The sequence below is a fragment of the Sebastes umbrosus genome, chromosome 8 (assembly GCF_015220745.1).
Source record: "Sebastes umbrosus isolate fSebUmb1 chromosome 8, fSebUmb1.pri, whole genome shotgun sequence".
Lineage (NCBI taxonomy): Eukaryota > Metazoa > Chordata > Actinopteri > Perciformes > Sebastidae > Sebastes > Sebastes umbrosus.
The window spans coordinates 15263021-15377150 of NC_051276.1; the positions used below are offsets into that span (position 1 = coordinate 15263021).

A 114130-nucleotide genomic window follows, 5' to 3' on the forward strand; every position below is an offset into this window, starting at 1 on the left:
TTTTTAAGGCTTTGGGACTCCAGCAAACCACAGTGAGAGCCATTATCCATCAATGGAGAAAGCTTGGAACAGTGGTGAACCTTCCCAGGAGTGACCGGCCTACCAAAATTACTCCAAGAACACATCGATGACTCATCCAGGAGGTCACGAAAGAACCCAGAACAACATCTAAAGAACTGCAGGCCTCACTTGCCTTAATTAAGGTCAGTGTTCACGATTCAACAATAAGAAAGGGACCGGGCAAAAATGGCATCCATGGGAGAGTTCCAAGGCGAAAACCACTGCTGACCAAAAAGAACACAAAGACTCGTCTCACTTTTGCGAAAAACCATCTTGATGATCCCCAGGGCAAATACTTTTTCACGGCATCGTATCTGAGTGAAGACCGGGGTGGGATTCAAGATCTATCCTCTAATCTTCTTATAGCCTGCTATGCTTTAATAGTGCCTTCTGTAATGGGGTTGTTTGTTACAAGTTTGAAAACTTGTCACAGTGAGGAAGTAGGGTTGTAATACGTATTTGTCAAGAGTTTCTGACTTTTGAAATCCCCTATTTCCGTTACTTGCACCAGCAGGCGTTATTAGTAACACCTATGCTCATCTGATGAGTCAAACTATCTGGTTAAAAAAGCCTATCTTTTCCCTGTGGTCGAAGCACAACACATTACTGATGAGACAAAGAAAACTGCAGTTTAAAGGTATTTATCCATATCAAAGGTTGTTAAGTGATGTTTTCAGTCATTGTAGGGAATGTCTACTTCCTGCTTGGTTTACTACTCAAACAGAGAAATTGATTACTGCTGATGCTGTGCTGTTTAGTTTCTCCTATAATGAGGTTTTAGAGTTCACTAGGGTAACTGATAAAAAATAAGTGATTGCGTTGCCAAAGCCCTCTAAAGGGGTTCTGCAACACGTCTCATTACTTTTAGGGCACATATCCCCAATATATTTTGCTTCATCTGATGTGTGTCCCATGAATTCAAGTGTGATTCACCAAGAGCTGGCCACATTGCCCAACAACATGTAAGTTTATCAGAATGGAATTTTTCAACAAGTTTCAAAACATTAATTTCCATGCAAATGTAGTGTGGATTTCATTCACTTTGAAGTGTAATTGGGACCAATAATTTCCCTAAAAAATGCAGTCCTAGCCTCCAGGATACTGGAAAATCCCCATTCACTGGTCACCATTTCTCCATGATTGCAGTCATAACAACTTTTCTTTTAGTTGTGTCAAAAAGGTGGGAATTCTGTATAACCAACATGCACTACACTCAGGTCTATGATATGCTAAGTGGAACTAGCTCTTGCATCTTGCTCCTTGGCATGGTAGTCCTCCTGAGCATTGTTTCACCCCAAGCCAACCCCCCTCTTATCAGCTGCCTGAACCCAATGAAAAGATCAGTATACTTTTATTGTGACAGGCATAATAGCTCTTAAAGATTAACGGCACAATTAGTTACCGCAACTTTTGAAGCAGGCTTTTCCTGTTAAATTAGTTTTACTAGTGCAGTGCCCGTTCCAAACAAACCTATTCAGAACGGGCCGAATGATTGGCCTCTAATGTTGCTGCTTGCAGCTTTCTGGAGAACCGCTCATACTAATAACTTACCGCTCACTGCGCTCTGAGTAATACAAATCACAGCTACTTGTGATTAGAAAGACTGATGAAATACACTCTGCATCACAGGAAAAATTTCCAAATAGGCGTAGGCCTATAAGTCGCTTTCTTACACAACCACTGCGGTTGAGCATGGGAAAGTAGAGCATGACATTAATAAGTGGAGCTATTTTGCTGGTGGCAAAGTTATAAGTTAGTATGGCAATTTAAGTTGCAATGGCAGAGTGGTGCTGTTCCTGTAGGCTATCTGCTCAAGCTCGTTGACTTCAGGGAAGTGAAGAAAAGTTTGGCTGTAATGTTATCCAGCGTCTACATCCAGGATCCAGCGACAAAAGTGAACTGCAAAGAGCCTGCTGCAGACGACATGCTCGATTGTTTATTAAAGGTTTATTAATATTGAATGTGTCATGTGTCCAAATTGCACCATATTTGACAAAGCACTCCCCTCGGTCCCCAGCAAATCACCCACCCAGTGTGAAGTCGATCAGATGAGCGGTTCTCGACATATGTGAAGGACAGACAGATAGAGATTCCTTGCTCTGTAGTTAGACTAGTGCAGTGCCCGTCTGGAGCGGGCCGATTGCTTGGCTCCTGGTGGCCTCCTGGTATTGCTGCTTGCAGCGTTGTCAGGGGCTCGTGCCTGTTCGGCGCATGTGGCCATCCGAAGCGGGCTGATTGCTTGGCCTCAAGGAAGTGCTGCTTACAGCAGTGTTGAGAACCGCTCGGTGCTTGTTGACTCCAGGGGTGTGAAGAAGAGTTTGGTTGTAATGTTAGTATATCTAGCATCCAGCAGCAAAACGGAAATGCACTCAATGAGCCCTGGTCTGCCCGCTGCAGACGATATGTTCGTCTCAGTCTACAGAGCCCTGAACCCCCTCCCAATGCTGACTAGAGCGCCGTTCGCTTGTTTATTCAAAGTTTATTAATATTGAACATGTCCTTTGTCCAAATTACACCAAATTCAACAAAGCAAATGTGAAGTTGAGCGGATAAGTGGTTCTCAAGATATGCGAGAGACACACAGACAGACAGACAGACAGACAGACAGACAGACAGACAGAGATTCCTTGCTTTATAGTTATTGTAGAAAGTATTTGTATTGTGAAAGCTGAGGTTGCTCAGGTATTTTAACCCACTGGTTCTCAACCTTTTCGACCCCCTAGAATAATGAGGTTGGTGTTCGCGACCCCCCAGTTTTGATTAGTTTTAATAGTTAGTACCTCGCTGATGTCAAATGTGCTCCACGCACTGTGGATTTTTGATGTGTTCCGGGACTTTTTCTCCCCCCCCTGACCCGCCAGAAGTCCCCCATCAGAAACTCATGTGCACGCCACACTTTGACTCTCACAAACATACTCAATAAAATCTCTTCTGAGGGAAATTGTATCACTGGTACAGGCGATGTAATGTAAAACAAAAACGTTCCCCAATCTAAAATATGTTATTTTATTTTTTTCTTCACAACCATCCGATCTCCGTAAATTATTTTGCGACACTCTTGGGGGTCCCAACCCCCAGGTTGAGAACCAACACCAAATGGCCAGCTTTCAAAACACTCACTGATTACATGATTAAACTTATTTTTATCTTCCTTTTGTCCCATTATTTACTTTAGCCAAATGTTGTATAATATTAGTTAAATACAAATGTAAATGGCAACATGCTCTGGAATAATTTTCAGAGTTGTCAGTAACAGGTTAACATGTGGTTTGTGTATTCATAATTTACAGTAGCCTATTTAGATGCCTGATTTGAACCTGCATGTTTTTTTTCATTATGAATATTTTCTATGATCACATTTTTAAAAGGACTTTATAAAAAGAAGCTTTAAGTGACTGTCCAAAAGATACGCATTTCACAGAATGGCTTGCAGTCAATAAAGAATCCCAAATACATGTAGATTTTGTAGGCCTGTTACACCAAGCTAACCTGCAGAAGCAGACAATGGTCATTTTGTTGTTTAGCCTTTGTTAGGTTATTCAAAGGTTCTTTAAAGGTGTATTAACTATTTTTTCCAAACCCTAGCAGCGTTAACAATTAGTAACAGGAACGACAAGACGGGATACGTGACCTTTATCTACATTAACAGAGGAATTCATGTGTCCAAGTGAACCTTGAAATGGAAATTAGACACAACAGGACAAAAATGCTTACTTTATCACTCTATATGGCCATTTGCAGTTCATAGTACAGCAAGGACATTTGACACTTTGATATTGTAACCTAAGCACGAAGGGCTCTAGGCCTTGGTCTTGGAGTAAGCAAACATTCATGTAACAAAACAATACAATTGAAAATGTGGATGCAGCAAATGGCAAAGTGTGATAAAGCAGTTTCTCAAGGTAGACATAAAGACGACAAAGTGTAAAGCAAAAGAAGCTTCTTAGAAAAGGACTTCAGACATCCAGTGATCTGCTGGAGTCTCCTCAAACATGTAGTGGTAAAGAATTTTCAGAAACAGCAAGAGTTCGGCTAGATTTAAAAAATCTTGCTCAAAGAGCCGATTGGACTGTTGTCAGGCTATTAAATAGGCGTTATTAGTTGCTATAAGCCCCGTAGATGTGGGTCAATAGGGGCATACTACGACCACTAGTGGGTTTTATCATCTATTCACATGGTAGATCACCGAAAGAAGGTAAAAAAAAACACAATGCGACCTCTAGCAACCATAGTAATTATGACAGGAGCAGAAGCTGAAGTCAGAGGCTGTAGTATTGACAGCCTAAAACTCCATATGGGGTGGAGGTTTGGGAACATGGATAGGACACAAAACACAAGGTTTTCACCCAGGAGACCGGAGTTTGCATCTCGTTTGAAAGCAACAATGTGTAGTTGTCTTTGTGTTCATAGTTATTTTAACCCAAAACACAATGTTTTTCCCTAAACTTAACTTTCTTTGTTGCCTAAACCTAAAGAAGTTGTAGTTTTGTTGCCTAAACCTAAAGACGTTGTAGTTTTATTGCCTCAATCTAAGGAAGTTGTAGTTTTGTCTCCTAAACTTAAAGAAGTTGTAGTTTTATTGCCTAAACTTAAAGAAGTTGTAGTTTTGTCGCCTAAACTTAAAGAAGTTGTAGTTTTGTTACCTAAACCTAAAGAAGTTATAGTTTTTTTGTCTAAACCTAAAGAAGCCTTTTTGTTTTTGTTCAAAACGTAACGTTTCATTCAGTTTTACAACATGTTAAAATGTGTTGCTTTTAAGTTTCACTTTCACTTTTACAGCATACTGTAGTAGGCGTAGTAGGCCCCTAATGACCCATATCTATGGTGCTTATAGCAGCTGATAAAGCCAAATAAATGGCCTGATAGCAGTCGAATTGGGTGCAGTATTATAGTACCATCAGCAGCATAGCCGTGTACTGAAATGGCATCAGAAGTATAGACATATAAATCCATAAAATGTGTATATGAAGTTGGCACTAGTTGGTACCCTGTACCCCTTTCAGGACAGATGCTCCATTTTCTATATCTAGCTGCGCAGAATGAACAATGGGGAAGTCAGATGCCAGTAGACTATTTTTTTTTTATACAATCAACACATTCCTGGACAAAGTTGAATAATAATACATGAGACGGTCTAAAAAACTGAATTCATAGATAAAATAAACACAAGGTAATACTGCATGGTGTTCTGGTATCCAAACCCTTAAAGCAACAGCTTTTTCAAGATACTGCTACTTGAGCTTTAACAAAGAATGTGTTGCAGCACTTCTTAGCCCCGAGATGCATTTCTCACATGCTGGTACAGCCTTAAATCTTAGGTTATTTGGAACCGGTTTGGTTTGTTCCAACAGGATCTGAAGCTACAGGGTGTTTACTTTAGAGAGAGTTTAAACAATGAAGGATGACATTTGGGAAAATAAATTAATACATTTTGTCTAACTCAATGGCAAAAAGTTGCTTTATTTGTCAATGAACACAAGGAGATTTCCGTAAGGCAATTCACACAAGGAAGTTGAAATGTATTGTGACAGCAAAATTATACAGTAACACCCAAGCAACACCTCTTATGCAATGCAAGGTTTGTTCAGTGCAAATAATACAGTGCAAAAGGAAAACATTAACAACCATGGACCTCCACGATTATCCAGAATTTATAGATATTTGTGCTGATATATGGTAATCTGTGGTATTTGTTTATCTGACGGTGTGCTTTGGAAGTCTACAAGAGTTTTTATTATTGACTTTTTACTTTCTATCAGATTGTGATGGTAAACAACTATCCCTATTAGCGTTAATGTTAGCGTTAAATCCACAAAGACAAGTTTGGGCAGTTCTCTCTAGTCAGCGTCTTCAGGGTGTAGCCTATATAATTGCTATAATTGCTAGTAGTGTTGAGTAAAACACCTGTCTGTTTAAAAGTAAAATATAAAAATGAGCAAAACATTATACTGTAATGTCTATGGAGAGTCTATGATCTGTTTTCTTCCTGGTATACATTACATTTAAACTAATTTCCCTGTATTGGTCCAAGATGTAAAACTTGCTTTTTTTACTCCCTGCAATGCCTCTATATGTATTAATTTCACATCCTGACCGAAACGTATTCAGTCAGAGAGATTTTAGCAATCAAATCCTGTTCAGGATCTCTGGAGCCTTTTCAGGCCTGAACTGGTAATCCAATGAGCTTTTCCACTATAATTAGCGTTGGTACTATGCCAGATAAATCCAGCAGCTTTTGTAAATGAATGAGTGGATTTCGTGGTCTGCACATGTGGTCGCTGCACCATAAGGTCGAGTTTTAGTGTTACATTTCAGGTAATTTTGCCTCCCGTGGTCAACACCGAAGACTTGGATAGGATGAAACATGCAGAGATGTATTGATACATAAGCATACATGTGAATGTGTATTGAAGTGGTTTTTGGAGGTTGAATTGCAAACTCTAAATACATCTATGCAAGCTGGCGTTATGAATAATGTTTGGAGGCACTCCTTGACTCTGAGAGCTGGCAACCTCGTTTTACAAAGTACATAACTACAGTTACAATATATCAAGCTATGAGTCATATTCATGCTCAAGTAACATCATCAAATTCAGACCTCGATTACTGTCTGCAGTTTGACTACAGCAGCTGTGCATTTCCACTACCACACTGGCTCAGTCAAACCTCTATATTTAACTCTGAATGGTCGGGGGGTTACACTTCCACAGCCTTGAATGGGCAAGGTCATTCACTACTGCACCGCTATCACAGCACTGACACAGGCAGCTGAAATGCACCGGGGGGTTATAATAAATCTCTGGGAGACTGTTCCTCAAGAGCTTTGCACCACATTCCTACTATACTCACCTTGAGGCAATGACGTGCTGACAAAGCGTTCAACTTTTCCATTACAGTCTTTTGAATTGATGTCATAAAGGTACCTCTTGTTGCACATCCAGGTTTGATACAAGTGTATAAAAAAGAAAGACAGACAATTCTTTCCACAACAAAGAGCTCAGAGGACACCACTTGTGCTCTGCTCGCATCTGAGACCAAACAAAGTACTATGGATACCTAAACAGAGCGTGACAGTGAGACCAAACATTATTACACACTGAAAGATTTTTCTCACAGCCAACACACACCAACGAGTCCAGCCGTGTAGAGAGTTGTCACAGCGTAACGGGCAGAAGCAGGTCAGCTGTTTAGTCGAGGTCAATGGGGTTTCTTGTAAGGATTGGGTGACAGCTGATGCAATATGTGTGGGAGCTTGCTGTTGCTCTGTACTGTACTTTTGCAGAAAAGGGAAATTGAAGACACACATTACTCTTTTAGGGTTTTTTTTTGTGTGCGTGATGAACTACTTTACATTGTTAACATTGGTGGATCAGTTTGTATGCAATGTGCAACCACACCACTAAATGCTGCCAAATCCTACACACTGTACCTTTAATGTTTTTTCACAGCGTGTCGTGCAATTTGTAGTGTTTTTTTTACTTTGACTATAAAGGTTATATACATTTGCTTTTACTGTATTTTACTATTTTGTATAGTCTAATGTGGAATGCAGATTTGTTATATAGTCCTGCTTTTTATGCAAAATTGAATAAATTCCTTCCAAATTGGCCTCATTATGGCAATATTTTTTTTTTATTCAAAGTGCCTTATTGCGCAGCCTTTAAAAATGTAAAATATGCTATAAAACATTTATTTTATCCATCCACATGAGCTTCTTAACACTGTATTTGTCATGTGATTCGGGTGTGTTGAGTAATAACCCTTTATTAACATAACAACCTTCTACCTGTACAGGTGCGGCTGATTACACGTGCCTTTGACTCAACCTGTGTCATTGCAAATTCCACAGTTATGTAATCCTATTTCAAGTAATCCTTGTGACATCCCAAAATCAGGTCTAGACTTTTATTAAAGTGACTCAAATTTATATAGAATGTTATGCAATATCTTTCTTTGAGATTACGTCACTGAGTTCGCTGAGTTTAAAAGCCAAAAACTGTCCAAAATACGATGTGTATAGAGCATATTAAAGTAGTTCATTTAAGTTTAGTTACATTAAAAAAACAAAACGAGACGACGCAAGATGATAAAGGAAAACTGGGCCCTAAAGCCGTGGGCACACTGCCCGCATCAGGCTCGCCTAACGGTAGCGTCGCATCGTGGTTGCGTGATGCACACCTAAGCGTCTCTTTTTTAGTCAACATAGACAAATGAGTAAACAAAAACCAGAATGTAAATTCAGCCTACAAAGTTAACATAACTCCTTTTACTGAGAGAGAGAGAGAGAGAGAGAGAGAGAGAGGAAATATATTGTGTACTTTTGTGTTTAACAATGGAGCTTTGTTTACAATATTTACATAAAGTTAAGTACCTCAATAAACAAATTGTCACTAACAATGTGATGATAAGACTGAGCTAAGCTGCCTGTGTATCCACTGTTGAAGCAGAGATATTGAACAGAATTGCTAGCAGCCCTTACAGGGTTTGGTGAAGGCATTTGGTCAATATATCTCACTTATATCTGCTGTAAGCAAAACAATAACTTTAATGCAAACCTATATATTGTTTAAAAAGGAACATATGGTTCAAGGTGGCTACATTATCTTTCTCTAGATAATAGTGCAGTGGGTCAGAAATGAGGACACAACAGTGCCATGATGTCTAACTAGATAGAAATGGAAATATGTTATATATTAACATACTGTAACATATTGGGCAACATTCAAATACTATAAGCCAACCTGTCTCAACAGGTACCTCAGTAAATTGCAGATGTTCATGCTTTCAACACATTTGACAAGTGTCTCCTGGGTGTGAATAGTTGCATGACAGGTTGTGCGTTATATAACATCGTTATATGTATGTGAAACTGCACTAAGGGGGTAAGGTGTGAAGATGTGACTTGTGATTGGGTCATTTTCAACCAATTGAGAAATGGTGAAACGGGAGATAATCTGGCGGCAGCGGAGTGGGTTGACATGGGAATGTGCCTCCCTTCTCGTAGCCTCTAGTCACATGCAAGATGAAAAGTGAGCTGGAGAAGGGCGTTCACTATCACTACAGGGGAGTGTGTCTGCTCCGCCAATAGCAGAGCAGAGGCCGCTCCTCCTTGACAAGGCTTTGCATAACACTGTGGAGACTTGGCCCAACCATGTGGTCACAGAATGAAGTTTGCATATTTTCATGCATTAATGAAAACAATGAATTAATCTCCTGCTATGGTGGGGATCAACAGCTGCTCTGTCCAAATGTCAACTTTTTTCCACAGCCTGGGGATGTTAGTGGGACTTTGTGTTTCCACTTTTCATCATGGGGATGGGAAGAATTTGCCATTTATCTGTTTGATTTGACAGCAACACATTTAACCTGTGCACTCCTGCTGGTATTTAAGTTATTAAGAGGGAGTGCTACCCTACCTATTTTTTTCTTTTCTCTGACTGTGCCCCAGGCCTGTTCTGTTCTGTCTGTCATAGACATCCCTCTCCTTTACATCCATCTTGCTGTGGGTGAGGGGCTTATGTGATTCAGAGATTCTGAGAATGTGAGTGGAGGGGGGAGGTTGCACTACAACCCTGCCCTGGCGGGTTCTAACTTGTTGGGCTGGTCCCAGCAGGTAAAACAGGTTAGCAACAAAAAAATTAGTCCACCAGGCTGGAGGGTGGTAAAAGAAATGAAACAATGGTTGATACCAAAACTGGTTTCCAAGGTTTAGTTCTCCAGTTTCTTTCTGCCTTTTTGAGTCAAAAGTGGTGCAAGTTCAACAAGTAGTGCCTTAAGCGTCCTCGGCCACAGAAGAAAAAGTGACATTTCAGAATGATTGACAGTAACTGATAATGTGTTGTGTATAGAAAATGACATTTGTCTTTAAAATGACAACACAGTGTTACTAATAATAACTTACATCTGATAACAGTGTGCAACACTGATTCACTCCATGACTTTTTTTTGCAATAAGCAGTATGTTGTTTTGCCTGCAGTGTATGAAACCAAGGATAATTTTGGCCAATAGGCCTATGCGACCTTTCATTTATATTTTCATTTTGAGCGTAAAAGAAGCTGTATAAGTCATTAACTACTCTACTATTTAGCCTTCCTTCACCATCAGATCGACTTGTATAAAAAAAAATTGTGTGGTTGCAGTTCTCGATATAGTGGCTATGTGACACTTCAGAATGAACAACTCTTTATGTCTTGTGTATAGAAAAGGACAGTTTGGCCATTTGTCCTTAAAATTAGAACACCCTGTTACTATGCACTACTTATGGACAAAAAAGTCTAATTTCACTTATGATTAAAACAAAAGTTGTGACACACAGGAGGTAGCCCTGCAGATTTGAAGCGCTGATTCATACTGCCACCTGCTGAGCACATGATGTGAAACACTTCTAACAGTCAACAGAAATTGATACCGTATTTTGCTGTAACCCCAATACTATATGTATTTCCACCAATCCATATTTCAGGATAGAAGTAGGGCTGAATGATTTTGATAAAATATCAAATTGTGATTATTTTTTACTGCAATTGCGATATAATTTGCGATATTAGAGGGAATGATCATTTTTACATCATTATCCTCATTTTCATTGAAAAACATATTAAAATAATTATAGTGTGATGTTTGCGGGGATCTGTACCAAACAGAGATGTTTTCTTAAGTCTGTAGAATATGCTGTATAGGCCAGGACATCTCTGCAGCACCATAATATTTAATCTAAAATGGTATTTTGACACACACTTTGCCTTTAAAAAATATTGCGCCTCCTGCGATTTGAAAATTGCAGTAAGCCATATTGCGATTTTGATAAAATTTGGATTAATTGTGCAACCCTAGATAGAAATGATCAAATGAGATGAGTGTTTTTACAACATATCAAGACACTAAAAAACATTCACATTTTATGGCTGTTCAATTCCATAAGTGCACAGACACATTTGGACAGTAATAAATGGCTTTTATATATATATGTCATTTTTTTTATACGTAAAGAGTTGTGTACTCAAAAAATTACAGTATCAAAAATAAAAGTATTTCAAAAATCCAAAATAAATTAGAATACTGAAAACAATGAAACAGTTGCCACACAAACACATTATCATGGCTACGTCCACTAAACGCTTAAAAAGAAACAAAACTACATTCTCACATTTCTAAACATAGACTTGCTGATAGACTGATGTTCCGTTCACAGCATTTTACCCCAAAAAACAATCTTGTTTATAAAAACTAGATCTTTGTAAACACAAGAAACACAGGACATGTTCCGCAGAGGAGGAAGGCTCTCTGTCAAAGAGTACCTTCTCCTTTCTGAATTTAACGGTTACAAAGCAACATCGTTTTATAGGTCCAGTCAACTTGAAGGTGTACAAAGTGTCCTTGAAGTTATGAATGAGGGTATGAGGTAACAATCCAAGGTGAGTAAAATGTAGTAAACATGAACCTGACAGTAAACTCCCGACCACACTGTCTTTGATAAGTGCTGTTCTTTCTCCTTTAAAGACAGAAGACGGATTGATTGTGGGTCACGGAGTTGGATCTCTGCAGACTGTCACTGTACATGATCCCAGAGTCTTCATTACGCCCCCAACACGGTCAACAGCATTAATGCTTTGAAGGAGTGCAGAACTGCAAAGAAAGTATTGCTCCTCTTTGCCTGTAGCCAATCTGTCCTCATAATCTACATTCAGCGTTTGTCTCGTCTTTTGTCAATTTCCTTTCGAATTCGAGCCTGTAGAGCTGCCCTCATGGCTGAATCCAGGATGTTCTTCTCTGTGACACGTTCCACCACCACCTCAGGCTTATCCTCCTTTAGAAAGAGAAGAGAGAGCAGGAGGGTATTAAGACCAAAGCAAAGTAAAATAGATCAGAGACAGAAATATCAGTGAAAAAGATCTGCATTAACCTTGTGCACAAGGAATGAGGTAATGGTACCCGAGTCCGCCTGATAGTCGAGCCAGAAGAGTTCAGTACCATGGCACTCCGTCTCTGTGCTTGACCCACTCTCATTAGACTCTTCAGCTTCAGCACCGGCCCCTGGCTCTGATCCATCTGGAAAATGAGCACACAAATACAGTCTCTTTATTGGATTTACTGTTGGCAAAAGCATAACAGCAAAGTGCATCAAACTTACGTCTGCGTCGAGGATGGTACACTTGGATATCAGGTCGACGGGGTCGTCTAGGGGTCGTGGTGTTCCTCCGCCGCTGAAGCTCTTTGGCTTGCTTCACCTCTTTGGCTTGCTTCACCTCTCTATCATAGTCATCTCTTGAAGAGACATTAAATTAACATTTTGTTATTGCTTGAAAATGTAATATATACCATATGCGTTTCAAAAACATGCAATGCAGCATATCTATGATCTTCTAACCTAGTTAGTTAAACAACAGAAATAAGGTAATGTTCTTGTTTTACTGTAGTTTGCACACGGATTATAAGTTGCAATCATGTCTCCCTAAAACAAACAAAAAACTATTCTACAAACTATATTAATAAGTCCAAGGCTGTGTGCAACTTTCTTCACTCCAACTCTTTTCTTTTTCAACAATCAAAAAAGTATAGTCATGTATTTGCTTTAGTGGAATACCTTTCAGAAACAAATGCATTCTGGTCTCCACATAGCTATGCTGTGTGTCAATGGTTAGCAACAAAGGCAAATGTTTCATTCAGTCTTTAGGTCATACATTACATAAGCTGACCCAAAAATGGGACACAATCATCAACCAGTAGAGATAACAAATATAAACTGGGGAAAAAAAGTTCGTAAACTTGTGTTTGGTCAATTATTTCTCTGTTGTTACAATGCTCCCAGTTTAGAAAGAAATATCAGTGTTTAACACCAGAATATGAGGTAAAAATGTGCTTTGTACTTTTTATTTATCCATCAATGTATCTCATGGAGGTACTGTCTGAAGAACAACCTGTTTTTTGATAGTTAACACTAACTCACATCTGATAGATAGATAGATAGATAGATAGATAGATAGATAGATAGATAGATAGATAGATAGTAACGTTTTGGAAATTCAAGTTTCCAGCATCACAGTTCCACAGTGCAAAACATGTTAGTAAAAAGGCAGTAAATAAGTTAGTAGTGCAAAGTACAAAGTACAAAAAAATATACAAGATATAAAAATACAAGATGAAGAAAACTGTTAAAAGTGAATATAGTGCAGAAGAGACTGTTAAAAATGAGTATAGTGCAGAAGAGACTGTTAAAAGTGAATATAGTGCAGAAGAGACTGTTAAAAGTGAGAATAGTGCAGAAGAGACTGATAACAGTGAGTATAGTGCAGAAGAGACTGATAACAGTGAATATAGTGCAGAAGAGACTGATAACAGTGAGTATAGTGCAGAAGAGACTGATAACAGTGAATATAGTGCAGAAGAGACTGATAACAGTGAATATAGAGCAGAAGAGACTGATAACAGTGAATATAGTGCAGAAGAGACTGATAACAGTGAATATAGAGCAGAGGAGACTGATAACAGTGAATATAGAGCAGAAGAGACTGATAACAGTGAATATAGTGCAGAAGAGACTGATAACAGTGAATATAGAGCAGAAGAGACTGATAACAGTGAATATAGTGCAGAAGAGACTGATAACAGTGAATATAGAGCAGAAGAGACTGATAACAGTGAATATAGAGCAGAGGAGACTGATAACAGTGAATATAGTGCAGAAGAGACTGATAACAGTGAATATAGTGCAGAAGAGACTGATAACAGTGAATATAGAGCAGAGGAGACTGATAACAGTGAATATAGAGCAGAAGAGACTGATAACAGTGAGTATAGTGCAGAAGAGACTGATAACAGTGAATATAGTGCAGAAGAGACTGATAACAGTGAGTATAGTGCAGAAGAGACTGATAACAGTGAATATAGTGCAGAAGAGACTGATAACAGTGAATATAGAGCAGAAGAGACTGATAACAGTGAATATAGTGCAGAAGAGACTGATAACAGTGAATATAGAGCAGAGGAGACTGATAACAGTGAATATAGTGCAGAAGAGACTGATAACAGTGAATATAGAGCAGAAGAGACTGATAACAGTGAATATAGTGCAGAAGAGACTGATAACAGTGAATATAGAGCAGAAGAGACTGATAACAGTGAATATAGAGCAGAGGAGACTGATAACAGTGAATATAGTGCAGAAGAGACTGATAACAGTGAATATAGTGCAGAAGAGACTGATAACAGTGAATATAGAGCAGAGGAGACTGATAACAGTGAATATAGAGCAGAAGAGACTGATAACAGTGAATATAGTGCAGAAGAGACTGATAACAGTGAATATAGAGCAGAAGAGACTGATAACAGTGAATATAGAGCAGAAGAGACTGATAACAGTGAGTATAGTGCAGAAGATACTGATAACAGTGAATATAGAGCAGAGGAGACTGATAACAGTGAGTATAGTGCAGAAGAGACTGATAACAGTGAGTATAGTGCAGAAGAGACTGATAACAGTGAGTATAGTGCAGAAGAGACTGATAACAGTGAATATAGTGCAGAAGAGACTGATAACAGTGAATATAGAGCAGAAGAGACTGATAACAGTGAATATAGTGCAGAAGAGACTGATAACAGTGAATATAGAGCAGAGGAGACTGATAACAGTGAATATAGTGCAGAAGAGACTGATAACAGTGAATATAGAGCAGAAGAGACTGATAACAGTGAATATAGTGCAGAAGAGACTGATAACAGTGAATATAGAGCAGAAGAGACTGATAACAGTGAATATAGAGCAGAGGAGACTGATAACAGTGAATATAGTGCAGAAGAGACTGATAACAGTGAATATAGTGCAGAAGAGACTGATAACAGTGAATATAGAGCAGAAGAGACTGATAACAGTGAATATAGAGCAGAAGAGACTGATAACAGTGAATATAGTGCAGAAGAGACTGATAACAGTGAATATAGAGCAGAAGAGACTGATAACAGTGAATATAGAGCAGAAGAGACTGATAACAGTGAATATAGAGCAGAGGAGACTGATAACAGTGAGTATAGAGCAGAGGAGACTGATAACAGTGAATATAGAGCAGAGGAGACTGATAACAGTGAGTATAGTGCAGAAGAGACTGATAACAGTGAATATAGTGCAGAAGAGACTGATAACAGTGAATATAGAGCAGAAGAGACTGATAACAGTGAATATAGTGCAGAAGAGACTGATAACAGTGAATATAGAGCAGAAGAGACTGATAACAGTGAATATAGAGCAGAAGAGACTGATAACAGTGAATATAGAGCAGAAGAGACTGATAACAGTGAGTATAGTGCAGAAGAGACTGATAACAGTGAGTATAGTGCAGAAGATACTGATAACAGTGAATATAGTGCAGAAGAGACTGATAACAGTGAGTATAGTGCAGAGGAGACTGATAACAGTGAATATAGTGCAGAAGAGACTGATAACAGTGAGTATAGAGCAGAAGAGACTGATAACAGTGAGTATAGTGCAGAAGATACTGATAACAGTGAATATAGAGCAGAGGAGACTGATAACAGTGAGTATAGTGCAGAAGAGACTGATAACAGTGAGTATAGTGCAGAAGAGACTGATAACAGTGAGTATAGTGCAGAGGAGACTGATAACAGTGAATATAGAGCAGAAGAGACTGATAACAGTGAATATAGAGCAGAAGAGACTGATAACAGTGAGTATAGTGCAGAAGAGACTGATAACAGTGAGTATAGAGCAGAAGAGACTGATAACAGTGAATATAGTGCAGAAGATACTGATAACAGTGAATATAGAGCAGAGGAGACTGATAACAGTGAATATAGAGCAGAGGAGACTGATAACAGTGAGTATAGTGCAGAGGAGACTGATAACAGTGAATATAGAGCAGAAGAGACTGATAACAGTAGGCAACACAGATTGTTGTTGTTGTTATAGCAATAAGCAGGTTGTTGTTTTACCTCCAGGCTAACTTTGGCCATTGGGCCTGTGCGACCTTTATTTATGTACAATACACATATTGAGAAGTAAACGCAGCTGTATAAGTCATTAACTGCCCTACTACTGCAGCTCCCTTCCCCATCAGATCAACTCTTATCAAACATGTGAGGTCGCATCTCTAGATATTGTGATACTAGCTAGCATGCTAGCTGTTAGCATGGTGTTAGAGGAGATCACCTAGCAATCTGGTTCCTCCGGATGTGGTGCAGGAAGCCGTGGCTCATGTCCAAGCGGCCGCTACGTTTGTATTTCAGCTCATCGTCTCCTAAAATATCCATTTCAACAAACAGTGCCAACACGGTGACAGTATTTGTGAGTTAATGATGTCAACAAAGTCTGGACACACTGACAAAGAGCTACATGCTACCAGCTAATGTTTGGGTAAGTTGTTGTCCAAATATAACGCTCCCGGAGTTTACACATTTATAATAATAGAAAATACAGTTTCTTTTAACGATTACATTTCTTTAAACACACCCAGCAGAGAATTTTACACAAATTTCATTTCAAAATTTATTTCGAACATGTAGAATACAAAAAAATAAAAGAAATAAAGAAAGAAAAAGAATGATCATACCAACAAGTGGACAGTCAGAAACAAGTAGTAAATACATACAATGAAAAGCATATTAAAAATAAATTATCAATATATCTATATTTACATTTACTAAAAACATCTAAATAAACAGATTACACACACATATGTAAATTAATTATTGTTTTCTGGTGATTAAACAGGCAATGTAATTACCAAAAAATTAATTAAATCACTTTAGATCTCTTACAGTTTCTTCTTGCATACACTAACTAATATTTTAATGATACATTTCATTTCATTTCAAAATTTATTTCGAACATGTAGAATACAAAAAATTAAATAAAATAAAAAATAAAGAATAAGTGGATAGTCAGAAAGAAGTAGTATTCACATACAATGAAAAGCATAATAAAAATAAATTGTCAACACTTGATGCTTTGATTTACATATTCGAAAAGGAGTGAGAAGAAGAATAAACTTATTTAATCCCACACCTTCTCCATAAGTCAATTATTAATTATTAACCAGCTTCCTTATTGAGCCATACATATACTCTAATTAAATTTTCCTAAATTTGTCTAACTATAATTATTATTATTTATAATTATTCTAACTATAATTATTACCTTTAATCTGTGTCATACAGAAATATACATGAATTACTGATATAATTATCCTTATCAAAATATAAATTTGTTATCAATCCAGAATACCAATTCATTACTTATAAATCAACTTAATCACAATACCAATGCATTACTTATAATATAACTTTTCATCATATTGACTATTTGTTATCTTTTCTTATATGCGCAAATTATTATTTGTAATTTACAATTTATAATATACAATATGCACATGCAATACAACCCACAATATATCATAATTAAATATACCAGGTTATGCTTTCACAAAATCAGCAAGTTATTACATAGGTATCTGTGTGTGAATTTAAATCAGATGGGCTGATCTGAAGTGGTCTGTAATCATCTCTGGTTCGGTTGACTGTCAGTATAACAGTATGTGTAGTGAATGTGAAATCATGTCAGGCAGCTGTAGTCTATAACTTCATGTGGAAGCAACAGTGTCTTTTTGTCAGAATCAGAATGATCTTTATTGTCATTATACTCAGGTACAATGAAATGTCGCAGGCTTGTCTCGTTGTAGTTGAGAATTAAAACAAATAAATAAAAGCAGTGATAAAAACAGTAATAGCAGCAAAAAGATAAAACTATTTAACTTAAATTCAAATTTAAGCATTTACAAATTTAAAAAGGTACAAATTTACAGAGGTCAAAAACATCTTTGTTTGTAATAATTTGTAATAATTTGTTGTCTTTGGTAAATATGTATGACTGATGAAGGAAAAGACTGTGACCTAGCTGGGGAAAAATGTCAAATGTGTGTTTTAATTTCACATATTTGATCATCAGAATGATCTTTATTGTCATTATACTCAGGTACAATGAAATTCCGCAGGCTTGTCCTGTTGTAGTTGAGAATTTAAAACAAATAAATAAAAGCACTGATAAGAAATGTCAAATGTGTTTTAATTTCACATATTTGCCTCTTTACATCTTCATCCAGTAGAAGCACATTTTTATTCCGTTCCAATACTTTGCTAAGTATTTCTCCATCTCTATTTCTCTGCTTCACCTGAGGTCATCTGTGTCAACATACAACAAACGATGCTTGTGACAAATGAGCAGACACAAACTCCGGGTTAGTTTTTAGTCTACTATGTTGGAGTAGCGCAACGTCCAACCTGCGTCCGACCACCGTGAGTCTGGAGGCGCACGGTGCTTCATTCATCTCTTCCACATAAAGTTCTGTCTTCTCGGTTGTTTTGACATTAAGCTCACAAAGATAACTGCTATGATGGTTTCTCTGAAGCGAGAGAGAGAGGCTGAAGTGGAGGACGAGGAGGACAGCGAAGGTAGAGGTAACGTTTGTTTACGTTTATGCTACGTTTAGCATGAAGCTAACTGATGCTAACTGATGCTACTAGAGGCTAGGTGAAAGTTTGTTAGATTGTTATGCTTGGTTCAGTCCAGTTACACACAGGCAGGTCAACAAGTAGGACTACAGTGTCATTTTAACTGAGTTAAACTAATGTACCGACCTTCAAATTCACTCAAAGTAAAAATATCAACCTAACAGTCAATGCTAGGTCAGCTAGCATGTTTAGCTAGCTGACATTCAACTGATTCAAGGCAAGGCAGCTTTATGTGTAGAGCACGTTTCATCAACAGGGCAATTCAAAGTGCTCTACATAAACAATCAACAACATTAAGACATAATTAAAACAGTTATAAAAACATTAAAGATTAGAAAATAAAAATGAAAGCTAGGATAGAAGCTAAAATAGAGTATAACACAAGCTCTAGTGCAGTATAAGATCATTATCTGGTTTAATAAAAGGCAGCAGCAGCAAACAGGAAAGTTTTAAGCTTTAATTTAAAAGAACTCAGTGTTGGAGTTGGTCCTGCAGGTTTCTGGGAGCTTGTTGCAGATATTTGGTGCATAAAAACTGAACTTCTGCATGATTAGTTGTGACTCTGGGGACACTAAGCAGACCTGATCCAGATGACCTGAGAGGTCTGGATGGTTCATAACATAGCAGAAGATCAGAAATGTATTTTGGCCCTAAACCATTTAGTGCTTTGTAAACCAGCAGGAGTATTTTGAAATCAATTCTCTGAGAGACAGGGAGCCAGTGTAGAGACCTCAGAACTGGACTGATATGATCCACTTTCTTGGTCTTAGTGAGGACTCTAGCAGCAGCAGGTTCTGAGTCAACTGCAGCTGTCTGATCCATTTTTTTAGGAAGACCAGTAAAGACACTGTTACAGTAGTCAAGTCGGCTGAAGATAATTGCATGGACTAGTTTTTCCAAATCCTGCTGAGACATCAGTCCTCTAATTCTTGCTATATTCTTCAGGTGATAGAAGGCTGTCTATGTAAGTTAACACACTCTGATCGTTTTGTTTCACTTCATGTTGCAGTAGCAGCCAAAATAGGCCGAGGACGTGCACTAGAAGACAGAAGAAGCCGCCACTGTCCTTACCTTGACACCATAAACAGGCAAGTTGAATATGCACAGGTAATGTTAGTGCTAAATGCAAGTTAGCCCTGTCCTCCTCCTCTATAGCTCTACAGCTGATTGTCTGTTTATCCACCAGGAGTGTGCTGGACTTTGACTTCGAGAAACTCTGCTCCATCTCTCTCTCCCACATCAATGTCTACGCCTGCCTTATATGTGGGAAATACTTTCAAGGTAGGTGAATGAGCTGACATTTAACCCAGGGATCAAACACCTTGTTGTGTGCTTGGACTGATTTACACATGCTTTCCTCTTGTAGGTAGAGGACTGAAGTCCCATGCTTACACTCACAGTGTGCAGTTTACCCATCATGTGTTCCTGAATCTGCACACACTCAAGTTTTACTGTCTGCCAGACAACTACGAGATCATTGACTCTTCACTAGAAGATATCACGGTAAGTTAAGTCATGGTGTTACAGGCCGATGGCATGTCATTAAGTATACTTTTGATAGCAAATGTTTAATTCATTTTCATGTTCAGCACCCTCCTTTTACAAAAAGCACACTAAATGTTGTTTTGGGTAGAGCTGACAGGTAAATAATCACTATAATATTGATATTGTGTTATGGTATGCATTATATTTAGGGGTTGTTGAGATGTACAGTATCAGAATCTTAAATGTCATCTGATCTTGGTTTTAAAGATTGCACCACAGTCAAGTCATACAATGTTAATGTTCTTTGTCTGAGACAGCATCATGCTCTGACAGCATAAGTTAGATATTGTTTGAAACTACCAAGGGTCATACTCAGTTTCACATTGTCAAAATTGAGGTGCTGCATCAAAAGTACTGTACTGTACAAACTCTACTTTTGTGTTAGTAATATGTTGACACTTTCTCACTTTTTCTACAGTATGTGCTGAAACCAACTTTCACCAAGCAGCACATTGGCGGGTTGGACAAGCAGGGTAAACTGTACCGAGCCTACGATGGCACAACCTACCTACCAGGCATCGTAGGGCTCAACAACATCAAAGCCAACGACTACGCCAATGTGGTTTTACAGGTATGAATAACTGCTACAGTGGACCTTCTCTGGACTTGGTCATGAAGGTTTTAAACAATCCCAGCCATTTCACGTGTGCCCCTTCTACTTAGGCTTTTTCCAATGTTCCACCGTTGCGAAACTACTTCCTGGAGGAGGAAAACTACATTGGAATCCGCAGGCCGCCGGGGGACATCATGTTCCTCTTGGTGCAGAGGTTTGGTGAGCTGATGCGCAAACTTTGGAATCCGAGAAACTTCAAGGCTCATGTGTCACCACATGAGATGCTGCAGGCTGTTGTGCTGTGCAGCAAGAAGAACTTCCAAATTACCAAGCAAGGTAATGATTTGGTTGCTAGAAACTGTACTATGCTACGTACTGCAGATCTCAAATAGGCTTTAACACATGATGCTCTATGGAGACTGGGTTGTGATGCTGATTGATTGTTTCCTCTTCTGCAGGAGATGCTGTGGACTTCATGACGTGGTTCTTGAATGCTCTGCATGGTGCCCTTGGAGGCACCAAGAAAAAAACATGTGAGTAGGAGGAGAATGAAAGGAGTTTGATCCCAAATTGTTAGGTCATAATATATGCAAATTAAGTCCTTAATGTGATATTCACACAGGTATTTGTTAAGTTAATGGTAAATGTGTCAAGAGACAAAGAACACAGATACAGTTTTATATCAAATGTGAATATTAAATTTTCTTGTTTCTCTAAGGTTGATTTAATTTAATTTTAGCATGTCAAATGTTTCATATATTATTGTTTGTTAGAAAAATGTGAATTAACCTCTGTCCTCATTTGTCTTTCTGCTCCCATAGCAAGCATTACAAAAGCATTTCAAGGCTCCATGCGGATCTTCTCCAAGAAACTTCCACACCCAGATTTAGTGAGTTCCCTGCTTGTGTTATGAATTCATTAATTGACATCTGGAATATAAATGATTTTAATAATAGAATAACTGAGGTTTATTCATAAATATTTTTTTAATTATCTGGCCGGTTTTGTAGATAATGATGGATTCAGTAAGGCTCCTTTTCCTTCTGAATTGATTTTCCTGTCAAAATGAAGGTTAAGTCTAAGCTGATTTTTGGCACATTATTTAACATATGTTACTTAAAACTTTTTCAAAAGATGGGTACAGTGAGTGGGGCCACATTTTCAGCCGTCAGAAATGGTGACCTCATGTTACTAGCTCCTCTGCGGTCACAGAATTCGGTGGTTACAGATTTCGGTGCAACACGGGTTCACGACCTCTACTTCTTCTACTCTTTTTACTGGCGGTTTACAGCCATGCGTAGCCTATAGTGACAACTTCTAACCAAATTACGTTGTAGCCGAATTTATTCGCTCCAAACCAGTTCCTGAAAATGCGCCTAATTCACAGTTTCAAAAAAATTGTGAAATTTCAAAAGTTTGCTGAAAATTTTGTTTGACAATGAATGGAAACACGGCTAATGTTAAATACTTGGTTATGAAATGCAACACGAGGAGGACTAGAAATAGTCTAAAGTGACTGAAGATGTGCAAAGGGCAGAAAGAATATTCTCTATTTCCAGATGCCTTTAAATCTAACTTTGCTAACAGACGATGAATGATTTACTGTGTCACTATTTCAGTTGAATCCCTGTGAAGACACGATTTTACTAGTCCTTTAACAGAATCCAAATCTTCTTTTTTTTCTATTTTTCAGACACCGGAGGAGAAAGAGGCATTGCTCGTGACAGATGAGTACCAGGAGCAGATGTCAGAGTCCACCTTCCTGTTTCTAACCCTCGACCTCCCAACAGCTCCACTGTACAAGGATGAGAAGGAGCAGCTCATTATCCCGCAGGTTCCTCTCTTCAACATCCTGGGCAAGTTCAATGGCAACACAGAGAAGGTACTGCTTGTCTTAAATATAACGTGCAAAACAAGATAAAAGTGAGGAAAAAAGACTTAAATCAATGTTGCAATGCTGTAATCTCAACAGAAAAGCTTTGGTGTTGATGAAGATTTTTTTAGCCCAAAACGGGATGATTATATTTTTAAATATTCACACCCAGCGGCTTTTTTTAGATGGAAAAAATGGTGGGGCAACAACTACTTTGGACAAATGTAAACCCAGAAAAATAACACAATTTTACATAATGCATTATTTCACATTTCCCACACAGTTTAACAGAGGTGATAATATGACTGGGCACATGCCTGTTCTCCTCAATTTGCTGTTCTACTGATTGATTCCCCGTTTCTGTGCGCTGTCAGTTTGGGTAGCTATGTTTCCTCTGCCGAGCAACCCCAATTTTACTACATTGCCCGGCTGCTTTCATGTATGGTAAGATCTTTGAGATCTTGAAAGTCTGTTCTTGACAAGGTACCATCCCCTCCGAACAACAGATACAGGAAGCAAAAGAAGCTTCTTGACAAGTTAGCATATTTTCCTGGAGAACCATGCCACGTTAAATCAGTTTGTTTTTTTACCAGTGGTTTGGTTTATAACATTATCCCGCAACTGGTTGTGTTCAATGAAGAATGAATGAAGTTTTTCTTCAAAAGGCAGACTTTCAAACGTGTGCTGTAAAAGATGGTGACCACAGTTACTATCTTCTTTAAAAGAAATACTAACTTCTGACAACTACCAGCAAATGACAACAACAGTTTTAATTGAGCACCCGTGCATGCTTTCCCGTCTCATTTACATTCAGGAGTACAAAACCTACAAAGAGAATTTTCTCAAAAGGTTCCAGCTGACCAAACTGCCTCCGTACCTCGTCTTTTGCATCAAAAGATTCACCAAGAACAACTTCTTTGTGGAAAAGAACCCCACAATTGTCAACTTCCCCATCACGTAAGTGCAGTTCCTATACTGTAACACAAAATATGTAGCATTGATCTGTGAAGCGCCTGACAGAACCATGAAATGCATGTTGATAATTGTAAAGAATGATTGTTGTTGTTATTATTATTATTAACTCCGCCAAGGCCGAAGGCCTAGGAAGGAGGTTATATTTTCACCGCTGTTGGTTTGTCCGTTTGGCAGATTACTCCAAAAGTCCGCTATGGATTTGAATGAAATTTTTGGAGGGGTGGGTTGTGGCACAATGAACAATCCATTAGATTTTGGTGGCGATCCGGATCATGGTCCGGATTCAGGAATGTTTTAAGCATTACGATCAGCCAGAACATTAACACCTCTGGGTATAACGCATGCGCAGTGTAGCTGATGATGCGTGACCCCACCTTCTTCCTTCAGAGAGAGAGACAGAGAGAGAGCTGGGGGTGGGAGGGAACTTACTGTGAAATTACAGTTGAGTTCGACCAAAGCACACTTGGTGATTATTGGAAAGACTAACGACGCCGGTTTAGGGGAGTTTTATTTTGTTTCTGTCCAGTTAGAATGAAGGGTTTTACGATACTCTGTTACGTAAAGCTGATCTCAACATAAACAAAAATACATGTGGACGATGGCGCAAGCTGAACTGAGAGGGGGGCGAAGGTCTGCGCTCTCCGAGTGCCATTCTAGTTGTATAATGTAACTGTTGTGAGAAGTGATGCCAAGGTTGTGTGTAATTTGTCCTGCGTATGAATATGCACTTGTTCATGTTGTCTCTTTGTATTTGCTTCAACAGGAATGTAGACCTTCGTGAGTACTTGACAGAAGAAGCTCAAGTTACAGAGAAGCACACAACGTACGACCTCGTTGCCAACGTAGTGCATGATGGGAAACCCACTGAGGGAGCGTACAGAATACACGTTCTGCATCATGTAGGTTGCAGCCAGATATTTCTGAAATGATTTCTGGTGGCGTTGGTACAAACAACCTAAAAATGCATCATGTTATGTTTTGACCAGGCCAGTATTATTATATATTCAAATAATCTCTACTTGTGTTTAATCAGGGAACTGGGAAGTGGTATGAGATGCAGGACCTACAGGTGACGGACATTCTCCCCCAGATGATTACGCTGTCGGAGGCCTACATCCAGGCAAGTCCAAGCTCCCACTCATTCTGTGCATGTTGGAAAATGTAAATATTGCACAGGCTTGGATCCATTCGTTTCTGTGCAACATGAAGTGACATAAAAAATGCATCACCTTTCATCTGATGGCACTCATATCACACTCGTATATCTTTCCATTTTTTAAAGGCTATGCTACAGTACAACAGACAGTTGCAGCTTCTGAACTTGCTTGGGAGTAATAGTAGCGATACATATAAAAAGAAAGAAATAGAACAGTATTACTCTTTTCAACATGCATCCTTTCCAATCATAGATGCATAAAAACATTATATAAAAGCTTTAAATAATTTTTGTGCCTTGCATAGATGAATTTAACTGTTGTGTGATGGCCTTTATGTAAAGATATTCATATAAAAGAGTAATGTAAATATACAGTGACTATATTACTATCAAATGAAGAACCAGACCATGAGGAGCTGCTGAAGAGAATTTAAGTAATCTAGTGTTTCAGTGCTGATTTTTGCTAATAAATGTATTTATTGGAGGACTGAATCCTTGTAATTTCTTGGTGAAATTGTAAAAGTTAATGATACAGATTAATAGGACAGAGTATTAGAGGAGGTTCACTATCGGTTGAAATCTTTTTTTCATACCAGATTGCAGTTTTAAATCATTAAGTCTTAGTCTTTGAACATAACAAAGAGTTTTTTTTTTTTCTCTCTTAGATCTGGAAGAGACAAGAGAGTGACGATGACACAAACAACCACACGGGGGTGTAAGCGAGCAAGCATTTCCCTCAGAGTGAATGGCCAGAAGTTCCGTCACCATTTTGGAAATGAACTGGGTATTTAAGTGATTAAAAAAATAACAACGGAATATAGAAATATGTGGCAAAGGAGCATCAGGACTTTTTCTTCATAGCCACAAAATAGCAAATAAATGTAAATGACTCCCATGTTTTTTTCACTGTGTTTTTACTATATGGAAGTTTCCAAATAAACAAACTCCAGGACACGTGTCTCTTTCTGTATGTTGAATTTTAATGCCAAAGCTTTTGATTTTCATTTTGTCTTACGAGTCATATGTATGTGGTTATTTGCAGCATGGATCATAGAACAGCAACAAGATAACAGAAGCATCAGCTATGTTGATTAGTCAGCCGTCCATATAGTCTTTAATACATACAGAGAGCTCATCCTATGTAATGAACGTTTTTTGCAGTTTCCACATTCATAATGACATACATATATAGCAATCTATAGAATATACCGTTCACAAAACTGTTACTGCAGAAACTGATGTTTCAGACTGAATACCAGCCTCAGTCTTGTGACACTTAGTGCAAACCAATGAATATTTATGGCCCATTGCCTGAAATAGCATATGAGGTGGATAAGTTCCCCAAAAAGCAAAAAAAAAAAGTTGCTCAGTGCAATACATTTATCAAATTTGAAAGAGTTGATCAGTGCAATACATTTGTAAAAAGAAAGTAGTTATTTTTGTGCACACAGGCCAGCAGTTTGGTTCAGTGCTTCCACATGTACTTCTTACAGAAGGCCTGGTTCTGCAGATAAAAACAGAAATAGGATGTGAAACACAAATTGAATTAATCACAAAATCACATTTTTTCAAGTAGTCTGCAGATCAGCGTAGGGGAGAAGAGACCCATGTGTGCTTAAATTGTGTCCTTTCAACCAATTTCACATTTTTCAACATTTCTCGATTGACATAATTATGTAAATTTTGGCAAAACCGTCAAAAACCTCATGCCAATCATGCTCGCTGCAGAGAGAGTATCTTGACTCTCCATGCAGACCCTGGTAGTTGGATCGCCTGATTACTATAAATATAGCATTACTTATTCATCATGGAACTAAACATAGAAAACAATCCTGAATCAGTCGGCTAAAATGAAATATCCTTCTCAGGATGTGTGATAATTCGGGTCACCGTTGCTGCAGATGCCAAAAGACGGTTTCATTGAAAAACATAATGCATGTTGTACACTGTAATGTTCTTTATTTAACTTACACCACACAGCTGAGCAGTTTGAATGTCTCTGCACCAGTAGGTCGGTCCCCAAGTGCAACGATTCTTTCCCAGCGGCTCCAACTTCTTCGAGGCAACGCACAGATCAGCTCTCTGCGGGAAAGATGGGGCAAAAGATCACGAGAAAATTAACCAAAGAATATGTGTTCAAGTGGCTACACTGTGACTGCAAATGATGGTAAAATTCATGCCAATCTCTATAAACAGATTCTGTATTCACATGTCGAATCTGTAGGCGTAATTTGTTTCCGTTTGTAGTCCGAGTGGTATTGACCAATCATGTTTGAGCAGGATTTGGTTGAATGCAGGTAAACAGTCCGTGTGGAAAGCCAGAGATTCGGAACGCATTGGACGAAAACAATTCTGGGAACCCACCGGCTATCGTCTGACGATGATTTAGATTTGTATTGGATTTAAATTAGCTTGTAAACTGGCTACTTGTGAAATAATCCAGTTGTACACTTAGTCTCTCAACTCCGTCCCCAGTCTCTCGTCTCAAGTTGCTTATCGGACTGTAAACAATGAGCTGTGCACAGAAAAGGAATTCTTGGCCTGGATATCCGCTGTAGAACCCCAGAAACATAGCCCCTTGCGCCAAGAGGCTTATCCGTCGTCAGACCGATAGCCGATGGGTTCAGAGATTGGTCAGTGCACTAATTTCAGCCCCGGTGAAGGCGTGTAGACCCACTCGCAGCATGACTGCTCCACCATTTCCTGCGGACAAATCCTCTTGTGGATCTGCAATACTGTGTGAAGACTTGTTAATATAAAAGTATCCTCTCTGTCCCTCCAGTGAGACCAGTCATTGTAAAAGAGTTCATTCTTACTTCACATGCATGTGGAAGGTCCATCTGGTTTCCCAAAACCTTCTGCAGTCGGGAGCCGTAGATTCTGGTGAAAGCCTCGCACTGAAAAGAGCAAGAGAGTTGCTTACTTTAATGCAAAGTGACAAAGATTTTCTTTTCTTAGTCTATCTGATTAAAAATGGATTAAATCACTTCATGAAAATCTAAAATTTAAGGACATAAATTCTTTAGTTGTTGTGATTTGTGAATGATTTTTGTTAGTTGGGCGTATTGAGGGATATTTAGTGTTAGCGGGAGCCGAGGGTCAGACCTTGGGGATGGCATTGGGGTGATGGACGCACACAGACTGGAGGAAAGAGGAAGTCTGAGTTTCGGTGGAGTTGACGCCCAGGTGAAGTCGGCTCAGCACAGCCAGCGTGCGGCACGACTCACAATCCGAGGGGAGGAACAACTCTGGGGAATCAGCGGAGCGTTAAACTTGATGGTGGAGGTGTCCAGTTTCAGGTCAAACCGATAAGCAAACAATGCTCAAATGTATACATCATAAACGTGTGACTGACCTGGGCGAGGTTGCTCTTTGAACAAACAGACATGCAAAAGAGTACATATTGTGTGAGGTGCAGCAGACGATAAAAGGAATTCGACAATCTGCACGCCGTATTTTTCGACAAAATCATCACACTCGTCCTTGTAGCTATGTGGTATGAGATCACAGATCTCTTCCATGAGCTTCGTCAAAGCATCCTGCAGGGCAACAGAGAGAAGACATGATGTGATGTATGGCAAGGGATATGTAATACAAAGTGATATGAAAAAAAGAGTCACCTCAGTCATATTTTGGGGCAACAGAGTCTCCAGTTTCTTGATAATATACAAACACAGGGTGCAAGCTGGGTTGAACTCCCCCTAGAAAGAGGATATGATAAGTCATTTATAGAATGAAAATAAAAAGAAAGTTTCATTTCAACTTCCATTTTATCCAGTTCTGCTTTCTCACACTAACGTGGGCGCTGGCGGCTGAGTTGAGTGCAGAGCTGGATTGGTCTTTATTGGTGGCATGGTGGGGAAGTTTCAGCGGTTCCTCCTCCGTGTGGACGGCACAGAGTCCGAAAACCATACAGGTCTCTCCTGGTTTCTACATAAACACATTACCTTGCATTAAAAGGTGATCATTGACGGCCAAAGTGTTAGTACGTGTTTATAAAGAAGCCTAAATAAACTCACCAGATGACCAGGTGTCTGCTGTAGGACTTTGGGCAAATACATCTTCACCTGTGAATCGCACTCTGATGCCCGTTCTCCTGGGAGGCGTTGGCACAGAGCATGCAACGCTTCATATACAGTCTCCTGCAAAAGCACAGTAGTTACTGCATTGTCTATGTTGTGGAAAGAATACTAGGTGTCTACTCTTCTCTCATTGAATCTGTGCTTACAACGGATAACTAACTCAATTTTAAATGTCCATTTTAAGGTTTAACTTTTAAAGACATTAAAGGTATCCCAGCTGCGAGGTGTCTGCCGGATTCCACAAACCCGACACATGTGGTCAGTAGCATAAAGTGAATTGAAAGTGAAGTGAAACTGTACAGTGAGCGAGCCACCAACATCCTCACCTTGGTATCTCTGCTGGAAATCATGTTGGCGGACAGCTGGATGACCTGGCTGCACTCTGAACACATATCCAATGTCTGATAGGGAGAAACAGTGAGATTATTTATTTGGGCTTGAAGACATTCATATCAGCAACATTTTATTCAAGATTCAAGATTGACACCAGCCGATTGCGCAACATTGAGGTCTTTTTCAGAATATGACTATACTTAATGCAAGATGGTAAGTGTTACGATAATTACTAGGGTTGCAATCGATTAGAATATTTAATCGGGATTAATCGCATGAGTGTCCATGATTAATTGCAAATTAATCAAATTTTTTAATCTGTTCAAAATGTACCTTAAAGGGTCAAGTATTTAATTAACTCTTAACATGGGAGTTGGCAAATATGATTGTCCATCCATCTGCAACCGCTTATCCCGTTAGGGGTCGCAAATATGATTGCTTAATGCAAATGTATGTATATATGTATTATTAGAAATCTATTAACAACACAAAACAATGACAAATATTGTCCAGAAACCCTCACAGGTACTGCATTTAACATAAAAAATATGCTCAAATCATAACATGACAAACTGCAGCCCAACAGGCAACAACAGCTGTCAGTGTGTCAGTGTGCTGACTTGACTATGACTTGCCCCAAACTGCATGTGATTATCATAAAGTGGGCATGTCTGTAAAGGGGAGACTCGTGGGTACCCATAGAACCCATTTTCATTCACATATCTTGAGGTCAGAAGTCAAGGGACCCCTTTGAAAATGGCCACGCCAGCTTTTCCTCACCAAAATGTTGCATTAGTTTGGAGCATTATTTACCCTCCTTCACCACAAGCTAGTATGACATGGCAGGAGTTGTCTGTGTTTTCCTTTCCTGTGCTGATTGATGGCTCATTAAGTGGACTTTTTTAAGAGTTAAAGTGCAGAAATGTTTGTTGCTGAAGCCCAGTGACTGTAGCCTGTGTGGCAAAAACAGTATTTTAAACACACACACATGTGCAAAAAGACAGAAGGTCTGTGTGTGTGTGTGTGTGTTTTTCTTTTTTTAAATGAATACAGTATTGGTATATTGGTCTTTGAAACATCTGACAAAACGGTGATCAAAGTCATGCTTACCAGAGATGACTGTGTGATGAGCGACAGAGGGTCTATAATGAGCCTGGAGTCTCCTTTAATAACAGAAAGAGATGACACAGACAGGGATTGGCAGAGAAAGAGAAAGAACATCCATTTTAAAAGGTACAAAAACAAATGAAATATTTCAGCCCTGCTCAGAATAGATCTGATGCACATCCTTTTTTTTTTTTGAGTGCAAGTTCTTGTCATAAATCCCACAACAACACCAGCCTGATCTTTGACAGCAGCATTAATTAATGGCGACTAGTCAGGTGACAGTGATGCGGACATTCAGGTTGTTTTCCGGTAAATGTTGATCTTACCGGGACTCAGAGACACCGTGAGGACCAGCAGGATGAAGCCGCGGGCTGACATGGTGTGAGGGGGCTCAAAGCGAAGATGACAAGCGCAGATGATTTAGTCTATAATAACATCCGTGCTGCTGCTGCAGCTGCTGCTTCTTCTTCTTTGTGGGGTTTTTTAACGGCGGTTGACAAACAGAGTATCAGGAGCATCACTGCCACCTGCTGGTTCAGTCCAGAAGCTGCAACAACAAAACGAGTAGAGGAGAACTGACAGAGGATGTGGAGAAAAAAAAAAACAAAGTCAATCTTTTTGTGTTTTTCCAAAAGAGTAAGAAGGGTAAGATGTTAACCTATGTAGTACTGTATAATGAGATACATTTGTCTTATGATTGTAGGGTGACCAGGTGACCCACTTGTTGCAGCAGCCAGGTTATTAACCAGAACTAGCTGTCGGTCTCACATCACCCCTGTTCTGGCATCCCTTCATTGGCTCCCTGTAAAATTCAGAATCAACTTTAAGATCTTGCTAATTACATTTAAGGCACTGCATGACCTCGCCCCCCAGTTACATTGCTGATCTCCTTGTTCCATATTCGACCTGTCGAACACTTCGAACCTCTAATCTCGGCCTTTTATCCATCCCCTGCTCAAACTGAAAAACAAAAGGTGATCGGGCCTTTTCTGTCTTAGCCCCAACTCTCTGGAATCACCTCCCCAATCTATTAGAGCTGCTGAATCTCTGGACTGTTTTAAGCGGCTTCTAAAACCCCATCTCTATAGGCAAGCCTTTCTATAGGTCTCATCCACATGTGTGTTTGTCTGTTTTTGTTTTTATTCGTTGTTTGTATCTTCTTGAATGTGAATCACTTTGTAACAGTGTTTTTCAAAAGGTGCCATATAAATAAAGCTTTACTTACTTACTTACTTACTTTATGAGGGACTGCACAGCATTTTTATCCCTTGTCCCACGTCCCACGTATTGAGACGATGTCCCACATTTTCATTGGTTCTACTTTTCAAAAGTCAAACCACTGCAGGACAGATGCTTTTTTTTTATTTTTTAAATCTGGCTTTTATCCAATGCTTGTGAAGAAAGCAGGGAAGGCTGTCATCACAGGGTTGTCAAACTGTGTCAAGCTGTGCACACGCAGGTCAAGTGCAGGTTGACCTTTCACCGTCTTTGCTACCCTACGCCCAACGGAGAAAATTGCGATTCACCACAAAGTCACAAGCTATGCAGATTTAGGCAGAATATGATGGAAACTACCACAAAGAAAAGGAAGAGCAGCTACAACAAAGAATAGGAAACTACTTATAAGTATTTATAAACCGGTGGAAGGCGATTCTCAGAGTTTTTTGTGAAATTTGGCAGTTATTTTTCAATGTCACACATGGGGAATACGACACAGTTCATGTGAATCTCACAAGAAATGTGCGGATCAAAAAGAGATTTATGGATGCATTCGGGCAAAGCATAGAGATGTTACAAGATAAGGGGCAGAATAGAAATGTTTATTATTTAAGTTAGATAAACATTATATAAAAATATAGACTACATCTCAGCCTTAGTAACGTGTCCCACATTGTCCCACACAAACATACTCTTTGTCCCACATTTGGTGTGTTGGGATCTGGTCACACTACATGATTGTAGGTAGGTGCCGTTTTATTTTATTTTACAAACTAAAACGATAAACAACTCATTTTATTTATGTTTCATGGATCTATCATTATTATTATTATTATTATTATTATTATTATTATTACTATTATTATCTATGGATAATCAAACAATAGACTATAATAGTTATGAAGCATTTAGGCAAATTACAAAGACAATAGAGTGCTCCAGGGATGACTTATTTTTGTAGGCCAACCAGAAAGTTGGCATCGCCCATGGGTATTATTTACATGTTTTGTTCAGCAAGATAATCTTCACAAATGAAAACCACTTTTATGATTGCCAGAAATAAAAAGCTACGGTCGCCTGAATGCGAGTATACACAACGAGGCTGTAATGGCGGACGAGTCGGCGTGATGGCGTTTAGCAGTCCCATTTAGCCACTTGTTAACAACCGGCTTGTTTAAGACACATGAAGGCTTCAAAATTCACGAGTGGGATATTTACTGACGTATTTTATATCGTAGAACAAAATATTAAAATCTCTTAAGCTTGCGTTAAACACAGACCTTATTTCAGGCATCTAACTAAAAACCCATTTAAAAAAAACATCAACTTCCAGACGAGGAAACCGGAAGTGCTAAAATGCGAACTCATATCCGTGTTTTAGGACTCATTCCTCTAGCACTCTATACATAGCCTATATTATCATATGTGTTATGTAAAGAAAGCAATCTATGATTGGACATTTGAAATGTTATGTGATTTTGATGACAGCACAGCTTGTGTTAACCAAAAAATGTATTGACTTTTATTTGTTTGAGGAAGATCTACACCCACTGGAGCTTAGGTGTCCCACATTACGGCAAATCACCCAACTATAGTAAAATGCTATAGCGCACTTTGGAGAGAGAAAGACAGACAGACGGAAGCAAATGATGGAGTGGTAAACAATGTACGCTCTAGGACTAAATTGCATGAACTGTATCTAAAAATTGTGTGAGTGAAAGGAAACCCTTTTAATATTTAATTTAACTAATGTTAGCATACAGTGGTGGAAGAAGTACTCAGATTTCTACTTAAAGGACCAATGTGTAACAATAAGGGGATCTATTGACAGAAATGGAATATAATATCAATAAGTATGTTTTCTCAAGTGTATAATCACCTGATAATAAGAATCGTTGTGTTTTCGTTACCTTAGAATGAGCCGTTTATGTCTACACATTTATATCACACAGGAGAGGCTTCAGTTGGTTGCAATCTCCTCTCCTCACCACTCGATACCACCAGAACGTGCACACTGGACCTTTAAGTAAACATATTAATAGTACAGTGTAAAATACTCTGTTAAAGTAAAAGTGCTGCATTCAAAATAAAGTGAAAGTACAAAAGTATTGGCATCAACATATACTTAAAGTAACAAAAATGTAAGTACTCATTATGCAGAATGGTACATTTCAGAATAATATATATCATATTATTGGATTATAATTATTGATGCATTAATGTGTTCATCACTTATATTTTGCATCTGGTAAAGATCATTTTACTTTACATACTGCTGGGTAGTTTAATCTATAATAATACATCATCATTTATTAATCTGAATATGCAAAGTATCTAAAGTTACTAAATAAATGTAAGAGCAAAAATACAATATTTACCTCCGAGATGTTGTGGAGTAGAAGTATAAAGTAGCATAAAATAGAAACACTCAAGTACTATAAAATGTATACTACTTAAGTACAGCACTTGAGTAAATGTTTTTCCAACTGTAGTCAGTAAAGTTGTGAAGTATTTTGTTTCTACTCTATACTATACAAAGTACTAACAACTACTAATATTTTTAACATCACAAATCAAAATTAATCTGGAAAGTAAACAACAGTTTTTGTGGTACATTTTTCAATGATTAAGATGTACTTTGATTGTAAATAAGATGCTTAAGTACATTAAAAAGCATAAAAATAGAGCTTGTTTTTCCAAAAATCTTCCTGTTGAAACCACAGAGCCCCACCCCCACATAACAAATCCCAATTTAACCCCTGCAAACGGGCACTGCTCAAGTGATTTTAATTTAGATTGGGTTGAGTGAAACCTTTTATTTAATTGTCGGTGAGTCATACTTTCTGGAGGATTAAGTTTCTATGTTGTTGTTGTTGTTGCACTGCATGATATTCAAGGGTGTTTCTGTTATTTGAATGCGTCATTAGGAGTGCTCAAACCTAGTTGTGTTTAACTTTTATACTTGGCTTGAAACAGATGATTGGTCATATACACGCATGTAACAAAATGTACAGTATGTGAGTTACTCATGAGAGTGTTATTCAATGGGGCATTTAGGCTAATTAGGAGAGGCTTCAGTTGGTTGCAATGTCATCACCTCAGCGCTAGATACAGCCAGATCCTACACACTGGACTTTTAAAGTTAATGCGAGGAACTTTCATTTTGTGTTAATTTTGGCGACCCCTGTGAACAAAAGTGGTAGTGTTTCTCAGCAAGAAGATTGCTGTTGCTTCTATATGACCTACATTAGTAAATGAGACCATCAGCAATCTTCTTGCTGATGGTGTTACATTGACACTGTTTTATTACCAGTTAAAAGTTCCTCACAGTAACTTTAAACAAAAGCAAAATTACTGAAAAAAGTAGCCTATAAAGTGTCGACCCATTCAGACCAAATTTCCAGCTCATTTGTTTTCAAGTAATTGCAAAATATGTCCTTTTAGGCAGCAGAGCCAAAGCTCAGTGTTATATTTTATTATTTTCTACATTTTACATTTTCTAAAATAAAAAAATAATGTTAATATTCACATATCTTAAGATTCTATGGAAAATATTCTATTCAATAAATGTTTGTTTATTCATTGTGTTCTGTATAAGTCTACTTATTCTTAGACCAACAGATGGAGCAAATTGTTTTAAAGGAGGGAGGATTGTAGTAGGAGCACTGGGGTGTCAGGTAATGGCAAATGGTTTACATGGCTCATGGGTCAGGACCGGCTCTGTACGCAACCTTTGCAGAAAACAAAACGTGACCTGAGAAATTTACTGATCTAAACTAACTATTAGCTAATTTTGGAGTGAGTAGCGTGTAGCGCCCATCACTGAGTAAGTCTTTTTCAGTTTACATGTATGTATTTAGTAGGAGAAAGAGAGTATGCGCATGTGTTGATATGAGTAAAGCAGATTTGGGGTGGGGCCATGTCTCCATCCATCCATCTATCCATCTATCCATCCATCCATCCATCCCTACAAAAATGCAGTCATTAAACCCTCTAACTTTTAGTCCACAAAACCACAAACCGGTCTTAATCATGTAGCCACAATAATAAAGGCTTTTTAACTTTTGTACTTATATACTAAATCAGTGTGCCTTTCACCTTCTGGCCTCTTGTCTTAATAGCTTTGTGACAGTTTGTTGTGCAGGCCTCCACTGAAACCTTAATCTCCTCATCTAAATGTATTTACTGGCAAGCAGGCGTTTTGTATGTCCTGGACTGCACTGAAATTGGAAAGTACATTGTTTATATAATCTGTCGTCATGTGTCATTTGTCTTCTTCAAATACTTGGCATAAGACAATCTGTGATACCCTAATTACACTGTGTTGTTGTTGGATATACCTTCTCCAAACAGCCTAGATGCATACCAGGCAATCCTCGTGAACTAACTACTGTTTTGCACCTTTGACTTCGTCATGCGTGCCATGTTTCACTCCGTTCCTGTCAATCAAGCAAGCTCCAAAAATACCTGGCACTCAGTATTCCAACACAGAGAAACAAATCATGCCAGATGGCACAGGACCACATCATACCTTTCTATAACAAATAGGTTTTAATTGCACTCCACCCTAACTTACACAGTGCCATTCATCATTGCCAGGTTGATTAAAATGTTCGTTGCATAAAGGTTCAGTAACCTCTGATGGGTGTTGACATAAATTAACACATAGAGATTTAATTAATACAGACTTCCATTCAGGTGACATGATATTGTGGTGGAACTAAAACAATAAAAACATGATATTTCTTTGACTTGAGCCTGGTCTGTGGCCCTGAACAACATTTACAATATTTGCTTGAGGAGTCTTGATGCAGAATGATCCAAAATATATAAAATAGATTTCTAAACGGAATTCTAAAACAAAATGGAAACCAATATTATCCAGCCAGGACAAACAGTAAGCTCGAAGCCTATCTGTGTTCGGTGTTTGCCAGAAGCCTTTCTGCTGCATTCTGCAGATTGGTGCAGATTGGTCACTGCAGTAACAATATTTGGAAAAAGTATTCTTTCTCACACATAGCTCATAGGCTTCAGCTGGGACGACTCATGTGAAATACCACCAATAAAATGTACAAAGTGTCCACCAAGACATCAAGTTACAAATTCCACAATAACACATACTGTAGCTGTAAAGGTGAAGAGATGCTGCTGTATATTTTAATGATAAATTAAAAATATTTATCAACACAGAATCATTAAACAATCCAAGTGTTACTGTATTTTAGCGTTGTTTCTGAGATGTCATATTCTTCCAGTTTTCCATATTTCAGCTCAACGACGACACTAAGTACTACAACACCCGTGAGCTTTAGTGGTCATTACCGTCGAGGAGACACAGATTGTGTCGTTTGAATAATTTTTAGAGCCTGGAAGAGGTATCAGAGAATAGATTGACACCAGTCAATTGTGCGACATTGAGTTATTTTTCAGAATATGACTGTATACTTAATGCAAGATGGGAAGTGTTATGATAATTACAAGGCCTTTCAATTGATTATAATATTTAATTATGATTAATCGCAGATTAATTAGTCCATTTTTTATCTGTTCAAAATGTACCTTAAAGGTAGATTTATCAAGTATTTAATACTCTTATCAACATGGGAGTGGGAAAATATGCTGCTTTATACAATTGTATGTATATATTTTGTATTTAAATATCAATTACCAAAACAAAACAATGACAAATATTCTCCAGAAACCCTCACAGGTACTGCATTTAGCATAAAAAATATGCTCAAATCATAACATGGCAAACTGCAGCCCAACAGGCAACAACAGCTGTCAGTGTGTCAGTGTGCTGACTTGACTATGACTTGCCCCAAACTGCATGTGATTATCATAAAGTGGGCATGTCTGTAAAGGGGAGACTCGTGGGTAACCATAGAACCCATTTTCATTCACATATCTAGAGGTCAGAGGTCAAGGGACCCCTTTGAAAATGGCCATGCCGGTTTTTCCTCGCCAAAATTTAGCGTAAGTTTGGAGTATTATATAACCTCCTTCACGACAAGCTAGTATGACGTTGGTACCAATGGATTCCTTAGGTTTTATAGTTTCATATGATGCCATTGTCTTCACTCTAGCTTTAAAATTGATCCCGCTACAACCTAAACAAAGCAAGCTGCCATAATGCGTTAAAGAAATTATTGTGATTAAAACAAATTTGCGTCATTGAGTTATTATTGCGTTAACTGTGACAGCCCAAATAATTACTTATTATTTGTTGATTAGCCTATTGTTGAATAGCCTGGGAAAGTTATGTACTATGAGCAACAGCCTTTCATGAATTCATATGAACATGTTCCGTATCTTTTTGGACACACTGTTTCCAGTAAGTCTGTGCCCAAACCGCATTTTCCAGCCTGCAGAGATGCCAACCAGGTTGTTAAAAACGCAGCATGCAAACACATGACACTCCCATCTTTCTTGAAAGTGAGTAAACAATCAAGATTATCGTATGATTACCAATACCAACTTTATCAAGGCTGTCTGCTGTCTGACAATGCCACAACATGGTTCAAGTTACAGTTAGTTTACTTAAAGGGACTATTTATAACTTTCAGAAATGCTTGTTAACAGCGACACCTGTGACCATTAAGTCAACGAAAGCCAGTGTCGGGCTCGTGCATGCTCGCTCTACATAGACATCAACGAGCATTGCTCAAAACAGTGAGGCGACACACGTCAGCTAAAACCATAATATCACTCTATATTTCACCTGCTTGGCAGTAATGTTAGCTGACCAGACCAAGGTCTCTCCATGAATCAATGCTGATCCTAGTGTTGGCTTTTCCTGCTTCAGCAAAGAGAAACGTTATCGTCTCTGACCGCAGCCGGAGGAAGACGTTAACGTTTCTCGCTGCAGAGCCCCGTAACTTCACAAGACACAGAAAACCTCTGTTGGTCTGGAGGAGCTGCAGCATTTATTTCTGCACAAACGTCCACTGTATATTCACTAGATATTCTCAGAGCTAAACTAACTCTCCTACAGTGTGGAGTGTGCGCGCGCATGAACGTGAGGTGAACGAGAACGCGCGCGTTGTGTGAGTGAAGGCAAGCAGGCAGAGGACTGAGCAGCGTAGCCACACGCGAGCGCGCATATGCGAGCGTGCATTGGACACCGACCCGGTAGATTTATATATATTTATATTTTTTAAAAAGTTACAAACAGTCCCTTTAAAGAATAACTTTTGTATTTTTCAACCTGGACCCTATTTTCCCATGTTTTTGTGTCTAACTGATTAATAGGGACAACAATGTCTGAAATTGGTCCAGTATTGAGGGCACCTGCTCACCGGCTGCAAAATGGTGCTATTAGGGCAAGCTGGCACCGTCATTTACGTCCACTAAAAGTGTTGGTTGTGCCATGACAGGCTCTGATTATTATTATGCCATTCCCATGCTGTATTATGTCTCATAATTTGTTGTCGCAATTTTTGGCTCGATACCATTTGTTACACAGATTTGGTGCTAAATTTTACCTTTTTTTTTTTTTTACCAGTTGAGAAATTATGAAAAAATGCTCAATCAGCTCTCCAGAATACCACATTAACACACCAAGACCTTGAGGAGCACCATAGAAAAAGCCATGCTGTGATTTGGTATCACATTGGATCCACAAAAGTCTCATCTTTACAGTGATACCCAATTTATGTAGTGTTTAGGGACCCCAGTATGCAGAAATATTCAAATTCACCATTTTTAGAATGGGTGAAAATAACACATTTATTCTGCATTAAAAAAAAAAACTGCCTGCAATTCGTGGGTACCCATAGAACCCCTTTTCGTTGAGGTCAGAGGTCAAGGGACCCCTGTGAATATGGCTATGACAGTTTTTACTCGCCAAAATTGTGTCTAACTTTTGAGCATTATTTAAGCTAACACGGTACCAATGGATCCCGTAGGTGTTTTAGTTTCATATGATACTAATATCTTCCCTCTAGCTCTAAAACTGCTACAGCTTCTGAAAGACAGTAAAGTCGGCCAATGAACTCAGCCAATACTATATACAGTATAATATCTCAGTCTGAGAGAGATATAGCCTATACTGTATGTAAACCAGCAGAAGCAGTGTTTTTTGAGAATATCTAGAATTTATATTTGGGTAAATACAAAATGATGGCAGATGGTACATATAAGAAACCAAAGAATCCCACACATCAGCCACTTTATTTTTTCTTTCTTTCACAGTTAGTATTGACTCTTTGCACTTGTTATTAGGACTTAATGGTGTGTGAAATTGTAATTGTTACCTGCTGAGATACATAGACAACAATTTGCATGTGTTTGAAACAGCTAGCTTCAGAAATGCTGGTAGGTGGATTGTGTTATCTTTGGACAGAGCCAGGCTAGCTGCTTCCACCTGCTTCCAGTCTTTACAGTTTACAGTAGAAGACTATTGAGACACGTTTTGTGAAAGAGCACAGGTGGATTAGCCTTCTGCTTTAATGACTTCCCATACATCGTCTTCAACAAAAAACAGATACTGTACAAAATCAATGTTAGATGGTTGAAAAGCTGTAACCGTGATAAAATGTGTATAAGTGAGGACAATGTAACAGCAGGCACACCAAATACGCACTGCACTAGTAATATCAAAATTTACAAATATATATATAAAAAAAATACAATTAGTTAAAACAAACATTTGGATAAAAGAAAAAAAAAATCAATGAAAAAAAAAACTTGAAAAGATGAAGTCTGTTTTAGGTTTATTTGTTCTCCTCTGCACTCAGTCATAAGACAACAGGCACACAGGTTATGACTAATAAAGCCATTTTGTTAATGACAGCTTGCACTGATGGAAAATTATATTCTTTTTCCTGCCTCACAGCAGCTACTTACAATCACATTACCAACTTACAAAACACTAAAAACACCCACGGACAAGAAAACTTTTATTAAATAAATATACTCTGTTGATTATTACATATTATTAGCACTGACCACTGACTCTATTAATCAATATTGTAGCATTATAGCAATGTTGAGCCCACACAACAAGACTTATCTTTTTAGAACAAACAATTATTATGATTTAGTGCTATTGTTTTTTCTGACATTTATAGACAGATTTCTAATTAGCTTATAATGCAGTCAAGTAATAAAACAGAAAGGTCACATGCTTGAACGAATGCCAAGTTCTACCTCCTTGTTCCTGAATATGATGTTATCCATCCATCTATTGTCTTTAACGGCTTAGCCTATATTTTTTGTAGCTTTGAAGAAACCTGTTAACGTGTCCTGAAGAGCCCTTGCAGGGCGGAGAAAGGATCTGTGACTTCACTTCAGTAGCTAATACATATCAAATAGATGAATATTGCGAGTGTTGTCTTTTAGCATATGTTTTTTATTTATTTGAATCATAAATTAGCTTTTTAATTGTGAAAAGTGGACCTGAAAATGTATTCTACACCTGTTAAAAGCAAAGCAAGGCAAAGTTATTTGTAAAGAATCTTTCAACAACAAAGCACTTCAAAGTGCTTTACATGAAAAGGCATCAGGACAAGACACAAATGAAACACAAGAAAAGATAAAAAAAAAAGACAAATATATATAGGATTCAAAAAGACTAAAATAAAATAGATGTTAATGATAAAGATAAAATTGAATCAACCTGGATAATACATGTTATAACATGTCCAGTGCAAGATATGAATAAATGTTCCCAAATTTTATTGCAGGCAGTGGCAACAAATAAATAGAAATGCTGCTCAAAATGTCCCTCTTTCCCCTCTATAAAATGTATCCAACTGTCAAATAAAAAAAAAATGAAAACAGTTTGATAAAGATATGATTATTGAATAATAATGACTGATCTCGAGCTTCATTTCATGACATGTTCATACAGGCTAGTTCAGGATAAAGTGTACAGGTGTTTGTCAAACACAAGGTGTCTGGCACACTGCCACAAGGTGTTTGACACACTGATACGGAAGTAGAAAATAAATGGTATTGGGACAATGGGAGGTTGTTGCATGCAATAGGCGTTTTCAGACCAAACTGTTCTAGTGAGTCCCTAAGAGGAACTGTCCATTGGGGAGCGCCCACGTGACCTACATACCTTCAAGGGCTATTTTTCTGTTTGAATTTACACTGCCAGTAGTTCGCTTCGTTTCACAAGCTCTTTTAGCTTTTTTAGTAATAGAAGAATAAACAACTGTTACATGCCACAATCATAGGCCCTGTTCAGACCTGGGGTCTCATTTATAACTGTTGCGTACGCGCAAAACAGGGCCTGAAATGTGCGTATGCCTCTTCCCACGCAACAGTTGTGATCTATAAAAACAAACTTGACGGGAGAATGTGTGCACCGGTACGCATGCGTACGCACATTATGGAGGCACCGAGGTAGGGGAAACTGATAGTGAGGTGGTGAATTGAAGCCAGACTGTAGAAATTAAATGTGAGCAACATCATTATACGTATAATGATGCCTCTCACACATTTAGGTTCTCTTCATACCTATATCCACTTTTTCATAAACATTTAAAACTGCAGTGTTATTTGTGCTCGTGAGCCATAACTTTTCCATAAGCACCTTGCAAATGTAAAAGATCAACTCAAATCTCAAATCAAATTTCGCTCAATATCTCATCAGCGCTGTCTCACCATCACGTTCCCTCCACCTTCGGGGCGCAGAGGAGATCGGGCCAGACAACCGACAGTCGCAGTCAGCTGTGGAGCAGCTGTTGAAATCATCATCATCGGTTGTAGAAATCCAAGATTATATCAAATAGCATTAAAGAATGGCAAAACAGAGCGCCAATAGTTTTAATAATATCTTCTAATAGTGTGCAGAGTACGATATTAGTTTTCATAAAGTTGTTGTGTGTAAAATCGCTGCAGTGAACATGACATAACTTATTAATTTATTGATGGTTTATTAGATAGGGACAGATACAGTATACGTGGACAAAATGAAAACAGCTATCCGATGCAACTATCAGACTGTCTCCAGTGCTCCCCTCAGTGCGCCACACACACTCTGCCTACTCCAGTCACCTCCACCCGGCACATCTTCACTAGTATAGTTTGTGTAAATTAGCAAAGTGTGGAAATAAAGCCAGTGACAGCTCTAACACAATCGTTACACTCCATATCGTCATTATCAGTGGCGGCCGGCCAATAGAGGGCCACGGGGCCTGGCCCCACCCACCTTGAGCCACCAAAAAAAAAAAAAAAAATTATAAAATTATTAATTATAAAAATTATAAAAATTATAAAAATTGTCAATATGTGTGTTTTTGACCTATGGAATATACCCGTAATATTTGTAAAATAGGATAACTGCGCCAAATATCTGCTTTCCTCCTTGAACTCTCTGCTAGTGCACCTCTCAGCTGCTCTGCTGCACGTGCACTTTCTGGGGCCAAATGGATTTGGCCCAAGGAAGGCGGGTCTAATAAGCAGTACAGCCAATCACTGATTAAAGATATATGATTACAAGCATGAATGACATACAATTCATCCAATCAGCGCCGTAAAAAAGACTTCCGGGAGGGCCAAACTGATTTGGCCCATGGTGTGCGCGCGCACGTTCACGTGTGTCTCTCTCTGTTCTCGTCAGGGCTCATGTCAGTTCTCGCGTGATCTTGTCTTCTCGTCTCTCGCTTCTCTCCACTTCTCTTCTCTCACAGCCCATTTTAACGGCATGACAATGGAACAGCCAAGCACTAGTAGCGCTTTTTGATACCTTTTTTTGCATTGAATCGTACTAGGATGTTTGTTGAAATTGATTGGCCCTACCCAAAAAAAAAATCCACCAGCCGCCACTGGTCATTATCATTATCAGTCCTAATCATAATGCAGGACAAGCTTGCTTTAAAAACTTAAATAAATAAACTGTATTCACCAATCAAATTTCCTTTTTCTAATGATATCCAGGTGGGTGATATTACTGATTGTCTTGATCATTTTGGAAAGTTGTGAATGGATCAGTCTGATTGCTGTAAACATATAAACACAGCGGTGACACTCGTAACATGCTGCATGGTGGATGCACCGGCATTGTGAGGACTACGTGATGTAAATGAAAGAATTAGGAGGGAACAGAGTGTTCAGAGACCTCCTCACCTACAAACACTTCGATCTCTGTGCCAGAAAAACTGCTTTTCTTGGTATTCCTCTCAGGAGCCGCCGTGATTCACCGTAAAGATCCACTGATCAATAGGCTCGTTCACATTCAGAAACATTCATGAGGTGCTTTGCATTGAATGTGGGCGTGTAGAGGGCGGAATATGAGGCTGATCCACGTGTGCACATTTCCAGGTGGACTGTGATTTATAAAGAGAACATTGCCTGCAGGTGTGCGTACGCACAGTTTTATAAGTCTGATTATTTTTTTTGCCGCATGCCATTTTCGGCTTTTGTGCGAACGTACATTTTTAGTATGGATCCTACGCACTGTTTTATAAATGAGACCCCTGGTATTTCACTCAAGTGGACAGCTCTGACCACAGGTGTGAATGCACTCAAGACGCATTGAGATCCGATCGCTCAGACCACCGCGACTTGCTGGTGTGGAGAGTTATTTCATCTCATGCAGGCACAGAACGTATGCGGTAGTTGGCTGTTGGCTGTTGGCTGTCGTCTTTGCGGTGTGTTCGATTGCAACTTTTTAGCCAAGACAAAGGCGACATGAGGTGACTCAAGGCGTGGAATTCGTCGCCGCTACTTCTTTGATGTCGGGTTGGTGTGTCCCCACCTTAATAAAACCTACAGACTTCATCTTTAAATGTTTTTTTTTCCCTTTTTTCCAAATGTTTGTTCTAACTAACTGTATTTTTATATTTTTTGTAAATTTTGAACATTATATTTTTGTGTTTTTTTTTATTTATGTATGTTTTAATGTATTGGTAGATGCTAGACCACCCAGCACCTCCACTTGCTTCAGGTTGTGTGGAATCTGCCAGCTGCCTCCTCTGTCCTTGGTTTGCGGTTTCTGGTGCAGGAAAATGAAAAGGTTTGAGTCTATTGAAATACACAACCAAATCTGCCCTCCTCAACTAGCACTACTCGAGGCAGGACTTCCGTAATCCTTTCCATGACCTTATAAGGGCCCTTAAACCGTCTTTGCAGTTTCGGACACACACCCCTTTTTCTAGCCTTAAAACTCCTCCTCTGAGTTGTACTGAAAATGTGCCTTGAAATCAAAGGCTTCTCTTTGTCGACAGGAGGCCATTGCCTGGTACAGCATGTACCACTGTGGACAATGGGTCATGTCAACTAACCTAGAAACATTTTCTGTAACAGAGGAGAACCTCTCCCCCGTTACCATGATCTACAATAATGTCCACCGAAGAACTATCACCTGCCCAAACACAACTTTAAATGGTGTAAACGTGGCCGGGCCCAACAGCTAATAGCAAGGCCTCAGCTTAAAACACCTTTTAAATTTGAATATGAAGTATCACATTCTGACTAATTGTGTGCGTCACCGTCCACACCTGTCGCTTATTGTGTGATTACATGCTGTGGTTGGAAGAGTGGCTGTAAGTGGATTTTTTCAAGTGCATTTTCAACCTTGCCAATTACTGTGGCATCAGGAACTATGACTGTTCGTGGCTTATCCATGTTTGCTGGCACAAGGAAAGGAAACATTTCATCATTTTATTATTCCACCTCAAGAGAATTTCCTGAAAAGGAACGTTGCAAGCAAGAATTCAGCAACTAATGCTAGGGAATCAAACAGGCAGACTGTTTGCTGTTTTCCCAGAATTCCCATACCTCCACATTTGCTGCAGAAACATCTCTCTAATGCCCGGCCAATTCCGATCCCCCCTTGGTGGAGTCAAGCCAAACTTATTTTGGAATAACAGATGATGTTGCACCACTATCTACTAATAAACAGGAATCTGATCCACCTATTTTAGCTGTGACGTAACTTTATCCACCATGATTGTTTGCAGAGGCGGGCAGTTGTCCTACTGTACTTGCCCCTGCAAATATGGGCAATCAAGTCTTATGTGTCTGTCACACCCCACCATCCACCCCTAGTCCTCTGGCTCCACAGTTTGAGGCCCCATAAAATACTTCCCTTTCCCAGGGGTCCCTGACTGGGTTCACAGAGAGCTCAGTGGGATTTTGTTCCTACTTGGTTGATTGTATATTGTTAACTGTGGTCTAGAGAGATTTCATTTCCTGCCTCAACTCCTCCGCAACCCCAAACCGCACTTCATTTGTTCATCACTTTTAGATTTATGCCCCAGCACCCCCCTCGCATTACCATCAGATGTAACATTAGCCTGTTTTAAATTTCTAAGTTTCTGACGCAAGATCCATGGCATCCTCTACGATGCTAGGATTTGCACTCCGCAGACTAACATGAAAATCACCGGTCACAAAGTGTGTTATAAACTGGTCTCTTGCTAACATGTCACATGTACAATTATCAGCTGTGGGGTAAACTCTGGTTGCTAGCCGCCATAAAGCATTGCCATATTCCCTTGCCGTTTCATTGTGCATGCGTTGGCGAGCTATAAAGCTAGCCCTGCTCCAATCATCACTGGTACATGGCTCAAAACATCTTGCCATAGCCACTTTTAAGGCTGTAACAGTGTGTCCCCTACTTGTGGAAGGGCCATTATCATTAATGTTCGAATTACTCCGTTCCTGTGAATTACCCTTTGCCTCTGACATTTTAAGTGACTATATTCTAGGTTTAATAAAGGTCAAGAGCAAGAAACATCCCACTGCTGCCACCAGTGTAATAAACCTAGATTTTGGAGTAAGTATAGTCACAAATGTCTCTGTAATTAAACAGCAAAAATGAATAGATAGTACAGGCAACACCTCTATTATAATAATTCATGCATCTTCCATTCAGGTACACACAAGATGACTAGAGAAAGTCAAAGTCCTAGCTTTCTTCTCAGATGCCGCCCTTGGAGGCCAATAACGACTGGATGGGCATTAAGCCATTTATCACACCATACTTGACTCTCGAGGCCTTTAGGGCACCGCACACAGGAAAATGAAACTACAAATACTCATTAAACTTCACCGCAACAACAACAAAAGTATTTTAAAGGACCAGTGTGTAACATTTTGTGGGATCTATTGGCAGAAATGGAATATGATATTAATAAGTATGTTTTCATTAATGTATAATCACCTGAAAATAAGAATTGTGTTTTTGTTACCTTAGAATGAGCTGTTTATATCTACATAGGGGGCGGGTCCTCTTTACAGAGCTGACCGCAATGTGTCTACAGTAGCCCAGAATGGACAAACTAAAAAACAAAAATATTCTCAGAGCTAAACTAACTCTGTCTTCTGCTCCACTAGCTCACTTGTTCGCTCACACACACTCGTCACCTCTCTCTCTCTCTCTTGCTTCACCACTCACTTCTCACATACACACACACTTTACACGCTGGCTCTGCTAATCTTCAAATGACCTACGCTACTCTTACAACAACTGGCTCCAGATAGGGCCACTCTCATTTTCAGGTCGCCACACTGTACCTTTAAGGGTGCATGCCGACCGGCATATAAACTGGAAAAACAAAGTTTGGAAACTTGTGTTTGGTGGATTATTTCTCTGTTGTTCCAATGCTAATGGTCATTGTATTTTACATCGTTGGAAAGCCTGTTTATTTACCTTCGCAACGATGTCCAACTTGTAAGGATCATGCATTTGTGGGATGAGCAGCACAGCTGATTATGTGGGTAGCGCCCAAGAAAAATTTGCCAAAATGCTCCGTCAATGGTAAACAGTGTATTCTCCTGTTGGTATTGACTCTTGTTTTGAGTTGTTTGGTGGATTGGATGATTAAACTCTCTATCAGTAACAAGGAACAAACAAGACATATTGGCAATTTTACACTTTATTCATTTAATACACCGTCAGGAGCCTCAGTAGCGGTGGAAGATCCATACGCAGCCACAACAGCCTGGCACCTCCTCTTCATGTTGGTCACCAACCTGGTCACACGTTGCTGTGGGATAGCGTTCCATTCCTCAATGGAGTGTTGGTCACTCTAACACGTACAGCACGTCCAAGCTGATCCTACAAGTGTTGAATTGGGTTGAGGTCTGGACGCTCGGCAGGCCGTTCCATTCTCTCTACTGCACATTGTGGAGGTAGTCTGTGATAACCCTGGCTCTGTTGGGGTGAGCGTTGTTTCTTGGAGGATGAAGTTAGGTGCCAGATTGTGGAGATATGGGATCGCCACTGGCTGCAGAATCTCATCCCGATATCTCCCTGCATTGAGATGGCCTTCAATGATGAGAAGCCTTGTTTTGCCAGTGAGGGAGATGCCGCCCCCCACACCATGACACTGCCCCCACCAAAAGCTGTTACTCCATCGGTGCAACAATCAGCATAGCGTTCAGACAGAACCTGGACTCATCACTGAACATGACATTCCTTCACATGTTAAGGTCCGATTGTCTGTGTTGTTGACACCAGCGCAAGTGGGCCTAACGGTGAAGGGCAGTCATTGCAGGCTTCCTGGTAGCCTTATGAGAATACACTGTTTACCATTGGCAGAGCATTTTGGCAAATTTTTCTTGGTCGCTACCCACATAATCAGCTGTGCTGCTCATCCAACAAATGCATGAACCTTACAAGTTGGACATCATTGCGAAGGTAAATAAACAGGCTTTCCAACGATGTAAAATACAATGCCAATTAGCATTGTAACAACACAGAAATAATCGAAAGAAACTTTGTTTTTCCAGTATAGAATGAACGGTCCCTTAAACAATCCTACTCCCCGGCAACACTGTGGCTAAACTGCTGTAGAATTGACTAAACAAACAAGGCACACTTATTAACACTAACACAAACAAAACAAAGAAAATAGTAATTTAAAAGTCTTAGCTTGCCCAGGGTTTGTGAAACTCCCCCGGGGTTCGTGAAACTCTCCCAGGGTCTGAGCTTTAGCGCTGGTCCGGCCCTTTACAGGATCATATGTGGGGGAAATGCCGGTCCAGTGCTGGGAGGCCTCCACATGCAGCAGCAGCACCTCTACACAGGCTGAGAAGCAGCTGTCGCCCTCCTAATACCCCGACTTAACTGATCTAGCCTTCCCTAACGCAGGGACTGGTATGTGAATGGCACCCACCCCCAGTAATGAATGTTCAGTTAGGCTTGGCTGTCTGCACCAATCGCTGCTCCCCAGACCACACGCCCTTTCAACACTTCCTAGTCCATCCACCCTAGCCCTAATCAGGCACAGGTTCAGCCATTCATTGTAATTAGTGTCCGCAGTGGCTCCCCTCCCTGCCCACAGTCACTCAGTTACAATACGTTTTATAGCTGCCCCCATCCACAACAGTATATTGATTTGCTCCTGTGTCGGTACTCCCGCTTATTTCTCCAAACTGGGGGCGTATATTTTACTCTTTGGTGTACACTGACCTTTTCTTGTGCACCGGCACTTCTCATAAATGGCTTATGGTAGGCTTCTCTTTTCTGCCCTCTCCATATCAGGTTCTCTGTGTGATTCATAATTAATTAATCACATTTTATGATAAGGCGCAGCACCAGCATTTTAGTGCTGCACCTTTTCATCATTAAAACATCTGGGTGTGCCGGAGGATGAGAATGTGCGTGCTGTAATTTATTGATACAACGTTCACGTCATTTTGTAAAATAATTAGTGATCTGTTTGTCATTTGTGAACAAATATAATTAATGAAACATTGCTCTTTTGATTTACAGAATAGGATTTTACAGGGCAAACATTTCCAGAAGAATTAAATGTTCAGACAAAGACAGTGATATTTGTAGGTTTAAATGATAAAATAATTTTTTAAATATAAGTTTTCTATTTAAGCTTTTTGGGCGTTATCTATAATAATAATGGTCCAAAATTATTATTACATAGTTTCAAAACAAAAACCTTCAAATTTTCTAGGGGGTGGACCCCCAAAGCCAATATATCTTAATACCTTTTATTCACTGTAGAAATTAAGAATGTAGGGGAGACTGGTACTAGTTGTAACTCTGTCTACCAGCTGGTGTGTAATTTCCCCAAGTAGTGGGGTAGGCTGTAACAAGGAAACTCTTCATTAATAAGTGGAAAGAATGACAACAAATGTGAATCATGGGACAATTTTGTCTGACAGCTCAGCACATTGATGTTTTGTTAAACCACACAGGTAAAGTCCTGCTCAAACAAAGATGCCTCGGGTGTGGCAAAAGGGTGTTTCCCGCCACAGTTTGTACGAGACTATATGTACAGATGACAAATGGTGTAAGGCACAACTCCTGACTGCAGCTGGAGCATCAATCATCACAGGTAGGCCTACTGCAGCTTCTTGCCTGACTTTTAAACTTTCATAATTTGTTTCTTCACACTTGTAATTGATGTATTTGAGGCAACCATGCCTTGTTGTGTCAGTATTTTATCCATTGATCAGTGTGTTTATAACAGGATTTTGTTTGTCTTTTCAGAGATGAAGGGGTTTTTGTGCCTGATTGCTGCAGGTCTTTACCTGTGTTTACAAAACCGTGTGAATGCTGGTGAGTAATACTTCTATCAAATTGAGTTAAATTAAATATAGTTATTATAAATGTGTATAAAATAGTCTCCTACTACATTTTTTTTGTTATTTAGATAAAAACTAAAAGAGGGTCACAAGTTCAAACCCGGCTTGGGGCCCTTCTGTGTGGAGTTTGCATGTTTTCCCCGTGTTAGCGTGGGTTTTTGTCCGGGTTCTCCGGCTTCCTCCCACAGTCCAAAGACATGCAGGTTAGGTTAATTGTTGACTCTAAATTGCCCGTAGGAGTGAGTGTGAGTGTGAATGGTTGTCTGCTTCAATAGCTTCAGTAATTTATCGAAAAAAACCCATCAATATTAAAGGTAGTGCTGCACAATTATGGCTAAAATGCTAATTATGATTATTGATCAATATTATTGATCACGATTATTTATCATGATTATTCCTAGATTTTAGGGACAAAATATTTTTATTGCAAATTCACATTTAAATAAACAGAGCGCTGTTTTCACTTCGATGTTATGCTAAATTCCAACTGTCAAAAATTCTACATGTTGTCCTTTTACTTTGTTATTGTCATCTATAGTGGTTATTTGCATAAAAACACAAAATTCAAATGATCAGGAAATAAATTATTTTATTTTTATTGATAACATTTTTTGGGGAATTAGTAGTTTATATATTAGAAGCTGCTTAAAGCTAGTGTTAGAAAGCTGAACAGGTTATAATACACTCTCTAATATCTGTTTTATAGTGCTGTGAATAAATCTCCTTCAAACAACTGGATTTATTCAAGTTTCTCACCAAAAACTGAATTTAACAAGTTTACATTTGAGCGCATTATGATAGCGTTTTAATCTACCATCGCCCAATTCTCATTTTACTGAGTAGAGCTTGAAAGTACCATAACTGAGCAGCATACATGGGAATGAATTACAATGTAATAAGAGTCTGATTAGGTTAGCTGTTCTTAAAGTAATATGTAACCGTTGTCGGATGCTGTTTGTAAACACAAGGCATTCAACGAGCGAGGGAGGGAGAGATAGATAACAGCTATGGTGGAGCGAACTAAAGAGTGAACGGAGAGTGACCACAGTGAAAACAAAGCAACATCAGAGAAATAAAACGTTATTTTCTGATTATTTCCCGGCGGTTACGTTTTAAAACAATTAGGTTCTTATTTTGCTGTGTTCGGGACTCTTCTGGTTGTCTGCAAAGAGCCTTTGGGCCCGTTGTGGAGGTGTAACCCCCAGCAAATAACAGCGCACAGGGTGTGCAGCCCGTTCAGGTCGTTAAATACCGCTGCCTTGTCACGCCCCTCGGCGTTTGATACCGAGGCCCAAGTCCCCCTTTAGCTCTGTCAGATAATAAGCGGCCATATTTGACAGATAAGAATGGGTTTGTTACATCACTGTAGGTTTCCCCTGTTCATCTCTCTCTCCTCTGCTGTGTGCTGCTATCGCTGTGCCAAGGCACACACACCAAGCAGAGAGGACAGCCTGCCCTTTGGCTGCATTCATTCAAAATCTGCAACACGGCACCTTCCCGCAGGGTTGTTGTGCGGAGGTGTTTGGAGTTCGTTGTGTGTTAAGAACATAACCGCTGTGAAAAAAATCTTAAAATAATGTTTTATCTTTCTGATTCACTGCTTTTCACCTGACCATCGCTGCTCTCTATCGCCCTCTCGGCTCAAGGGACCAACTTTGAATGCTGTGTGTTTAAAAACAGCAACCAACAACGGTTTCATAATACCTATAAGAGAGAATGAGAAAATAAAGAAATGTTTAATGAGATGTTTTGTGCCTTCAGAACCACGTTTGAGCAGAAGTATCATTGAGAATGCTGTGATTGAAGCCAAGGCCATAGTCGATGCAGCTTATCTCTACTCCAGAAGAGAGTGAGTCTATAAACCCTCTGAACTGCTGCACAAGTTCTGCAGTGATAGAAAAACAAAACGCACAACATGAAAGTATAGGCATACAGTACATTCAAACTTTAGGTTGTACGCCATCAGAAGCATCTCAATGCTCATAAATGTGACCTCTCCACACACTACAGGAGCGTTGACCGTGTGAGAAGGAATGCAGCGAGTCCTTCAGATGTCCTGCGTTTGTTGAAGCAGCCTGTCGGGCTGACCCGTACTGCTGTGCGTGCTGCTGACTATATGGATAATGCCGTTAAACTGGTCAAGAGATCTTTGGAGAAACGTCAAAAACGCTCCATCAATGCCACAGGTGTGTATCCAAAATAGGTTCTTTGAATTTTCCATCCAGGTGGTATCTATTATCAGTCTATTATCAGCTATGTCTATTTCTTGTCTCTGTTAATTAGATCTGATCACTGCGGAGGATCTGCACTACTTGGCTGAACTGACAGGTTGCTCTCCCCGAATTCGTATTCCTTCCTGCAGGACCAATTTGGATAAGTTTCGCACTGCAAGCGGCGTCTGCAACAACGAGTAAGGCAACTGCTAAGTAGCAACTTTAAGATTGAAGGAAATGAACAAGTGACAAATATTTCCACAGCTAACTGACTTTTCATTTGTTTGCCCCTGGGGCTGGATTGAATTGTGACAAAGATTTTCCTGTAAAATATAATTGGCAGTATGATTGTCAATGACTGGAACACTATGTACATGTAACACCCATGTGTGAGACAAAGACAAAGAAAAATAATAGTTTTTTTCTTGCCTAGAGAAAAACCCCGCTTGGGAGCCTCCAACATACCTTTTACGCGCTGGCTTCCTGCTGCGTACCAGGATGATATCTCTCTGCCCAGAGGCTGGGACCCTAATCGCAGAATCAACAACAGGAGGCTTCCCTTGGTAACATACTTCAGAATGTCATCTTTACTGGCTATACCACAAATGACCATGGAAAAGAAACACTTGTAGTTTTAGGGGAGACCGGGGGCAATTGTAACATTTTTTGGTTTTGATGTCATTACTCAAAAACCTCTTGAGCTATTTGTATACAATTTTTATGTAGGTAACTTGTATTTGTGTTCTACTTGTTAACAGTCATCAAATGTTTCTACAAGCAATGTTAGTCACAATATTGCTTGAAACACTATATGTCAAATGTTACATCTGCCCCCAGGTGCAGGGGCGATTGTAACAGCATTTGAGGGCAATTGAAACAATACACTAACACCTTCATATAAATACCAAGGACCACAACAAACTACCAAGAACATAGATATAGTTAAAACAATTTAATATCCATTGAAAAATGAAATAATTTCATACCTCAAAAAAAGTCTTGGCAGAAACACATTAGTTACACATTTCCCTTGTTTAAAATATGTAAAAATGAAATGGCTCCAACCAGGTTTTAAATCTGAGTTTCAATAGGTTGTGTGTTGATTTTCAGCCAATATGGCAGTACTTTCTTTTTGAATTGACGAGAACCCTAGTCCCCACATTGAGAGGCAAGAGACGTAACCACTGGACTCTGCCATAAAATTCATGATGAATAGAGTCTACGTAGACATTTAAACTGAACACAAAACACTTTTCTTAGAGTTATTATAGAAAAAATCATCTATTCTGATGTCGTTACTAAGTCGGACACCATTTTGATGGTGTCGGGGTCAATTGTAACAAGTCAAGTCAATTTGATGTGTATGGCCCAAAATCACAAATTTACCTCAGGGACTTTATAATCTGTACAGGATACGACAGCCTTTACAGTGCGACACTCTCAACGGATAAGGAAACCCACACCCCCCAAAAAAAAACCTTTTAACAGGGAAAAAAGAAAAAATGGGATAAACCTCAGGAAGAGCAACAGAGGAGAGATCTCCCTCCAGGATGGACAGATGTGCAACAGATGTTGTGTTTAATTTCTGATTAGAGATATTTGAGATATTACAATTGCCCTTGTTACAATTGCCCCCGGTCTCCCCTACAAATCCTACAAAAAATCTCCCCTACAAAATTACTAACTTGGTTACTTACTTACCCTACAAATCCTTTTTACCAAGGTGCTCATTGTCTCTATGCTGTCCTCAGGTAAGAGAAGTGTCCAACATAATTGTGCGAACAGCAAACTCTGATGTGGAGAGCGACACACTCTACACTCACCTATTGACGATATTCGCCCAGTGGGTTGACCACGACATGTCCTTCACTCCTACCTCTCCTGTAATCCGTTCATACAGTAACGGTATTGACTGTGAGAAGAGTTGTGAACGTACAGAGCCCTGCTTCCCCATTACGGTCAGTGTCGTTGCATTTCACAAGAAAAGACATGAATACATCTAAAACACAGACATACTGGATGTTAACTACTTCTTGTCATCTTAACAGATTCCCAGCGTAGACCCACGTTTTGGCACAAACTCAGCTGATTGCATCCCCTTCTTCCGCTCTGCTCCAGCTTGTGGTTCTGGCAACACAGGCTACAACTTTGGTGCGAGCACAGTCCGTCAGCAGATGAACTCTCTCACAGCTTTCCTTGATGGAGGTCAGGTGTACGGTAGTGACGATATCAAAGCTCGTAAACTACGCAACCTCACCACAGGTCAGGGCCTGCTGAAGGTCAATGCACAGTACAAAGACAATGGCCGTGCGCTCCTGCCCTTCTCCGACATGACTGCCAACATGTGTGCCACCCGAGCCCGCATTACTAATACTGTTAATGCACAGGAGGTGCCCTGCTTTGAGGCTGGTGAGTAGCAGCAAAAACGCTGACGTACAAAGTGTTAGACCCAATAGAAGCATTACATTGTTTTACATAACCATAACAGGATCTCAGTTAAGATCAGTTCAGATTCATTTTATGACACATTGTGGCTGTCACAGTTAACACAGCTGAGGCAAGGCAACATTTAATTGAGGGTATTAAATGCAGACGTCTGCTTTGTCCCCCAGGTGACGAACGCTCAAATGAGAACATTGGTCTGACGACTTTACACGTAGTGTTTGTACGTGAGCACAACCGTCTGGCACGTGCTCTGGCCGTAATCAACCCTCACTGGAACGGAGAGAGACTCTACCAGGAAGCACGCAAGATCGTAGGAGCATACCTCCAGGTGAGAGAGAGGCTTAGCTGCATGGATTACAGAAACGTTGCATTCATGATTTAAGGGATGGATGGTATGTCCTCACATGGTTCAGTTAACTAAGTTTATTTTTTGTCTCTTAGATTCTCATTTACAGAGACTACTTACCTCTCATTGTTGGTGCAGACTCCAGGGTGTCCTTCAACATCTACCCTGGTTATGATAAAAACGTTGACCCCAGGATCTCCAATGTGTTCGCCACTGCTGCCTACCGATACGCTCACTTGATGATTCAGCCTAGAATGTTTCGTCTTAATGAGCAGTACCAGGAGCACCCTACTTACCCCAGCCCATTGCTGCACACAACCTTCTTTGCACCGTGGAGGGTCGTCTTTGAAGGTATGGCCAAGATCTTTAACTTGTTAGTATTCACCTGAATTGAAAATATTAAATCACTGAAGGAAAGATCATCAGGAGAGAATGCATGACTTATTCCAATGGGGTGATGGTGATTTCCAATAGGGTGTATAATGTAATTATAATGGTGTGTGTGTGTGTATTTATTAGTTGATTGTTTTTATGTAAATACGAGAATGAGAATTAGAAATGTATATACACCTCCTAATTCAGCAATGAAAGTTAGGACAATAAATATGTAGCTGGAAAACACAACAATAACGGGCCAGATGTTGAAGATGAGCAAGCAAAGAGGGAAAGTATTAGAGACCAGTGTGAAAAAAATTATCAAACAATTAATACAAATGAGTCTATGTTAGGTACTTTGCTCAATTCCATTGAAATGAGTTTGGCCTAAATTTACTGGGTGAAGAGATTACAAAAGATGAATTAAAACAAGCTATTTTATAATTAAATAATGGAAAAGCACCAGTTCCAGATGGACTTCCTAGTGAGTTTTACCAAACATGTATAGATGACATCACAGATCTGCTAACCTCAGTGTTTAATACTGGAATCAGGACAGGTAAACATCATAGCTCCTTTTACCATGGAGATATATCACTCATTTACAAGAAAGGAGATGAAATAAATAATTGGAGGCATGTCACCTTGACGAATGTAGACTATAGAATCCTTGCAGAAGTGCTCACGAATAGACTGAATGATGTACTGAAAAAAAATAGTTGAAAAAGAGCAGACGTGTGTTATTTAGGGGAGGTTGATGTGGGATAATTTAGGATGGCTGAGATTTAGAAGGCCTTCTTGGGAATTTCTGTGGGCAGTGTTGAAAGCTGATGGTTTTAGGGAAGATTTTATAGATGTTATTAAGCTGCTGTATGCACAATCAACAGTTCAGGTTAGTGTAAATGGAGTTTTAACAAAAAAAAATTTAAATTGAGAGAGGTAACAAACAAGGCTGTCCTTTATCAGCGGCCCTTTATATTTTAGTGACAAACCTATTATTGAAAAGAATCAAAGATGATGACATAGTGGTACCAGAACTAGTAGTGGAGAGCAGGTGGCTGTCTGGCATATGCTGACCATATTACTGTCATAATAAAGAACCAAAATGAACTGGATATTAGGGCTGTGTATTGGCAAGAATCTGGCGATACGGTACGTATCATGTTACAGGGGTTACGATTCAATATATTGCATTTTTTTAAAATCAAATTTTAGGAAAATTGTCATAGTACATAGAACACACCATCGTATGCATACAATTTAGTTTAAGTTTTAAATAATCTTTTTATGCAATCAGAACAGGAGGATATTCATTTGCATTTATCACATCCAACATCATAGCACTACTTTGAGGACACATACACTGAGAGAGTGCATCTCTTTGCAAATGAAATCAGAATCATCTTTGCATATAAAGTATTAATTAAAGATCAATACGGGGCTTTTGAGAATCGATACAGTATCACAAAACACAACGCGATAATCGATATTTTAAATATTTTCTTACACCTCTACTGGATATAATAAATGAACATCTTCAGCGATATGAAGAAGTATCTGTTGCAAAATTACACCATAACAAAACAGAGTCTGGTTTAGAAGAGATGACACACGACCTTTGTCGAGATTACAAGTAAGTAACAAAACTGCTATGAAAAGAACTCCCCCCAAAGAACAGACAATAAATGAAATAAATAAAATTGCAGTTAATTTTGTTTGGGGAACCACCAGGGAAGTCACAAAAAGGAATTTAATGTACAAAAGTAAAAAAGACGGATGCCTTGGTGTCATAGATCTGGGTTTAAAACTAAATTTCGCCCTCTGTAAAAAAACATTGCATCTGGTCTCAAAAGAAAGGTGATGTGGATGTGTCGGTGAAGCACTGAGTTGGACTAAGAAAAAAAGGACACGCAAGAAACTTGTGACAAGTGTTACACACCTAAATATTGAGTGGGTTGAAATGTCCAGTAAAAATATATATGTTAAATTATGTAATCACTTTTATGGTGGTGCTTTCCGCTACAAGGATCTAGATGAATCTGAATCCCAGGTATGTATTGAAAACATATTTCATATAAACTTATCAGAAAATAAACATTATGTGTATAAGATAATTATGTGTATAATATAATTGTGTGGCTTGTACCAGTTTGTAGACTAGCAGTTCGGCTGGTGATAAAGTGGAGTTGCTTCGTTAAAACGAAAGGGTGCCCTATTGATAATTGTGATGAAGATTAAACTATTGAACACTAAATTCTAAAATGCCAGAGGTCTAGAGGTGTATGGGAAAAAATTACAGGTGTTGATTTTAATAATAACGTGAACTATAATGTAGTGGTGTATGTTTTTTTTCTCGAAAATCTGCCCAAATTGCAGCAAGAATTTTATAGTATGATAATATGTACAAATGTAACAGAAATATGGAAGACAAGGTGCAGTGGTCCTTCACCAACCATCTCTAGTAGTCAAACAAATTATAAGTGAACTGAAGACAAGACAAAGAACACTGAACATCAGTCAAAAGAGATGCACACCTCGACACTTTCTGTATATTGTGGGCATTGTCCTCTTCATGAGATGTTTTCTCTTCTTTGTATTATATTGTGTAAGCACATTTTTTTGTATGAACTCAAAGTATTACTAAGAAGTGTAACCCAATGTGCTACATGCAACCAGCTTAAGTTCTTGGTGACCATGTAAGCAGACAATTACTACTTACAATGAACTGTTGGTACCAAACTGTATGGATTGTCAAATCAAAAACAATGAACACAAAGCAGCTAAAAACTACAATGAGCTGCAGATTGGGGTCATGAGTCTCAGTGGGATCAGCAGCAGTAGCTTACATTTTTCCTATCCCTCGTGTTCTTCAGGTGGTGTGGACCCACTTCTGAGAGGCCTGCTGGGTCGTCAGGCCAAGCTGAACACGCAGGAAAACATGATGCACGATGAGCTGAGGGACAGGCTGTTTGAATTCACCGAAAGGTTGGCACTGGATCTGGCCGCCCTCAACATGCAAAGGGGCAGAGACCATGGACTCCCTGGTATTACTTTCATTTAGTCTTTCTATTTATTTTCTGTCATGTACCGCTAGAATTTGGTCTGCACCTGAGTCTTTGCAGGCATTACCAGTCATGCATTATCTTAAACATGGCTACATTTTCACCCTTTGTATTCTTTCTTAGGCTACAACGAATGGCGGAAGTTCTGCGGGCTGTCAGAGCCAAGAAATATGAGACAGCTGCGTCGAGTGCTGAATAACAGACCCCTGGCCAGGAAATTTCTGGATCTCTACAGAACACCTAACAACATCGATGTGTGGCTGGGAGGATTGGCTGAGCCGTTTGTCCCTGGAGGAAGAGTGGGACCCCTGTTCGCCTGCTTGATTGCCACTCAGTTCCAGAAGGTCCGCCAGGGAGACCGGTAAGCACTGAAAATGCATTATTGACTGACATGTACTAAAGATGAGGCGATAGCGGTGTTAGACGCACTTTTAAACATGAACAAACTTTACTTTCAGATTTTGGTGGGAGAACCATGGGGTCTTCACTACAGCCCAGAAAACCTCCCTGAGGGCAGTGTCACTTTCCCGCATCATCTGTGACAACACTGGTATCACTGAAGTACCAGCCCAGCCCTTCAGATATAAGGCCAGAGGTTCCGGTTACACTCAGTGTACGACCCTCCCTACCTTTGACCTCAGTCCATGGAGGGACGCTCACTAAAGACAGCTACATCTCAGGGCATCTGATTTTGCTGTGTAAGATGAGACCTTTCTTCACACTGCAGCTGACTCTTTAATACATCACTGACCCAAAACTACGATGTTTAAAACCTGTGTCATTGTTTGATTTTGTTGTGTGTAATTAAATCATTTCCTATCTACATTTTTAATTTAAATGAAAGGAAATTTGATATTTTCTTAGTTCATTTTAATTACATTTTTTTCTCTCTTTAAAATGTTGATTTTTTATTTTATGCCTGACGAATGAATGTAAACTTTGAGAAGAGTTAAGAGTTGATGGTTTACATCACCATAAGTGTAACATAATAAACACATGTTATTCGAATAACTATGACTCAGTTTGATTTTTATAACTATATTTTCAAGATCTCTGGTGTTTGTGCAACATTGGACCAGGAGAAAATACATGTATTACACAGCAGACAGGGGTCACGCTGGGTTGGTATAGATCATGTTTAAATAATTAACATGTAACAAAGATAATATATAATAATAATCATATGTAAAAGTCAAACCACAATAAGTTGATCCACTGATCAACTTATTTGATGGTGTTGTGTGTCACAGCTTGAGCTCTTACAAATTTTATCTGTGTGAGCTTGATTGAAATATGAACTAGAAGTGCACTTGGAGAGAGCAGACCTCCGCCAAGGCAGGTTTCATGTACGTCGCTGCCTCCCTGTGGTGGCCTGTGGTATTAATGCACAGGCTGAGTGGAGTTATTTAAAAAAATTCCCGAAGCCGGATCGCTAAAATCTAAAGGATTGTTCATTGTGTCACACCCCACCCCTCCAAAACATTTCATTCAAATCCATTGCGGACTTTTGGAGTTATCGTCCAAACGGACAAACCAACAATCCAACGCCGGTGAAAACATAACCTCCTTCCTAGGCCTTTGGCCTTGGCGGAGGTATTTAGGAGAAATGTGTTTAGAAAGCATGATTTATGAAATGCTTCATATATACTTAAAGTATATATACTTAAATTATGCCATTTTGCTTGTGTGAACTCCAAATGTGTTGTTTAGTTTAATTTGGTTAACTTTCACCATGTATGAATAAAAATTATATTTGGTTGACAATAACTTTAACCAACCAATAAATACTTACCACCCGAAAGTACTGCATTCAAACAACATTTTGATATAAAAAGCAGCTTTCCCCCTCATAGTTCCTATCTGAGCTCTTATCTTCCTCTGGGGCACAATAAAGTACTGATAGGATCTTATTTTTTTTTTTTTAAAGGTCCCATATTGTAAAAAGGGAGATTTTTCTTTTTTATTATAAAGCAGGATTTAAGTGCTGTATAAATATTGTAAAAGTATTGAAACACTCAATCCATGGAGAAATACACACAGCCCGTATTCAGTAATTCTGTCTTTAAACAAGCCGTCAGGATTACCGTATGGTTGTGATGTCATAAATATACAGTATATTGACCATTTCACTTGAACATTCTAAAGGTCGCAGTTTATTTCTGGTTGCAGTGTATGTGAATAACATCAGCTAACAGGAAGTAAACATGCCTAGCAACGCAATTCTGTTGAAATGTGCTAAAACAGAACATTTCAGACAGAGGGTAAATGCAGGTATATTCAGGCAGACAGTATGAGGTAAATAACGTTTTTTTGGAACATTAAAACATGTAAACATATTCTAGTAGAAACACGAAATACAAGTACGAACCCGAAAATGAGCATAGTATGTGATCTAAAACCTCTTTAGAAACAACCAACATCCAACAATGTGATCAAAATGAAGCATGTTTTTATGAAATTTTTCGCCGTGGTGTTTTTCTTGAGCCCAAGAACACGGTACCGAGTTAACCCCTGTGGCCTAGTTACAGAAAGTTCTGATCCAAGATAGTCTGTTAATAGAAGATCTGCTTGTTATAGCATACTGTTTTGAAAACATGAGGTCTTCAGTTTTCAGAATCTGTAAACCAATTTAATGTTGTCCAAACTATGTCTTATTATAAAGTATTATAACAATAAAGTTGTACAGATATACATGTCATTCATAACTGAACTTTTAACAGCAGGCTATTAACTTTGTATGTAGGAAAGTAGGAAATAACAAAAATAAACAACTTACAAATATTGGTAATTTGTAAATACCAAATTATTTTGTGAAATAAACACCTTTTTTATTTTGTATTTCGCTTATAGATATACTATGTATTTTAAATAAAATCATCCATAACCCTCAAGTTAAATTTGATCGATTTGATTGCGTTGCTGCCTTGACATTTAGCCTTTGTTCCCTCAAAAAGATTATAGTTACTTACATGTCTTCAGCAATTATAAACCACCAGACAGTCACAGAGGTCTGCTGGGAGAGTTCATTTCAGGCACTTCGATACAGCCACCAGATGGCGACAAACACTAATGAACCTCATGTACTATTCCTCTGATTCAGAGGGATCTAATGATACCTGTTTCAGCCCTGTAGGCCTTTGAATTCTGCATTTATCTGCTGTATAGCATGGAGCTCTTTGGTCATATATGAATATTGGTCAATATGTATTGTGTTTATTACTATTTCAATGTTTTTAGGAGATTTATGTTATTTGTAACATGGCAATATGGAAATAAATAGTGTTTTGACGTATGAGTCCCAGCAAACAGTCAATATGTAAGCAGTAAACACGGCCGCCCGAATATATCTTTATAAATTGTATCATAAATGTTGTATTCTAGTGTATTTTCATCAAATTTACAGTTATAGTCGAAGAGTAGTAGACATTCAGATTTATTTTGTCTAAATCGTATGTCATTGGTCTTTGAGTGAACTTCACACTTCTTGTTCAGTGTAATGTTGTACAGGAAGAGAGAAATTCACTGGAAGTTTTTTACACAATAGACAGTGCCCACATTACACTCATCCACCCTATGATAATAGCTACAAAGTTGTTGCCAACCACACCTTACAACCAAACACAACACGCAGGCCTACTGAATGCCTTCCAAATGAACTTTGGTTTCTTTTACTTTATTAGCTACTTTATTTGTATTACTTTATTCGGATACTGTAGAGTGGTATTGTGATACAGTTCGCTTTTTTAAAAATGTTTTTGAAGGTTCCTGACTTTATTGATGTAGAGAAGAATTGAGGAATATTTATACAAACACGATGACGTTTAACAAAAATAGTTTTGGAGCACATTAATTAAAAATGAATATATAGTAGGCTATGCCAAGAAGGTGTGGGCCTGCATCTGATAGGCTAAAAGAAGAAACTTGCGTGGCTATCCCTGTTGTGTAATAATAAAGCAATCATTTATAATTATGGTGTCTCCTTTAAATGTCTCGCCAACTCACAAATCAAACACAAATAGCCTGCTGTCATCCTGATATGTGGACTATTGCAACCTCTGACTGCAATTGGGTCAATCTGAATGCTTCAAACTTCTGTCCAAAGGAAACTTGTTTGAGGCCATTTTTAAGAGGACATTTGATTGGACTTCTTCACACCACCACAGACATGAAAGCACCAATAACATTATATTAAGGATGGCTCTATTCTATTCATGTGTCTCCATCATGGCAGTGTGACAGTGAGATACAATACAACAACCCTTATTCTAGCAGATGGGGATTCATTCTTAAAAATGTTATTGTATATGTAAATGCACATTTCATAGACATAGACATAAACTCATTTGACTTTTTAATAAATGACTGTATTAAATGATTATTTAATAATGACTTAATGGCTTCTACAGAAGTTAATTGTGTGTGTGTGAGAGACGGTGTCATTAAAAATATAAGGAGGGACTTGAACATTAAGAGGTACCGGTAGACATGTGATCCAGCAGCACATGTCGGTCTATATATTATTAGGTCACAAACCGAAACCCAAGGAACTCTTTTATGCGTATACATTTTGTAAATTAAATAACATTATGCCTTTTTGGCGCAGAAAAAAAAACATGTTTGGAAATTGTGGAAGATGGAAAAATGGTTACATAGAGAAAGTGAATTTGTTTGGACAAATAAAAAAAAAAGATTTTTATGTCTCCCTGTGTTAAGGATTAAGGGGTATTTATATACCACATTTGTTTAGAATCCAATAAACGAAGCACATTTAGTCAATTAAAAAGCTGGAATCCTCTGAAGTTCATCAGAGTAAGTCTATCCAACAGCAAATACTCATCTGTTTATTAGGCCTATCCAACATCACACAGCATTTTTTTTTTTTTTTTTTTTAAATTAACCGATTGCAAAATGAGTTTAGTCACCAAATACTGAGCTGTTTATTAGGCCTATATATTAGCCTATAATATGTGTCAATAAGAAAACTCGATAGCCTTTGGGTTGCTCTCAGCATTGGTGCAGGAAGATGTTTCCGTTTGGCTTCAATACAGAGTTTCTCTTCTCTATACAGTGATAATAATAATAATAATAATAATGTAATTCTATTGTATGGCTTGTCAGATGTTTACACTCCAGGTAATTATAGCCTCTTTACATATCTGACATCATCGATCTACTTATCGCTACCGCAGAGTTCACCTCAATCACCCTATATTATGACATACATTATTACTTTATATATAATTATATATATACTTATATATACTTATATATATACATATACTTATATATATATATATGTATAATATAATATTTACATGTCACTTTTCAAAAACGTGAACAAATTATTAAAATACTAAAATAAAGAACAGTTGAAGAAAAGTGCGTGACATAAAAAAAAACTACAGTAAAAGCTAAAATTAAAAAAAATAGAGATAATAAAATAATTAAGCAGTTTAGTCCAACATTATTATATTTTATATATTTTGTACAGAAATGCAATTACAGAAATTACAATTTCCAAAAACATTGTAACTGACAAACAAACATAAACGCATGATGAATAACAACACAATAGGCTGACCTATAACGCAAAATGCCTCACTATGTGGGAGTTTCTGTTTTCTCTGGGATTAACCAGAATGTGGTTTAAATGTTTAAATGTTTAATGACAGCTTGTTCTTCTGCTGGCCTTTGCTTTCTCTTTGACATTGACGCTGTGCCGACTTTATTCTCGTGAGATGATTGTTTTGACACACTTGAAGTTGTTCAACTTCATACTTTTCCTGCTGCTGTGGAGGAGGAGCAAGGAAGAAGAAACTAATAATTATTTAATCAACAACAAAAACAAAAATGGAATTCCTATGGATAGAAAAGTGATGCCTCAGCCAGACTATATATGAAGTCTGACATTTTATGAGCAGCATTGACTTCTGAGATCTGCTGCTTCAGGACATCAGAGGACACCAGCTTCGTGCTTTTCACAGGTAACCTTCCTTTTATTCTGAATTTATACTATTTATTTTGACTCAGTAGATATAGTTAATATGCTATGGTCAATAATAATGTAGATTTGATAATTTATTTTTATTTAGGCTATTTATATTTATTTATTTTTTATATAGGCTATTTATATTTTCTTTTTTTTATATATTGAAAATTCGTAAATATTAGTTTATATGACCAATGCATTACTGACTGGAGAATATTTGTCTTTTTTTGCAGAGATGAATCGCTTTCTGTGCCTCCTGGCTGCAGTTCTTTACCTGTGCTTGCAAAGCCAGGCGGATGCGAGTGAGTATAATACCTCTTCCATCATACTTAGAATAGCTACACATAGCTTTAAATGCATTCACTATCTGATTGATTTAAAATAATGTCACCCTATTACAATTTAATCTATTATTTTTTGTGTTAAACTAATCAGGTCTCAGTCTGAGTTTATGTTTTGTTCTTTAGTTTATGCAACAATATATATATATATATATTTGTAAATGCTGTAATTGTGTGGCATGAATGAAACCTAAAAACAATCATGTCAGAACCAGGACCAAAAACATCAACATTTAAGAATGATCCATAAAGTAAATTAAACAAAATGTATTTTATGCTTTCAGAATCCCAATTGAAGAGGAGTATCATTGAGAAAGCTGTGATTAAAGCCAAGGCCACAGTCGACTCAGCTTATGTCTACTCCAGAAGAGAGTGAGCGCACAAACCTATTGAACTGCTCCACACATTCTTCAGTGACCTTAAAAAAAAAAAGAGTACAACAAAGGTCTCTGCAATTGCAATTATTGAAGACATTCTTAATGAATTCCTAAATATGACCTCTCCACACAATACAGGAGCCTTGAACGCGTGAAGAGGAGTGCAGCGAGTCCTTCAGAAGTCCTGCGTTTGTTGAAGCAGCCTTTTGGGCAGACCCGTACTGCTGTGCGTGCTGCTGACTATATGGATAATGCTATTAGACTTGTCAAGAGATCTTTGGAGAAACGTCAAAAACGCTCCAGCAATAACACAGGTGTGTATCCTTTACATCTCCTCTGAACTATCCAAACATTTGCATATCGGTTACAACTGAGTTGCTCATTCCTTGTCTCTGTTGATTAGTTTCGCTCGCTGACGAGGATCTGCACATCATTGCTCAACTGACAGGCTGTGCTTCCCATCATCGTCTCTATGCTTGCTCGACCAGTGGCAAAGTAGACAAGTTTTACACTGCAGACAATGCCTGCAACAACAAGTGAGGCAACTTTACCCATAGTAAAGTAGTACCAATTCTAATGCCCCCTAATATTGGGTTTGGGCTTGGGAATTGTGTTGCACATTGTCCCCCTATATCCTTTCCCCAATATTTCCTTTTGCAGAGATACACAGTATAATAATGGATTTATTTTTTCTTGCCTAGAAAACACCTCCAATGGGGAGCCTCCAACACAGCTCTAGCCCGCTGGCTTCATCCTGAGTACCAGAATGGTTTATCTCTGCCCAGAGGCTGGGACTATTATTACAGATTCAACAACCACCGTCTTCCCTTGGTAACATACTTCAGAATATCATCTTTACTGGCTATACGCCGCAAATGACCATATAAAAAAAACACTCGTAGTTGTACAAAATCCTTTTCACCAAGGTGCTCATTGTCTATACGTCCTGTCCTCAGGTAAGGGAAGTGTCCAACACTCTATTGCAAACATCAAACTCTAATGTCGAGAGCGACACACTCTACACTGGCCTACTGGTAACATTCTCCCAGTGGATTGACCACGACCTGTCCTTGACTCCTACCTCTCCTGTGATCCGTTCATTCAGTCTCGGTAAAGACTGCGACAAGAGCTGTGATCGCATAGATCCCTGCTTCCCCATTAAGGTCAGTGTCGTTGGATTTGTACAAGAAACATGAATACATCTAAAACACACACATACTGGATGTTAACTGCTTCTTGTCATCTTAACAGATTCCCAGCCAAGACCCACACCATGGCACAAACTCAAAAAAGTGCATGCCCTTCATCCGCTCAGCACCAGCTTGTGGTTCTCACCACTCATACTACTCCGTCCGTCAGCAGATGAACGCTATCACATCTTTCCTTGATGGAGGTCAGGTTTACGGTAGCGACGCTAACAGAGCACGTTTCCTACGCGACTTCGACTCAAAGAAGGGCCTGCTGAGGATCAACAAACAGTACAAAGACGGTAACCGTCCTCTCATGCCCTTCTCCACCATGATTCCCAACATGTGTGCCACCAGAGTCCGCATTACTGGTGACAGTACTGCAAAGGAGGTGCCCTGCTTTGAGGCTGGTGAGTGCCAGCCAAATCGCTGACGTACAAACATTTTTAAGAGTTGGATCCATTCCAAGCATCGCACAGGGCTGACAACAATTTTTTCCTCATTTTATCTGACTTTTAAGGTGACACACGCTCCAATGAGAACATTGGTCTGTCGGCTCTTCACACACTGTATTTACGTGAGCACAACCGTGTGGCACTTGCTCTGGCCAACATCAATCCTCACTGGAACGGAGACAGACTCTACCATGAAGCGCGCAAGATCATGGCAGCATACTTTCAGGTTAGAGAGGGGCTTAGCTGCATGGATTACAGAAATTTTGCATTCATGATGTAAATGATGGATGGTATGTCCCACACATGGTTCAGTTGACTAAGTTTATTTTTTGTCTCTTAGGTTCTCACTTTCAGAGACTTCCTACCTCTCATTGTTGGTCCAGACTCCATGGCCAAGTGGCTATCCACCTACCCTGGTTATGATGAAAAAGTGGACCCCAGTATCTCCAATGTGTTCGCCACAGCTGCCTACCGATTTGGCCATCTGATGCTTCAGCCTTTCATATTTCGTCTTAATGAGCAGTACCAGGAGAGCACTGAGCACCCCAGTCCATTGCTGCACAAAAGCCTCTTCACACCGTGGAGGATCGTCTATGAAGGTATGGCCAAGATCTTCAACTTCTTTGTCATTTTCCTAAACAGGGAATGAATACAATTAATCAAAATAAAATTGCCCCTTGTGTTCTTCAGGTGGTATTGACCTATTTGTGAGGGGCCTGATTGGTCGTCAGGCCAAGCTGAACACGCAGAGTCACATGATGTCTGATGAGCTGAGGGAAAAGCTTTTTCAGTTCACCAGCAAGTTGGGACTGGATCTGGCCTCGCTCAACATGCAGAGAGGGAGAGACCATGGACTCCCTGGTATTTCCTTATTCTTTATACCCATGTATTCTTTATGTCTAGAATGAATTTTGCCTATATATCTAGGATATCGTAGGCATTACAGATCCCACACAAACATGTTCACCCTGTGTGTCCCTTTTTAGGCTACAACAAATGGCGCAAATTCTGTGGGCTGTCACAGCCACGCAATCTGCCAGAGCTGACCGAAGTGCTGAAAAATGCCACACTGGCCAAGAAGCTTCTGGATCTCTACGGAACACCTGAAAACATTGATGTGTGGTTCGGAGGAGCGGCTGAGCCGTTTGTCAGTGGAGGAAGAGTGGGACCCCTGTTTGCCTGTTTGATTGCCACCCAGTTCAAGAAGACCCGCCAGGGAGACCGGTATGTCACATAACTGACATTGCTAAAGATGTTGAGATATTTGTGTTAGCTGCACCTTTACATTCACTTTTAAATCCAGAGACTTTAAATGTTACCAAACTGTCCAATTTCAGACTTTGGTGGGAGAACAATGGGGTCTTCACTGAGGCCCAGAAGAACTCCCTGAGGAAAACATCACTTGCCCGCATCATCTGTGACAACACTGGTATCACTGATGTACCAGAAAACCCCTTCCTGTACCGGCCTCGAGGGTCCGGTTACACCCAGTGCAACAGCATCAGTGTCTTTGACCTCAGTCCCTGGAAGGAGGAGGGTGAGTTGATGTCCTGAAATCCTCTCTGACACAGCTGACCAAAGACAATCAGTGCCAACATTAGAACATTTTGAAAATACTGATTTTCACTTTTAATTTTCTCTAGCACCAAGCTCAACTGGACCCCCAGGACCACTAGGTAAATTTACCACTTTTCCATAAATACTTAAATCGATATACTAAAAGTATTACTTAAAAATACTGTAATGGGAAGGTCCTGTTGATATAATTGCAATAATGTCTTTTTTTTTTAAATACAGGACCCCAAGGACCCCAAGGACCACCTGGTCCGAGCGGCCCCCCTGGACCTCCCGGACTTCCTGGAGCTCCTGGACTTCGTGGACCTCCTGGACCTCCTGGACCTCCTGGCATCATGGTGAAAATTGCCTTCTCTGTGCGACTGGGATACAACGCCCCCAGACCCTGGTTGCCCATCTCCTTCCATGAGGTCATCTACAATGGACAGAACTGCTATAACACAAATACAGGGTATTTTACTTGTAACCATCCGGGTGTTTACGAATTCCAGTTCCACTGCTCCATCAAGAAGAAGGCTACAAGCTTGTGTCTGATGCGTAACAATCTCCGGATTCTGCACTCAGTCACCACCAAGCATAAAGGTTACATCACAGTCAGTGGCCAAACCTACATCAAGCTTGCGAGGGGAGACCAGGTCTATCTGATGTCCAAACGAGGTAACAGAGGTCTGACCAAGGACTGTGTCTTTTCAGGACATCTGTTGTTCACAGAGTAGGAAATTGTTGACTTGATACAGCTGTTGACCCACGACATCCTCAAAACACAGCAAAAATAAATCAGTTTTGACCAGTTAGTAGTTAGTTAGTTTAATATCTTAAAATGGAGTTTTTTTTTGTAGTGGTCCTTTCTGTATGTATGTATATATACAGCAGCGGGTGTTTTTTCTAGGCAAGAAAAAAAAACAATTCTTTCTCTTTGACCAAACATGGGTGTTCCATGTACAGAATGTACCAGGCATTAACAATCATAATAGCAATTATATTATTAAAGAACAACACGTTTGGCATGATTCGGTTCAACTAATTAAGAAGTCACTTAGCTGTAGACATATTTGTCATAGTCTTTTCCTTCGGTCTTAAAGTTGCTTCTTCAGTCGCCTCACCTGTTTCGCATGCAGTGCGAAACTCATTTTCTTTTGAATGACTAATTTAATTGTCTTTACCTCTCTCCTGAAAAGTGTTCAATGCAATTTGTACAGCCCATGTCTGGCAAATGAATGTAAACTGTGATGTAATCTTGAAATAAGCTACAAGAGCCAGAGCTATGATTTTGAACTGATTTTGGGGGAAAACATTCTTGTTTTTCTGGAGTTTAAGCGTAAGTCAATTTAAGTCTTACATGAATAAATGATTGTTGTACAGATGAACCACTGCTTCTGAATGATATTTGTGATGATACAGAACAGCTTTAGAGGAACACGTTTGTTTGCAGAGCCAGAAAACCACAGTTGATGATGTTCTTGAAGAGACCAGTAGATGGCACCGACATACAGTCAGTTAAGGACAGGAAAGCTGGCACAACCTGTGGTTACTGCTCTCCATACTGGACTTAATGGTTCTCAAGATAAACTGGTGATTTGTAGTTGTGGCTTATACGGATATCATACAAAAAAATCAAAATAAAGTCTTTGTAATAGCTTCTTAAAGCAAAGCAAATAGTCAAAATTAGTTGATTGCTTGGAGCTAAATTAAGAGAAAGAGGGGATATTTATTTATGTTGCATCTACAGTCTCTAAATTTAAAAACTTTGTTTCCCCTAAACCTCTTCCCGTGGATTGGAAAGACCCAGATGACCTCAGCTCACTAGTTGATGAGTTGCAAAGTTTCTTTTACAGTAGTAACAAATCATGCAGATCATAAATAGCATGCTATCATTCAATGATGTTCAGGAACAAATGTTTTACTGTACAAATGATTTACGGTGTGCCATAAACATATGAGCCTAAAAAACGGTAAAAGCTTACAAAACAGATAGAATGAGGGAGTGAGTTTAGACGGGATTTACCTGCATCTGTATAGCTAGTATGCAATATGAGTTATTACTTAATACCATTAGTGAATTAATGCTCAGCTCTTCATCACTTGGAAGTGAGATTCCTCTTATATTTGAGGAATCAATTAAACGTAACAAATGCTGTGTTCAACCTATAAGTTTCATATTTCAATGCAAACTATTGACACATTGTGATGTCTGGAAAAACGTTTTAAGAGTTATTTCAGCACGTCTTTTGAAGTGCACTGGCATCACTGCATAATAATTGTTCATTTAAAGGAACTTGCAACACTATCACTTAGATTTAGGCCGTTTTTCCACACCTTGGTATTGTGCATGATGGCTCACTAGCACGACTTTTACTGGAAACAAAGTTTGTTTGTAATGTATTTAAGAAAAAACGGTAATTGTTTTTGTCTGACAAATGTTGAACTACTTCACAACAGTAATTTTAAGTCCATGTGGGCTGGGCACAATAATTAACATAAGTACCTGTGACACTTACAGGACATGTAAGGGCCTGTCTGTGGGGAAGGTGATTGAAAAGGTAAACCATATTAATATTATTCAGCCACGGTTCGGTTTGTGTTGTGATTTTTGGGACACAGTTTGGTTTGTTTTGCACGTTAGGGAGAAGAAAAACACATTTCCAACTCCAAAATATATAAAGAGATTGATTGATTTATAGAAATGATTGATATTATATATATGAAGCCATAACACTGATTTTATACATGAAAAGGCAGATTTAATGGTCAAGTAGGACTATGTTCAGATAGTTGCCTCTTATGTCTTTGGCAGCTCATCAAATAATTAGCAGGTCTGTATTTACAGTTTTTCTCAATCACTTTTGCTCAAAACAGTCTTTGCTTTCTCTAAACTGTAAGTGCAATTGTCACAACTGTTTGACGGGACATCACAACTCTCTTTCATACCTGCAGAAGGTAGTAACTCACCCAAAACACTTCATTCAGGCTTCAAAACCTAGTTATTGTGTCAGTAAATTGGACAGTGCCACCAAAGTGAAGAGTTGTTTTGTCATCGTGTGAGTCGTACTGGTCAAAATGTTTAGATGTTTTCTCACCATGGCAGTCAAAAACGTTTCTTATATACAAATCTGTGTGTTACATGTATTATAAATAGAAAATTCACCTTTGATCTTCCCTATAAAATCATATACCCACAAAATGACATCTATGCCAACAAACAAACAATAAAAGAACCTGCTGTAGCTCAGTGAAAGAACAACTTGTGCCTCCTCACAGTACATGACACCATGCCATAGATATTTATGGAATATATGTGTCTGACAGGTTTAGATAATTGAATGAATCATTTTGCATGTCATGACTGACGATGAAACAATATTTAGAAGTTGAGAAGAGGACAACAATCTCAGTTTGATCAGGAAGACACGTGCAACTTGTAGACAATTGGACTCTTTGCACACATGTGCCAAAACTAGTTCAATTAGCTTGAATGCATGGAAAATTATAATCTGTTGTGAACAACAAACTGATTGTTCAGAGATCTGAGCTTATTGTTTTGGAAAAAAAATATTTGAGAATTGAGCCAAAGTGAATGAGAAAAACTGTAATAGTGGTTCAAAAAGCCCACGGTTTGGTTTGTACAGTTTGGTTTTGCATCTCTATTATTCACCAGAAAACCAAACATGTCAAATTGTATGAAACAGGTGAAAAAGTACAGACTGTAACAGTGATATTGAGGCTTACAGTAATATTGTGATACTCAGAACTAACTTTTGAACTTTCTAGGCTATATGTATTTTTTAATCCTCTCTAGTATTGTGGCTGTGTATCCTTCTATAGATACTTAATTTTCTTTTCTTAAAAGATTTAAATCACAACAGGCCTTAATTATATTGAGATGAATCCAAATGGAGCAGATTATGTTTTTTTTTAATAAAATTAAATGAGACTAAAGGTGGTCACTCTGCTGTAATTGCGGATGCCGACATACATTCCTCAGGGGGATCTGCATCCTCGCCTAAAAAACCTAAATAAGTAAACAACAAAACGAGCGCAGTGAATGGCGATCGATGAGGAGACGTGGTGGGGTTGCATTAGCTCTGTTGTTTTCTTCACAGTGGAGAGACGAGGAGGGACGGGAACCAGCTGCTGCTGCGTCTACACACACGCGCGCGCGCGCACGCACACACGCACGCATACGCACACACAAATACACACACACACACACACACACACACACCAGAATCAGAATCAGAATCAGAGTGGTGTTTATTGCCAGGTGTAAGAGGTATACACTAGGAATGGTTTGGTTTTGTTGGTGCAAGTTAAACAGTATAATAACAAAAGAATAGATAAAAACGTTAGAATAAAATAAGAATAAAAAATTTGAATTTCTACCAATATACAATATACAAAATAAGCTATAAACATGATATAAACAGATAGTGCAAATATTGTCGGTGTGCACACACACACACACACACACACACTCTCAGACACACACACACACACACACACACATACGCACACACACGGCCACGCCCCTCCTGACCTCCTGACCTCCGTGGACACAGTGCCATCCACACAGAAGGGCTCTGGGTGTCCCATGGGAGCAGGGGAATGCTGGAGAGGACGAGCGGCACACGATACCCCATTGTTTGGTTTAGCAGTCACTGATTCCCCCCTCCATCACCTCCTCCTCCTCCTCCTCCACCTCCTCCTCCTCCCTAAAACACACGGGCTGACCGTCTCAGCGGGTTAAATTGATTAGAAAGACGTTTGTGGTTTGACTAATCCCCCATTTTCGCCCCCGACTCTCCGCTTCACCAATTTAGAAAAGCCACATTGAGACAGCAGAGTCCTGCAGGGTTGGGATGATAATCTGGGCCGAGACCTGTCGCACCTGTAGGGGCTGAAGGGGAGAGACAAGAACACTACACATCACGGATATGATATATTCTCCTGGGAACCGAGTTAAAAAAAGTGTCTTCCAATGACTTTTTTTTTGTGATTTCCTTCCTATTTAGGGTTAAAATAAAATCTTAACAATTTAGGCTTGTTAAACTTTATTTTTATTGTCCACTATATAGTGGACTACAGGACTATTTCAGTGTGAAAAGACTAAAAAAATGAACAGATTATGGCTGTGGAGTGATATTAAACCAAGAATACATTCAAATGCCAAAACACATGCGATATCACTGGAAAGCCTAGGATGTCCTCTTTACAATACACCAGGGGTTTATAGAGTTGGTCAAAAGAGTAAGAGGATATACATGTGGACAAAATGTCCACTACAGAGGACACATGTCAAAGGGCTGGGTCTCTGGAGGATATAGGAGGATTTCCTATTTGCTTGATTCCTCTGTTAAAATGTACGACTTTCAGCCACTTTCACAAAGAATACATCATAGAAATAATAGACAGCTGATTATAGGAGACGTTTGGGAAATTTTAAACTCTCCATTCAATGCGTAATCATTGTGATTAATGTCTTTTTTGGACAAAAAAAGATCATTCTGAACAAAATAAACACGGTAGATGTGAAGTAATGAACAATGATGCTCACATCACCTGATTCATCACAACATAGTGTGACACCATAAGTGACCTGTTTGATCACTTATGACAAGTGTGCTTAATGACAGATGATTGGTGTCTGCCACTGCCCAACAGTCTAAGCCTCCATATAAATGCTTAAGTGTTCAGCCCATGACACACATCCCTGAGCAATTAAAGTACAGTAGGTCAAGTCTAAAGTTTTAATTGGCTAATGGCCTACTTTAAATTTGCAGAGGAGCCATATAAAGGCTTTGATTTCCTGCACATGTGAAACCATTTGAACATGAGTTTTTGAGCAAGGCATCTGACACCAGTCCTGTGTCTGCACAATGTTGATGTGTTGCTTCTCCTCTTAAATGACAGCCAATAAATCCACACAAGTAAGGTATTTTAAAGAGCGCACCTCTCTGTTATTTCAGTGGAGGAATTTTACCAAAGTGTGTCATCATATACAGATTTTTCATGGTTAAGTAGAGCTGTCAATCATGTCAGGGGAAGTGTGTGAGGGACCCTGCGACAGGGCGGAGACTCAGCAGCAGGATTCCCCAGGACTGCTCTCATAATTGGGGGAACATCTGACTTTGTCCCGCGCTGGCTGGCAGATGGTGGGTTGAGGCGGGATCCAAAGGGGGGAGATTTACATCCATTGTCCGGGAGCACAAACTCCACACAGAGACAATAGTATCGGTAAGGGGGCAAAGAACCAGGGTTGAAAAAAAGAAAAAAAACTTTCCTTTTTTTTTTTCAACGCCAGATGAACAGGAAATTAAATTTTTAGTCTGCAAAAAATATAATAAATATTTTTTGGGCCTAAACTCATTTTGAAACTGAGAATTATTTAAACAAATAATCTGATTTATTTAAAATGTAAAGCAAAAAAAATTTGCTTGGGTTTGTACACTTTTTAGGTTTATACAGCCTGAAATGATCCAAATCAGCAGCTAAAGAAACTTTTCTAAATTGTGTTTATTTAGTTCAGAATTATCTCTTTTTGTCCAAAAAAGACATTAATCACAATGATTACGCATTGAATGGAGAGTTTAAAATTTCCCAAACGTCTCCTATAATCAGCTGTCTATTATTTCTATTATGTATTCTTTGTGAAAGTGGCTGAAAGTCGTACATTTTAACAGAGGAATCAAGCAAATAGGAAATCCTCCTATATCCTCCTGAGACCCAGCCCATTGACATGTGTCTTCTGTAGTGGACATTTTGTCCACATGTATATCCTCTTACTCTTTTGACCAACTCTATCAACCCCAAGAGGACATAGACTTTCCAGTGATATGGTATATGTTTTTGTTTTAATCAATTTGAATGTATTCTTGGTTTAATATCACTCTACAGCAATAATCTGTTCATTTTGTTAGTCTTTTCACACTGAAATAGTCCTGTAGTCCACTACAGTGGACAATAAAAATAAAGTTTAACAAACCCTAAATTGTTAAGATTTTCTTTTAACCCTAAATAGGAAGGAAATCACACGACCTCTCATGACCACTTTGGGTTTGATAAGACAGTCTGCTGCATTGATTAAGAGCTCTGTCAGGCTGCGGCTCCAAACGCCAATCAGAGCGCAGCGCTGCAGCTGATTGATGGAGCAACCAGACGGTCATTGTGTCGGCTGACACTGATGCGATGCCTCCTCAGAGGAATCACCGCGTTCAAAGGAGCAGACGGCCGGCCGGCGAGCTGCTGAATGCGCGCCTGTCGAGAGCGCACTTGTGTTAGATTCTGACTTGAATGAAAAAGACCAAAAAGGATTTGCTGTTGCATGGGAGCATTTAAACCCACATTTTAACAAGTGAAACACTCAGAGATGAACAAATATAAATATGAAACATGTAACCCTTTGTTAACATTTGTGCACAATTTTTGATGTTGAATAATATTGGTGGTCACACACACTTTCATTCAAATCACACCACTGATAAAAGCCTATATTTCTTGCTTAAACTGATGCGTAAAATTGTGCAGTCTTCCCTTTATCATCACCCTGGCTTCCTGAGTCACTGGTTGGATGCTGAATCTGGAGGAAGAAATTTTGACTTGAATGAAAAATACCAAACAGGATTTGGCTGTACAGACTTAAACCCACATTTTAACAAGTGAAACACTCAGAGATGAACAAATATAAATAATGAAACATGTAACCTTTTGTTAACATTTCTGCACAATGTTTGATGTTGAATAATATTGGTGGTCACACACACTTTCATTCCAATCACACCACTGATAAAAGCCTACATTTCTTACTTAAACTGATGTTTTAAAATGCGTAAAGTTGTGCGTCTTCCCTTTATCATCACCACTGGTCCAACTTGGTGTGTGAAAAGTTTGCTGCCTGAGTCACTGGTTGGATGCTGAATCTGGCAGAAGAAATTTTGACTTGAATGAAAAAGACCAAACAGGATTTGGCTGTACAGACTTAAACCCACATTCTAACAAGTGAAACACTCAGAGATGAACAAATATAAATATGAAACATGTAAGCTTTTGTTAACATTTGTGCACAATTTTGATGTTGAATAATATTGGTGGTCTCCTCTTCTCACACACACACTTTCATTTCAATCACACCATTGATAAAAGCCTACATTTCTTAATTAAAGGTCCCATATTGTAAAAAGTGAGATTTTCATGTCTTTTATATTATAAAGCAGGTTTAGTGCTATATAAAATACTGTTAAACTATCAAAATGCTCAATATACGGAGAAAAACACACAGCCCGTATTCAGAAATTGTGCGTTTGAAACAAGCCGTTAGGATTTCTGTCCATTTGTGATGTCACAAATGTACAATATTAGATAATTTGACGGTTTTAAACGTAAACATTGTAAATGTGTCCCAGTTTATTTCCTGGTTGCAGTGTATGTGAATGACATCAGGTGACAGGAAGTAAACATGGACCCAAACTGTTGCCTAGCAACGCAATTCCGTTGCAATTCCATTGAAATGCACTAAAACAGAGCGTTTCAGACAGAGTGTGAATACAGGTATATTCAGGCAAACAGTATGAGGAAAATAAATTGTTTTTTTTTAACATTACAGCATGTAAACATGTTCTAGTAGAAACACAAAATACAAGTATGAACCTGAAAATAAGCATAATATTGGACCTTTAAACTGAACGCAATTCCGTTGCAATTCCATTGAAATGCACTATAAAACGGAGCATTTCAGACAGAGGGGTCAATACAGGTATATTCAGGCAGACAGTATGAGGAAAATAAAGTTGTTTTTTTAACATTAAAACATGTAAACATGTTCTAGTAGAAACACAAAATACAAGTATGAACCTGAAAATGAGCATGATATGGGACCTTTAAACTGACTGTGCAGTCTTCACTTTATCATCACCCTGGTCCAACTTAATGTGTGAAAAAGTTTGCTGCCTGAGTCACTGGTTGGATGCTGAATCTGGCAGAAGTCCAAACAAGGGATGCACTTTACACCAATGAAGAGCATCCATTTCAACAATCAGTCCTCCATATGGCACTAAGGCCCCTCCTCCAGGCTCCATCCAGGCAGAGGGTCTCATTCATGCTTCAAGACAGACAAGCACTTCACTGCGAGCTTCCTGGCCCTCGGATCAACTGTTTTGATCCGATCTGGCCCCCCTGACAAAGGAAGACTTTTTTTGCACATATCACACATATCTGACTCTATATAGTGAGAAGGAGTCTCGCTCTGAACTGCGCGAGGAGTTGAGCCCACCGAGCAGGTGACCGTTTGCGCGCTGCAGGTTTTGCGCTTTGGACAATGCTTGCAATTAGTGGTGGGAATCTATCTATTATCATCGTTTCAGCCTTAAAAGAAAGTGTGCGTGGATTTTTAACTGCAGGCGTCTTCTGAAGCATCATCACACATCAAATCGGTCATTTATTTGTCAAAGCTGTGGAGGAGTCTTGTTGGAGTTGGACCCTCTGGCGCTTGTTTGGCCAAAGTGCTTTCGCTCTCCAGCTCAGCTTCTTTTTTTGTTTCTTAAGTTCAAAAAAAGTGCACCGCAGGACAGGGTTTTAAATGTTCGGGATCGGGGAGCATCTGATACGAGAAGTGAGCGGATTAAAAGAGAGGAGTCTTGCAGAGGAGATGGATCCGATCCGGTCGTGGGTGCGTAATGTTGGAGTCGTGGATGCGAACGTAGCTGCTCAAAGGTACAGTACAATAAAGTCATCTGTTGACTCTCTGTCACTAGATTAAACATGCATGTACATATTTAATCTAACAGTGACAGGGATAAGCATGCAAGAATTAAAAGAGTGTTTTGTTCCAGATTGATTGATGTAGTAAAAATAAGAAGTAAAAATCAGACATTTGCCAAACTTAGTCCTTATCCCCAAAACCAACTGCGTTAAATAACATTGAAACAGGAGAAAATGTCCTCAGGGAAGGGGGGAAATACATTAAAAAGGATCACTGTTGCAGTAAAATTAGTTTGAAATTGCAACTATTGTAAAGTCAAAATATAATTTACCAGAGAATCCTAAATAAAAACAGCCTTCAAACAAAACCTCCTCTGGTCGTGTACAATTAAAAGATACTTACTGCTGATGCAGAACACTGTAGCTGTAGATGAGTTTGTTTTTCAGTCATAAATCCTCTAAACTGGTCGTGCAGCATTATGGTTTTATATCACAAGAGTTTAACATTTCAGATTGTTCTCTTATTTTCCAGGCTTAAGCCTGAGCTGCTATCAGACTTGTTCCTGACAACGTGATTTATTTTGCATCATGAGCACAATATAGTTTATAATGTGTGACTATTTAACAACAGAAAAAGAGCTGCAAACTACTTGTTGCAAAAGGTGACAGGAGCCCCTTTAAAACGCTCTGACACCAACTCATAAAACGACTTTAAATATGAAGAAAGAGCAACACTTGATATTAATATTGTTTTTAAAGTATCCTAATAAAAGGTCACAAAAGAAAAGTAGGCCCATATTTTACCAAAACGTAAAACTAATAATCAGAACCATCCGACTTTAACATAAAGTTACACACAAGCAGCATTTGATCAGATAATTTACTCTTGTGCAAAACTTACATATTTAGTTAACACAATTTAATTTGAGATTGTATTTAATTTCCGAAAACCTGTAAATGACTAAAGGTGAATATATATATATTTTTCCCAGACCAGCTATTTTAGTTGATGGAAAACACTTTAATCGTCAGCGGGCAAACACACTTTATACATTTATTATTTTTCAGCAGATTTAACAGTTTTAATATTGTTGAATTATTTTTGTTTTCCAAATTCCCCAAAATGTTCAATCATCATCTTCACATTTTTCATGTCTTCACCAAAACACACATCAGTGTTCTCATAACCGACTTGTGTCCAAAGTTTAGAAATCAGTATAAAGTCAGAAAAACAGAAAGCAACAAGTTATTTAGTATAATACTTCAATCTTAATAGATATAGAATATAAATAGCAAATGATACAACAATGGCGCTATTCTAACTGAATGTAGGTTATTTGATATCATAGAGAATTATACTGAACGTTGAAATGTATTTTTAAATATCTCGATTGTAATATTTTATCCAAAAAACAACAACAAACAAAAAATAAAACAAAAAAATCGTAATTTTCCCTCGGGCTTATTTTTGTTCATAAAAGAAACGTTTTAGGCTGTGAGGAAAAAAATCGATGAACTACTTTTGGGTTATTTGAAATAATTTTAGATCAACATTAAATTTACAGAAAAACTCCTTCAGACTCTTTATTTTGCCTAAAAGCCTAAATCTTTAAGTTATTTAAATTCAACAGTAGCTTGTTTACATTTAGTAATTTTGTAATCCAAGATGCCACACCATCACTTCTAAAGTCAAAAGTGTTGATTTAATTGATGACTTTTCAGTTTTCAAGCTAGTATATAATATATAATATATAATTTATAGTATAGTTTTCCTGGTTTTCCTTTTTGCTTTGGTTTTTGTGTGTATTTCTACATTAATTTCTTCTTGACAAGAAAAATGGCCTTTAAGTTATGGGAAAAACAAAATATTTATAAATAATCTATATGTTGTTTTTTCATTTTCTTATTTGCAAATTATTGATAATTATTGTATGGATAAACTGAAGGCCTTTACAACTGAGAATTAAAAATAAATATATATTGTAACCCTTGGGAAATTAAATGATTTTAAAAACGAATATAGTGTAAAATTAAGTTTTCATGATTTATTGCCTTTAAAGTTTTTAGTTTTTGTTTTATTTAGATTTGAGAAATATTTTCAACCACCAATGGATTAAATACATTGTTAGATGGTAATTTAATTACACACACTTTCTATTGATCTGTATAAATCAGTTTATTGTAAGACAATGTGAATGTGTGGAGCTGACTGTCTCTTCCTGTTGTGTCCCCAGTGGAGTAGCTCTGTCCAGAGCTCATTTTGAGAAGCAGCCGCCCTCGAATCTCCGCAAGTCCAACTTCTTCCACTTTGTCCTGGCGCTCTACGACAGACACGGCCAACCTGTGGAGGTGGAGAGGACTGCCTTTGTGGACTTTGTTGAACATGACAAGGTTTGTTTATGTCTTAATGATCATTTATTTCAGGATCAGTTCACTATATCATATTTACAGTTATTTCAGGGACATTTTTAACATCCAAAAACCATAAATCTGAAGCATCATCATCTGAAAAATAACAGAATGTATTAGTAATATATTTCAGCTGTAACCAGGTGCTCAGCTTGATCTCCCCCATCTCCAGTAAAGCCAAGCATATATCGAACAGCTGACGGCTACATGTTTACACAAGCTCTCCCCTCAATGAGCTGATGATGTGGGATTGAAAAAGAATATCTAATGACTAATTAGCAGCTTGCCTCATTAGGAGGACATCACTACTTTTTAAAATGCAAATTATGCTTGCTCCTGTTAAGTTATACAGTGAACTAATCATCAAAGTCTCTTTTCCTTCATGTGCCCCCCTCCCATACTCTAAATACTGCTGTGGGTGGGGGGGGGGAGCTGGATTCCTCAGGTTGGACAGACCAAAATAAGGACGGGAGCAGTGTGGAGACAGAGTTAGAAAGAGACTGCCTGCAGTGGGAGTCTTATGCCCAGTGTTGACGGATGTTTCTGCTTTGTGGCGAGGGGAGCGAGAGCCTCCTAAACTGGCAACACATCTCCCCTGTGAGAAAGACAAGAGGACAGCGTCCTGTCAGCTGAAGTTCAAACATAGTTTTACTATGAATTTCATTGGGAGGGAGGGAGAGGGCTAACGCCAGGGCTGAAAGCTGTCAGTGTGCTCCCCTTTGTGCCACACAGGCCAGCGTAGAGTAATATGACGGCTGTGGAAGAGTTCATTTTCTGCATGGTTAACCTGGCATCTGTTTTTGCTTTGTAATTATGCAGAGGTAGAGTGATGGCAAGGCGGAATAAACGCTCCTCTGTGTATATTTCACAAAACTTATGAAGCTAGGCATCCATCTATCTTCTGACATTAAGTCTCAATCTCACTTTTGATATTAAGCTTGGAGCTCTGTTACTTTTCAACTTGCATCTTAATTTCCCTCCACTTCTTCCTTCCTTCCTTCCTCACAACTGTCTCCTTCTTCTAGTTTCTCTACTTCTCCAACCTCCTCGTTCTCTCCTCCTCCTCCTCTCTGGCGCTCGTCTCTGTGATGCCAGCCTCCTGGGTTATTGGACCAGAGAGCATTCCTTTGAGACCACTTAGAAAGACCAGTAGAGGTAGAAGAAGAGAAGGAAAGAGGGGGAACAAGAGACAGAGAGGGGGGAGAGAAGGAAGAAGTGAGATGCTGGTGGAGAGCCTGGGGGAGGGAGGGATAGCGGAAAGGAAGTTTTTCTGTCAAGGTCGACTGCTGCTCAGTCTCACATACAGTACTTTCCACACTTTGCACACACACACACACACATATAACCATGCTACCTCGCTGCGAGGAGGACCACTGCATTTGATCTTGAGGTTTTAGGAGTTTGCATCAGACACGATAGTTCAACCTCTACAAAGAGCATCCGACTCAAGGTTAAGCGCTCGGCTCTCGAACACAACCAAAGGTCCCACATGAGCTCTGAGCCCACAACCCTCTGATCTCAGTGCTGCTGTCAGGGAAGGGCGAGCTGCAGGATTAGGAGAGACTCGCTGTGCTCAACACGGCGTGGGGATGCTCAGCTGTGCTTATCTGTGTCTCAAATGTGCTTAACTGCATGCCCTGCGTTTGTCTGTCCTGTCTCGTACCAAGGAGCAGACGGGAGAAAAGACCAACAACGGTACGCACTACAAGCTGCAGCTCCTCTACAGCAACGGTGAGTCAAACACGTGCCTTCAGGTTATGGGGTTCTTTGCCCTTTGAGGTGTCTCATTTGATCATTTAGACGACGGCGTGGAGCCCTTCGTGTAACAGGTGTTGAAAAAAGGTCAGCGGCGACACCAGCGCGCTGACACTTTTCCACTTAAGTGATCCTCCTCTTCATCCTTACCTCACTTCTCCTCTCTGAGCTCATGAATTACCTTCGTTTATCACTGGTTTGTACAATTCAGCTCTGTGAGGAGCCACTTCTGGGCTCATGTATGGGGAAATGAGGTACATGTTGCCACCCCACCCCACCCCCTCTCATCCCCTCCAACTCCTCCACCCCCCATGGTGCTTTCACATCAGATCGGGGGATACACAGAGAAATTTGGTTCCCATGAGCCACTGCTGCCCCTACTCTGCCATCGCAGTGGCACCCATGGGAGAGAAGATAAAAGACATGTTCCAGAGCAACCCCCTTATACACCCACCATACACACACGCACACACACATGTACGTACAAGCACACCAAAAGCACTTCCTCTGCATCCCCTCCTCTCATCCCCTTCCCCCAAGCGATATCAAAGGCATCTCAATCGAGACTTTGATGAGAGGAACACATTTTGAAAGCAACACTCTCCAAAGTCTCTATAAAAAAAAAATCCTCGGGTAATGCGCTCTTCTCTCTCAAGAACCAATTCATTACATGTCGTTTCCCTATCTTGTGTGATTTAGAGCGGAGCATCCAGAGGTTCAGGTGTTACTGGAAATCTCACATACCTGATTACACAGAAGGAGAGACAAAAAGACATTAAATTAAACCCCTTAACAAACCGATCAGGAGCTGTTTTACCTGTTGGTGTGTATAATCGCCAGACAGTTTGTCTAAACTTGGGAATAAATCAGAAGTAAACTGAGAAATAACCGCAAAAGAAGAACGAGTTTGACAAATCGTGAGAATGTGGTTGTAAATTCTGACCTCAGAGCCGAACATGACTGATAATCATCAAACATCAAATAACTCTCAATCCCCTCAGAAACCATCAGAGAGAAAATACGGACTGCATGCCAATCTTATTCCTCCATGCTGGCTGGACTGAGTTCAATGCTTTTTTGCTGAGAGCTTGTCCAGAGATAAAAAAAAAACCCAGAAAAATTGATGCCATAAATCTTTCCATTTTATTTTGAGAATCCTCAGCGCCATTTTTATCAACTGGCTAGAGGCGGTTTAGGAGTTTTAGTTGCTTCATTTATGGTTATGTTTGCAGCAGGCCCTTTTCACAGGAGTCATCTTGACCTGTCACTGCAGGGTGAACACAGGTGTAATTAATAACATAAATTGTTGCTCGGATCCATTTAGGCGTGCCAGGGCTCTGGTGTTGTGCATGCTGGTTCACTGGAATGGCTGTGACACAAATAGATTTAATTTGATCTGTGTTTACCCTGCTATGACATGTCAAAATGGCCATTTAACTAAAGCACTAAGGGCACAAGATCACACAGTCAGTTTCTTTGTTCAGTAAAACCTCCCTAATGCCTAAAACAACTTGGCAAAGATAACTAATTTCTGTTTTGGTTCTGCAGGGGTTCGCACGGAGCAGGATCTTTACGCACGACTCATCGACTCCGTCACTAAACAGGTTGGTAAACCCTCAGCTGTGTAAGTAGATAGATAGATAGATAGATAGTTGTACTTTATTGATCCCAAATTGTGAAATTATTGTGTTACAGCAGCAGGTTATCCAGGCAATGCACAGAAACACTACATAAAATGTACATGTCAGCACTAGAGAAATATATCCATAGAATACAAAATATAAAGAATATTTCATAAAGTAAGAGTTGAACTCTGACACGAAACTGAATCTGCCCCTTATTTCCTCCTCTCAGCCCATAGCGTACGAAGGACAAAACAAGAATCCAGAAATGTGCAGAGTTCTGCTCACACACGAGGTTATGTGCAGGTGAGTCTCACACACACACACACACACTCGCTCAGTCATTCAAACCTTCACCCACAGGGATGAAATCCAAATATCCATTACTCTCCTTCTCTCCGCTTTGTCTCAGCCAGCTTGAAATGTGGTTTTGGGACGACGCTTGAGGCTCTACTTTTTTTTGTGGTTGAACCATAAGTCTAGCGTGTCTGTCATCATCCTTGTTACAGTGGTAACCCCCCGCTGCTTTCTGCTGTAACGCAGCATGTCCCCGTCCAGCTCCTGTTTCTTCCTGGAGCTCCTCACTCTCTGGTCCTGGAGCTCTGCAGCCAGATGACAGCAGCAGACACACTTTTGGGAACAATCCGCCTTTTCCCTCATCGCTATGTAACTCTAGCACTAGCCAAGACATCATGTTTGAACTTCGTCAACATGTGATGACAAGTATAGTGGTATATTTCCAGTGTTACATAGAGTGGCTATAAAAGCGAGTGTAAAGAGTCTAGTGATGGGACCAGAAGGTTTTTGATGATTAAAGAAAAATAGGTGAACGTGGGGGTTATGGATGGAGATGAAGCCGAAGAGAGCAGGTCTGGAAGTGGGGCAGTGACCCAGGATCCGAGGGCAGCAGGGGGAAGGATAGGGGGCCGGGACGTGGGGAGAGGGGCTAAGACGGAGTGGGCTTTGCCATTGTGTAGCCAGCAGATGCCCGAATGTGACTCACAGCTGGCTAATAACAGAGCCGAAGAGGCAGAGGGCAAGCGTCACAGCTGGGGAGTGAGGCCGTCTGACAGGGGGGCGGAGGGGGGCAGGGCAGGGCCAAGCTGGGACACGAGAGGGGTGAGGCGAGGTGTAGGGGTGGCAGATGGTTAGGGGTGGGGGCACTTTTGTTATGCAGTGAAGGGGACTTTGTGGAGGAGGGGGGGGCTGGGTGGCCAGCAGGCTCCTCGGACAGGACTGCTGACGAATGGTAGGATGTTGTGGGACGGTGTGTGTGTGTGTGTGTGTGCAGTGAGGCTGCGTGGGGGTTGAGTTTGATTTCGAAATCAATGTGACAGATTGCCTGGCTGGCTTTTCACTTTTGAATGGTTTCTCACTGTTTGTAGGGTGTGTTGTTGTACCTTTTCTTCCTCTTTTATTCTTTTGTCTCTCCCTCCCCTCCCCTCTCATGCCTCCTTTGTGTGCTGCTGGATCGTGGCCGACGGCGGGGCAGAGTAGTCTGGGCCTGTGGATGTGGATGTGGATGGGCCAGACAAATGATGGCTCCTCCTGTTTAATTTGTGTGTTTTTTTTCCCTCCTCCTCCACTGACTTTTTCCTCTTTTCTGTCTCTTTTTAACTGCCCACTCAGCCGCTGTTGTGAGAAGAAAAGTTGTGGCAACCGAAACGAGACGCCCTCTGACCCGGTCATCATTGACAGGTAATGAGATCAAACCACATCCCACACAGTGTCTGTCCACCACCTCAAACAAGCACTTCTTCCTACTAAATGTCCAGGTCACCCTTTCTTTGTATATATGCACCTACACAATCACACAAAAATAGAGAGAGAGAGAGAGAGAGAGAGAGAGAGAGAGATGATGTGAAGGTTGTTATGGTGAGATCTCACCAATCAGCTGTTGCATTTACACAAAACAAGTGAGAGTACACATGTATGGATGTGTGGGCTGGATGTATGCATACAGAGGGGTTCATGTTTGTGTGTGTATTTCACATATAAATATTCATTTTTACAACATAAGCGTAAGTGCTTCTGCCAAGTTGGTTTCATAGAAATAAAATAGGAGTAGAAGGGTCATTGAACTGTTTGCTGTGGTAATTTGACTAGCGGGGCCGTAAAGTGTGTAGTCGCAACTCGCCGGGAAGAAAGGGAAGAGAACGGACGCAGCTCTTGCAGACAGCTAGCTGGTTAGTTAGTTAGGTATCTTGTCCCCAGGCGGAGCAAGCCCCCAGGAAGAGCGCCAGGCTGCAAAGCAAATTTTTGCAATGTCCAAACAGTGGTGCTACAACTTCCGTGTCCGTCATGTGATGCCATTGGGCCCAAAATTACTTACTTTTTTCTAGACTTACATTGGGAAACTCAACGGATAATTTTTTTTAGGTAAATCAACTTCCCAGTTTGAACACTTGAATAGCCCTTATATAAATCATTAGGTCCTAAAAGTTGTAAAAATGCACTAATAGCCGAATCCAGAGTTATTTTCCTTCCTCTGTTCATGTAAATGAGCCCCAGACCGAGGCTGCTCTATGGGCCCAATGGCTGTGGATAATCGCCGAATGATACGGGTTCTTTATGTGGAAGATCGCCGAATGATCCGGGTACTTTATCACCCGCCAGTCGAGCCATTTTGGCTTCATGCACAACTGAGCAACTCTCATAGGAATGAACGGGAGCCCGCCTCCAACGCTGTATCCAGTTCTCTTTATACATCCATGAGTTAGCTAGGTAGCTTGTCCCCAGGCGGAGAGACCGTTTAGACCCGGTGCTGCCACTGGCCACCAGCCTGCTGTTCGGCTCATTTTCTGTAATCAGTGCAGCACCAAAGCCTTGTGGAACCAGCCCAAGAGCTAGCCAGTCAGGTATCCCCCAGCTATCTTGCTAATTCCACCATGCTCCAGTGACACAATGCTTACAGAAAACAAACCGAACAAAGTTGTCACTCCTCTGGCAATAGCAATGTGCGTTCCTCTGCTGTGTCATTAAGTTGTTCAACTTGACTCATTTATATTTCTGTGTCTCGTAACATTACTACTTCACTGCTTGTTAAGTCGTTACTGTAAAACCTCACCTCAGTGAGTCCATGACTTGCTGCAATTCGGTTTAGTTTATGTGGAAGTCAGCCCGCTACAACGAGCACTACGGTCACTACTACATAAACATATCCGCCGCTCTGACCGTCCTGCTATGTTGATTTGAATGGGAACTACTCCTAATTCTATTTCTATGGTCAGTTTACACCGCATCAATGCAAGGAGGCTGCAATATACAAAGTATCTGTCTGTGCCCCATGTGTTTCTCTCTTCTGTTTATCTGTTGATCTATCTTCAGCCGGCTGCGATCTGTTTCAGTTTGGTCGCTCATTACGTTTCACAGCCGACGTTGCACCTTAAACCTGCCAAAAAGCGCAGATTTCCTTTTATCAGAAGCATGTGGGTCTCCCATACCACCAGGCTGGCTCACATATGTAGTAAATGTTCACCCTGACAGCCAGTTATCAGGCTTAAAGGCGGGTGACCCCCGCAGTAATCAGCGTGTGTGAGGGCCTTCACGTCCGAGGGATTTCGGAGGTCTCGCGCTGTCTGCGCGGCATTAACCAGTGTGATGAATGCTCATAAGCGGACCGCATGTGAAATACTTTCTCTGTGATGTCATGGATGCAACCTTCATCTCCTCCTCTTATTCTCTCCTCTTCTTCTCTCCTTCCCTACAATCGTCTGTCTAGAAAAAGACTCACTTCATATACGTCAAGGACCCTTTTCTTTCCCCTCCTCAGTTCAAGCTGGCTGGCTGTTGACAGTGTGTCTCAAAGGATCTCTGCTGAAGATAGTTTTCATATAACGGAAAAAATCGGGCTGTTGTCTTATGAATTTTCCCAGAATACCTCGGAGCAGCTGCTTTTCCCATTTACTGTAGCGCATTTCTCTCCCAATAACCCCCCTTTTATACTTCCTCCTAACATGGCTAAACCTCCTCGCAATTTGTTAGTAAGCAGCTCGGCGGCGGGCTGGTGAGGATTGATTTAAATGGAATCATTGACCTACTGTACTCTCTAATCACACTGGGCATATCCCGTCCTGATGGGGGCTTCTCTCTCTTGACTGGCCTGCGAAATCCTCTCTCCTCAGGGAGCGGCCTATTAGCAGCCAGTTAATTTCTGATAAGCCAATGGGATTTTTGTGTGGCCCTGTGCCCTTTTATCCCACCTTATGTGCACTCTCTCATTTGACTGTATGCATGTTCACCACACACAGAAATTGACAGATGTGCGTGTGTGTTTAGAGCATGTATACACTGCGTGTGTGCACACAAACGGATGTATATTTTCGTGTGTGTGTTGGGATCGTTGCACGTTTTATTTATGTATGTATGTGCGATTGTCTATGTGTCTTTGTGACCCCTACTTTGACCCTTTTCCCTAGTCACTGCTTGGGTCTTAAATTATTCATGTGTGCATGTGTGTGTGCAGCCTATGTGCATTTGTGCATGTGTGTGCTTGCAGTGTGTGTGTGTGTGTGTGTGTGTAGGAGACGGTCTGTTTCTGTGGCTCCAGTAATCAGCCTCCTGCTCCCAGCCCCAACACCTGTTCTCCAATTAACATGCAGCGTGCTGTGGCCCACTCGCTGCTATCGCCCAGCCACTGCTTTCTACCCCTTTTCTTCCTCTTTTTTCTCTCTCAGTCAGCCCCACGTTCCCTTCCTCCCCGCCGCCTCGCCTTGTATCTGTACTTCTGCACACCCCTCTCGCTCTTTTCCATTCGCTCTCACATGCTCCTTATTTCTTCACTCCCTATTGCTTAATTCCCCCGCTCCTCTTCTTTTCCCTCACGTTACCATCTCCTCCAACAACCCCCCCTCCTTCCCTTTAGCCTGTCTAATTTTGCCATAATTAGGCGGTGTCATTAGGACACCTACCCAAGCACAAGGGAGTTTGCAATTCCCCAAACGGCCCGAACCCCCTCTTTTCTAATCTCCTTTCCATATTGTTTCAGTTTTCTCTCCCCCTTTCTCCTCCTGCTGCCGTTGCTGCACCCCCTCCTACGCCTCTTCTTCTCCCTAATCCTGATTTGAGTGAAAGGAGAGAGAGGAGATCACAGCTGATCCATAGGGAGGGGTGAAGGGATAGAGGGTGGAGGGACCGAGGGATGAAGAGGGCAAGGGCAGTCGTTGACAAAGAGATGACTCTTGGGTTGCCTATGGGAGAGAATTATCTAATGCCCCGCTGCCTGCTGTGTCTAATAGTTTTACAATTGTCTAATCTTAACGTTGGTGAGCTGCTGCACTCAGGCCTGATGTGACTTCTCTGTTTGGTGTGGAGTGCCTTATTGTTGACTGATGGACTGGCTTGTTCACTGATTGGTTTGATGATCGATCAATAGACAGATAGATAGATTGATTCCTCCGGGCTCATCACCATAAATCTTCACTAATTCCTCAAACTCATGCAGTCAATGCTAATATTACTTTTCTATATTGGAGTAACATTTTTATACTGGAGTGTCTATTTGCATCCGGGTGAGAATAGTCACATGGCAGCTATTCGCCTATTTACACCCGGTAATAGTAGTAGTAATATAAAGAGCAACAAAGTTCATGTAAAGAGTAGGTTGTGGTGGATGAATGGGTAAAATTCAGGACTTTCTATTACTATTTTTGACTTAGTTGACTTATTATTTTCTGTTTTTTAAATTATTATTTTCAGTTGCAGTTTGGTTAGGTTTAGGCAACAAAACTACTTGGTTAGATTTAGGAAAAATATACATACAGTACATATACACATACAGTATCTAATGTGTGCCCGCGTCATGTGCAAATAGCATCTGCCTTTTTATATTTGGCCATGATATTTTTGTATTATGTTCTCAGATTTGTTTTACAATTAGTGTTGAAACGGTGGATTAATTGTTGGACAAATAATTGACAACAATTTGGATAATCGATTGATTGTGTAGCTGGTTCACAATTAAGCTTTGCTGCTTTTTTTCTTTGTTTTATTACACTGATAACAACATCTAAATCAAATGAAAATATAATATATAATCAGCTATAATACTAATATCTTCCACCAATCTTTATTCCTTTCATTCCGTAAAGCTCCTCCACTCTGAGAAGTATTAACCCAGGCAGATCTGTTAATGGCTGCATTATTGCCATGCTGACCTCTGACCTCTGAGAAACTATATTGGTTCTGGCCCAAAGCTGGCCTCTGTATTTATGAGTGAACCATGGGTTTACAATGGAGACAAGCAGATGTCAGTATTAGTATTAGACTGTGGGGTTTGGATGGGAGTGGGTGGGGGGGTCAGCGCTCAGTGTGAGTGCGTGCTTTTATATTTGGCTAAGAAGCTGAGATCAATAGTTGGTCATAAGGATCCATCGTAAGGCAAGAGCCTTGTGAGGTGGGGTCGGGCTGGAGAGGCGGGTGATCAATGGCAAGCACTATCTCACTAATTGATCGTGTTTCCAAGAGGGGTCTTTTTTAACAAGCCGGCGCTCAGAGAAAAGAAGAATAATCAATAGGAATTTTCCAATGTTGTCAATATGGCTCTTACCTCCCCGAGACTCAAAATGAGCTCACAGAGACTCAAACATACTCGTGCATATCAGCCTCCATTCAAACTGGGATTCAAGTACCATCACTTTCTGTGCTTTCTTTTAAAACAGTTAATTTTGCTTTCTGAGTTGATCGTTTTACTATTTGAATGATTATTAGTTGGCTTGACTTTAGATGCTTGGCTCCTAGAGGAATCCATTACTCTTAATCTCAGGTTGTGGGTCGTATTGATCTGTTTGTAGTCTTGGTTCTAGTTATGTGCATGTACCAAAGCTTTGTTTTCAACTAGTCAGTGCAGCGATGTTGTTGTTTTTTCAGTCCTAATTGATGTGTAGTAGACCGCTTTAGTTTCAGCTCAATTACAAAATCCCCTAGCTGAATGTTTATTATTTGTTAATTCATTTTCTGCGGTTAATTCTCAAACCTATTTTTCCTGCAAAAACACATCTTCCAGTATGGTAACGTACAGACACACGTGCACACCGAGTCTCAGTTCTGCAGCGCAGTAAAACTTTTTTTTATAGTTCTTTACGGATTAACACTGTCTGGACAGTTTGACAATAAACTATTCAGATATCATTTGTTCGTGTATGTAAATGTCTGTGGTGTCTCAGAGAGGCAGCCTGACCATCTGTTTCCATGTTAGTCCGTCCACCTGCTTGCGTCTGCCCGTCTTTAACTAATTTAAGAAATAACAGTATATGTTGACGCGGGCCACTTCCCTAGCCGTGTGCCTCTGAATGGTCTTTTTCACCGCCTGTTCTTACAGCAGGACAGTTTCTCCTTGTACTGCTAATGGAGGGGAACACCAGCCTCCTCATTCTTCAACTTCAACCAGAAAGAAAATAGAAGCTCTGAGTCTTTGGGAAAAGAACATTAAACCATCAGCCAAAGAATAAATGCAGTAACATTTGTTGGACTGTGTCAGGGGTCGAATTCCTCCCCTTTCCCAGATGCATACTCATGCACTGCCGCCAAGTCGCCCTGTTAGGTCATCATATATGCACTTGAGAATTTTATGTGAGAGACAACAATGTCATTTTAGGAGATTGTTTCTCATACTCCCAGTATAAGTTGAAAACTCATACTGTAGCCTTCTCTGTTGATACTGGCACCCTGGACCTGTACTTCCATTACCTTTTCTATCACATTGTCTATAAGATGACTTGTCTAAAAGTCTATTAAGAAGTGAACATCCTGAGAGGCAGTGAACCAATGAAAATCAAGTGAAAGATTTGAGTTTTCTATTTTCCCTCCTGTTTTTTAATATATATTTCACTCTGAAACAGGACGTTGGGGCGGGCCAGTCATCAGTAAGGAGGACTTTATGTGAGAAGTAGCTGAGAAAAAAGACAAAAGTAAATGGTCTCTGACAATAACTGTTGAGGATCACTCTCCTCCTCCGTCTTCCAACTTACAGAGGATGTGGAGGAGGTGCCTTTTTATCCTCCATTTGAGTCTCTGGCCGCAGAAAGAGCTGCAGAGGATGTTGGCAAAGTTGCTGCAAACCGACTCTTACAGACTCGCCTTCAAGAAAACACATTTTCATTGAACTGGATATATGAGCATTTATGTGTGTCTATTCAACGCAGTAAATATGGCACTTGTTTTATGAGTATATAATAATGCATTACAACCAGTGGGCTACCTCGGGTCAGAAAAGTGAATCCAATGCTGAAGTGCCTTATACTTGCATTGTATCTAATATCCACAGGGGGCGACTCCTCTGGTTGCAAAAAGAAGTCTCATAGCATAGAAGTTTATGAGAAAATGAGCCTACTTCTCACTTGATTTATTACCTCAGTAAACATTGTAAACATGAGTTTATGGTCTCAATCGCTAGTTTCAACTCTTCTTCAATACAGCATGATGTTCATTTAGTAAATTATGGTCACATTTAGAGTCAAATAGACCATAAAGGAGGGTCTACTTTAAGGCGTGGCTACCTTGTGATTGACAGGTTGCTACCACGGCGTTGTCCGGTCTGGGAGTTGTCCGTGTTTTCGTTTTAGAACTTCAACCGTTTCATAGTGTGTCTTCAGTTCATGAAAGTTAATTAGAACATTTTGGTCGCCTAAAAACGTCTTATTCAGCATTCGGTTGAACTTTGCTCCACCCTCTTGTGTCACTTCTGTTTGCAAAAAAACAACATGGCAACGGCCAAAATGCCGAACTCAAAGCTTCAAAACCGAATTCCGCAAACCAATGGGTGACCTCACGGTGACTATGTCCACTTCTTATATATAGTCTATGATTACAACCTATCCTGATATATATTGATGATACTACATATAGTGTCTTTATTTACTCAGGGCAAGCTGGCAATCCATTTTTGACATTTGTTACTTCAAGTGTTGCTGTAGCATGAAATGTGTTGCTACGGTAACTTGGAGTTTAATATACCTTGCACACTGTGTTGCAATATATCATTTTAATGACAATCTTCCAACTAATCATCAACAAGTAAACTCAGTTGTTGGATTTCACTCCATCAGGTAGTAGTGTTGCTGGATTGCTCTCACAATCTGACACATCACACTGATCACAATATGTATGCATAAATTACCTGTGTGCGCCACACATACATGCATACATGCACAGAGACAAAGTCAGACACACTGGCCCCTTCAGTCCGCTGTCACAGGTCTCTCCCTGGTGGGGTAGCACTGTCCGGTCCCTCCAGACCCCCTGTCAGCGAGCCCCTCAGGCAGGGGGGCCAGGCAGCGTGGCGACAGGGCCCTGAGGCTCCAGTGCACACCGCCTCACACAGCGGAGCGGCACACAGGCTGGACCACTGAGCAGCTGGCACAGGACCGCGGGGATGGCTCCTCCCTTGGGGCAATGCAAGGGGGGAGAATGACACAAAGACAGACAGGGAGGGACGATGCAATGTCTAGAATATCAAATCCACTGACAGGTACCGCTTCAAACAGTGAGAGCCTCACTCAGAGTTGGACTGGTGAAAATGAGTTCAGGGACCTTTCGTGGAGCTCTCGAAGCGATGTGGTCTCATGTGAACTGGGAAGATCCCGGACTCCAGTGTGCACAGGAAGTGTATAATGAGTGGTAGGTTATGGGCCGGGTTTGTGTTTGGTCACCTTTGCTCCGCTTCGGCCAGTGTTAGCTGTTGTGGCTTGAACCCTGACACGAGGAGAAGGCCTGGTTTGTTTGCTTTTAGAGAGCCTACAGAGGGGGCAGTCGGAAACAGAGAGCAGTAGAGAAATGTTTTGACAGGAAATGGGAACGGACTACCAATGGGGCTAATGTGGAGGAACAGCAGGGGGACTTTTAGAGTGGGTGGGATGCTGAGAGGATGAGGGGGGGCAAATTAGAAGTTTTGAGTTGCAGCTCAATGGCGCTCTGAAAGGCCTCGCACTCACAGAGTAGCTGGGGCAACCCCTCTCATTTGTCTGGCCACTAATAGGGTTCACCTTTGGTTGAGCGGTGTAGAGATTAAGTAGGGGCACTCAGAGGATCAGAAGGGGGCAGATTAGTGTGATTTAGAGGTACTTCAGATCGCAGGCAAGTGAGCGCTGTGTGGTTATGTGTGTGATTTGTATTTGTGGGTTTATTTTTCATGTGAAATTCCTGCATTTGCCATTTATTTTGTAAGGGGATCTTGTATCAGTATAATCAGGATCTCGTGTGTGTGTGTGTGTGTGGAGTCAGAGGCCAGTTAGCAGTGGTATTTAGGAACAAGGGCTGTTTTCTTTGGCTGGATGCTGCTGCTGTGGGTGGAGCTGGTAGGGTGTGTGTGTGTGATGGGGATCGGTCTGTTAAGGTCTTAAATTTCACTAATGACTTAACAATGCCCCCTGGTGCTGGGCCGGCCCCGCTGGCCACCTTGTTTGTTTGTTTGTCTCTTTATCTGGAATCTGGACAGACTATATTTCTCCCAGGAGTTAGATATCTCTACATGTTCTCCACCCTTTCACTTTTTGAAAACATTTCCAAACACTAATATTTACACATCTGCAGTATTCCTTAAATAAAATGTGATTAAGTGTCCTTATTGACTTATGCTTGAGGCAATAGTTATCCCTCCTCTGGGACATGGACAAAGGCGAGGCTATTATACAGTTTTCATACAATAGATCTACATTTTTAACTTCTACTTGCACTTTAATTGCTCCGTGCTAAAGAAAGAATAGAGTGCTGCAGGGATGACGTATTTTTGTACGCCAACCAGGAAGTTAGCATCGCGCTGGTTCCCTCGATAACAAGCCAATGGGATTTTTCTATTGGGTTTTGGTTTATTGCAGAAAATAAGCTCTGCGGCAAGCTTTTTAAATTAGACAGCGCTGATGAATCAATATTCTGTTACTGTAATGCCTATTTCTCGCCTCAAATGTTTTCAGAAACACCTTGTAGTGTACTGTTTAGCTGAAAAATGAGAAAGCTTGTGACTCGGCCAGCCATGTTGAGATCAGTTGAGGAAATACCCACCAGCCGGAGCACAGCCAAAGGAACAGCCAATGGGAACACTCTCTCTCTGAAATGACCTGTGATTGGCCAAACCTCCCGTCACGTCAGATCTTTTAAAGCCTGAAAACAGAGCCATGAGGAGGTGCAGAAGTCTAGTTATCTCTCAGAGCACTTGAATTACAATATGCTGAAAGGTTATTATGGAATTTATGCCCAATGATACCAGAAACATCTGCCTTCTGAAGCCTTAAGCGTGTGTTAACCACAGACCTTATTTCAGCCATCTAACTAAAAACCCATTCAAAAAACTCATTGACTTCCAGAAGAGGGAACTGGAAGTGCTAAAATGCTAACTCATTTCCTGGTTTTAGGACTCATTCCTGCACCACTCTATATGTTGCAGACTGCAGGATAGACTTATGCACTGAGCTGCAGTATATAAAGTTAAAGCAAAGCAGAAATCTTCGCCGGCTCTTTTGTGTTTCGCTGGCTGAATCATTAACGCAGCAGATGTTGTGTTTTCCTCATCATGGAGGAAAAGTTACAGCAATTGCAATGTCACTATCGTCTTTTGGATGCATGTAGCGTGTGCGTACGTGCGTGCGTGTGTGTGTGTGTGTGTGTGTGTAATGGTCCTGATGAATCTGTCAGGGCTGAGGGCAGGGGGTGATGTGACTGCTGACAGGCTCCCAGCATGCATGCTGAGAGCCCCAACAGTCGGCGTGCCCTCCCTTCAGCCTCCCCACCACCCGGCTCTCCTCTCCCAGTCCTCGGCTCCACACATTTGCTGTGTATTAGCCACGGACAGTAAATTACTGCGCCCTGGACCTCTGAGTGATTCCATTCCCCTCTCTTCACACGTTCTTCCTCCTCTCCTCCTCCTCCTGCAGCACCATTACCCAGCTCACCTTCTCCTGCGTCTGTCTATCTATCTCTCAGCTCCTTTCCAGATCTGTTTTCCTCCCCCTGTCTGTCATATTCGTCCTGGCTCTTCGACTCCCTCAACCCTGTCAGATTCTTCTCCCCTTTCTGTCTTTCTCTCACTTCCGTTATACTTCTCATCCTCTGTTCTTCTATTGTGTCACGCTACACAGCGTTCCCTCCCATACACATCCCCACCGCTCCCCCTCTACTTTCTTACAAGCAGGTCCCTGTTGTCTAGGCTTCACAAGTTTCTCAGCTGCTTCTCTCTCTCTCTTTCGTCCTCCTTCCTATCCCTCTCTCCCGCCCTCTCCTTCCCTCCCCCTCTCTGCCTCCCCCCCCCCCTTCTCTCTCTTTCTGGAAACAGATGTTGTTTGTCAGATCTTATCATTACTGGCTAATTAAGAAGACATCTCTTCTCCTTCTGTTGTTGCTTCTCTCTCCTCTCCTCTCCCTCTCGGTGGCATCCATCCCAGATTCATTGTTCTTCTCTGAGAGAGGTTCGGGTCGAGCTTTGATATACACACGGTATTGGTAAATCTGATTAGTGGCTGATTGATTGAAAGGCTATTGAGAAAGCGAGATTACTGTTGGTGTATTGCAGATGACCTCCTGGTATGTTTGAAATGTCTTCAGCTGTAGAGGGTGCTCCGTGTCTCCATTTGACAGTATATTTTGAATCCTCGTCCCTCAGGACACACCAAGCATGCTGGGAGAGGTGAGGCCACTGATGGGACTTCTATTCCCCGTCCTGGTTGTGAATTCATGTTCTCCAGACTCTGAATATCTATCCATATCCATCTATTTGGCAGGCTGACCGCAAGTCCCGTGCGGCCGAGCTCGGTATGCAATCTCTGCTTTTGGCTGAGCTCGGGAGACTGAAACATTAATTCATTTTAAATTTGTTGAGATGCACATTTATCAGCTAGCAAGAGGTTACACAGTAAAACACTTTAGCACCCAGGAGAAACCTCGTTGAAACGCTCGAGTGCCTCTTGTGTACCCTTCCCATCACTCCGCTTTCCTCCCCTCAGCCCTCTTCTTCCTCGCAGCTCCACCGTGCCTCAGTCACTTTTGCGGTGGCAAGCCTGAAGGTTTTACAGCGCTACCAAGCTCTATAAATCAGCACTAGTGGTTTAAATGTTTGGCTTTGTCACAGTTCTCAAGTTTAGAGGCGGGGTGGGCTGGGGCCGAGGTTGCAGGGGTGAAGCCAGCCTGGGAGGCAACGGAGAAGAGGCCAGGAGGGGCACAGCCAATCCACCAGAAACATTTATAAAGAGCTGTGTTCCCCCATGTGCTCGCTGTCTGCCTGAGGCCATTTCCCCACTGATTCTCTTGATCAATAACATAGGGTTTTTGAATTTATTTTATATAGTGAAGCTATTTCAGCTGAGTTTATTAAAACGATACGTTTTCCGATTCCTTACCTAAAGGAATGTCATGTTTTTTCTATTTTTTTCTATTTAGAAAACTTCTAAACTTCTCAAATGTTAAGTTTTGTCTACACACAAGCAGCCAGACAACAACTGTGCCTGAATATAATACAAGTTATTATCTAAATTAGTAATTATCTGAGAAACCAAGACTATGAATCTGATGTGGCATTACAGTTTTCGATACTAAGTGCAGCAGTCGCTACCAAAGAGTTAATGCTCAGCCCTTCTGATCAATAAACTGGTATTTAACCAGTGGTGGAAAGTAACTAAGTATATTTACTCAACTACTATGCTTATGTGTAATTTGACCTACTTTAAGTACGAGTATTTCCATTTTCTTCAAGTCAAATATCGTACATTTTACTCCACCGTGTTTATTTGACAGCTGTAGTTACTGGTTACTTAAGATTTTTACACCCAAAACACACATTCATCATTCAGACATTCATCTTTTACTTGAGTAAAAGATCATTCTCCACCACTCTATTGTACTTGGCTGGTTAGAGGTGCATGTCAACATGTGAGAGTACAGATGCTGTTTAAAGGTACAGTGAGGAGGATTTGTCAGTTGTGGTTTGTAAATGCAGCATTAAAAGTTGGACGAGCTTTGTCCGCTTGGCATTTCGCCTCGATATATTTCCTTTTTTTTCTCGGCGCTGTATCCGCCATTATTGTAGCTTCTGGTTGCTACAATTTACATTTCGAGGTTGATGCCCAGAAGCGTCCCGAACACAGCAAAATAAGAAAACACAAGCTGCGTGCAGGGTCTCTGCAGATACAAACACCGCTATGCACTTCTAGTGGGTCATAAGTGATGACTGAGAGGAATTATTTTTGTATCAGTCTATACGTTCTTTTTTAGGAAACCCCTTGTGCCTTTAAAGTCATACAGGATAAGTACTGATGTCACTGAGAGACTATTAGACATCAGGGTAATGTTGCTAAGATGTAGTTTGTGGATAGAGGTTTCATTTGTAACAATCATGTAAAAATCAGGAAAGCTACAGCTGTTTAATTGATGACTAGTTGTGCGTTATACAAGCTGTTATAAAAAAGGGAGAAAAGACGAGCATGGAGTCAGTTTGGCTGGTGAAAGGCGAGTGAAGCTGATGCCACAGATATCCCTGTATGTTTTAGGAGGAGGAGGAGGAGGGGGCTGGACTGGGAGGTTGGTGTGAAAGGTCCTGTGGTGGTATGCGACAGAGGGGGTATCAGTTCGTGGAGGGTTTTCTGTGCCCCATTAGCAATGTCAAAGGTCATGTGCCCCGGGTGTTAACCCTGGTGACCAGTCTAGCTTCCAGTCTGCCAGGGGACCCGGGTCCAGGGGTATTTATTACTATCCCCCCCTCACCTCCCCGCTCCATCCCCCAAACACAGCTCTCCCCATGGAGGAAAACAAAACACCTCCATCCCTCCCCCCCCAGCCGTTCCTCGGCCCGGGTACATGTACTAATTGGATGCATATCCATACACTGATGCGTGGTGACCCATCTGTAGGTTTGTGCTTCGCCGTGAAACATTCTTAGGTCAACACTGGTTTATCCAAATCCTAGCGTACATAGCCACGAGCTGCGGCATGTTTTATTAAACATCAGCTTGCGCGTGCAAACATATGACTTTTAGACATTTATTTTTGAGGCATCATTTTTGCTAATTTTGCATGATTGATTGTGCACACATGGTTGCTTGCAAAGTCTTTGTGTATTTTCCCGCAATATCACGCATGAATGTGTGTGTGGTTTGCACAGCCAGCGTGTGACATATGCATGCGTACGTATATGTGGGCCTGCTGCATGAGTTAGTGCTCTCAGTGTGTGAGTGTGGCAGAGGAAGGCCCTCAGCATGTCAGTATGTTTTAATGCTTCACATCTGGTTTCCTAATTTTCCTCCCACCCTCCCTGCCCTCCCCTCAGCTCCCCTCCACTGCGATGTCAGGACACTGTTTTGTTTTTTCAGTGTTGGGGGGGATGGAGGGAGGGTATCTGATGAGTGATGGCCCTGAATACAGGACATCAACATTCTCCCTCTCTTCCTCTGTCTTTGCATCCCCTCTTCTCCGTCTTTCTCTTCCTCTATATCCCGCTCTCTCTTCTTATTTCTTACAATCAATACCTATTGAGCATTATGGAGGGGGTTGGAGTTACATGGATGAAGAGGATGAAGAGGATGAAGAGGAGAAGCTCTTTTTTTCTGTCTCTACCTCTGAGCAGCAGGGCATCCACGTCTGCTGAACAAAAATTACGACAATCTCCTCCTCCTCATTCTTCTCCTTCAAATTTCCCCTCCTATATTTTTGTATTAAAGCATAAATTTGTCATCTTTGGTGCGGTAACCCAAAAATATGAAGGCCAAAGGCAGATCCCAGAAAAGGAGACGAGCAGAGAAAGTTTTCTAGCCGTGCCACTAACTAACTTGAACTCTGCGTTAAAGCCTTTTTGCATGACATGCTTCAAGAGCCGCTGGTACCAGTAAACCTTCATTTACAATGAGCACAGAGGGCGACGTGTTTTATGTCTATGTGAAAAGGCAGTTTATGTCAACAGTGATTAGTGCTGATGAATGCCTATGAAAATTTTTGTTAGGGGTCCTGTGCTGCTTAGGTGCTCGTTGCATGATTAAGGCCACATGTAGAGCCCAGTGTGTAACACTTATGTGTAACAGATGCCCTGACGGACTGAGAAACGTGAAACTGAGGGTCAACACTGAGGGGCGAAATATTTACACAAACTGCATTTCTGCTATTGTTTTTAGTGTCGCGACTTGCTGGTTGGTCAAACTAGTTTTAGTTAAGCGTGTTGTCAACATTGGGGATGGTCGGCCTCACGCTGCGAGGCCTGTGTTTAGTCTTGGGAACCGAAGCAGATGCAGACAAAAGGGATCGGAGGCTTTGACAGAGATGCAGAAGTGAAGACAGAAAAGAAAAAACAGACTCCCTGTGGTGCCACAGTGGAAAACGATCCCGAGGTTTAAGGCTCGGGTCTATGTTTTGTTTGTGTTTCCTGTCTTAAGTGTGTCGTGGAGGGGAGATGTTGTGGAAGATAAAACCTGCTGGCCACAGTAAAGTCTGTGAAATTCAATTACATCTTAAATTTGTCATCGAGCAAAAATCATGAGGAGTTTGCGCTTATCAAGTTTCGGTGTCATATTTGTTAGTAATCTACTGTGACAGGAAGACATTCTGTATTATTAGTGATTGAAAAACACATAAATACAGACTCATATAACAGTTTAAAAGTTGAAACATGTTTCCCATTATCTTTATTTGCACTATGTGACTCACTTAACAGTGTTTTAAACAAACAGTATCTCCATTTTACAGCTGCTTTATGGACCAGAGTATTCTGTGAATGTAAAGAACAAGACACACATTAAATATAAAACACGCGTAAGCTACTGGAGTTCTTTGAAAACAGCCTTTCTCTGCAATTTCCCCGTGACATGAAGATCACCTCCGATTCTCTGCATGTTCTCCTCGTCTCTTCCCTCTGGATGGGGAGGTGTGTGTGGGTGTATTACATTACCAAAACAAAAACAAACAACGGCAATATTAAACTTTTGCAACCACAATAGAGGAGGGGGATAAAAAACAGAGGGTCCTCGACTTCTTATTAATTATGCAAGATTAGTCTAATTATAATTCAGCAAATGAATGTGTGGCAGAAGGTGCGAGGCGACGGGGCTGGGAGATTTGCATGTTAAGTGGGCAGGGGGAAGCGGCTAATGCATGCTAATATATGCGTCAATGTCTCGCTTTAATTTCAGCATTTGCAGCTGTGTGCGTCCGAACTGAGGGGGGTGAAAAGTTGACTCAATGGGTTTTTGGGAGGGGGGAGTAAAGGTGGGGGGTGTTGGTGTATTAGAGTGTGCATGCATGCATGTGAGTGTGTGTTTCTGAGGCATCTGGTGTCATACAAACAGGGAATGATGAGAAGAAGTCAACAAACAAGGTCAAGAACCCTCAGAAAGTGCACAAAGCCTGAGATGTGTGTAGACAACCTCTCAATTAGGGTTGTGATATCGCTATCTGAGGCATCGCTGCATGTTGTATCACGTCAGTCAGTCAAATGAATGATGACTGCTGGTTAGATGAACATTAAGTGGCCGACAAGCAAGTAGCGAGGAAACGATTGTGGCTAAACCACAGCCAGACCATTGACATGGGTATGAAAACCAAAAAATGTGGTCTCTGTGCTGACTTCCCTCCTTATAAATGATGGCTATAGCCATAATGTAAGAATCATTGCAGGATAACACACGCATACAGAATAACCCTCAAAGGAGGCAGTAAAATGAAACACAAGACTTCTGATCATGGTCTCTTCTCAGAGGCAGGAAACAAACTTTCCTTGTGTAATATACTGTATATATATTGTCAGTGGGGGAAGAAGTACTTGGATCTTTTACTTTAGTAAAAGTAGAAATACCACAGTTTAAAATTACTCCATTACAAGTAAAAGTCCTGAATTAAAAATGTTACTTAAATAAAAGTACAGAAGTATTATCAGCAAAATGTACGTAAAGTACAAAAAGTACTCCTTGGAAGCTATTGTTGTTATTGTTATGGTCAGCCTATATTGTTATAGAATATTATTTGATTCTGTTTTTATCACTAACAAATACATGTAAGTGCATTTTAATGTTGCAGTTCGTCAGGAAATTTGAGATACCTTGTGTACTACTGGGTTGATTAATAGTATAGTACCGCATCATACCATATAAGCATATCATAAATTTTGTCAAAGTGTCAAACAAATGTACTGTGGTATAAAGTACAATATTTCCCTCTGAAATGTAGTGGAGTAGAAGTTTAAAGTAGCATAAATGGAAATAATCAAGTAAAGTACAAGTATGTCAAAATTGTAATTAATATATAATATATAAAATATTTTTGGTATCATTGGGAAAAAAATCCATAATAACCTTTCATCGTATTGTAATTCAAGTGTTCTGAGAGAAAACTAGACTTCTGCACCTCCTCATGGCTCTGTTTTCAGGCTTTAGAAAATCTAGCCCGTGACGGGAGACTTTGGCCAATCACAGGTCTTCTCAGAGAGAGAGTGTTCCTATTGGCTGTTCAATCAACGCAGGCATCTGTCAATCACTCGCGAACTCCGATCAAAAGGTCAAACTAGGCAGCGCTGATCAAATATAAATCAATATTCCGTTACTGTAATGACTATTTCTCGCCTCAAATGTTTTCAGAAACATCTTGCAGTGTACTGTTTAGCTGTAAAATTAGAAAGTTTGCTCCAGCTGGTGGGCGGTGCTTGGTATTTCCTCAACTGATCTCAACATGGCTGCCGGGTCACAAACTTTCTCAGTACTTGAGTAAATGTACTTTGTTACTTTCCATCACTGTATATTGTGATTTTAAAATCATGTTAAACCGATACTGTCATGGTGGATGAAGGACTGATGGGGAAAGAAATGAAAGAAGGAAATGGGAGCGGCACAAATGTGCACTTTTACATGCTTCCACCCAAAACCGAGGTCTCTAGCGCTGCTCTGAGGTTGGAGGTCCGAGCTCTCGCTGATAAATTATAACCACCCTCTGCCAACAACAATATTGATTGTCCTCTGAAGAAATAGCTCAAATCAAGAAATATTGGACACACTGTTGGAACTGAGAGCTATAGTTTGAAGCCAGGTCCTGTTCACAAGGGAGAGAGCTGGAGCGAGTGATGGAACAACAGCGAGTAAAAGCTGACAGGATGAGAGAGAGATTAGTATTCGATGGGAGGGTTCAGGGCTGTGGGGCCAATATGAAGTTCCTCTCCAAACAAGCGCTCTCTATTAAAGATGACTTATATTTGCAGAGAGCACAGTGTGGGTGGCATTGGAGCTAAACATGGAGCCCAAAACGGCTGCAGCATTCTTCTTCAGCACTGTTGTTGTTTGTTTAATTGGAGCATTAATGGATGGAGTGGTGTTCTCTGAAAAGTGAAGTGGACATCTGGTTTGAGGGCGATATATTTGCCAGTTGCCATAATTCTATCACAACGCTGCTTCACTTCCTGGCTCATTTTTCTTTTGATTTAACACACTGCCTAATTTCCCTCACCGTGAGATTTGTGTGGATCCTCTCAGCCTCGTCTGCACCTGCCCTCTTTATATATACTTTCCTGCATCTCACCTTGCCAAGTCTCCCTCCTCGCCGTGTTTCCGTGATGGAATGTGTTCTTGTTGTTGCCTTCTCTTTCCCATCGCTGTCTTTGCCTCTCAGCATGGGGACTTTGGGATTGCGGCAGAGCTGCGTTGCCATGGCAGCGGGCCGTGTTGCCGAACTGTGTACACCTGGGATTTGGAGTCTCTCTCCGTAGTCTCCCTCTCTCCTATTTATTCCACCTTTCTCTCAGGTTTTCTTTGGTGTAGCAGAGGCTATCAGCACCCCGCTCTCTCTCAGCTCCTCTCAGTCTCCACAGCCTATCACCCTCAAAAGTACACTCACATACGTAATGAGACACATATACTTGAAAACAAAATTCATGTCCATACCAGTGCCTGTGCCTCTATCACTACCTTCCTCTTTCCACCTCCTCATTTCACTCTCTCTGTAGTTGCCTCTACTTCGTTCCCTCTCCATTCCCATGTGGGGGTTCAAATACGGCATTGCGGGATACCATGGTCCCCCGAGTCCCCCGGCATACATCACTGTCTCCAGTTTACTTTGAAACACAGCAGCACTTTTCACCGGACTATGCTTCAAATTCTCATCACTTGATTTAAAGTGTAATAACATTGACTTTAATACGAAGCTAAACAGCTGGGATTGATGTCAGTGCTGTAATCATATAGACACACACACACACACACACAGCATCCATAAGACCCGTCTCTGAAAAATAATGAATGTCTTCTTTGACTGCCAGTGTTGCAGGGTAGCAAATTATTCTTTCATGTGATTTCTTAGTCGCTGATGTACAAACATGTGTCCTCTTATTTACCTTTGCAGGTTTTTCTTGAAGTTTTTCCTGAAATGTAACCAGAATTGTCTGAAGACGGCGGGAAACCCGAGGGATATGAGGAGATTTCAGGTACGAAAAGAAAGAAAAAAAATGCATGCGTGTGCTTTAGGGCTGCAATTTACGATTATTTTCATTGCCGATTAATCTGTTGATTATTTTCTCAATTATTTGATTAGTTGTTTGGTCTATAAAGAAAATTATGAAAAATGTGTGTTTCCCAAAGCCCAAGGTGACATCCTCAAATATTTTGTCCACAACTCAAAGATATTCAGTTTACTGTCATAGAGGAGGAAAGAAACCAGAACATATTCACATTTAAGAAGCTAAAATCAGAACATTTTTACTGTTTTTTTTCTTAGAAAATGACTTAAACTGATTAATCGATCGTCAAAATAGTTGGCGATTAATTTAATACCTAATAACTAATCGGTTAGCTCTAGTGTGCTTGTGTGTGAGTGGGAAGAGGGAGGGTGGTGACATGTTGGACTGAATATAGGAATCAAATTATAATTTTTGTTTTTTTTACAGTCATGCAAAACATACCCCCTTCATGCCCCTCCATCTCAATAGAACAATTGAATAATTTATTTATTGTCTGTTCTATGTAGACTTTATGATACAATCTTTCACAAAGAAAAAGCTGCGAAAAAGATTTTCCAATGGAAGACAATAGAGGAGGGAGTTAAAGGCGAAAGTTAAAAATCAATAAGGAGTCAGAGAGATGGAAAGATAAACGAAAAGGAGTTAGATATGTGGGAGACTCGGTCGTCGGGGTGCCGGGTCGCAGGAAATAGGTTGAGGTGTTTCAGGAAGTTGTCAAGAATTGAGTGATTGGCTCCAGATGGAGGAGGTCACGCTCCGTGACCCAGGAAGTGGTCACAGGGGACACTCCCGCCCCACTTCCTCTGCCGTCTTTCAGCACCAGCGGCCTCTGTCTGGCATTCTCCTTCTCCCAGCTCCGTCCCTTCCCTTCCTCCTTCTCCGTGCTCCCTCTGTCTTCCACCGTGTTTGCTTTAACTCCTGCGACGTGACACATGCTGAGAAGTTATGAGCACGCAGGCGCTCCAAGACTCTCATCTCTGGGTTAAAAGGTGATCAGAGCTGGACAGGAGTCTGCTGCTTGATCGATAATTTACAGTTATTTTCCTTTAGGTTCCCCCTCCCTTTCCACCGCCTATAGCACATATGCTTTTTCTCCTTTTCTTTCTTACGTTCCTTCACCTGCAAATTACTGCCATGTGTTTATTTCGAAGAGAGGTTTTATCTTTGCTGTCTGATTTTCTAAAAAATGCACATTATAAATAGTTTACTATTCAATTAAAAAAATGACCTTTTCCTCACTGACCCATTCCCTCTAACTCTTTAAAAACACACACTCAAACTCATTATCACTTTCAGAAACAGTATCACATCATCAACACTCATAAATAGCCAAAGAGAAAAAGTATCCCCTCATTAATTATGTGTGTGTCATCCATGCGAGGCAGATGTGGGAAGGGACACACACACATGTTGCGGCCAGAAAATCAAATTAGGGCCACCATATATCATCCAGTGTTTTAACGGCCGGCAAAAATGGGAGATCTGGTCCATATGTTTTGTGTCATTGAAGGATCAGGAGGAGACAGCGATGAGCCTGCTGCATGCTGTATGAATCAAAAAGTTAGGAGTGGAGAGGCCATATGGAGGCCTGATGGAGGAGTGGAGGGGTGTATGAGCGGTGTCATCACCAGAATGCAGGCGTATTATGAAGATCCCAGTGATGTCACATTACCTATTGAGAAATATTACTATCACCTGTATATGCTGAAGCAAAGTATCGCTGAGGGATTTTGCTGTTGTAACCAGAGATTGTGACTCCCAGCGTGCTGTCCGAGTTTTGAACACACACACTCATCTGTCTCCCCCCTCTCTCTCTCTCTCTCTTTCAGGTGGTCTTGTCCACCACTGTGTGCGTAGACGGCCACGTCCTAGCCGTGTCCGACAACATGTTCGTCCACAACAACTCCAAACACGGTCGGAGGGCCCGCAGACTGGAGCCAGGAGAGTCTGTGGAGAATTCTATGGAATATGGTGAGAAACTCACACTTCAACAATACAATGTCACACCCCATTTATCTTTTTTATCATATTTTATTACACGTCTACTTCATCATTCACACTCACATACTGTAACAGCAGGTACTAGAGTTGCTTAATGTCCATTTATAATCACTGTGATATATCAAACATAACCAGTGAGGTCATTAACTGAGCTAATTAATGCATTCATTAAATACTTGTCTTCACATAAAGCAGAGATGATAATAACATCTTATCTTAAATCCATATCTTTAAGCATGAAATTGAATATAGATTTTTTTCCAGTTGTAAGTCAACAAGTCACATTAACACACATTACATTTGCCCGTACTGCAACTAAGTGAATTTACTCAAGTTATTGAGTTATTGCTATTATATATCTCATTTCATAGTGAGATGTACTTTTTTACTACACTATATCTATCTGACAGCTGTATTACCAAGTTACTTTGTCGATTCATATTTTACATACAAAACATACGATGGACTGTTATACTTCAGAATAACTACCCAGTACTATATAAAGTAGTATATCTACTGTATAATACGCAGCACAGCAGCTAGCCTGAACATTAGAATACCCTTTACACATTTATGCATCAATAATTATAATCCAATAATAACTAGAGGTGTAAGAAAATATAAAAAACATTATATTATGTTTTGTGATACTGTCGATTCTAAAAAAACACTATCGATTTTTAATTAACAGTTTACATGCAAAGATGAACTCAGTCAATACTTTATTTAATTTGTAAAAAGATGTGCCCTCTCACAGTGGTGCTGTGATGTTGGTTGTTACAGAGACGGTGATAAATGCAGATCCCACTGTTCTGATTGCATGAAAAAGTCAACTTTCTTTACTCAGATTTTATGCATATGGTGGTGTGGTCTTTATACCATGACAGTTTTCCTAAAATTTGATTTAAAAAATTGCAATATATTACAATATATTGAATCGTAATCGCCACAATCTTGACAATACACAGCCATCATAATAACACAACTCTCACAGGATCCATTTCCTGCATGTTAGTGCATTAACTTTTAGTACATTTTGCTGATAATACTTCCATATTTTTACTTAAGTAAGATTTAACTGAAGGACCGGATGTATTTTTACACTGTTGTATCATTACTTTTACTCAAGTAAAGGATCTGAATACTTTTCTAACACTATGCCTGTGTACTCTGTATTTCACACATGTATTTTACTGCTGTATATGAGTGCAGGTCATGTGATTGTTGACCTACATTTGATATGTATCTAACATCGGGTTCTTCATGCAGCTTGTGGTGTTAACCATGGATAAAAGACACAGATATAATTAAAGGAACAGTGTGTAACAATTAGGCGGCAGAAATAGAATATAATATTAATAAGTATGTTTTCTTTAGTGTATAATCATCTGAAAATAAGAATTGTTGTGTTTTCGTTACCTTAGAATGAGCTGTTTATATCTACATAGGGAGCGGGTCCTCTTCATGGAGCCGGCCACCATGTTTCTACAGTAGCCCAGAATGGACAAACCAAACACTTGCTCTAGAGAGAGCCATTTACATTTTCATGTTGGCCATCTTAGTTCTTCTACACACTTGGCACACGAGAGAAGTTTCAGTTGGTTGCAGTCTGCAACCTCACCGTTAGATACCACCAAATCCTACATACTGCACCTTTAAGTATCCATGAAATAATGTTAGCTTTTTAATTAACTTTTTAGTTCTGGCCTGAACGATGTCTAAACTAAAAAGCACTTTCAACACATTCCCCACATGAAACAGATTTGAAGCATGCTCTATCTACTCTTAAATCGGTGTTCATCCTGCATTGAAACTGTCGGAGTAACTCTTGCTTTTCTCTCGTGTCCAGCCACCCCGTGTATCAAAGCCATCAGTCCCAGTGAGGGCTGGACCACCGGCGGCGCCATGGTCATCGTCATCGGGGAGAACTTCTTTGACGGGCTGCAGGTGGTGTTTGGCAGCATGCTCGTGTGGAGCGAGGTAGGAATTGTCTCCAAAACATCTCGCTAATGATGTTGCAGTCTGAAGCGTATTTTGAAATGATATATATAGCATATGGCTTGTCTCATTATTTAGATGATTTATGGGCCGTCTACACAAATTAATCTTGTGTTAGCCTAAATATTTACAAGGCATGGGGGGAAATAATTTGTTGCTGTTTTGTGACACGATTTCCGTCCTGTTTCGCAGCTGATCACGCCGCACGCTATCCGTGTCCAGACGCCTCCTCGACACATCCCCGGGGTCGTGGAGGTCACACTGTCATATAAATCCAAACAGTTCTGCAAGGGAGCGCCCGGACGCTTCATCTACACAGGTATTTACACAACCCACTGTGTGCTTTGTTTAGACTTCACAATGGCACACAGGTTTTTCACAGTCTGAAGGTGTTTTAATGAACTTTACTCAAGATTTGATTTGATTTTTTATTCTATTTCAGCCCTAAATGAGCCAACTATAGACTACGGTTTCCAGCGCCTTCAAAAGGTCATTCCTCGACATCCTGGTGACCCAGAGAAACTAGCCAAGGTTAGAGACTCCGAAATAAAAGACTGCTCATGATATTTTTTTTCAAGGAACTGTGTGTGCTCTTATCAAGATATTAATGTAATAAATTTTGTTCTTTGCAGGAGATCCTCCTGAAGAGAGCGGCAGATCTTGTGGAGGCCCTGTACGGAAATCCACACAGTAATCAGGTAAACAGCAGCAGCTCTGGTACAATTTCCCAAATTAGGGCTGTCAAAGTTAACGCATTAACGCAAATTTGTTTTAACGCCACTAATTTCTTTAACGCATTAACGCAACTTGAGATTTTTAGGTTGTAGCAGGCTCAGTTTTAAAGCTAGAGTAAAGATACTTGCATCATATGAAACAAAAAAATCCATTGGTACCAACCAATACGAGCTTGTTGGGAAGGAGGCTAAATAATGCTCCAAACTTGCACTAAATTTTGTCGAGGAAAAACTGTCGTGGCCATTTTCAAAAGGGTTCCTTGACCTCTGACCTCAAGATATGTGAATGAAAATGGGTTCTATGGGTACCCACGAGTCTCTCCTTTACAGACATGCCCACTTTATGATAATCACATGCAGTTTGGGGCAAGTCATAGTCAAGTCAGCACACTGACACACTGACAGCTGTTGTTGCCTGTTGGGCTGCAGTTTGCCATGTTAGGATTTAAGCATATTTTGTGCTAAATGCAGTACCTGTGAGGGTTTCTGGACAATATTTGTCATTGTTTTGTGTTGTTAATTGATTTCCAATAATAAATATATACATACGTTTCCATAAAGCAGCATATTTGTCCACTTCCATGTTGATAATTAAATACTCGACAAATTTCCCTTTAAGGTACATTTTGAACAGATAAAAAATGTGCGATTTAATTTTTAGATTTATCCCGATTCAGTGTTTTAATTGATTGACAGCCCTATCCTAAATACTTTAAACTGACGTATTGGTATATATAAAACGTGCAGATATTAAAAAAAAGACTACACCAATGTTTTGCATGTAAATATTAATTGTGTTACTGCTGACCATTATCCAAAGCATACCATTAATTAATAAACCTGCTTGAGATAGGCAATCCATCAGAGTGAATATTTACTGGGCTTTTATCCAGATTATCCAGGGCTTTTGATTGCATGAAGCTCCTAGCAGGGACTGTTTGGTAAGTTTCTCAGTGTTAGTGTGTCAGTAAGCTTCAACATCTTAGCTTTGACTCAGCTGCCAAAAAGCAGAGTGTACTAATTGGACACAGCTCAGACATACTCAACTTTAATGCTCACCTGTTTCCTGTCAGGTTATAGATATGTGGTTTTACACAGGTAACATCTTGACAGCCTTAAAAAAAAAAAGTAACTGGCCTCTCCCTGTATCTGTGACACTGCGAGCCGCTGCTAATTCCTGTGTCACTGTGTCTTCTGCAGGATATGCTGCTGAAACGTGCGGCCGACATCGCCGAGGCGCTCTACAGCGTTCCCCGTCCTCACAGTCAGCTGCAGGCACTGCCCAGCTCGCCAGCCCACGGCAGCGTCATGGGCCTGGGCTCCTATCCCTCCCAGTTAGGCGTCAGCATCGGGGATCACGGACAGAGCAGCCAAGGTGAGCAGAATGAGACATTCAATGCTTCCTTTTTTGTTCACTAATGAAGCTCAGAACTGACCCAACCTTTTCATCGCTGCTTCAGGTTACATTAGAAATTCCAGCAGTTTGTCTCCGAGGGGTTACCCATCAGCCTCCACTCCTCAGCAGTCGAGCTACGGGGGCAGCGGAGGGATGACCGGAGGCTATGGGACGGTTCCCATGACCAGTCTAGGAGTACCTGGCTCTCCTGGTTTCAGCAGCGCCTCCCCCACAGGCTCTCCCTACAGTAAGACCTTATCATCATCTATACATTTCTGCTGTGATATTCAGACTTGAGACTGACCGTTGCTCTCTCTTCCACAGTAATGCCATCCAGCCCCACCATACCAGGAAGCTCCAGCTCCTCATCGTCCCTCTTGCCTTTCTCCTCCTTCCCGTCTGCTGCTAAACAGAAGAGTGCTTTTGCTCCCGTCCTCAGGCCCCAGGGCTCCCCCTCCCCGGCCTGCCCCGCCTCAGGGGGGAACAGCTTCAGAGGTAGCCATCCAACTCACTATCTGACCCCCCTGTCTGAACTCACCAATGCAGTCTAACCCCCTTCTACTAACCGCTCGCAAGCTTTGACTCAACAAGACAGAAAAAAAAAGTTGCTGGATGTACAATAATGCAAGAACCTGATTGATTAGAATCATAGATTTTGTATATTTTTTTCTCTCCAGCGATGACGGGCCTGGTTGTTCCCCCGATGTAGCAAAGCACCCCAATCTACCCCCGACCACTGCTTCACTTAGCCCCTCCTTTGGCATTAAGAGGGAAGGGAGAATGGAAAATTTATCACTAGCGACCATGTATAACTTTCCCTTCCTGAGCCCCCCACCCCCCACTGCCCCCTCGCCATTTCTCAGTCCCTTTTTCATCCAGGTGGATGAAAAGGACGGGGTACAAAAATGTCCAAAGACCAGCCATCTACTCCAGAGGCACAGCACATAACTTCACCCACAACTACAGCTCCTTATAGCTAACAGCACCAGACTGGACCATGTATCGCTGTGTGTGTGTGTGTGTGTGTCATGAAGCATTTTGAAAGGAAACAAAAGGAAAGCTTCAAAAGCACCTGTATTTACCTCTGGCCTGCTATCACATGCAGTATCTGATTCTTCCAACAACCTGCCCGAACCTGGGCCAGAGACAAGAGCACTGACGGACAACTCTGATATTAATGTTGCAGCTCTAAGGAGAAGCAGGGTGCTATTTGTCTGTGTATGGACACCTTAAATGGCATGTGTGTACACTGTCTGTGAGTTAGCAAGTTTTTTTTTGTAGTAGACTTTTTGAAGACAATTTACATTCCAGAAAAATAGACCCTTTATTTTTTGTTCTGATCTCTACGGTTTTACAAGGGAGGACTCTTTGTCTCGAGGGTTATTACTAAAGGAATTCATATATTGATTTATTTAAGAACAAGCAATTTAACTTATTATAGGTAGTTTAGGGAATAATATAAACGTGTTTTTATAAAGTGGTCCTTTTCCAGCTGTTACTGAAATGAAGTTATCTCAACAATTGCTAATTAATTTGCTAAATGATCACAGGGAATTGTGGTGGAGAAGATGAACTCTAGCACACTTTTTTTGGAATAAAACGTCCCCAGATTTCAGGTTCTTGCATAACGAAATCTTAATGTTATGCATCTAAAGAAGGTTATTGTCCTTGTGTAAAGGAAAAATGTTAGTTAGCCTTATCCATTTTAATTTCACTTATAATGCATGCCTTGTCACACCAATGCCCTGATATTATTTCATTCCACATTGCAAATTTGAATTTACTATATAGATTTTGCAGTTTCATTTTAAATGTCTCAACCCAGTACAGGTCTCTAGTCACTATGCAGTACAGTAAATGAAAGCACAAACTGCTCAGTTGAAAAGAACGGGGCATATTAGGTGTTCATGAACCCATATCATTGATTTCTGTCATCATCACGACACAAACTTCATTCTCAGGACGTGAAAACAAAGAACACAAAGAGTAGAAGACATTTGCAAATTTGTTTTTTTTTTAGAGTTTGGTTAATTTTATTTATTTAAAAAAATATTAGCAATTTAATATTATGTTTTTTTGAAGCATCTTTCTTTGAAACGGTACACAAAATGGTGCAAATGTGATTTGTATATCTCAAGGTGTAATTATATTTTGTGCTCCAAATAAAACAAATAAGAAAACTGATGTTGATTTAAGTTATTTTAGTTATTACACGGCATTAAATTATGAATTGTCTTATTGCAGAAACAGAATTACACAGTGAGTATTTACAGACACACACTGTATTATGTGACAATTTCCTGGACATTAAGAATTTCCTACATCTCCGGGTTGGGCTGGCTCTATTTTCGACTGCGCCCATCACCTGTGTGCTCGTGCAGCTTGCTACTCTGTTTTGTATACATAGCTGATGAGCCGCAGCATCTTAATTGTGATGCGAGCGTTAAAGACTGAGTAGAGCATGTCAAGATAAACAACAACACCCCCCTCCATCTCTCTCCTCTTCAATAAGCCTGCTTTCCTCTGAGGACCGAGCCTCTGGGGGCCCGAGTGAGAACCACATGAGTCTCCCTCAGACGTGGCCTCCTCCTCTCTGTCTCTTTCTCTCTCTTAAAAACACACACACACACACACACACACACGCCTAGACGTGCGCCTCACCACTGCCTTGTTTTTCAGTCTTTGTTTGGCTCCATCCAGTCCTTCTTTCTCTCCTCTCTTTTGCTCCCCTGAAATGGCCCTCCTCTGCTAATGTAATTAGCACTGGTAAAGAAGGGCAGTTAATTACCCACTCTATTTTGATCGGGTAATTAATGTTATGCCAGGAAACAGCAACTGTTTCATTAACATAGCGCTCAAAGCAGCGAGGGGGGCAGGGATGCACGTCTGTGTGTGTGTGTGTGTGTGTGTGTGTGTGTATGTGTGTTTGTATGATACATGTATGGACAAACAGAGTATCAACAACTCAGCTCTTCAAACTGTGGCTGACCCTGCCTGTGATCTGACCTCAACAGCAAGTTTCTCTCTGTGTTGTCTTTGTCACCATCAAGTGTCAAAAAAATCTCAGGCTGCTGCCTCTTCCTCCACCTCCTCCTCCTCAATTCTCTCTCTCTTTTGATATGCTGTTAATTTGACAAGTTAAAGTCAGCTTTGTTCCCAGCACCTCAGCATTCATCTTGCTGAGTGCTCCTTCTGCCCAGTGGTGCAAGAGCCATATGCTTCTCCTCCACGTGACTGTTTTGTTGTTGCTGTCGTCGAGGCGGCGGCAGCGGCGCCATTTACCGTCTTCTGATCACAGTTTGGATAAAGACGGGATGAGGTGCCACCTGCCACCAAGTCGTTCCACATCACACTGTGTGCACAGCTTCAAAGGAGCATCTCGCTGCTGGGCATATGAGAGCAAACACCATGTCATCTTTCATTATCGCTACTGCTCAAGTACTGATGAGCCTCCATGTTTAAGTTATTGTTTTCCTAACAATACAGGGAGCATATATAGCACAAAATGCACCCTTCCCCTTTCGCCTCTCAGGGGATGTGTTTGTGTTTATATACCCAATTAGCCCTCCGGCCACAGCATGGCCATGCATTAGGCTGACATTAGCCCCGGGTGTATGTAGCGTCTGTGTGTGTGTGTAAAATACAGTGCACCCCTTTCTCATTTGAGGCACAATTTGAGGGGTGTGCGTGCCTTATTAGGCAGACGGAGGCAGAGCTTGACAGGGGTGGCCCACTGTTTTGTCAAGTAGATTGGTAGATTGGCTTCCACACACCCAGCCGGTGTCCTTTGCCTTCGGCCCGTCAGTAAAACCGCCATTGTTGCCCATTAGACCACTGGA

The 114130-nt window shown here is 40.3% G+C and overlaps 6 protein-coding genes and 1 long non-coding RNA gene across 14 annotated transcripts; 4 read left to right on the forward strand and 3 right to left on the reverse strand.

Annotated features, from left to right (window-relative positions):
• Positions 1–10946: 10946 nt before the first annotated feature.
• On the reverse strand, positions 10947–16423 carry c8h2orf68 (chromosome 8 C2orf68 homolog). The gene is made up of 4 exons (XM_037777772.1): positions 16221–16423; positions 12192–12325; positions 11964–12109; positions 10947–11867 (listed from the first exon to the last, which is right to left on the reverse strand). The coding sequence occupies exons 1-4, from the start codon at positions 16319–16321 to the stop codon at positions 11745–11747; spliced, it is 504 nt and encodes a 167-aa protein (XP_037633700.1). The 5' UTR covers positions 16322–16423; the 3' UTR covers positions 10947–11744.
• Positions 16424–18283: 1860 nt separating this feature from the next.
• On the forward strand, positions 18284–25631 carry usp39 (ubiquitin specific peptidase 39). Of its 5 annotated transcripts, XM_037777732.1 has the most exons (14): positions 18284–18523; positions 19587–19665; positions 19764–19858; positions 19944–20080; positions 20541–20693; positions 20786–21011; positions 21134–21208; positions 21497–21564; positions 22369–22557; positions 23363–23505; positions 24287–24422; positions 24557–24643; positions 25345–25415; positions 25447–25631. In XM_037777732.1, the coding sequence occupies exons 1-13, from the start codon at positions 18457–18459 to the stop codon at positions 25396–25398; spliced, it is 1509 nt and encodes a 502-aa protein (XP_037633660.1). In that variant the 5' UTR covers positions 18284–18456; the 3' UTR covers positions 25399–25415; positions 25447–25631. The 5 variants fall into 5 exon arrangements, with proteins under 5 accessions (XP_037633660.1, XP_037633661.1, XP_037633663.1 ...); XM_037777733.1 differs by having other exon boundaries at positions 18285–18523; positions 19590–19665; positions 25345–25631; XM_037777735.1 differs by having other exon boundaries at positions 18285–18517; positions 19590–19665; positions 25345–25631.
• Positions 25632–25639: 8 nt separating this feature from the next.
• sftpbb (surfactant protein Bb) lies at positions 25640–31003 on the reverse strand. 2 transcript variants are annotated; one of them, XM_037777747.1, is made up of 12 exons: positions 30886–31003; positions 30528–30776; positions 30205–30257; positions 29088–29162; positions 28699–28821; positions 28478–28609; positions 28300–28380; positions 28035–28218; positions 27785–27927; positions 27496–27576; positions 26651–26761; positions 25640–26183 (listed from the first exon to the last, which is right to left on the reverse strand). In XM_037777747.1, the coding sequence occupies exons 2-12, from the start codon at positions 30577–30579 to the stop codon at positions 26145–26147; spliced, it is 1074 nt and encodes a 357-aa protein (XP_037633675.1). In that variant the 5' UTR covers positions 30580–30776; positions 30886–31003; the 3' UTR covers positions 25640–26144. The 2 variants fall into 2 exon arrangements, with proteins under 2 accessions (XP_037633675.1, XP_037633674.1); XM_037777746.1 differs by having other exon boundaries at positions 28472–28609.
• An 18456-nt stretch (positions 31004–49459) lies between these two features.
• Positions 49460–59381, forward strand: LOC119492863 (eosinophil peroxidase-like). The gene is made up of 13 exons (XM_037777716.1): positions 49460–49673; positions 49829–49897; positions 51685–51772; positions 51934–52109; positions 52207–52333; positions 52570–52699; positions 53888–54094; positions 54185–54545; positions 54749–54909; positions 55023–55278; positions 58176–58346; positions 58488–58725; positions 58823–59381. Exons 1-13 carry the CDS (start codon positions 49556–49558, stop codon positions 59025–59027), a joined length of 2307 nt encoding a protein of 768 aa, XP_037633644.1. The 5' UTR covers positions 49460–49555; the 3' UTR covers positions 59028–59381.
• A 4929-nt stretch (positions 59382–64310) lies between these two features.
• Positions 64311–69655, forward strand: LOC119492861 (eosinophil peroxidase-like). Of its 2 annotated transcripts, XM_037777713.1 has the most exons (15): positions 64311–64348; positions 64587–64655; positions 64979–65066; positions 65210–65385; positions 65475–65607; positions 65773–65902; positions 66028–66234; positions 66323–66668; positions 66779–66939; positions 67054–67312; positions 67404–67574; positions 67700–67937; positions 68051–68250; positions 68357–68389; positions 68511–69655. In XM_037777713.1, the coding sequence occupies exons 2-15, from the start codon at positions 64589–64591 to the stop codon at positions 69002–69004; spliced, it is 2703 nt and encodes a 900-aa protein (XP_037633641.1). In that variant the 5' UTR covers positions 64311–64348; positions 64587–64588; the 3' UTR covers positions 69005–69655. The 2 variants fall into 2 exon arrangements, with proteins under 2 accessions (XP_037633641.1, XP_037633640.1); XM_037777712.1 differs by lacking the exon at positions 64311–64348 and having other exon boundaries at positions 64414–64655.
• On the reverse strand, positions 64446–78521 carry LOC119492903. Its single transcript, XR_005207868.1, has 3 exons — positions 78285–78521; positions 72262–72265; positions 64446–64457 (listed from the first exon to the last, which is right to left on the reverse strand). It is a non-coding gene; the product is annotated as an uncharacterized LOC119492903 (long non-coding RNA).
• On the forward strand, positions 77415–112469 carry ebf2 (EBF transcription factor 2). Of its 2 annotated transcripts, XM_037777725.1 has the most exons (16): positions 77857–77990; positions 80213–80369; positions 82055–82118; positions 83691–83746; positions 83997–84070; positions 85394–85462; positions 104048–104129; positions 105992–106133; positions 108013–108143; positions 108354–108480; positions 108604–108692; positions 108794–108859; positions 110096–110270; positions 110356–110538; positions 110616–110786; positions 110969–112469. In XM_037777725.1, exons 1-16 carry the CDS (start codon positions 77857–77859, stop codon positions 110998–111000), a joined length of 1752 nt encoding a protein of 583 aa, XP_037633653.1. In that variant the 3' UTR covers positions 111001–112469. The 2 variants fall into 2 exon arrangements, with proteins under 2 accessions (XP_037633652.1, XP_037633653.1); XM_037777724.1 differs by having other exon boundaries at positions 77415–77990; positions 110616–112469.
• Positions 112470–114130: the final 1661 nt, after the last annotated feature.

Bases quoted from the DNA above. Each gene is read 5' to 3' on its own strand.
- c8h2orf68 (XM_037777772.1), bottom strand. From the start codon at position 16,321: ATGGATATTTTAGGAGACGATGAGCTGAAATACAAACGTAGCGGCCGC. The intron at 12,326-16,220 runs GTGATCTCCTCT...TGTCTCTTCAAG, and splicing joins CGGAGGAACCAGATTGCTAG to AGATGACTATGATAGAGAGG. The intron at 12,110-12,191 runs GTAAGTTTGATG...CTCATTTTCCAG, and splicing joins GTACCATCCTCGACGCAGAC to ATGGATCAGAGCCAGGGGCC.
- usp39 (XM_037777732.1), top strand. From the start codon at position 18,457: ATGATGGTTTCTCTGAAGCGAGAGAGAGAGGCTGAAGTGGAGGACGAG. The intron at 19,859-19,943 runs GTAGGTGAATGA...TTCCTCTTGTAG, and splicing joins ATGTGGGAAATACTTTCAAG to GTAGAGGACTGAAGTCCCAT. The intron at 21,565-22,368 runs GTGAGTTCCCTG...TCTATTTTTCAG, and splicing joins AACTTCCACACCCAGATTTA to ACACCGGAGGAGAAAGAGGC.
- sftpbb (XM_037777746.1), bottom strand. From the start codon at position 30,579: ATGTCAGCCCGCGGCTTCATCCTGCTGGTCCTCACGGTGTCTCTGAGT. The intron at 30,258-30,527 runs GTAAGATCAACA...CTGTTATTAAAG, and splicing joins CACGGTGTCTCTGAGTCCCG to GAGACTCCAGGCTCATTATA. The intron at 29,163-30,204 runs GTAAGCATGACT...TCTCCCTATCAG, and splicing joins TCATCACACAGTCATCTCTG to ACATTGGATATGTGTTCAGA.
- LOC119492863 (XM_037777716.1), top strand. From the start codon at position 49,556: ATGCCTCGGGTGTGGCAAAAGGGTGTTTCCCGCCACAGTTTGTACGAG. The intron at 49,674-49,828 runs GTAGGCCTACTG...TTGTCTTTTCAG, and splicing joins TGGAGCATCAATCATCACAG to AGATGAAGGGGTTTTTGTGC. The intron at 58,347-58,487 runs GTATTACTTTCA...ATTCTTTCTTAG, and splicing joins CAGAGACCATGGACTCCCTG to GCTACAACGAATGGCGGAAG.
- LOC119492861 (XM_037777712.1), top strand. From the start codon at position 64,541: ATGACCAATGCATTACTGACTGGAGAATATTTGTCTTTTTTTGCAGAG. The intron at 64,656-64,978 runs GTGAGTATAATA...TTATGCTTTCAG, and splicing joins GCAAAGCCAGGCGGATGCGA to AATCCCAATTGAAGAGGAGT. The intron at 66,940-67,053 runs GTTAGAGAGGGG...TTTGTCTCTTAG, and splicing joins TCATGGCAGCATACTTTCAG to GTTCTCACTTTCAGAGACTT.
- ebf2 (XM_037777724.1), top strand. From the start codon at position 77,857: ATGTTCGGGATCGGGGAGCATCTGATACGAGAAGTGAGCGGATTAAAA. The intron at 84,071-85,393 runs GTGAGTCTCACA...CTGCCCACTCAG, and splicing joins ACACACGAGGTTATGTGCAG to CCGCTGTTGTGAGAAGAAAA. The intron at 85,463-104,047 runs GTAATGAGATCA...TTACCTTTGCAG, and splicing joins GACCCGGTCATCATTGACAG to GTTTTTCTTGAAGTTTTTCC.